Source organism: Molossus molossus, unplaced genomic scaffold (assembly GCF_014108415.1).
Source record: "Molossus molossus isolate mMolMol1 unplaced genomic scaffold, mMolMol1.p scaffold_m16_p_23, whole genome shotgun sequence".
NCBI lineage: Eukaryota > Metazoa > Chordata > Mammalia > Chiroptera > Molossidae > Molossus > Molossus molossus.
The window spans coordinates 15,719,369-15,841,264 of record NW_023425359.1 but is presented as its reverse complement, the minus strand read 5'-3'; the positions used below and the strand labels follow the sequence as shown (position 1 = coordinate 15,841,264).

The window sequence follows — 121,896 nt, the reverse complement described above, 5'->3', positions numbered from 1 at the left end:
TCAGTGCCCAGGGGTTTAAGTCGGCAGCGCTGCCCGAGTGCCCACTCCAGCCCCCAGGAAACCCAGAGCTGGCACAGCTACCCGGGGGCCCACGAGGACCTGCAGGGCCAGAGCGCGCCTGAGGCCTGGCACGGGGTTGGACCACAGTGCAGAAGGTGGGCTGTGACCTGCGGACTCGTGGATTCGGGGTTCGTTAGCCAAGCCCTGCCTCGGTGCCTGACGGGGCTTATCAGCCCGCAGACAGAGGCGGCGGAGGACACAAACCACCGCACGGCCGTAAATGAACAAAGACCACTTTGCTGAGCCAGGCCAACTCCTTCTTCCTTATGGCTTTGCCCTTTGGACAGTGTGGGCGTGTCCGAGGGGAAGGCCTGCAGGTGGCTTCCCGGAGGGACTCTGCTCCCGTGACACCCCCACCCCACGACATACCCAGGAGGGGCCCACGCCTTCACAGGACAGGACGTGCTACTCAGTTCGGGCAAACTCACCCTCCTGGATTTGCTGGGCTCCAGGAGGTGCTGCTGACATCCACCCCTCTGGCCACGGGGTCGAGGGACCTGCCACGGAGGCCAGAACTGCTGTGGCTGGTATTCCTTGTCCCCACCCTCATCCTACAGGGGTGTGGGCCGGGGGTGCTCCTGAGCCTCAGCGGGGGAAGGGTCTGGGAGGAGTGTCACACACTGTAGGTGGGGACAGAAGAAGCAGGTATTTGACTCGGAATGTTTTTAAAGCGAGGAGAGAGAATTTGCACCCCGTCAGAGCTGGGAATCATCTTGAGACGACTTGTGTCCTCTTACTGCACTGATGAGGACCCCGGGGCCTGGAGGGGTCCCCCAGAGACCCGGTGACAGCCCCAGTGGTGTCTGGGTGTCACTGACTCCTGGCTCCTGCTCCACAAAATCAAGATGGCAGAGCAGCTCTCTCCTGCTCGCGTCTCCATGCCCCCCAGTGGCCTCTCACTCTCAAGGTGACACTTAGCTCCTGAACATGGCACCCCGGCCGAGGCTCTGGCCCTGCCTCACCCCTCCAGCTCCATCTGTCCCCCCTGGCCGCCCTCCCTTCCCCTCCCTCCCCTCCCCTCTCCTGCTCTGTACCCGGAGCCTCGAGGCCCCAAAGCACAGAACATCTGTCCGTTTCCCAATCCCCACCCCCACCCCCAGCTCTCCTGCACCTCCAGACACCCCCAGGCCTCCTGCTCCAAGCTCAGCTGTCAGTGGCTGAGGGCTCATCCCCTGAGCCTGGGCCTGGGGGTGTCTGGAGGTGCAGGAGGACCCCGATCTGGTCAGACACTGTCTGATGGGGCCACTGAGCAGATATTTCCTCCCGGGCCCTGAGCTTTGCGGCTCCCAGTCTGCAGCTGTCTGCTCACCAGGCCTCACCGCGCTGGACTGGAGAACACAGTCGGCCCGGCACACAGCAGGCGCCCAGTGACCACCAACGGGAACCGGGTCTGTAACTATTTCCTGTAGGACCCAGGCAGGGACAGTCAGCCTCGTTATTCCCGTAGGGTCCACCCCAGCCCCCGGCCCCAAACCCAGTACACCTCTGCTGGCGTCTGGTTTCGTTATCCCACAGCCCTGGAGGACCAAGGACCAGGGACCCCGGAGGCTCCGAACACGCGGATGAGGCTCCTACTCGGGTATGGGGGCCGTCACAGTGCCCTGCGCCCAGGCCTGGTTTCTGCCGGGGCAGTGAAGCACGGCGGCGCTGATGCCCACGCTCTGGTTCGGTTTCGTGACTTCAGTGCCAGCCTGCCCAGCTCTGCCCTCCTCCCTGATCAGTGACTGCTGCTCCCCGGCCCCTTCTGCCAGGCCGGCGGGGTGTCCGCGGGCCCGCCTCTTTACCGCTTTGGAAACGCACGGGCGTCACCTTTCACGCATTAAATCCCAAACTGACAGTGAAGGTAGGGAAGCCGGTGGGTGTTCCTCTCCAGGGCCTGTGGAGGTGAACTGTGTCCTCCGAGTCCTGGGGGAATCTCTGAGGTTGTCCAGCCTCCCTGAGCAGGACAGCCTGGCACTCAGGGAGGGCGGAGGGCCCGGGCCACGGATGGACACTCCCTCTGCCCGGAAAGCTTAGCACACAGAAGCCAGGACGGGGCTCCTGGGGAGAGGTCCGAGGGGACCGGGCAGAGCTCAGTTGAGTCCATCCGCTTGTGGTGGCCCCAAACAAGCTTTGCCTGCAAACCTGTCAGAGGGTGGCAGGGACGAAGGCAGGTCAAAGGTGCCTAGGGACGCATGTTGAACTAATCGCCCACCCGGCACCCTCCCTCACTGGGCAGCAAGTGGAGAGCAGCTGCCACTTATCAGTGCCTACTGCACACTGTGACTTACACCGGCCCCCGCGAGGAAGGTGGAGGGGCATCACCTCCCATTTCTGCAGGAAGAGACTGAGGCCCAGGGAGGGCTAGTCCCCGTCCACGGACACCCCGTCAGTGGGGTTGTGAAGCCAGGTGTCGCCCATTGCCAGCTCAGGCTCTCCCTAGCTGTGCCGCTGCCTCCGTAGCGATGCACAGGGATCCAGGCCAGGCAGGGAGGGCTGCCCGGCACTGCCTGGCGTCGGGGGAGGGAGCAGAGGAGCAGAGGGGTGCTGGACCCAGCAGGGGTGGCCGTTGAGCCTTTGCACCTGATGCCCACTGGCCTGGCCTGCTGTGTGTCCCGGGCACAACCCTGCAGGGAAAGGAGGCGGGCTGCCCGGGTGCCAGCTGCTGGGACAGCTGTCATTAGGTTGCAGTGGCTCTCAGGAACCCACACCAGCAAGCCACAGCCTTGCAATCAAAAATAGCTACATGGACGCAAAGTGGGACGATGTCCTGCACTTCTGTGCTCGTGAGGGGAGGGAGCACGTCAGCCTGAAGCCTGGTGCTCTGGGGTCCCTGAAACGCCCCCGGGCAGACACGCTCCGGGTTAGGTCCCTCCCCAGGGCAGGACGCACCTGGGAGCAGAGTTCTCTCCACACCACTCCTCTGGGGACCACTCCCAGCTCAGCCGGTGTTCTCACCCCTACTCATTCCTGAGACACTGGGAGAGAGACGTTCAGACCGACGGGGTCTCCCGGGGCTTGGAAATGAAAACATCAGAATCAAGACCTGCTTAGGGCATCCTGAGGGGCCTTTCCTGCCCCCTCAGCCCACTCTAATGAAAAATAAATAAATCACCGGAAATAAATTTTGGGCGTGAGACGCCGATGTGGCCACAAACCATAGGAACCGAGGGGAGGGCCCTGATCTGGTTAGACACTGTCTGATGGGCCACCAAGCAGCTCTGTCCTTCCCACCCGCCTCGATTCTTAGAACAAGGCTGCCAGGAGCCCTGGACGCGTGTGCACCTGCCTCCCAGGTGTGGGGCGAGACAGGCACCGCGGACACTCGGCTCACAGGTGAGGCGCTGCAGGTCTACTTTGGGGTGGAGAACAGTCTCTGGAAGGAGTTGAGGCCAGGCCCGGGGACAGCCTCACAAGCCTCTTCCCGCCTGTCTGGTGGGAGATGAGGGACTTACCTGGTGGCCTCTGAGACACGCCTTCCATTTAGGGGGCACAGGAGGGAGGGCAGGGGTCGGCATGGAGAAGAGGGGAGACCTGGCCTGGGAGGCATGCTGGGAAGGCTGCCTGGGGGAGGTGGCCCAAAGTGAGCCCTGGATGCCCCTACTCCAATCCAGCCACCATGGCGTCTCCTTGTGAGCGGGCCAGGTGACATGAAAGCCACCTCCTTCAAGGGGTGCGGAGCCCAGAGCTGTGCCAGGGCAGGTGAGGCCATCCACGAACAGTTATAATCACTAAACACTGCTACCCACATGCCCAGCACCTGGGTGCTGCCGGCACGGCCACTCACTGCCCGGGTACCGGGCTGGGCCTCCGGCTCTCGTCCGAAACGTCTTCTCCGTCACCCACGGTCACTGTCTCTGCCCCTCTGCCCACCCGACTCCACTCACTATTAAAGTCACGCTTCAAACTGACATTTTCTTTTTAATTTTTAATCAGTCGGTGTCAAGGGAAAACAGGATGTGACCACGCCTCCGGCTCACAGGGCTCCATCGGCGTGACTTTGTGGATCAGTTTTGTTGATTTGAAACCCAGAGGAGAGGAAGCAGCTCCACATATCATGTATTGGAAGAGATACTTCAGGACTTGGGGGCCTGTGTTATCAATTATTTTCTTAGGAACAGCACCCAGTGGGCCCGGGGTGGGGGTCCCCCCGCTGTAGGAATGCAGGATTGGGGGGGCAGGGCAGCCAGTGGCCCTGGCAGGGAGGCCCCCTGCGACTTCTCAGGACAAAAGAAAAGGGAAAAACAAAATAAATCCAACCTCATACTTTATTTGGAGGAGGAATGTGTTTACAGGAACAATTTCTGTTTCGGAAAATAAAATATGGCTGAGTTTGGGAGTGAGGGCCACTCATGATAGTTGACTAGAGAGGGCTCATGACCAAGATAAATTGTCAAGTGGAATCTTTTTAAAATGCCGAAATGAACATTACCTTGGTGACTTTCTCCACCATGAGATGTATTTGAACACATTCTGACCATTAGTAAAGCCACAGGATCTATCCAAGGCCATGGACCCATGAACACAAATACTGACGCTATTTCACCAAAGGACAGCACGGAGTACATGAGCTCCGCTTCTCGAAAACGTTTCCAGAAAGCAGAGTCCGCCTGAGCCTTTCCATTCCCGCAGGGACGGCCGCATCCCGCTCTCGTCTTGCTCTGAGCTGAAGGGGTCCACATCCAGCAAGTTTGTCCGAAAGTCGTGGGAGCACCTTCCCTTGGGGAGCCTCCAGGGGGCGCTCTGCTGCTCTCCCAGCAGCTCAAGCCAGACTTCCCGCAGAGGCTGATCCAGCCTAACCTGGACTCCAGAGACAGTTTGAAGCAGATTTTGGAAGCAAATTTACATAATGTGACATGCTTTCAGAGGACACAGGTAGTATTCATGACGGAAGTCAATGGGACTCGGGATTCAGCGCACTGTCTCTTGTTCCCCCGTACAAAGCTCACTTGACACCTTCATCCGGGCCCACACGGGGGTTCCCCTCATCTCCTTGTTTCCCATTGGTCTTGGCAAATCCTCAGGTCCCATTTAAAAGATCCGCCACCCTAGTCTGTCAGTGTTTGGCACCCACAATGGAGTCCATGATGTATGGTCACTGTCCCTGTGTAGACAAATGAGCACACGACACCATCCCCACGCTTGTCCTTCTGTGGCCTCACTCCAAGGCGCAAGGTTCCGTTCCCGAAGGGGTAGTAGAAGCATCGGGACTTGGCCTGGCTACGGATCCTCTTCCATCAGTGGGATCTCTGCAGAAGACATGGTTATTATTTCGTACACTGAAAACACCCCCCATGCCCTGTGATTATAAGCTTTATTAGAATATCTACAACTCCTGAAATCAGGGAGGAGAAGAAAATGTTAAGTTCCACATATCCGTTAATAATAATAATTTAAAAAACCAACTCCTCTGTATAACATCTGTTGGCTGTGAGATGTCAGACCCAGCTCATAAAACGAACATGTTATATGTTAACCACCTGTCCTAACGACCCCACCAAGAGGCAACAGATTCAGGGGCCGAGAGGCAGCAGGAGCTGCAGAAAAGGAACTTGGTGGGAACCAGGAGACCCCCATTTCCGCATCGTTACTGCCACTCACTGTCGCTGCAGCTGGAATTAGTGCCTCATTTGCAAAGTGGACTGGTGCCCCCTCCCCTGGGAAAACAGCCCATACATATCCTATTTCACCTGGGAAAAATAACCTGTGTGCACACAGAACTTCCCCGGGACCAGGCCCGACTGCACGGGTCGGGTCTTCCCTGCTGGCACGCGTGGGTGTTACCCTCATCCTAGGCACCGCTCTCAGAAGTCCTGCCTACTCCAGGGATACAGGGGAAAAGCATCCTGGACCATAAAGATGCTATGGAAACCAAGCACCGGCCACTGGCGCCTCTCTGCTCTGGATGGCTCGGTGCCCTTGCGTGCCCCCTGAAATTTCTGTTAATGGGCTCATCACTTGGGAGATGATGATCACTCCTTCTACTAATTGGCCTGGCCCATGGCTTCTACACGCAGAGAGAGCAAGAAGCACTGTAAGCTGAGTGAGAGGGAAACAGACGGATTCGGCTCTGTGATGGCTCCAAGAGACTGGGTGCTGGGTGCGGGGGGGTGTGCCAGGGAGCTCGGGCCTGGGGGCAAACACTTACCATCTGCAATGTCGATGCCTGGGCTGGTGGATGCTACCTCCCCCGCGGTGCTGGCAACTGTGTCAGGGTTGTCGGGAGCGGGGCGGGTGCCTGCTTGGCACATGGGAGATGCATATAGACTCTGGAGCAGCTCGGAGGAGCCTGAGACGCTGTCACAGGTTTCTGACTCCCCGGGGCCTGTGTCCGTGTCCCCGGAGCCGGGGTATGCTGGGGGGCTCTGGTCATCCACGGGTAAGGGGCAGCCCTGGCCCACAGAGGCCAGGTACCCGGGGCCTAAGGCACTCAAGCCGCCACTCACGGCCTCGTCGTAGGACGGGAGCATGACAGGCACACCGTCCACCACCACGAAGTCAGGGTCGCTGCTGGAACTCCTGGGAGGCCCCCTGTGCAAAGAAAAGCAGTGCCAACGTGTCAGAGCAACACACCACCCCAGGAATGAACCCACCAGCACCCCCCGCCCCCGCCCGCAGCTGAGGCCCACGATGGGCAGCAGAGCTGCACGGATGTGGTGCAGAGAACCAGCCTCCCATCTGGGCCTCCCTCTGGCAGGGGGTGCTGTCGCCATGGCCACTCAGGAGCAGAGGTTTCTCCTCCTAATGTCCTGTGCCCTCCTGCCCGTCCCCTCCGATCTCTTCTGACGCTGCCTTCCTCCCCTTTGATCTCTGGGCTCGGCCTTATGGCCACAACCTTGTGGGCAGGGGACCATGTGGCCCCTTCCAATGGAGCATCAGGGTGCCTCTGGGGGGCGGGGCGTCCCTTGGGAAGGCCACTAGAGACAGAACAACACCGTTAACAGTATAGGGAACTTGGGCCCTGGCCAGTGTGCTCAGTGGTTAGAACATCGGCCTGAGCACCAAAGGGTCTTGGGTTTGATTCCCAGTCGCAGGTATGGACCTGGGTTGCGGGTTTGATCCCCACCCTGATCAGGGCGTGTGCGGGAGGGAGGCAACCAATCAATGTGTCTCTCACACATCAATGTTTCTCTCCCTCCACTCTCTCTAAAAATCAATGGAAAAAATATCCTCAGGGGAGGATTAACAACAACAAAAGAGTATAGGGAACCTGGGACCCTAGCTGCCCACAGGAAAGGCTCGCCCCTGTGATTCTTATGCTTTTTTGCTTCCTGTTACAGTATCGAAATCACTCATTTTTAGTCAGGATAGAGAAACAGCAACAGGGAAGAAAATGGAGCGCTCGGAGTACCCTCACCACCTGAGTCATGGTGGACATACTTCCACCTCCTACCCCAGCGCCGCTTGAGCAGAAGCCGCAGCGTGCTGCCCGCCCCGAGGGATCACGGGAGAGCCAGGCGGTCTGCTGTCTCTGTAGGCCGTCCCTCACGTGGCGCCCACGCAGCTCCTGGCCCTGCCCCTCTGCAGCTCATCAGCCAGCAGAGCCCAGTGGATCTGAGTCCAGATGGGGCCAGAGCCCCGGGCACCGCTCAGTCTCTGCTCCGGTCCTCCTGAAGCAACCGGACTGGCTGACTTACGGTGTCCCAGCAACGCACTCAGCTCCCAGACTCAGCCGTCAAGCATCTCCTCAGTGTCTACACCTATGGGACCTGGAGAAAAAACCCTTCTGGTCTTGCCCTTGAGAATCTTATCATCTACTTGGATAGATGAGCCCAACTTTCCCAACACAATTAGAACATAATATCAGATGAAATTACTCGAGGGATTAAAAAATCAAGTGAGTTTTGGGGAGCATTTTTTAAAAATCTTAATATTTGGTCGATATAACTTTTCTTGCAAGCCTATGTAGAAACATAGCTCTATGGGCCACTTTTACGGACTCCACTGTACCATAAACCACCGTATGGTCACCGTATTTAGCTTTCTCGTTGTAATCCTCAGGCCTTTGGTAGATGGTGTAATTGCTTAGTGATGGAGCAGGGTCCCTGATTCATAAATAATAATGCTCAGGACGGAGGGAGTGGATGGCAGGTCTGAGAGGAGAAGGTTCTGGAACACCAGTGAAGCTTGGCTTGGGCCCCAGAACGGCAGTGACCATTCTGGGCCTGTTGGGGGCGCAGGTGGCCCCACCCCGAGCACACGGCAGCCCCTTGTCCATCAGGCACCACCCTGGGGGTCCGTCTGTCCCTGTGGACAAAAATGAGTGTCCTTTTTTTTTTTTTGGTACGTGCCCCTAGCGGGAACTGAACCCAGGACTCTGGTCCGCAGGCCGATGCTCCAACTGCTGAGCCAAACAGGCCAGGGCTCGAGTGTCCTTTTTTGATGCATGAGGTCCCAAAAGAAGATGACATGAGTACAGAATCCAAGGAAGTGATGACTCCTCAGTGACAGGCCGCTGTGTCCGTGAGCCCTGGCTGGTGTCCTGTGACGTTGGGTGTCCTGCCCTCCTTCTAATGTTCATAAGCCCATTGCTTTGCTTTCCTCTTCTTTTCTTTTTTAAAAATATATTTTTATTGATTTTAGAGAGAGAGGAAGGGAGGAGAGAGGCAGAAACATCGGCTGCCTCCTGCACGCCCCCTACTGGGGATAGAGCCTGAAACCCAGGCATGTGCCCTGACTGGGGATTGAACCGGGACTTCTTGGTGCTTGGGATGACGATCAATACACCGAGCCACACCGGCCGGGCTATCTTTGCTTTCTAATGGCTTTTTCCAGAACAGTGATGTGCCCGCAGCAGGGCTAGGGGCACTTCTTTGTCCCAAAGGGTGCTGGTGGCGTTCAAAGGCGCTGGGGCCAGAACAGCCTGTGAGGGAGCGTGACAATCTCCTCACAGGGATGACGGCTGGGAGGATGAAGACACCAACCAGATCCTCTGTGCAGCCGAGGAGGAGGGGCAGCGCCCTGCACAGGCCCCGCCCTCCTGCTCAGGTGCCACCTGAGGCAGAGTCTCATGAGCTGGGTCCTGACCCCCATTCAGACTCCTTTCCTGAGACTTCTCACCAGACTGTCTGTGGAGCTCTGTCGGGTCACACACCTTTGACCCTGCCTCCTAATCAGCTCTGTGCATTCCCTGTCCTCCCCGTGGACCGGAAGCTCCAGGGGCCGTCACTCCGGGGCCACAGGGGCATCGGCGGCAATGGACAAAGTGCCCCTGGGGTCAGGCGTGGGTGTAGCCTCCACTCACGCCTCTAAGTGCCTCTGGGAAACTCCATCCGGGAATAGGGGAGACACAGGCTCACAGGGGGCTCTGGGGGGTGAAAGGGAAATGAGGTCTGTCTCCAGCTTGCTGCTCTGATCACCAGGCACCCGAAACATCCCAGGGAAGTGTGCCGCTCTCCCTGTGCTCTCCCGAGACCCTGGACTCTGCACTCAGCGGGGTCCAGCTCACCCTCCCCTCCCTGCGGCTCCAGCTGGCTGCCCGAGCCCGACCGCGGCCGTGGGCGGCACTGACCTGGGGGGAAAGTGGGCCTTGAACTTGGTCTGGAACATCCTGGCCAGGATGACGAGCAGCAGCACCAGCAACACGCTGGTCGCCGTGAATGCCACGATCTTCCACGTGGTCAGGAGGGTCTCATGGGTGTTGGGCCACGTTTGCTCTGCTGAGAGAGAGAGAGAAAGAGAGAGAGAGAGAGAGAGAGGGAGAGAAAGGGAGAGAGAGAGAACAAAGAGGCAGGTGAGGTTCCCGGACTGTAACGGGGTGAAGGTTCCCAGGTGCCCATTAGCTGCACGGGTCTGGCCGGGAGCCACTCACCGAGGGCCTCTGGGTGCCCCCCAGGCCGGGTCGTGTCACCTGGCATCAGAATCCCCAGCACTAAACCCAGCTCCAGTGGGGTCTCTGCCAGGCTGGAGGACGACCTGCATGTCCTCATTCCAGCACGGGCTGAGGACCTGCTTCCCGGCAGAGAATGGAAGGGGGTCCCTCCCCTGGGGAAGTCATGTCCTGCCAGGGACCAGGAGCGAGGGCCAGGGGAGCTGAGCCAAGGCCTTCGGGAGTGCTCTGGACTAGGCTGGGGGCGGGTGAGGACAGGCACGGAGGGCCGGAGGGGGCGGCTCTCCGTGGCCGCCCGTCTGCAGTAAGGGGAGGCAAGGGCCCAAGCTTCCGAAGCAGAGTCCTGCCTGTGGACCCGGCCTGTGCTATGTTTCACCCTCTGTGGCTGCTACTCCTCTGCCTCCCCTTCACCTTGCTCCGAAGCAGCCCTACTTGCCCCCTCTGGCTGGTTCGAGTGCCCAGGTGCCCGTGTTAACAAATCTCCCCTCACAGGCTGTGCCTGGGGAGTGTGCAGCCGCCCCCGCTCCGGGCTGGCGGCCACGGGCAGGCCTGGAAGACAGCAGGCGATGGGCGGGTGTCGCTGGTGCTCAGGTCTCTGTCGTGGGGTCAGTACCCTGGTGCCCTGAGACCCGAGGTTGGTTTGCTAGGAACTGTTATTAACTAGGAAGCACTTACGTCTGTGTAAATGAGAGCACGTCTTACCCACGATATCCCTTCTGGGGACCTGGACCTCGGCCGGGGGGCCCTGGGCGCCTCACCTGACTTGATGCAGTAGACTTGATAGGAAGGAAACCACTCCCCGTACTGGCAGGTGATGTACTTGTAGTCGCTGGTGAGGCTGTAGCCGGGGTCGCAGTAGAACTCCACCACGGTTCCGTGGTTGTAGCGGTCACAAGGCCGCGGGTGGCAGATGAAATCTCCGTGACTCACCACTGGAGGTAACGGGCAAACTTGGGCAGTGGGGGAGAATAAGGGTTTCAGTACCACACGCTCACCCTGTGCAAAGCCCTCACACAGAGAGGGGTCTGGGAGACCACACCCCTTAGAGACCTGCTTCTGCACCCACCCCCAGCCCAGGGGTTGTCCCAGAGAAGCCCCGCCTTTATGTGCACGGGGACCCCACTGTATTCTAAGCACGCGCCGCTCCCACGTGGTCTCACAAGCACCTTGTCAAAGAGGTGCGTTTTACATCGCAGAGTATGCCTGTTTAATAGATAGAATTGAGCTGTTCTATTAATAATGCATGCTATTATGTGCCAGACGACCCAGTAAACAAAACCAAGATATTTATGGGCAAAATATTTACCGAAAGGAATAGCTATCCCAAGCCCATGTCTGTGGCCACCGCAGTAAATTGGGACTGTCCAAATGCCCCGGCAGTGTCCCTGACCTGGTTCCCAAATGCCCTGCTGGGGTGTGGCGAGGGACAAACCTCTGCGTGGGCCCGGCCCCAGCCCCTGTCCCCCAGCCATCTGACCAGTAGGTGAGCAGCTCCGCCAGCTCGAGGGCTCGGCTCTGCCACCAACCCTGAGTCCCTCAACCGATTTAAGCCTTGACTTCTCTGTAAAATGGAAACTTATTCTACCCCCGAAGATGTTTTATGGTTTTTCTGACCCTAATGTTCTGTGATTTCGGCGAAAGAACAATGTGGTTTTCCGTGTCCTCTCTTGAGCCCACACGCTGGGTTGCAAGGTAAGGACTGGCCCATCCCTGTGTCCAAAAGACGGCGTTAGTGTCATGTGTGCGGGTTTGTCTCCTGTCGCAGGGGCCTCGCTGTCCTGGAGAAGGGCTCAGAGCGGCCGCGACCACTCCAACAAGCTTCAAGGAACAATCAAAGCACAAACACCACCAAGGCAGCTTCAGAACCACACCTGTAGGAGCCACTAAGCACACTGACACCCCTCCCAAAATAGTTCGTTTTTGCTCCCCATCCCGGGGTGCCCACACAGCCTGCGTGGTGCCACGAGCACCCCCCGCTCACCCACATGCAGGGGCCGCTCCCACTCCGTGCTGACTCTGGAAGGCACAGGAAAACACAGCAGCGACACGCGCCGGCAGCCACTGAGACCAGGTGACGAGATGGGTCCCCCACTCAGTGGGGCCTCCCAGATGGAGGCATGGGGGTGCCAGCCTGCTCACAGACTCCTCTGACCCTGCAAACTCTGCCACGACACAGTGCGTGCTGGCTCCTTGCAGGGACGGGAACCGAGTCTCAGAGAGGTCATGGTCCCTGCACACAGTGAGAAAGCAGGACCCGGCTCAGCTGGCTCCGCACGGCCGGGGTCCGAGTTCTGGCTCCACGCCTCCTGCTGCGTGACCCTGAGCAAGTCCTTCTCACCTCCGAGCTCAGTGTCCTCCTTCGTGAAACGGGAGTGTCTAAGGGTGATTCTGAGGAAGGCCCGCGCATGGACGTGCGCAGTGGGGACAGCCAGGACCCTAGTATCTGAGAAGAGGGACTGAAAGTAATTGCTCTGTGGGTGATGGGACAGCCCTGTGATTAGTGGCTGCAGGAAGGCCCTCCTCAGACCCCTGGGTGGGCAGGACCCCTAGTTGCTGGGTCCCCAGTGGAAGCTGGTAACATTCAAAGTGTGTCCTGTGGCAGCTTTAGCCAAGGAAACGCAGATGACATTGGAGATGGCCCAGGGCAGAGAGTGTCCGGCAAAATGCCTGGCTTCTCCTCATGCCCGCCCTCCTGTCTCCCTCTGGACAAAGGCAGCAGGGAGCCAAGGGACCAGGGGGGCCCCGGGGTGTAACTGACAGTGCAAGGAAGGCCTGGCAGGGGTCTGAGGCCCACAAGCTCCTGCTGTGCCCATGAATGGGGCTGTCAGGTGACTGCAGCTGGGGACCCCACAGCGGACACCGTCAGGACTGCAGTTCAGACTTTGAGGACAAGGGCTTTCCACTGTCCCTAATCTCCCGTCCTGGCGGCCACCTTCCAAGGAGCTGGGGCCATGGGCCCCATCGCCTGACTCCTTGTCCGTTCTGCACACTGGGCTTCCGGTGTGCCCCCGCGTGCAGTTTCTCCGGGAAGAACACAGGGAAGGGACAGTCTCTCCGTTCCAGCACCCAAGGGCCCAAGGCGGGGAGCCACTGGGGTCTCAGCGCCGCCTTCCTGGGATGAACCGTGTGCTGCTCATCAGAGCAAAGGCAGGAGGCAGTGGGGAGATTCTGTGTTTGCTGTGTGGCCATCTGCCCCTTCAGTGGCCCCCAAGGCTGCCTGAGGGACCCCTCCTCTGCACCCCCTTTGATGCCACTCAGCACAGGAGGGGGTTCCTGGGGGCAGGCCCTTTGCTGGGAGGCAGGCCCTTTCCTGGCCAAGGGCACTCAGAGCAGCAGCTCCCCTCCTAGCAGGCCCTCCCTGGCAGGATCAGAAAATTACCAGAACATTGTCAAGGCCCAGAAAACCTGGGGAAGGGGGGATGGGCCCTGCAAACGTATGTAAATTGGTCCGAAGCAGCCTTTTCCTCCCTCGGCAAGGATCAAGGGCTGTTCAAACCACGGCAGGAACCCAGAGGCGAATTCCACGATGCTCTAAAGGCCGCAGGGCCGCACGGGTCCATCGCTTGGTAAGGGAAAGTGAGGGACACAGCGTCCGAACACAGGCCGGGAGGTCCCCAAGTGTATGACCACATCGCGGCTCTGTCCCGAGGAGCTGCAGGGCCGGGTGGCTAGCTTCCCAGGGTTGTAGCTTCCCCGCCCCTGTGATGAGGAAAACACTCCCTAACCCTCAGGGCTGTGGGAGGGTTAGCAGGTGGGTGACCGTCCAGAACACAGTGGGCACCTAATACATAGCAGGTGCTGGCATCTCTGGTGCCCAAACTTGCTGGAGTTCCTGCGCCGCCCTCGGGTGGGTGCCAGGGCCCTGCCAGATGCCGGTTACCTGGATGGCACCAGGCTGGCCCCAGTTCCCTGGAGAGGGTCCAAATGCATCCCCTGCTTCTCAGGGGCCACTGAAAACCACCCACTGTAGAGGCTCCGTTCCCGGACTGGCACATCGCCGCTAATGGAGGTGCACAGGCCCCCACAGTGGAAACATTTGTCTTCACACCTGGCAGTGTAGTGTCTCTGATTGTACTTGGCCGGCCACTAGCTTTGCTGGGAGGGAAACTCCTGTGTGTCCTGGTAGGAGCAGAGGTTGGGGACATTCTGTTACCTTGGCAGGAAGTGGCAATGAAAATGTTGCTAAGGACACACTTGGGAAGCTTACTTTAAAGTAACAAAGTAACCTGAGGCTTGGACAACTTTTACCTCCCTCCACAGCCTCGCGATGGGGTGAAAAATTCTGCTACCTGTCCTCCGCATACCTTCCCTGAGAAGCAGACAGATCCGGTTCCTAGAACTTCTGGCTAGACCGGATGCAGTGCCTTGACCTTTGAACCCCCTTGGGTTGGCCAGTGACTCAGATCCCAGCAGTTGCTAATTCTGAGCAAAATAATACCATGAAAACCCAGGGGTGGCATGAACTTGCAACGCTATTTTTAAATATGTCTCTTACCACTTAGAAAGTATGTGCAACAGTTGTGGGTTTTGGGACCTTGGGGTCTGGACACTGATGGGTAGAGGAGGGGCCCAAGGTGGCTCGGCTGGACTCAGCCAGAAGGGTCATCGCCGCCGTCCCGCTCTGTCCCTGCTTTGTGCAGAGCACAGAGGTGCGATGCTAGCTGAGCAAAAGACGAGTGTTGGGCAGGGGGAGGACTCAACACGGTATAAAAAGGAAACCCAGCCGCTGCCACTCTGAGGTGTGGAAAATGAAGGGCCGGGAAATAGTCAAGTCTTCCTCCCGCAAAAAAGCGTAAAGATAAAAACGGACGAAGATTCTAGTTCTCTCTATGGGAAAAACTAGTAAAGGGTTTTCAAGGGAACACTGAGGTTTCGCGAACTGGGACAGTGACCTCCTTGGATGGGGCCACAGCTGACCTCTGACTTAGCGGTCAAGGGTGGGCCAGCCGCCTGCTCTGTGCTTGACCACTGCACACACAACCCAGGTCCCAGTGACTGCCATCCAGGGGAAGAGAGAGGGGCGCCTTCCAGAGCCCTGGAAACCAGTCCCGAGTCTTCCGGAGGGCAGACACCCACATCTCCCTTTCATGTAGCATCTCAAAGAACCCAGAGAAAGCAAGGGCTAAGCCTGGAGAGCCCCTCTTCAGCTGGTCACAGCACAGGGGGGTGGGGTGGGAGTGACATCCTGAGCGACCCAGGGTCAGGCAGCGAATGCCACCTTGCATTTGGGGGGCCCAGGAAGCGAAAACCCACGCTGTCTCACCACAGTGCGTGGTCACCCAGGTCCCAGGCCCACTGTCTGAGCTCCGAGAAGGTCGACTAATCCCGTTGCCCGAAGGGAAGTGAAACTGGAAAGAAAGCTTGATGCTTTTCTAAGTGGAAACCAGTGATTTCTCAAGCACCCCTTCCTGCTTTGGTCACCAGCAGAAAGCAGCCGCTCGGGCGGAGAGATAAGGGGGTGCTCAGACTCCACAGACCCCCACGCCCCTTCAGGCGCCCTGATTATACTCTTCCACTCATAGAAGGGTGACCTGCTCTCTGCCTGAGCTGGGCACCCCCTCTTTTCCTGCCTCGGACATCGGCTGCCTGGTTCTCAGAACTTCAGACTCCGACTGAATTACAGCACGGGCTTTCCTGGGTATGGGGCTTACAGACAGGACACCACAGGACCTCTTGGCCTCCATAATCAGGGGAGCCAGTTCCCATAATAAATATCCCCTTTTACCTCCACCGTTGCTGTGGTCACACCCAGAATGTCCCTCTCAGACTCGGACCTCGGCAGAGGGGTGGGCGGGGGAGACCCTAAGGGCCGGATGCCAGGAACACACGGGCAGACTCCTGCCTCTTAATGAACCTAGACCAGGTTGCCCTAGTTCCCTCAACACTGAGGAAGGAACAACGAAAAGGGAAGATTGACAACCACAGAAACAGCTCAAACCGGTCCTGTCCTGTTGAATGAGATACTAAGTTGCTTTTCAGAGGCAACAGACCCAAACTGCAAGTCACCCAGCGAGGCATGCGCAGAGGAGAGAACTTTGACCTCCAGCTGCACCCGGAACCAAAGACTCGCCCCTCCCCCCACGGAACCAAACAGGCTGGACACAGCTGGAACTTCAACACCGGACCCTTTCAGAACCATAGGGTCCATTGTCCAGGAAGATGCAGTGTTGACACCCCTTTATTACAGATGGCCAAGTTCCAAGGTCCTCCAATTAAAACCTGCCCACCGGGGCTTCTGCACACCTGTTCCCGGTAGGTCTCCCGTCTTCCTGGAACCTTCTCAATCAATAAACATTTCTGTACTCCAAGAAAAAAAAATTCCTCTTTTATAATACCTATCAATCAGGTGTGGGGAATGTCTGTCCCCAGAACCGTATAAGGCCCTCGAAATCAATACCAGCTAACATCACACACCTCACCAAATTAGCCTGACCAAATAGAGCAGGCTAATTTTTTTTTTTTTTTTTTTTTGCTCAGGTAGAGTGGGAGGGAGAGAGAGGAACAGAGAGAGAGAGAGAAACATCGATGTGAAAGGGACACATCGAGTGGCTGCCACCCGCACAACCAACCAGGGCCAGGGACAAACTGCAACCGAAGTACATGCCCTTAGCGGGAACCGAACCCGGGTCTCTCAGGACCGCAGGCTGACGCTCTAACCGCTGAGCCAAACCGGCCAGGGCTAGAGCAGGCTAATTTTTAAGGTGATAAGTTTGTATGGCCCTCAAATGGTATAAAGATCCAAGTGGCCCTTGGCAGAAAAAAGGTTCCCCACCCCTGATTATATTCTTATCTATCTATCTATCTATCTATCTATCTATCTATCTATCTAGTCTTCCACTGGTTCTGTTCTCTGGAGAACCCTGACTAGTACAGTTTCCCCACCCAAGTCTCCACCCCACCCTGAATCTACAGGTTGGATTCTACAACTGGATCTGGACGCTAGAAGCTGCTCATGTCTTGGTGGGGGATCAGGTCTTGTTTCCTGATAGCGAGTAGGAGGGGGCTGCGCCCTCCCACTACCCTCCCCGAAATCACAGCCTGGGCAGGGACCAGAAGCACCTTCAGCAGGGAACATAGTAGTCAGAGAGAGGAGATACCACCCATCAGCCAAGCAACAGACTGATTTCAGCATCAAGAACTGGTGGGGTTACAACTGGTCACAAAGTCTCTATGCAACGGGAAGCAGCGAAGGTGCGCTAACAGTACTGGGTGTGCGCGTGAAGAGTCAACTTCGGGTGGGCTGTTCAGGGAGATGGTGCTTAAACTGAAATCTAGAGCCGTCCCATTCATGGCACCAGGACTGGTGCACCAAGTTTGCTACGAGTCTGCAACAAAATAACTGGAGAGGTCAAGAGGAGCTGTTTAGAACTTTTTGTAGCAATTCTGACCTTGGTGCAACACCCAAGAGTGGTTTTGATTTCTATTTATCAAAATGCAATTTTAAAAAAAATCCTCACCTGAGAATATGCTTACTGATCTCAGAGAGGGGAAGGGAGAGAGAGGGGGGGAGAAAGGAGAAAAGAAGATAAGATAAATGAAGAGAATAGAGAAGAGAAGAGAAGAGAAGAGAAGAGAAGAGAAGAGAAGAGAAGAGAAGAGAAGAGAAGAGAAGAGAAGAGAAGAGAAGAGAGAACATCGACTGGTTGCCTTTCGTATGTGCCATGACCAGGAATCAAACCTGCAACCTTTCAGTCTAGGGGACGACACTCCAACGACTGAGCGACACTGGCCAGGGCAAAATGCAACTTTAATACTGTTGAATCAGATCATTTAAAAAATGGAACTTGTATTATGTCTGTCTTCTTGTTTTATTTTTTCTATAATCCATTTACTGAAGATTGTACAGTTTTGGTTTGTAACGTGTTGGAAAACAAAGCCCAAACCACTGGTTCTTTCTCCGCAGGTAGAGGAGAAGCATTGGTACCTCCACAGCTGAGTGAACAAAGGCGGGATAAAGACCAGAGAGGGTCGGTGCAGTCAGGGGAGTGTTGGGAGGAGCATCCCAGGCAGAGGGGACGACACATGTGAGCTGGAGCCATGCAGAGGAGTTGAGGTGGTGGCCGTGTGTGACAAGGAATGGGGAGAGGGTGGAGACGTAGCTCGGGAAGAGTGTGGGCAATGCCACAGGCCCCATGGCAGGAAGTGAGGCTCTTATCATATCAAGACATTTTTTTTTTTTTTTTTATCCTTACCCGAGGACATTTTTCCATTTTTTGTTCAGGTAGAGTGGGAGGGAGAGAGAGAAACAGAGAGAGAGAGAAACATTGATGTGAAAGGAACACATCAAGTGGCTGCCACCTGCACAACCGACCAGGGCCAGGGACAAACTGCAACCGAGGTACGCGCCCTTAGCAGGAACCGAACCCGGGTCTCTCCGGACCGCAGGCCGACACTCTAACCGCTGACCCAAACCGGCCAGGGCCATATCAAGACATTTTTAAAGATAGCTCTGGCTGCGGATGGAGAGCCAACTGTTGGGGCACAGGGATGGAAGCCATGAGGCTGCTCCCACACCCAGGTGAGACAGCCTGGTGGTTTGGACCGGGACGGTGGCAGCCAACAGAATGAGAGAGGGATGGGACGTAGTTTAGAATTTTCTGTTTCTATAGTAGGGGCTGTTGAAAGATGGAATCTGAGATCCAAGGGAAGATCAAGGATGACACCGATTTGTGACATTGGCACCTGGGTAGACGATGGTGCCATTCACCATGGAAGGTTTCAGTTTTGTCTGTGGGAAGGGGTGGTACTGAGAGTCTGGCTTTGCTGGTTGTGTGGAGGTGCCAGTGAGTCATCCACGTGCCGGGCAGGCAGCTGGGTTAGAACAGAGCTCAGGAGTCGCTGATTTCACAGAGGGTGTCACCGAGAAGGTGGAAGATCACATGGACGTGAGGGAACAGACTGGCCTCCGACAGGTGCGGGAGGGAGGCGGAGAGAGGGTAGATCTGGAGCCAGGATGCCGGAGAGATGGGTGAGTGCTATCTGACGGGCCCCACTTTCTGAATGAAGTATGAGGTGAGGCCATTGCTTAGGGTGGGGGTGGGGAGAGAAGCTTAGAGTTGAGAATTACATACCACTTATCACAGCCCTTAACCCACTTATATGTTTCACTATGTACAAAAGAGGAAAACGAGGTTTAAATATAGTTTATGTGCCTTGTGAATATTCACACGAATTATCTCGGGGAGACAGAAGAATGTAGTACATCATAACCTTTGGCTCTTTCTTCTTCTTCTTTTTTTTAATCCTTCTGAGCCTCGGGCACGGGTGCTTTAATTGGATGTTTCCATCCTTTGTCTTTCTAAGGTTCAGGCAGCCCCCTGGACATTCTCCATGGAGGAGACAGCTGCCCCTTCTCCCTGCACCCCGACCCACCCACGGGACCAGGGTGGAGGCTGCTGGCAGCTCGCCACATCCTGCTCCCCTCTTCTTCCGGGGCACAGAGCTGTCCCCATCGTTAGTGTCCCTTGTTCCTCTAACTTCTAGTTCATAAATGTGAGAAGCATGACTAACACTACTCCAGGCTCGAGGCATGACACTCCTCCCGCTCTGGCTCAGCAGATTGGACACCACCCGCCAGGGGAACCCTGGATGCCACACCATGAACACGGCAGCGCTCCGTGCCCCTGCATGACTGCGTGGAACACAGGCACGGGCTCACCCACGTTCCCTAATCCTGCTGCAGGAAAATAAACCGGTTTTATGTGAGCCACGATGCATCCTTGGGAACCCTCACGGTGGGGGTCTGCCACGCACAGGGCAGCGCCCACTCTCCGGAGCTGCAGAATGCCCAGCCCCCGCCCCCTGCCATGTCAACACTGCAATTGGAGTGTCCTCATGACGTCAGCATGGTTCCTCAGCCCTGACTGCACACGAACAGCCCTGGGGAGCTTTGCCTACCTGGCCTGCAGTGGGCTAGGCTTGGGAGGTCTTCCCCGCTCCCCAGGTGACTCTCAGGGGTCCTCCGGGTTGAGGGCACGGCCTCGGGCCACTGCCACAGGGAGCTGGGAGACGCACAGCTCCACCTGCTGGAGTGGGTGGCTCACAGCAGTCCGCGGAGCCAGAGTGGAAATCAAAGGGCCGTGGTGTCTGGTCTGGGTCATCACCTTCCACCAGACTCTTGCTTTCAAGTCCATGAACCATCATCACCTTTCGATCAGCTGGGACCCTGTTAGACATGCAGAATCTCCAGCCACACCCGTGACGGACTGAAGCAGAAATGTCCCCTTCGCAGGAATCCCCAGTGACTCATTCTCCGGGGACAGTTAGGGAAGTGTGGCCCCAGACGATGGGACAGCTTTGTAGCCGAGCTCAGCGGTGATGTGGAGAGAAAGCTTGCTCTCACCACCAGAATCTGGACCTCGGCTGGCCTGGAAGAGGGGGAGGGGTGGGGAAGCCAGCGCGTGTCTATCGAATGGGAAAGCATCATCTCAAGGCGACGCCGTGTGTGGCTGGAGCAGCCACCCAGGAACCGGATGTTGGCTCCTAATAGTCACAAGTGCCATTGGCCCAGCTGTCCCCAGTGCCATCTAAGTTTGGGCAGTGATCCAGGAAGCTGGATGGAACCTCCATGCGAGCTACAGCTGTTTCCAAGGCTACGATCGAAACGTTGCTTTTAGTTCAGGGGAAATCAATGAACATTATACAGCACACTACGCTGTCCACTTTCGTTCTGCTGTAACAACATGCAAGGCCAATAAATGTGTCCACGGAGGAAGCAAATGATGACGAGGCTGGGGCTCTGCGCGTTCCCAGGCTGCAGGGAGCGTGGTGTTCACTTGCTCAGAGGTGTGTGACGGATCAAAACTAAGACCAATACTACCCAGCAGCCCCTAGGGGGGTGCTTGGGTCTGCTTCCCTTCTCGGCGTCACCGTGCTGGGGTGTCCCTGAACATATACAGGATGCATCTGATGACAACTGTGAAATTTCAGTGCAGAAAAAATACAGCTTCACCTAAGAAATCTGAAATGTGCCCAGTTTGGTGGACAGGATGAAGCCATGTAGGAGAGAACAGGTATAAAACCATGATTTACTGTGACAGTCTTTTATTTTTGTTTTGTTTTTTTAAATACGATTTTATTGATTTCAGAGAAAGAAAGGGAGAGGGAGAGAGAGATAGAAACATCAATCGACTGCCTCCTGCACACCCCTTACCTGGGCATGTGCCCTGACCAGGAATCAAACCAGCAACTTCCTGGTGCATGGGACAATCCTCAAGCAACCGAGCCACACCAGCTGGGCTACTGAGACAGTTTATGCAGCAAAGAAAGGCTGGTGCTGGGATCAAAAGCTGACAAGTGTTCCTGGGTTCTCACAAGGCTGTTTCTCTTTCTTTGCCGGGACCTGAGCGCCAGCATCTTACTCCAGTACAGCCTTTGTCACCGCAAGGTGACCGAACATCTATGGTGTCAAAGGATTCTGATATCTGCACCTTTTCTAAAAGAACATTCCCCTGCTGCTGAAATTCCTCATGGTAACTGGGGCACCTCACTTTTTTGAAAGGGGAAGAAATCAGGGGCCAAGATGTCTGAACTAACCAGACACCGAGGTTTCTTCAGAGGGAGGTGGAAAGCAGTTGTGTGCATTAAAGTGGTTAATTCGTGAGCTCCGTGCAGTGGGCAGGGTGGAGTCAAGGAACACGGGAAGCCTGGATCCCAGTCCTTGAACCAACGAGCTCCTTGGGGAGACAGTCATTCTTCTCTTTGGGCTGCACTAGCAGAAACCGGGTTGGGGAGCCTTAGGCTTTGGGGTCGGCAGGGTCAGCCACAGTTAACTCAAAGGGCCACCGTACCTTTGAACATGTCAAGGAGGATGGCAGAGTAAGGTTCCGCTCACAGGCTATTTCAACCATATCTCTCTACGGAAGTCTTGGCTTCTCAGCTTCCTATACATTTTCTTCCCAATTCGGGAAAAAAAAAAATTCCCTCTGAATACGATATTTATGGTATGAAAATACAGACTGATATAGGCACAGCTGTCCGCTTGCGATCGCTTGAGGTAAGGACTAGGTTTAGAATCTGAATTCCAATATAATTGGCTTCATTTTTATAACTCCAGCTATTTCCCACCTTCTTAACGTCTGGACCTCTTAAATCCCTTCACACGAGCGGAAGAGACGGCGTTAGAAAGAGCATTAGGTTCTCATCCATCAAAGAACAAACAGGCCAGGCTGTGAGCCAAGTGTCAGACTTTTTCAAGAGCCACAGTTACTAAGAAAAAGATGAGCCATGGCAAGTTCCGGCTCCGCTAAGCGCTTGAACGCTACAGAAATCTGGGTGCCATACAGTCGGGCACCATCGTTTTGCAAAAACAAAACCAAAGACAACAAAACACCCTCCTGTACAGAAAGAGAAAATGATTCTGAACACAGGTTCCAGGGGAAAAGAATGAATGACATGAGACACCAAGATGAGCATGGAAATGTGTGAATGAATAACTGTACCCGCCTACCACTCCCAATGTCTAATCACTTTGGGGGGAAAGGGCGGGGGACTTGGGTAATCATTTATGAAGATAAGTAAGGATGGGTTGGAAGCTGGGGAGGAATGACCCCCAAACCACCCTGCAGGACGCTTTCCAGTAATTCCCTGCCTGCAGAGGGCCCAGGAAGGTGACAGAGGATATATTACCTTCTGTGTTGTCCCCGACTGCAAGAGGTTTTATTGCGGTGAAATACAAGTTCCTTAACGTCCCAGAGAGGGAAGAAGGAAATAAATTCTGCCTGGAGCAGGCATGGAGAAGATATTCTAGAGTTTAAGGATGAAAACAGAGATTTCCCCGTTTGTACAAGTCATCTATTTTCTGAGCATCATGAAGTCACCCTCTTGGCAAAAGCTGGTGGCTCAAGCCACTGGTCACAGCTTAGCTCTGCCCTTCCATCGACCCGGCATCTAAATATCACAAAATAAAGACCTCCGCTTGCATGTCTGTGGGTTTTTCTCTCTGAGGCGGCTACAAGGCCAAGGGCAAACCCTGATGGTGAGAACCAGGCGCCGGGTGGGAGGAAGTGCTCTGCCGCCGGAGGGCGTGGACTTCAGGCACCGGCTGCACGGTGAGCCCGGGGGAAGCTGTGCGGGCTTCTTGCTGTGGACCAGGCTCTCTCTGCGAAGCATCAGCAGTGTTCCTACCGGCTCGGTCTCAGAAGGGCTCCCACTGTTTATGGGGCTTCCCACCTTCAGAGTTATTCACCGATGCCTGAGCCAGCCCATCCCTGTGCCAGACCCAAGAGGCATGTGCATGAAGACATGAGGGATGGCACCGGACCTGGATCCACTGTACCCCCACCCCCACCCCCGCCAGGATGACGGAGACCCCGGGACAGGCTGCCTGCTCAGTGACAGCCAAGGGATGCAGAGCTTGGAGCAGTGGGCCGGAGCCTGGGGGACCCCATCTCTGAATGTGAGTATGTGGTGAAGGGAGGTGGTCTCTGTTGGTGGTCTCCCGATTTCTCATTTGGTGGGAGAAACCACTGGAAAATTCCACCACCTTTGTTCCCTTCGGCGGGAAGAAGAATCAGCCCTCGTCTCCCTTCAAGGTGAGGGGAAGCCTGCATTTGAACGAGGTCAAGAAAAGATATTTCTGGGAGTCCCGGACAGCTGGCGGGGGGTGGCCACGTGTTTCCTGCGTGGCTAAAAGGAAGGTGAGGTGTGAGGAGGACCTAGGGAGGGCCTAAGGCCAGTGAACCGGACACGGGGTGGGGGTGGGGGTGGGGGGAGGGTTAAGTAGTTCTACATTCAATACGGGAAAAATATGAGGAAGCTTCTGGATGCAAGGCACAGTCTATCCCCAAATACAAGAGCTATGTGCGACCGAGAAGATGAAGAAGCTACAGTGGCAATTACTTACTGAAGAGAGAGAGAGAGAGAGAGGGAGAGAGAGAGAGAGAGAAAGCCCCAAGGTTGCCCAGACACAATGGTGCAGCACGCGGCGTTACTTCCCCGTAATCACTGTGCTTTGATGTATGATCAGTACATGGAAGGGGTATTACAATAATTTACTATTGCGCGGGAACAATACATTAACAAGACTGCTTGCTATTTTGCATTTCCCTCTAATAAAAAAAACTGCAAGGGTCACAGGAAAGGTGGTCATAATATAAACAGTGTCACATAGAGGAATTGGTAGGAAACAATGTTTACAGGAAACAAAAAAGCAGAGGATGTTGCCCAGTCTGTGCCAAGATGGCAGAACCCATCTTCAGCTCGAAGAATGACCTCCGCACTGTCCAAGGCAGGGGTCCCACTCGCTACTGTCACTGATGGATGACAGGGAGTACCTAAGTACTTGGTCCCCGGGCCCAGGAGCACACCTTTGTGGGAACGGAAAATTTCTTTCGTTTTTGAGAATAAGATAAATAAAAGAATCCATGAGATTCTCTGACTCATGTAAACTGGGTTCCAAATTAGGGTTCTGAACTGGCTGTCTACCCGCGGACTTGAAGGCTGCGAGTCTGAGGAGATGGGGGGATTTCCCTGCGACCTGGCAGATCATTTCATTTCTCTGGTCTCAAGTGCCCAAGGAGGCAGAACTAGACGGATGGTTTTCGTACTTGACAATGGCAAGCTCTTTCTTCAGCTGAACCCGCCGAGGGAACACAGTACTTGAAGCAGAGCCTTCGGGGGTGGGGCAGCTGGAACTGAGCTACCTGGGCCCCTGCTTCCTAGGGAACTCCCTGGGCCTCAGGACCCGGAGGCAGGAGCCCAAGCCCAGCTGGCCTGCTACCCCCTTCCACCCGGTGGGAAGGGCATAGGCTTGGGCAAGCCCTCCCTGCATCTCCCCCCGCACAGAGGCTCCACGACCACACTGCGTAGAGAGAGCAAAGGGGCATCATTGCTCTTTTTATCCTTTTCTGCTGATTTAATTTCATATTCAGGCCGGCTGCTGACAGGATCAAGGGTGAGTCTACCTGGAGCTCACCAACCCAGGAGAGAGTCTAATGAGACCGTGGCCCTGGCCAGTTGGTCCATTCTGAACGGTGGGAGGCCCGAGTGGGTGTCAGATGACCAGCTGGCCACTACTATGGTCACTTCGGATGAGGTGAGCAGGACTTAAATCCCTAATAGCAATGGAGCCAAGCACTTAGAACGTCTCTGGTTGGCCCCAGAGTCCTACCTGGAAGGAGGGAGGGAGGGAAGGAAGAAAAAAATCCCTACTGTGTCCACCATTATCCTCATGCAACTTGGGCCAAACTGTAGAGTGTATGTTTCTGCGTCCCTCAGCCCTCTGGCATGACACAGATCCAGGGAGTGTGCCCTGGCCGGTTTGGCTCAGTGGTTAGAGCATCAGCCCACGGGCCAATGAGTCACGGGTTTGATTCCGGCCAAGGGCACGTAGCTCGGTTGTGGTTCATCCCCGGCCCTGGTCGGGGTCATGCAGGAGGCAACCAGTCGATGTTTCTCTCTCTCTCTCCGTTTTCTCCCTCTCTCTTCCTCCCACTCTATCTGAAGATGGATAGAAAAATATCCTTGGATGAAGATTAAAAAAAAAAAAAAATCCAGGGAGTAGGGACCATTAAGAGTTGCCATGGGCAGCCGGGCAGACTTTTCAGAAGCCAGGGCAGGTCAGCTGGGGAGTGGCTGCTTTCGACAGTGACGCTGCATCTCACGCCCTGAGGCAAGTTAGGGGCCTGGTCTCCATCAGTAAAGGAGGAATAACAACACCTGCAGTTGTTTGGAGGCTAAATAAAGACTGTAAGGGAAATGCCCAGGGCCAAGAACACCCTCACAAACACCTGCTTGCTCTACCTGCGCCCCGCCGGAATGAAGGCTGGGGCAGCGACTGAAGGAATATGTCTGGGGACTGTCAGCAGGCTTCAGGGGGAGGAGCTCCCCAAGCACCTGCACCCCTTTGCTGTGCCTCCCAGAGCCAGCCGAGGGTGGGGCAGCCTCTCTGGGGACAGGGTGTTTGGTGAAGAGCCAAGTCAAAGACGGTGGCTGCCAGGAAGACGCTCCAGAAAGCGACTCTTCCAGCTGCCCCCGTCCCCCAGAGGAGGCGAACCCCCCTGACCAGCAGGGGGGGAACCTGAGCCCTCATTTCCAGCAGGCACTCTGGGTCCTCGAAGGGCTCAGAAGGGCACAAGGCAGGGCCACTGGCAGGCTGGTGACCTTGGGAAAGAAGGAGGCTCGCTCTCTGATCCTGTTTCCGCATCTGCCCGTCGACACAGCTCATTTCTCACGAGTTGTTAGGATGAGCCATCACGGGGTAAAGCCACCACCATAGTGCCCGCACCGAGTAGCCTCCGACATCCTTCCACGGAATCAAAGGAAGTTTAGCTCTAAAGCTCCGCTGTGTTGGCTCCATGCCCATGAGCCAGGCGGGGAATGCAGGAGGAACACAGTGCTTTCTGTCTCCAAGGTGCGCCTGGGAACATGAGCCTCTAAATGTCGCTTCGCCCTGTTCAAGAATGTAGGTGAGGGGGGGGGGGGAGGCGACTGAGAGGCACGGGCCTTTCCCACGGCGAGGTGGCCCACGGTGCCAGAGCCAGGGTGCGGGTGTGAGAACCTGGCACCTCAGGGGCCTCAGACAAACCGGCTCATCTCTGGCACTAACAATTCATCTTCCCAAAGGAGGTGCGGGGGGTGGGGGTGGGGGTCCGGGAAAGGTCTGTGGATGACATCTAAGGCTTTCTAAGCTCTGGCTTCTACGACCAGTGACTCAACACCACTAAATCCATGTGGCTCAGTGGTTGGAGCGTTGGCCCGCAGACCAATGAGTCGCGGGTTCGATTCTGGTCAAGGGCACGTACCTCGGTTGCAATTTGTCCCCGGCCCTGGTTGGGCTCCTGCAGGAGGCAGCCACTCGATGTGTCCCTTTCAGGTCGATGTTTCTCTCTTTCTCTCTTCCTTTCTCTCCCTCCCACGCTATCTGAACAAAATTGGAAAAATATCCTTGGGTAAGAACTAAAAAAAAAAAAAAAGAATTCAAAGCCGAAAAGTTTCCAGTTACTAAAGGAATCCAACTTGACTCAGTCTTATTGAGGATCTCCGGCAAGAAGGGAGGGGGTGGCCCGAGCTGGCCTGGAATGAGCCGGTGACACCTGACCTCATCACAGGCACTAATTCACAGCAACCTGCTTGGGAACAACCTCAGCACAGGGTGTCGTGACATCCCTGTGAGTGTCCTGCCCGGAGCCCTCCAGGGGGCTGTCACAGCTCCAAGGCAGGGTGGGTCAGATTTCTCTGCTACCTTTCCCGTCCCCTACAAAGGACTCACTTTGAAGCCCCAGGTGCTTCTGTGTGGAGGCCGGGCTCCTGGAGGGAGAAGTCGGCGTCACCCCTTGTGCCTGGCCCAGCTCTGACTTGGGAACAAAGCGCCCTGGGAGCTGGGAACCCTCCGCGTCCAAACTGGCTTTGAGCTTTGATCCCAAATCAGAGCCTTTCAAGGCATTTCACATTTGGCCAAACAGGGCTTCCCAGCTTCTTATTTTTCTCCTTTTCTTACATAAGGACGCAGACCTCAAAGGAGCCCCGGGCTCTGGCAGGTTCTCAGGAAATCACGCTGCCGCGTTTCCTATAATTGAGTCTGAAATTGATTAAACCTCCATCTCCCGCCGTGTGAGCGCTGAGTGGGAAGGGGAGAAATCACTCTGGGCTTTCTGAGTTTGGGGATGGGTCGGGTTTGAAAACAAAGAGCTGCAGCCCTGGCCGGTTTGGCTCAGCGGTTAGAGCGTCGGCCTGCGGTCCAGAGAGACCCGGGTTCGGTTCCCGCTCAGGGCACGTACCTCCGTTGCAGTTTGTCCCCGGCCCTGGTTGGTCGTGCGGGTGGCAGCCACTCGATGTGTCCCTTTCACATCGATGTTTCTCTCTCTCTCTCTTCCTCCCACTCTATCTAAACAAAAAATGGAAAAATGTCCTCAGGTGAGGATAAAAAAAAAAGAACTAAGAAAAGAAAAAGAAAACAAAGAGCTGCAGATGCTCAGCTTCTAAGGAGGTGGGGTCCCCTTGTCGCTGGGGGAAATGCGGGGCGGAGAGCCAAGCAAGCCCTTGAAAAGGTCAGCGTCCCGGAAGCCACTCCCCAAGTCTTTGCAAGTGAATCAAGAGGCATCCGCGGCTCCAGGAGTGATTTATCTCCCCCTTTGGGCTAAGAAAACACGCAAGCACAGCAAACTCCGCGAGCCCTGGGTCCAGGGTCACCACACCCCAGGACGCCTGTGGTCCCTGCTGCCTTTTGCATGGACACCAGACGCTGTCATGTCGAGAGCCAACCGAATACAGCAAAGTGACTCACCCACCCCGCCCTCCCCAGCTCCTTTAAAACCCCAGAGACCCTCGTTAGAACCCTTGGGTGGCCTCAGGGGACGGGACCACCTCACCACAGAAGACCTGGAGGACTTCCCAGGGGGATTCGGCCAAGCCCCACCTGGGCAGGGGTGGGGTTTCAGATACGACTATTTACATCTGTGAGCTGGGGGCGGAGACCTTGTGTTAATGGTTTGCCTCTGAATTCTCTGCACACCTTGTGAAATGCTCAGCCTACGACATGAACATAAAAAGTTTCCTGAATGACTGAAAGGGTCTCCCAGGCATCTAGTCGAAAGAGCACACGCCGATCTTGGTTTCTCTTCAAACTCAACTCTCTCGAAGTGTCTGGCCCTTTCTAGACTGGAGCCCGTCTCCCCCCTTCAGATCTCTGGAAAGGACTTTGGTTAAAGGACCTCGGCCTCTAACTTAGCAGCTGAGCAAACAGAGGAATCTTTACGTGGGGGAGAGACCCCAGGTCCAAGTTTTGTCCTGACCCGTCTGTCCTCCTGGCCCTTGCTACCGCCGCGAAGGGGCAGTCACCTGACCTCTGCCAGCGTTAACCTGACTCCAGGACTCCTGTCACCAAACACCCAGCACCCATCTGAAAACCCAACGTGAAGAGAGTGCTCTGGACACCTGAGCTTGGAGACAGTCCTTCCCCGTGTGGAGAAAGAGCCCCTTTTCCTGCAGCCCTGGCGACCCGATGGCTTCTGAGTAGTTGGCGTCTCTCCTGAACGCCCCGTGAATGTGTGCGGCCTCCCTGTTACTGTTGGGGACATGGGTGGTCCAGTCCCTTACTTTTATGCCCCTCCTATCCCTCCAGATCCCTGCCCTTCAAACCACTGGGCCGACACCCTTCACACACGCCTACGATGTACCGAACACTCACTACACCTGTTACATTAGTCCACGCTGGACCCTCGCGGCCCACGAGGTGAGGACGACCATCTCCCCATTTCTGCTGAGACGTGGAGGCTGATGGAAGCTCAGGGACAGAAGGGTTAAGTGGGAGATGCAGGACGGGAACCCGGCCAATCTGGTATCAGTCTGCATCCTCCATCAATACAGCACATCGTCCTGTCCACAGCCGGTCATTTCAGGGGTCAGAGTCCCCTATCATCCCTGAGAGCCCCCGCCAGCACCGTGATTCCACAGCGTGGCACCGTCAGCTCACTGATGCTCACAAGAAAAATCAAACTGTGCCAAGAGAGACAGAAGAGTGAGGGACACCGGTGTGGGCGATGCAGTGAAGGGGGAGAGCCCCTCGGAACAGGCCATCCACGGTGCACACCCCACGACAACAGAGCACAAGTGAGACACGTGCGATCCAAGTGACAGCTGAACAGAACCCAGCCCCAAGGTGCCTCTGGGTAAGTTTTTCTGGAACCCTTACCTCTTGTTTTAACCCACCACGTACTTTAACTCAGTTTCTATCAAGTCTTTTAAAAATATATTGTTATTAATTTTTAGAGAGAGAAGAAGGGAGAGGGAGAGAAACATCGATGTGAGAGAGAAACCTCAATCGGCTGCCTCCTGCACGCGCTCCCCCCCACCCCCACCCCACCGGGGATGGAGCCTGCGTGTGCCCTGACTGGGGATCGAACTGGCAACCCTTCAGGGTGCAGGACGGTGCCCAACAATCTGAGCCACACCAGCCACACCAGAATCATGGCTTTGGTGTCTTTAGCCAGCAGAGCCATCTAAGGTCTCACAAATGAATCCCATCAGATAATTTAAAGGGACATCCATTAAAAACAAAGATGTAAAGATTTTGTTTTTGTTTTTAACCTGAGATAAAGAGGCGTTAGCGGCTGCCCTGGCACAGGCGGGTGTCACCTGCGCTCCCAGCATCCGCCCTGGGCCGCAGCGCAGGCTGAAGGGAAGGGACGCGTGTTGAACCAGGAGACTTGATTCCGATCAGGGGCCAGTCACAGCTCCCTCTTCATAACCTTAGCTGTTGTCCCTTGAAATTCGATTTTTTTTTATACCTCTTCACATCACCTTCTGAGGCTCCGTAAAAACTGTTTTCAAAATCCCAAAAGGAGGCTTATCAGAACAGGACCGCTTGAAAGGCATTTAAGCCCAATTTGATAAGATTTTAAAGTTGGCATTTCGAATTGCTATAATCATAACAGTAATCCCTTCACCAACGGCAAACCCCCAGGGACCAACGCCCCTTTCTTCAAGGTCCCCGCTCACCACAGCTGGCCAGCGGGGTCCAGACAGCAGAAAAGTGGTTCCCATGGCAACACAGGGGCTGCCCTTATTCCCTGGATGAGGGTTGCCAGATTTCTCAAATTAAAACATAGGCCAGCCCTGGCCAGCGTGGCTCAGAGGTTGGAGCGTTGGCCTTTGCGCCGAGGGGTCTCAGGTTTGATTCCCGGTCAAGGGCAGGTACCTGGGTTGCAGGTTCAATTCCAGGCCCTGTGGGGGGGGGGGGGTGCAGGAGGCAACCAATGATTGTGTCTCTCTCACATCAATGTTTCTCTCTCCATCTCTATCTCTTCCCCTCCCTTCTCCTCTCTAAAAATCAATGGAGAAAATATCCTCCGGTGAGGATTAACAACAACAACAAAAACAGAGGCCACTCGGTTATATTTGCATTTCAGATCAACAAAGAATAATTGTTGGCCATAGGTAAGTCCCATGCAATATTTAGAACATGTTCATATACAAAAATTGTTGTTTATCTGAAATCTAGATTTAACTGGCGTCCTGTGTTTTATCTGGCATTTCTTCTGTGGGTTCTGACCCCCTGGGGGGCTCAGGGTGGGTGAGAAGTAGGGGTGAGCAGGGCTGCACTTACCAGCCCAGGAGAATGGCCAAGCTGATGGCCAGGCTGGGCATTCTGGCTCCTCGGAGCACCAGGCTCCCCTCCCCCACTCCTCACCGAGCCGGTGCCATGAGTCCAGTCAACACCTCTCCAAGTCCCACTGTCTCCTGATTCCTCTGGGCAACCCTCCCAGCACCCTCCGACGCGGACCTCTTCCCACCAGAGGCGGACACGGTGGGACTCGTCTGTTTCCACTTTCTAGTGTCTTGTTTTGTTTCCCAAGAAAGATTGCAAATAGGCTTGGAGGTTTCCTTTCATTTCTCCCTTTCCCCATCCAGACCCTCTCCCACCTACTGTATTCAATAGACGCCAAGAAACAAATGGGTGTTTGTTCTCTTCAGTCATAGATTCAATACCTGAATCAAAGCGAGGGCTGAGCCAGCACGTCCGGCTTGCCTGCGGGACATTGTGAAGGACCCGCACCCACAGACACGGGCCTGCCTGTCCCCGCGCTACTTCACACTAGCGAGGAGTGATGATCTCCGAACCACAGTCCACAATCACACCTACTTCACAAACACGAGGCTTCCGCCTGTGTGCGTGTTGGCAAAGGACTCACAGTGAAGCGATAAAATGCATGGAAATAGGAGGAAACATTGACAAAGTGATAAAACGAGGGGTGAGATTAATGATGCCCTAATCCAATCTGTTTTCATTTGGTGCAGAGAAAATTAATTTTTGAAGACATTTCATTTAACTTTGCAATATTTTGCAGTTGAGCCTCCGCTGCTGGAATCGTCTCTCTTCTCCTTCACGCCTAAGGATGGGGAAGCGGGGTTTGTGTCTGGTTGTCAGGATGGCTTCACGGCGGATGACCGGATGACGGGCTTGCTGCCTCCCCTCCCACTCGGGATGGGGGCAAGCAGTGTGTCTTCAACGGACACCAGGTATCGCTGACTATAATCCTCAGCTCTTCACCTCCTACTGAAACATCCACTTTAATCAGCCACAATTCAACTTCCAAAAGAATAAGAGGTGTTACCTTCCAGAGCAAGGCACCGGGGTGGGCTGGACGACCAGATCAGGCTGTGCAAGCACTCGAGGTACCCCGAGCCCTCGAGTTTAAACCCAGGAAAGCAATGGTAGGAGATGACCGTGCCCACCGGGAAGGAGGTCTGGAACTCGGAGATGTTCACGTAGCCGTTGGAAGAGGCCAGTGGTCTCAGGCAGCCTGTGACGAGTGAACGCAAAAGGGACAGTCTCACTCGGCTGTCTTTGTGCACCTAGAGAGAAACGCAGCTCCGGACCTCTCTCGGGGACCCCACTCTACACGTGGCCTCTGAGTAATGAACACCGGGGTCCTGAGTGTTCAGACTCCTGATCTACTTACCTGTCCCGTCCGTCACGTGCACATTTGATGTTATAGTTGCAAATGGCGCTAGAGAATCGGAGGAGGAGGGGGGAGTGAGGGGGGATCCAGATGCCCCCGCAGGGGTGCCAGCCAGATGCGCATTAGCGTTGCCTGGGGACGCTAACGTCCTTCCCTGGACCCCGGGTCGGTGGACAGCCTGGGCACCCCGATCTCTTTATTTATTTATTTTTCATCCTCACCTGAGGATATTTCTGCATTTAACTTCAGATAGAGCAGAAGGGAGAGAGGGAGAGAGAGAGAGAAACATCAATATGAGAGAGACACATCGAGTGGCTGCCACGCACACGACCCCAACCAGGGCCAGGGACGAACTGCAACCGAGGTACGTGGCCTTAGCGGGAACTGAACCCGGGTCTCCCTGGTCCACAGGCTGACGCTCTAACCGCTGAGCCAAACCGGCCAGGGCCACCCCCATCTCTTTAAAGGTCCCCAAGTCATTGTAATGTGCCGTCAGGGTTGATAACCACTGAGGTGCCACAGAGGAAAAAGACACCCCACGGTTTCAACGACAGTGGTGGGGTCTTGAGGAGGCTGGCACACGGAGTCTGTTCCCCTGTCGCAGAATATGGAACAGACGCCCGAGAGGGACGATGAGATGAAATGAAACGTTCGAGAATTCAGGGGTGTTTCCCGTGAACCAGGTAAGGCGCCCTGTGCTGCGGTGGTTCTCACCCCTGACAGTGACCCAGAGAGAGGGCCTGTGAGAACACAGGGCTTCGGTTCAGTGGGTCTGCGCGGGCCCAAGGGCTCGCCTCTCGCAGGTTCCCAGGCGGTGGCGCCACGGCCACCAGAGGTCTGGGGACCAGGCTCCGAGGAGCCCCGGCGGTGACACCGCGCGGCGTGAAAGCCCGTGTGTTCTCCGCGTGGAGGCTGGACCCGGCTGCCACACTGCTGCCTTTGCCAGACACCAGCTGCCTTTTTGTGCCGAAGCCTGTACAGCCCAGGGGAGGGTTCCCACCAACACGGAACCCCCTTTGCTGCGGTGTCTCCGTGCCCACGGAACGTCTTATTGGCTTCAGCAGCTTCACTGGAGGGGATAATGACCCCGCAGGGCCGGCGCTCTTCCCGGGGAGAACTAATTGTGTGTGAAGTAAATAATGTGTGATGGAAACCCCGAGTTTCCCTTCCAATCACCAGGGACAGATTCCAGTTCAAGGCCCCCGTATAAAATGACAGGTACCGACGCATACTCTCGTTCTCAGCCACCCCCCTCGGTGAGCTGCCTGTGACCCGCAGGGGGCAGGAGGCGCCCCGACGCCGCTCTCCACCACACAGGGTTCCCACAGACGACACTGGCCTGGGGACAGCCCCCCCCCCGCCCCGAAAGGAGATGGAGGGTTCTACTCGTGCAGCTGATCAGAGAAGGGAAGAGGTGCTCACTCCCGTTGGAGACAGACAGCCTGCTCTAAATATAACCGCAGAAAACTGGCTTCCACTCAATAGCTGGAGCTGATTTCTATTTGCACATGGAGAGAACAGAGAGCAGGCTCCCCGCGCCTTCGCTCCTGGATCTATAGGAGCAAATAGAAGTTACAGCACGAAATGTCACGCGCAGGGCCAATTATATTCCCCTGGGGGCCCGAGAGGTGTCAGGCTGTCGAAGGCGACCGGATCCTCACTGCCGGTGCTGGGCCCGGGCGGTGGGCAGCCTAGTGAGGCACGGGGGTGCGGGGAGAACAGGGCACAGAGGGCTCGGAGGAGAAAGGAAGGGCCCGGGGGTCACGCTGTTGGTCACAGAAACATGCCTCTCAAGAGCTGCAGGTCAGCTCTTTTGAATACGTTCAAGGACTCTAAAAGCCGTTTGGGCTGAGACTTGAGTCAGGGGTGGTGGGGGAGGGACAGAAGTGGCCGGGCAAGCAGGGGAGGCCTGTGCCTGAACGCCTGAAAATGACACCCCAAGATGTATGCCACCACAGGGTAAGTTTGAAAAGACATCATTGGGCCCTGGCCAGTTTTCTCAGCGGTTAGAGCGTCGCCCCGTGGCCCAGTGAGTCCTGGGTTTGATTCTGGCCAAGGGCACGTACCTCAGTTGCAGTTCGTCCCCGGCCCTGGTTGGGGTCATGCGGGAGACAGCCACTCGATGTGTCCCTTTCACGTCGATGTTTCTCTCTCTCTTCCTCTCTCTCCTTCCTACTCTATCTGAACTAAAATGGAGGAATGTCCTTGATGAGGATAAAAAAATAATAATAAAAGACATCATTGGGGCAAAAAGGATATTGTAGGTAAGGGACAGAAAAGGAAATAGAAAGAGCAGGAGAGAAGGAGAAGTAGAAAATGTCATCGCAAGAAGTGGCTGGAGTCTGAGGTCATGACTCCGAGAGAGTCACGACTTCTTTGCCGTGACTTCGAGAGGCCCATGGGACTGGAATGAATTAGTGGTTAATAAAGTTCATTCGAATAAACAGCCCAACCTAAGAGCAAGCTGCTGATTTTGAGGATTGTCTCTGAAAGTGTAGGTGAATCACGCATCTCCTTGGAAAATGTAATATATAACGTGCTAGCCCTGGCCGGTGTGGCTTAGGGCTCGAGGGTCCAATTCCCCGCCAAGGGCATGTACTTGGGTTGCAGGTTCGATCCTCAGCCCCGGTTGGGGCACGTGGGGGAGGAGAGCAATCGATGTGTCTCTCTCACCTGGATGTTTCTCTTTCTCTCTCTCTCCGTTCCTCCCTGCCTTCCACTCTCTCTAAAAATATCGTCAGGTGAGGATTAACAAATAAATAAATACACAACTTGCTAAACACAACAGGAAGGTTCAGGGAAGGAATGCAGGAGTGTGGTGGTCGGGGCTGCTCGACTTTTTTGTTTTTTTATCCTCACCCGAGAACATTTTTGCATTTATCGTCAGATAGAGCAGGAGAAAGAGAGGGAGGACGAGAGAGAGAGAGATTGATGTGAGAGAGACACATCAACTGACTGCCACCCACACGACCCCAACCGGGGCTGGGGACAAAGTGCAACTGAGGTACGTGCCCATAGTGGGAACCGAACCCAGGACTCTCTGGTCCGCGGGCCGACGCTCTAACTGCTGAGCCAAACTGGCCAGGACAGGGCTGCCATTCTTTATCTGAAGACTTTGCTTTTCCCAGGGGATATGACTCTTTTTTTTTTAAATTTTTTTTCCCTAAAACCTTTATTGATTTGAGAGAGGGAGAGAGAGATAGAAACATCAATGAGAGAGAACATCGACTGGCCGCCTCCTGCATGCCCCCCACTGGGGATCGGGCCCACAACCTGGGCATGTGTCCTGACCGGGAATCGAACTGGTGACCTCTTGGTGCGTGGGTTGATGCTCAACCACTGAACCACCCTGGTTGGACAGGACGTGACTCTTAAACTCTCACGTAAGGAAGTGATTTATGTCTAACTATGGGGCACGCAAAGTGATATCAGAGTCTGCGGGTTATGATTGGCCAGCACATTCGTCTCAACTTGAACATGCTGGTGGCTTTCATGCAAATAAGCTTGCTCTCTCTCCCTCGGATTTCAAATTATAAATGGGGCTCCCTGGTCCTTTGGTCCATGTCACGTGTCAAAAAATACAATCAGAATTAATGTGAACTCGAGGGCTTAGTTTCACAAACAGGGCCCTGTATGTCAGCCCAGACTAATTTTTTTTTTTTTAAATGAAAGAGGATAAATATTCACTGTGAGATCTGGATGAAATCTGAATTTGATTCTTTTCCTGTCCCTCGTGCATTATAAAAAGGGATGCCATTATTAAGAGAAAACAGCCGCTGTTAGGATTGGCTTGAAATATATTCTCACCACTATTGAAATAAGTACAAATGTGTTGTTATTTCCGTTAAGTACACAGTAGTTCATCACTGTGGTCACAGCCCAGTTATGAGTCTCCTAATTCTTACCCTACTTGTGGTTTCTCAGGAAAGGAGACATCCAACATGCTAAAGAATAAGGTCGTTCCCATTTATACGTTCAGACTGGGTTACGGAGCTCGAGAAACCACCGGAAGGGATGTGAGAACCGTGCTGGGTGACCACAGGAAGGAGCAGCTGGGCCCGTGGGCGGCGTGGGGGGCTTTGTTTCCCGTCTATTAGAGCCATGTGCACACACTCCATGACACAGCCTGCGAGAAAAACAGTGGGAACGACAGCTTCCGTCTCGTACCTTGACAGATGGGCAGATTGTCCCACGTCCCGTCGTCGCGACATAACGAAGCCAAGTTGTACAGGTCGGGGTAACGGATCTTGAACCCTTCGTGACAAGTGATGATGAGCTTATCTCCGTGTCTGTAGGTCTTGTTATGAATCTCAGCATCTTCGATCTGCGGGATACGGCAATCTGCAGTGGTGGGAAGAGGACACATTCTTTTTGGAGTCTGAATCAGACCTGCACAGCAATCTGATAAATGGGTCCTTATTTCTCACTAGCCCAGGTCCCCACCGCAAGCCCCAGAGGCTCTCAGGAAAGACGGGACCGGTGGGTGGGGAACCGGTCATGAAAGGAACTTTGTGTCCTGCCGGTGACACTTCACACTGTGCAACTGAGCTGATGGACCATTTTGTAAACACATGAATAAAGAACAGAGTTGGGGATCCACCTGAACTATCCATCCAGTTCCACACTTTGCACGAAGCGCATGCCCCTGTCTGGCTAGTCCCACCCAGTCACTGCCCCTGCTGAGGCCTGGGCCTGATATGAAAGGTACTTAGCAGAACAGCAAGTGGTCGCATCAGCTATTAGCATCTCCATCCGCCTTATCTGTAGTGGAGGAGAGAATAAATAGAGCAGCACACCACCAGCTCACGCTGAGAGCAAGCAGCCTACTGCCGCCTAAAAATGGAGGAGAGAGCCCTGGCTGGTTTGGCTCAGCGGTTAGAGCGTCGGCCCACGGACCAGAGAGTCCCGGGTTCGGTTCTCGCTAAATGAACAGGCCTCCGTTGCAGTTCGTCCCCGGCCCCGGTTGGGGTCGTGTGGGTGGCAGCCAGTCGATGTGTCTCTCTCACATCGATGTTTCTCTCTCTCTCTTCCGTCCTGTCTCCCTCCTGCTCTATCTGAAGACAAAGGCAAAAAATGTCCTTGGATGAGGATAAACAAGAAAAAACAAGGCGTGAGAGCAAGAGCAGGATGCTGTGGGCCAGGAGCAGAGGCCAGGGGCCAGGAGGAGGGCAGGGGAGGAACAGGGGCCCAGGCAACGAAAGGATCAGAAGATAAAATAAAATGAATCAATGACAACTATCCACTTCTAACTCTCTCTACACCCCGTTGGCCATCCAGGCCCCTCCATTCTGTGCTGCCAGGTTGGGACCCTGCTCCCTCTGCCCCCTCCCACCCCGAACACCATCCAACCCATCCAGCTGAGGCACATGGGTCCCCGTGCGTCCCTCTGTCTCTCATCGGCACGTCTCTATTTAATATCGCTCATTTCCTGTGCCTGTGTGCTTGCAAGCGGGAGCTAGTTATTTCTACTTTCAGAGTCAGGCCCTGACTTACGGAGGAGTTCTAGTCCGAGTTGCCGCTTCTAAATTTTTTTTTGAAACGAGACAAAATCCAAGGACGCGACTTTGACAGTCAAAGAAACTTCCTCCAGAAATGTCTCAGTTCTCTAAAAGGGTGTAGGTTCCTCGGCCACTCCCCAAAGCCTGTAGAATCCACAATGTGGTCAGAATAGTATCGTGACCTTCCAGGTCCTCCAAGCTTTGAAGTGTCAGCTCGGAGGCGCCGGGCTCTGGGAACCCTGATGCAGAGGGAGGGGACAGGAAGGCGCAGGAGCCGGCTGGCGGATGGCTCCGGTGCCCGGGAACCTGGCTGGCTTACAAAGGGCACGTCCCAGGAGCCTCAGCGTGGGGTTGGGTGGGTGTACGGGAGCAGTGGGAAATCTGACAGCGGGCTCCAGAAACCAGAACATCAGTGATGGGAAGGCCTGGGGCGGAAGGGGACCTCCCGGGCAGAGGGGGACCCTGACAGCTGGGGGCCAGGGGCGGTGGCCATTGTCTCACGTGGGTCCTCCGAAGTCAGGTGCTGGCCAGCCCAGGTCCGCCTTTATCCCAGCCCTCAGTACTCCAGTTAGCTGGAGAACAGACAGTCACCTTCTTCCTCTGACACCCCCAAGGCTTCAGACCTTTGTACACACCAGACACAGAAGAAATGCTGAGGGCAGCCGTGTGGACCTCTGCCCGAGACATTGCGAGCACCGGCCCTGCAAGAGTCTGATTAACAGGCTTTGGGGCAGCTCCGGCGGCTACACCTTCCCTTGCAGCCATCAGCAGTCTGTCCTCTGCCCCAGGTTACAGCAGAGACAGTCTTGGCTGGAGAATGGGGTTCTGTTCCAGTTGTACCCCTCATGCGTGCGTTTCAGGCTGTGGAAAGGCGCTTCCTAACTGTTCATGTTCAACCGATCGTTTTTCTACGAGGCTCGCTGGATTGCCCCCAAGTCAATCCCAGAATACTCCTGCCTGGAGTCACAAGGTAACGGACATCTCTGCGTGCACGCCCCCACGGCCTTCTTAATGGAAAAGGTGGGTTCCATTGTCTTCACTGGCACTGTGCAGAAACTATTCACAGCAAATAAAAACACATTTATCAAGGCATCCGTCTGGAAAATCCTGGCTGTAAAATGATCCTATGGTAGTAATTTACATGACTGAACAACCATCTCTCATGATTGATTTAAAACGTATTCAAGAATTAACCAGGATTCGCAGGAGGTGGCCAGCTCGAGGGAGTAAATTCAACGGAGAGAAATGTTCCTCTGGACCCTGGGGACGTGTAGAGAGTGGCTGACCAGAAGAGAGCTCCCGAGTCTGCTTTGCAGGGACGGTCCTCTGCACAGTGGTCTATAATTTTGAATGCTTGGAGCTTGTAATTAGAACTCTTTCCATAAACAGGAGTTGGGGACAACTACAGAGCATCTGATATAAGACTCAAAGGGAATTCACAGCCTCCCAAATCCCAGTAATTATGCACTCTGATAAAGAAGAGAACAGTTCCCATAGCAAATGACACAGGACCAATTTCCTACGTAAGAGAAGCCACATATCAATCGGAAACTCAGAAGATGGAATTCAAACTCCACCAAGGCAGAGAGGCCATGAGGGAATGTGCCCTGGGTGTCAGGACAAAACTGAAACAGACCAGCTCGAACAAAGCCTAGAACTAAACTGTGACAGTCTTGTTACCCACAGTGTGAGTCGTCTAATCCTCCCAGCGAAACAGGAAGAAGTTGTCAGCAGCAGTAAACAACTATGGAGCTTATTTCTTTTGTTTTCTTTCTTTCTTTATTTTTTATTAATTTATTTTTGTTACAGATGTTTCTCCTTTTTCCCCATTGACACCCTCCTCCCCATCCCCCCACCCCGTCACCGGCTTTGTTGTCCATGTCCATCGGTTATGCATACATGTGTATAAGTTCTGTGGTTTATCTCTTCCCTCCCCCCCCACCCCCTCTTCTGAGGGTTGTCAGTCTGTACCCTACTTCCACATCTCTGGGTCTACCCTGTTCCTCAGACTGTTATGTTCATTATATTCCACAAATAAGTGAGTCATATGATATTTGTCTTTCTCTATTTGGCTTGTTTCATTTAGAATAATACTCTCCAGGTCCCTTTTGTTTTTTTTATTTATTTTTTATTTATTGCTTAATTCTTCTATTCTATTGTATAAAAACATCGATAAGAAGGGAACATCGATTGGCTGCCTCCCGCACACCGCCCAGTGGAGATTTGGCCCACAACCTGGGCATGTGCCCTGACTGGGAATCGAACCAGCGACCTCTTGGTGCATGGGTCAACACTCAACTGCTGAGCCACACCGGCCAACCTATGGACCTTATTTCAATACACAGAAAGAAACCAGAAGCTTCAGTGTCTGAAAATAAATGTGCAATCTTCATCAACTCTAAAGCATCAACTAGAAATAACACGATTTTCTATAGCAAATTCATCTGGTCGCCAGGAAGAATTTTTAAAAGCCACTTTAAAAAGTATTGTTACAAAGGACGATGAAAAAAAAAAGGTCTATTAATATCTGATTCTGTCACAGAATCTGGTTGACAATCAAAACTTATGCAGATAGGGCACAAATGGGCACTTTGGGGGTATAACTTTTACCAGCCTACTACCATCATTATTTTTTGTATTCTGCTTCTGGTAACAATAAGTTATTTAATCAAACAAACAAACAAACAAACAAACAAACAAATAAATAGCAGTAAAAGGTCCTAAGGCAGTATTGCACATTCATATTTAAGCACAAATTAATTGATCAAGTTAGTTAGCAAATACAGCGTCCTAAAAGATGAAGCAGAAACAAAAAGAGAAATTTTAAAGACTACGTGCTTTTCTTTTAAATGTTAGCTGTACGTGAAGATAAATCTGATTCCTTAAAAATGCGAACTTTTGACATCAATCTTCCCCAAAGAGTGTTTCCAGGAACTTGACCACATGACACCCACTCGGAGGCCCACAGTTCATATTAGCATATTCAAGACTCTGAAAGCCTTGCTGAGAAGAATGGAATTTTGTTCGAGTCAGTATTTGTAAAGCTTATTATTTTTCCATCCATTGGGTCATCATTCATTAATTCAGGGAATTTCTGGATCTGATATGTTCTAGGCGCTGGGGATAGAGAAAAAGTCAAGAATCTTACTCTTTATCACATAAGGCAAAGGTAAAATAAATGTAAAATCATAGCACGTTTAGGAATGCATAATTCTGGGCTAGGTGATTACCACGGGGGGTGGTCACCACACTCAGGAGAGAGGTCCCCTCCGAGAGAGAGGGAAGAGGCGGTGGGCATCTGGGATGCCATCAATGTTCAGACCATCACCTGGATCGGGGTGACATCAGTGTATGCTTTGTGATAATTCATTGGATTGTTTGGTTTTGTGTACTTCTTTACATATGTTATAGTTTATGGATTAAAAAAAATTTTTTTTCTTTATTGATTTTAGAGAGAAAGTAAGGAAGAGTGGGAGAGAGACAGACACATCGATGAGAGAGAATATCAACTGGCCGCCTCCTGCACGCCCCCCACTGGGGATCGGGCCCACAACCTGGGCATGTGCCCTGACGAGGAATCGAACTGGTGACCTCTTGGTGCATTAATGGATTAATGTTCAACCGCTGAGCCACACCAGCCGGGAGTTTATGGATGTTTAAAAGGTTAAAACAACAATAATAAAATTATCCAGAAAGAAGCATAAGGAAACTCCCTGGAAGGGAAGTGATCTTTCCCAACCAAACGGGGAGCCTCTGGGCCTGGTAAGTAGAGAGTGCATCACAGAATTTGGGGAAATGAATGTCTAAAACATATTGGCAATTAACTGTCCAAAAGCATAAACCCTTGATTATTTTCCATAAAATTTTCCGAAGGCAATTTGGCTTCTTAACGTAGATACACGAGTTGTTGGAGAAACTGGATTTAGTTCAGAGACTTTTGCCCTAGACGGCAAATCTACCTGATTTCCTGCTTTTCTCTTGATAAACAGATCTTTAACTAGTTTACCTTTAAAGAAACTTTCCCTTTCTAGGAAGTGACAGAAAGCACTTGGTTACCAGAGCTGAGCTCACAAGGAAAATAAAAGAAGGTAGTTCGAATGCCGTTCTCATGGGCTGATGACGTACAGAGGTTACGCCCTATATCTTGATGGTGTACTTTTCTAGTGCCTATGGCAAGTATCACAAAGTGTGCTCCGGCTCACCGGCAGGAGAATCTCCCAGAGGTGCTTTCGAAATTCAGATTCCTAGTGCACAAAAACCTGTAAGAATAGGCCTGGAAACAGGCATCTTTACCACCCCCTCGGGCAATTCCCAGGAAGTCGACGTTGAGAACCGCTGCTTGAGAGACAGGCAAGGCAAACGACTAGATTGGAGACGGCCGTCCAAATGCGGAGGCTGGCTCAGATTCAACAAGCCCCAGCCCGCCCCTTAGCACCAGTGTCAGACAGATCTAATAAAGAACAGAATCTAATCTGCACGGGCCGGGAGGCAGCTCTGCACCTGAGGCCCAGAGCGGGGTTTGAGGGGCTCTGCATTACTAACAGTATTCCGACGTGCTGACGGCCAGCCCTGAGCTGCTCAAGACGGCGTGAGAAAAGACGAATTTCATCTGCAATGGGTTTGGAAGGACACCCACGGGGTGGCCCTGCATTTTTCATAAGCAGCCAACCCAATTCTGGGTAGTTTCCATTGTGAGCTCGTGAACAACTGCTTTTTGGGGAATTGTCACACTCAGCTTGGTGCTCAGGGTGGCTAACGATCATGTGGTGGCCTTTCTACATAAACTGACACGTGCTGGCGGTGTGTCTCTGCATCTGCCTAATAATCCGTTACTTGAAGCTACTCCCTACCTCCATGGCCCGCGTATAGGAAGGGTGAGATCTCAGCCCTCGCGTGGCGTGGGAGATGGCACGAGGCAGCTGGCAAAGGCTGCTCTGGTTTGGACTTTCCCTCTGCACGTCAGGGGCGTCGGCTGCAGACTCTCGAGCCCTTGTCTGGGGGCAGTCCGGCTGTCATCTTGCCACAGTGATAGCTGATCATTTCTGTCACTTCTCTTTGCCACAGCTGCCCCCGTCTGCCTGACCTTATTTCCTCTGGACATTTTTTTCCCCTTTCAAGTTACGACCACATTTAAGTCGAAGAAATCTTTGTAAGAACTAAAACCAAACTCACACCGAAGCCACAAGGGAGGGAGAGTAAGGACGTAGTGACTCCTGTTAGGAGCAGCATGAATAAGAAACGGCAGTGGACAGAGGCAGGGAGGGGCCCCTTTGCTCTTTCTCATCTTAGAAGATAGAAAGCGAGGAGAGAATACCTTAGGGGAAGACATGCAAATACTTGCCCCTGTGGGCACAGGCTGCTGTTTCCGATAACCCATGCCTACGGCAACAAGAAAGATTTTAGATGGTAGAAAATGCACAGAAGAAGAAAGGGAATTCTAAATAAAACATTTAAAAAGCATCCATCTGGCCTTGGCCGGTTTGACTCAGTGGTTAGAGCGTCGGCCTGCGGTCCTGAGGGACCCGGGTTCAGTTCCCGCTAAGGGCACGTACCTCGGTTGTAGTTTGTGCCCAGCCCTGGTTGGGTCGTGCGGGTGGCAACCATTCGATGTGTCCCTTTCACGTGGGTGTTTCTCCCTCTCTCTCTCCCTCCCACTCTATCTGAACAAAATATTGAAAGATGTCCTCAGGTGAGGATAAAAAAAATAAAATAAAAAGCATCCATCTGTTTTGGTGAAGTCTCTGGAGTCAGGAGACAACTCACTTTAATATAGGAGTAACTGTAAAAAATGAGTATGACTCATCTGCTTTTGAAAAATGCCTGCACCCCACAGTCTCACTGAATAAAGGAGTCATCTCCCACCTTTACGGCCACCTTTAGCTCATGAGTCAAGCTGAATCTTTTAATTAAAAATTTATAATGTAATAACAATACTTAAACTTACATTGCACCTTTTCCCCTAAGAAGCTCAAAGAAACGTGTTTTTTTTAAAGATTTTCTTATTGATTTTTAGAGAGGAAGGGGGAGAGAGAAACAGCCATAGGAGAGTGAGAGGTCGCCTCCTGCACGCCCCCTACTGGGGATTGAGCCCACACACGGGCATGTGCCCTGATTGGGAATCGAACTGGCAACCTCTTGGTGCATGGGTTGATTCTCAACCATTGAGCTACACTGGCTGAACTCAAAGAAACTTCTTAACGTTCAGTTATTCATCTTTTATAGCAACCCTGGTCAGGTCTATGGGCTTCAAAATATTTCAGTATTTAAAAATACTGCTTTCTGAATAAATGAATTTATGTTCCTGTTGCACTGTGCAAGGAACTGGGGAACAGAGGGGTTGAGCATGGAGACTTGGCAAGCTGAGGCAGGGACAGGAACTGCTCTCCTGTGCAATACGTGACCCTCAGCCACAACCAGACCACGGAGGAGATTGACACAAAAATGCACGTAGCCAGAGTAACTGAAATCCCCCTGGAAGCTTTCAGAAATACCTATGTTTGAGCTCCCACTGCCTAGAACAATTAAAATGAAATCTCTTGGAGAAAGTTCCAGGCGCCGTTCAAGTTCCCCAGGTGAGCTCGACACGCAGTTGGGGTTGTGTGCCACCAGTGTGGTAGAAAGAGCACCGAACAATGACTCCACGTGGGTCCTGATCCCAGTGGACTGGCCACGTGACTTGTGTACGTCACTTGAACTCTACAAGCTTTAGTTTCTTCGTTGTAAAATGGCAACACTGACACTTTCTGGTGTTAAGAACTAATGATCTCCCAGGAGCGCCGTTTAACACCCGAGAAAAACCGTGTGTTTTTCCCGGTAAAGCATTCTCAGACCGTGTCCCTGCAGGACTGGGTCTCAGACTCCTTTTTATGTAGGAGTCAGTGGGGAGTTTAACAGAAACATGCCGTCCTGGGCCTCACTGCTAGCATTCTGATGCAGGAGGTCTGACTGCATTTCCCACAAGTCCTCGATGGGGCAGGCCTCAGCACAGGCTTGGGGGCAGAGCCCTGCATGCGTGGGTTCTTACCTGTCTGAGCAACATGCCTCCCCATGGGGTCTGGGCTGGGCCCTGGATACATGTCTGCTGCTCCCCCTCCCTTTCCCTGGGGAAAAAGTCACCTTTGGATGAGCAGACCGGACAGGCCTTGATCTGAGTCCCAACTCTGCCACTGGATCCTGTGAGTCCGAGGAACCTGCGTCTCTCCGGGCCTCCCCCTCCCCATTCGGAAAGGTGACACAGCCTACGCAGTAGGGGGTGCCGTGGGAATTAGAGAGGGTGTCACATCCAAAGCACGGAACCCAGTACGCATGATAGGGACTCCTCAGCACCCCGCAGTCTCCGTGGGAAGGACCGCACAGGGCATCAGTGTGAAGCCAGGCAGGTCTGTGTGGGGGTGGGCAGGGGCCGCGTACCAAGGAGCCTCTGCTTTCAGTACTGGAGATGAGGTCCAGGGGTCACCCCTCTCCTTCCACGGTTGCCTGCCCGAGTCCCCAGAGAGCACCTCGTCCCCAGTGCCCCGTGGAAAACTCACTGCGGTGCCAGCACTGTGCTGCGAGCAAAGCCGCGATGACAGGCACGCCTGGCCCGGCTAAGCTCTGCAGGGAAGCACGCTCACACGCTGTCCGTGTGCAGGGCCTGCACGTGGCTGCGCACACTTGGAGCCCAAGGTCACGAAAAGCAGTCTAAGGAAAGGCCAGGAAAAAATCAGCAACTCCTGAAGACAGTCAGCGTGACTGTCTGCGGGCAAAGGCCGGTAAGGGAGGCAAATCTTAACCCGATCACCATCGGAAGGGGGTCCTAGGGGGAGACCAGGGGAGACCATCGGCCAAGGGACAAAAGAAGGCGAGCCAGAGAGCAGCCACAGGAAACAGCTGCTGGTGTGTTGGGCCTCCCTTGCCCGCCTCCTGGGTGACAGCTGCCTACTCAGACATACAGGGAATAAAAGGTAACAGGTAGCGTGGGGACCTGGGCATCACACGCGCCACCGCTACAACATGTCATTGGTACCCACATCTCCCTTCTGGATCAGGGTAGCTTTGTGCCCAGAAGCACCGAAGGACCAGATGTGGTGGTTCTTTGGGGGGTCAGGCAAAGCTCAGGGGCTCTAGCCATGCTCCCCTGTGCTGGCGGTCACGCCAGGTGTCAAGCAAGAGGCTACAGCGGTGGGAGAGATTCCCAGGGCGAGGAAAACCATCTCCTTCCAGGGCTGTGCTTTGGGGGTACAGTAGTGTGTGATTTGCACGACCCTTCTGTCTCCTACTCAGTTGCTCTGTGCCTCACCAGCCCAGAGGAGCTGACCAGCAATCCCAGGAAGGATTTCCCGGAACAGCCCTCTGCTCAGCCGGGGCCTGCTCAGCCCACCGTGCTCCGCGGGCAGCCTAGGCCCTGGCAAAGCCTCCGGCTGGGCTGCTCAGCAGGGCATCCAGCAGTCATGAGCTGGCCCGGAACCCGCTCTGCGAATCCCTGGACTCCAGCTTCCCCCGAATCCTTCCTTATTGGCTTCGTGTGGATTCATCTGCAGTTTACTTGCAACGAGTAACCGATGCGGACAGTGACTATTTGCAGAGCCGCTCAGGGGAGGAGGCGAGAAGAGAGAAAGGTCCGCTTTGCCTCGTAGAAAAGAGGTCTGTGAAAAACAGTCCCACGATATTCAAAACCCCACTGCATGGCCCGGCTGGTGTGGTCAGTGGTTGAACGTCGACCCACGCACCAAGAGGTCTCCTGTTCGGTTCCCGGTCAGGGCACATGCCCAAGTTGTGGGTCTGATCCCCAGTGGGGGGCATGCAGGAGGCCGCCACTCGATGTTCTCTCTCATCGATGTTTCTCTCTCTCTCTCCTTCTCCCTTCCTCTCTCTCTAAAATCAATAAAGAAAAAAAAAAAAAGCCCACAGCATGGAAATGGAAGAAAAAAGCCCACAGCATGGAAATGGAAGTTCACCACAGCTCTAGGTGGGTCTCCCTCTCCCTCCTCAAGGGCAACTCCAAGAGGAAAGTCAGAGCAGAAAAGGAAAGCTGTTTCTGCACCCAAAGATGCTCAAGGGACAGCCCGAATCCACCCAGACGCTGAAGCTCCAGCTAGAGGCATCCGACCTTTAAACATGCCCCAAACCCTCCCAGGAACGAGAACCCCAAGGGAGAAAGGCTGGGAGCTGTAGAACATTGTCTTCTAACCCAAGGAAGGCTCTCGCTCAACCCAGGAACGATGCACCAGTATTTATTTTGACTTTTTTTTCCCATTGAAACCAAAAACTGCTATCCAGCCAGTACAATTAATGCCGTAAGAGCTGAGATGTATTGTGTATCCCAGTGGTACCCAGGGACGGTTAAGTAATGAAATCTTTCCATTAATATTGATAATAAATAGTTTGGGGCTGTTCATAACACAAATGGATTTGCATTCATTTTACTTGAGTCACTTTGGGAAATTGACTTTTTTTTTTTAAGTACTACTTCTTTATTCGTGCAAGCTGTAGTCTGAAACACTGATACGCTGTCCCTGCCCCTATTAAGGTGTGCGGGCTGGGACAGCATCTTTGCACATCCTGACTGGGCGTGTGGTAAGCACGTGTGAAGTGAACTCACGTCAAGTCCATCTTACTTCACGCCCACCTCTTCTTATGGGATGTGGGGAAGGATCGTCCTTACCCAGGGAAGGTGTCCCCTGGGAGACCTAGTTGAGTGGTTTTGGAAAGGAAGAGGCCCCGATGGTGGCCGTCACCCTGGCCTTTAGTCACTGAGCTTACATTAGCAGCCCTGGGCCATGGGGCATATTTTCAGGCCTTTGCAAACTCCAGGGTCTCCTTTCCATCTTACTGGTCGCCTGCCCTGCCCCCTGGACCCCAGGCACTCTCAGCCCTGCTCGGGGACGGGCAGGCCCTCGTCGTGCCGAAGCAGCTCGGAGAGCAGACATCTCCGTTTATCTCTAGGTGGGAGGCCTGGAGGCCATGAAGCTGGTGCATTGCCTGCATTATCGGTCCCGTAAGTCCAAACTCCTATACATTGAGTGTACTTGGAATAGACAGTTTAGATTGGAACGAAGGGGCACGAGAGAAGGAAGATGACTGAGACGTGGGGCAGAATGGAGAATAAGAGAGGGAACCTGTAAATGAACAAGAACACGCTTGTCTACTGGCCACCTGGCTCTGGACAGCACCTTCCTATTACAAAGCATTTAATACACTCACACTTACTGTTTAAAACCTGCATTTCAGGCAGAACTTTGATGGTGTGGGAGCCTGGAGAAGGCCCAGGAGACAGCGAGGAGATCTGGGGCTCAAATTGGTCCGTCCCTACATCGCCATTTAATTCTGGGAAGGCACCTCACTTCCCCGAGACTCAGTTTCTCTATTGGGCAGACAAAAACTAAGCCAGAATTAGGGCTTGGATGATAGGATTGCTATGAATCCCTCCAACCCTGAACTTCGATGATGCCATTTACAGTAGCATCGTGCTGTGTTGTAACTGATTAGAGGGGGCTTTTGTGACACAGAGAAGGTTAGACCTAACCCTGTAGGGGGCAATACACTGGCTGAGAAGCTGTTCCAACATCAGCTGTGTGACCTTGACAAAGGAGGTGAGCCTCTCTGAGCCTCACTTTCCTAATGAGAAGATGAGAACAATACGGCTCATCTGCGGGGTGGTTGTGCATACTGAATGAGACCGTGAGTAAGAGATGTTAAACTGTAATGGACTATAAAGATGAGAAAACACCCTGGCCGGTTTGGCTCAGCGGTTAGAGCGTCGGCCTGCGGTCCAGAGAGACCTGGGTTCGGGTCCCGCTAAGGGCATGTACCTCGGTTGCAGTTTGTCCCCGGCCCTGGTCGGTCGTGCGGGTGGCAGCCACTCGATGTGTCCCTTTCACATCGATGTTTCTCTCTCTCTCTCTTCCTCTCCCTCCCGCTCTACCTGTAACGTGTTATTGGTATTACTATTACCACCATGCAAAAATGCTTTAGCCTTCTAAGAATGACTTGGCAAAGGATACGAATGATCAGTAGCCCTTACTATTTCCAGCATTAATTCTGATCAGGGAATAAAAGCTATTTATAAATAGGGGGGGAAAAGTTCAGCTTTTTTTTTTTTTTTTTTTTTTTATTCTCACCTGAGGACATTTTTTGATATTTTGTTCAGATAGAGTGGGAGGGAGAAAGAGAGAAACATCGAAGTGAAAGGGACACATGGAGTGGTTGCCACCCGCACAATCCAAGGGCCCGGGACAAACTGCAACTGAGGTATGTGCCCTTAGGGAGAACCAAACCCGGGTCTCTCCAGACCGCAGGCCGACGCTCTAACCACTGAGCCAAACTGGCCAGGGCAAGTTCAGCTTCTTCATTGCTACTTGACACCCAGGATTTAGACTTCTAGGTGTCTCCCGCCCTCTCTAAACCACTTAGTATAAAGAATGGGAATTAGCACATTAGCAATGAGATTTTCTCCACCATCAGGGCAACAAAGGCAACTCTTTATACAGATCTTTCAAAGACCAACAAAATTACCATTAATATTAAAGATCAATATACCATCATCCTTAGAAAGGCAATGCGTGTTCTTCCAAACTTCCTAAAAAATGATGACTAGAACACACTATTATGATGGGAATGCAGGGTCCTGGACCCTCCTTTGGAAACAGGTGGTCTTATTTCAGTTTGCATAACAAAAGAACAGCCACCCCCACTTAAATAGCCCCTAAGGAAATATTTGGAGCTAAGTGTTAAGAGTTAGCCAGTGTGGCTCAGTTAGTTGAGCATCATCCCATGCACCGAGAGGTCACCAGTTCGATTCCTGGTCAGGGCACATGCCTGGGTTGTGGGCTCCATCCCCAGTAGAGGGCGTGCAGGAGGCGGCCAATCTGTGTTTCTCTCTCATGGATGTTTCTCTCTCTCCTTTCCTCTCTCTCTGAAAAAGAACTAAAAACATATTTAAAATTAAATAAATACATAAAAAAGGATAAACATTTTCCCCCCCCAGGATGGCAAAATGACAGAGGGACTTCACCTCTGGGCACCATTCAGGAAGCCTGTGGGTGTTTTGTTCCCTGATGTTCTTGAGCTGCTCTGAGTTTTAAGCACTGGGTTTCTGAGGGCAGAGGCTTTGGCAAGGACGTCAGTATATAAAAACCAAACAAACTCTTAGTTAATAGAACTTTATGGAAACCACAGCTAGCATGAGCTGCATGTAAGAGGGAAACTAAATTTATTTTTTTAAAACCTTACTTCTTTATGTTTGTTTTGGTTTTACAAAAATACCTTGAAAATAAAAGCAAAGGTAGCAAGTACTTTAAGGGGAAGGCACCATTTTATCCATTCCTTTAAAATTCCCATAAGAAGGATTGTAATAAATACTTGCCAATTAAATTATTTTAAAAGTTTCATGAAGAGACATACCCTGAATCAGAATAATCATTTATATATCATTATTATATAATGATATATAATTACCCCAAAATAAAACCAGTAATTGTGTTAAGAGAAACAAACTCATTTCTAATGAATTCTATGAAATGTAAGTTCTATGCCTCATGGAAATTTGGGGCTAGAATTAATTCTTGATTCACACCTATGCCTCCTTCTGCCTTGCCAATCCTAGGAGATACATAATCAACAATTTGGCATTCCAATTAATTAAACTCATTGCACTCTTTAAACTCCAAAAGTATCTACAGAGAGTAAAAACAAAATATGTACATATTATATATACATATACACATATATATATAAAGTTGTTTCAACCAACAGATTTAGGGATAATTGCTAAAAGTTAGAGAATATCTTGTCATGACCAATAAATTTGTCGATGATTGCTAGAATACATGTCTACCTTGTCAAACTGTCATTACTTGTCATAATTGTTTCTTTCCTTAAATGAATCATGTCTAACAGCTGATGAGCAGTAATTGATTTAATCCTCTGAGTAACAGGATCATCCGTATCATTATATATTGTTTTCGCCCAATATATTTGCTGTGCTTTTTATTGAGTAACATGGAAACGAGTGTGGAGTTGGCAGCCCAGTAATAAATAGCCCTAATGTTATCTGAGTTTCTCTCTTGCATTGACAAAAATGGTGATAAATTGGATGGTAATTGAGAGAGAGAAGGAAGATGATTACTTCTAATGCCAAGATGAATTTATTTACCCCAGCCCTCATTACACACCCATTCTTTCCCAACAGCGTGCGGGTTTAGCCCTGAAACAAAAGCAGCAGCCCAGGGTACCGGCCCCTCTGGCACACACAGCCTTGTACCCCTGTGGCCACGCAATGTAAGCTGACCACGTGACAGGTGTCCATAGGAGGGGCGGGGGGAGTGGGTTGAGGCACTTTACCTTCTTGCACACAGATGGGTTTATCACTTGGGATCCAGCCTAGGGTGCCATTGACATGCTTCATACACAGTCTCTTTGTAGAGCCCTTCAGCTTGAATCCGTCTTGGCAATGAAATCGGGTGACAGAGCTTTCAAAGAAAACGCCTCCAGTGGGCGTCCGGAAGCCATTCTCGGGGACGCCCGGGTCAGCACACACCTGAAGGTCATCGAACCCTACATTGAGAGAGGAGAAAAGGTGTCTCTGCATATATCCCCATGCCAAGGGTCTTCCTAGGTAAACAGCAGATACTGTATTCTCTTCGACACCACGGACCACCCCGCTACCCCAGCAGAAAGCCAAGGGTGTAGGCCTTCTGGTGTACACTTCCCTCTGCTCTCTGTTCTCCGCTGACAGTGCTCTTTGGAGCTCCCAGGGCCACGGCCAAGTTAGCTTTCCAAGGAGGTCAGAGGAGCGGGGAGACTGGAAACGCGAGCAACCAAGGAACAAGAGGGTCGCTGCCCCAGCAGGTGGACAGAATGCTGAGGGCTGAGGGAGGAGATAGAACTGGCATGGCCTCGAAGGGTAGGCAAGATTTCTACCGACAGACTGACTTCGTGGAGGGAGGCATGGATGGCATTCTAACAGGAATGGCCCGCGCGATGGCCGCAGGCTGGAGACTGGTCCGTGTTGGGCAGCAGTGTGTGGGCCTGAGACTTCGGGTGTGCAGAGAGGCATGCTGGGAATGCCAGCCCTCCCCTGCCCCTGGTTCTCACCCTCTTCTGCCAGGCCTCAGTCAAGGTCCCCTGGTCTGGGAGGCCTCCCTTACCCCCCCTGCCCCCCAGCCCCTCTGCGTCCCACCCCTGTGATGTGAACCCGCCCTGCACCGAGTTCGCTGGAGGAGAAGAGTTGCTTCTCCAAGGCCAGGTCCTGAGACCTTCTCATCTCTGCGCCCCCGGAATCTCTCACAATACCCTGCATAGGAAGCACCCCATAAATGTTTGCCGAGTGAGTGAACAGAGTTGGAAAGGAAGCTGGAGACACTCTGGGGTGATGCCAGGGAGCCAGAGGAGGCGGGTCTGGAGCTGGGGCGGCCGGTGGGCACTGGGAGGTCAGCAGGTGGGGTGGGTCAGAGGCGAAGGCCTGCAAGGCGTGAGAATGCAGGTCCTTAAACAAACACGGCTGCCGTGGGCCGGGGGAGCCAGGGATAAGGAAGGTCCTCTGCGTGCACGTGATCTGAATGCGCTGTCACAGGGAAGAAAGGGAAGGGTCCCTGAGATCCGACACAGTCAATGGACGTACCCGCACTGAATAGGGGCCAAGAACAGGCACATACGACTCCCTCCAGAGGGGCCGGTGTGCCCATCCACCCCTCTCCAGGCAGCTGCTCATGCCAGATGGGGCTGGACACCGTCCAGACGTGACAGAGAAGCAGGAACAGCCTGGACCATGCGATGAAACCCCAGGGCAGACCTCAGGCTCTCGGAGGACTTACCCTGGTGTTCAGGTAGTGCCCAGATGTCAGGCTCATCAGCTATCGAGTCCTCTCTAACACACTGAGCTTGCAGATGTCCCCAGCTGGTAGGGGATACGTCACCCCAACCTCAGGTGCTCACGCAGGACTCACTTGCTGCCCGCCCCAAGTGGCCTCATGACCCTGGACATTCCGCCAGTGACGCCATGCTGAAAGTCACAGTGGCGTGATGTCCAGAAGTCACGGTCCAAGGACACTCCGTGCAGAGGGCCTGAGGCATGGGGGTGAGCGGAAGGCCAAGGAGGGAGGCAGGCGGGGTGGACAGCATCCACACCCCACTCGACTACACCTGTAAGTAGGCGCAGGCCTGACATTTGATCAAACGGAGGATGCTTTTTTATTATCATAGCCGACATACCATCTTATCTGGGTCTCAGGTGCACAACAGCAGTTCACCATTGATAACCTCACAACGGGATCATCCGGTAAGACCAGGAACCATCTGCCCCTGCCCAGGTCGTTTCCACGTTGACTGTATTCCCTGTGCTGTGCCCTACGGCTGAGGCTCACTTGCTTGATGACCGGAGTGTGTGCCTCTTACTCCCCCTCCCCTTGTCACCCCGACCCTCCCCTCTGGCAACCATCAGTCTGTTCTCTGCATCTATGAGCCTGTTTCTGTTTTGTTTTTTAGATTCCGCAGGTAAGTGAAATAGAAAATGCTTTCATGGCGCATGGGCCAGCCGCCTGAGCCCCCTCCCGCGGGGCAGACTGAGCACCTGCCCGCCAGGCTGTGTCCCAGCCCCGCAGAGGGTGGTTAACACCAGTCGGGGTGGGGGTGGGGCGGGGAATAAAGTATTGGTGAGCAATTAAGTGATGGCTTCATGTTTTTATTCTGAAGGAGAACACTGCAGCTTGTCAAGGGCTTGCTAAGTGGCCAATGGCAGTGATTTCCTTCAGTCGGAGGTCGCAGGGAGGGTCCTTTCCGTTATGGGTTTGAGGCGACAAAGTAGCAACGAAGGAACCCCAGTCCCAGCCCAGCCCAGCCCGCCCGGCGGCAGAAGGGACCCCGGTCCCGGCCCAGCCCAGCCCGCCCGGCGGCAGACCGCAGAGCCCAAGTGGTGTGGCCACTTCTGGGGCGGTTTCTCACACACGCTGTAAGTCAGAGCCCATGTCTGCTCTCCTGGCATTGGACAGGGCAGACGTGTGTCACTGGTGGCCTCAGAAGGGTATCTGAGTGCTGCCACGGAATCCTCGGGGGGGTGCCCACCCCAGCCAGCCAGAGGGAGAAGGGCACCGCGGAGGAAGGCCCGAAGGTGCTGAGCATGTTTCTGGAGGGGTGGTTCTGCCAGGCTGGGGGCTGAGCCTGCTGCAGCTGGGGCTTAGGGGGAAGAGGAAGGGGACAGCAGGTGGGGTAAGTTTCCCCACCTGGTTGTGGCCTGGGAGGGAACGCAGACCCCGGAGGGAGTTGCCTTCCACTGAGGCAGGAAGGGGGCTGATGAGAGAACTTCCCCTAAGGAGGGAAGGACGGTCCCCAGGATGTGCTCACCCTCCAAGACTTAGCTTAGATAGCACCTCCCCCTGGGAGGCTCCCCTCCCTTCAGTCTGACTAGAAAGCCTCTCTTCCCATCGAGGAACCCGGCTCGCCTCTCTTTGGGTGCTCCTCACCTGTCTCTGCTGGTCTACTCAGCTGCCTCTCCCACTGGGGGGAGCTCCTGAAGGGGGAGACCAGGTCTTATGCTTCAGCTCCTCAGCACCTGGCATGGTGTGTTGTGAGCGTGGGCATCCCACAAGTGCTGCTAATGAAAGAGGAATGAATGCAGGGAGGGAGGGAGGATAGAGGATGGGTGGATCAGTACGTGACGAATAAATGGATGGATAAAGGATAAATGGATAAATGGATGGATGGATAGAGGGTAAGAGGGTAGCTGGATAATGGATGGATGGATGGATGACGAATGGATAAAGGACAGATGGATCAGTTGGTCATGGATAAATGGATGGATGGATAAAGGATAAATGAATAAATGGATGAATGGATAGATGATAAAAGGGTTGCTGGATGATGGATGGATGGATAAAGGATAGATGAATAAATGGATGGATGGATGAATAGATGGATGGATGGATGGATGGATGGATGCATGGATAAAGGGTAAATGAATAGATGGATGGATGGATGGATGGATAAAGGATAGATGAATAAATGGATGGATGGATAAAGGGTAAATGAATAAATGGATGGATGAATGGATGGATAGAGGGCAAGAGGGTAGCTGGATGATGGATAGATGGGTGGAGAATAGGTGGGTGGATGGATGAAGCCACACGCCATCTGCTCTGCTGGTCTTACCAGGCAAACATCCCTACCTCATCCCACTATCATTTCGATAGGCTCTGAGGCTTATATAGTCCACAGACAAGGGAGGTGTGATATCCCCCTTCCCCAGCACAGACACACTCTCTTCCAACACCCTCTCACCTTCTTCTCTTCTCCTAACCTGAGCGAACTGTGTTCTTTACATTTTTACAATCTTCTTCCAATCCACATCCCCAGACAAATCAGCCCTCCCTCTCCCTCTCCAACGTCGGGCCAGAGGTAGGTGTATGCTAGGGATTTGGCTGAGACATCTGTGTTCCCCACACACACTTTTTGACCAGCCAGTCTGCTCACAAATGAGCCATACTGGCTGCTGAGTCCTTGGCACAGACGCTTCCGCTTGTCACACCTCCTCACCCTGGGCTACAGAACTGCTCTCTCTCGGAGAAGGACAGATATAACTCAAGGGAGAGGTGACGATCCAGCCCTGAATCCATCCGAAAAACGACTCCTGCTCTAATAAATAAATGATGAGAGCATCAAGCAAACAGCAGAATTTCCTCGTGGATCCAATTCCGTACTCTTTATGCATTCCTTCCCCTTTAAAAGAACATCCCCGCCCGGTTTCTCTGTGCTGCCACGTAACCATAGTTACCCTCTGACTCTGTCCCTGCCCCGGACTGTGCTGACGATCCGGATGCTGCTGGTCATGGGCTGCAGCCGTTGATGCAGAAGAGGGGTGTGAGAACGAGCGGTGAAAAGAAAGCAATCAGAAGGCAGGGCGGCATAAGCAGGAAATATTCTTCATTTTGGACAACTAATCCCATTGAACAGATAGTAATTTTCGAGGGCTTGCCAGAGTTTCAGACTCCACTTTTCAAATCGCCCCCTAGAGCATCAGTTCCCAGCCACTTTCTCTGTAGCTCTGCTCTCTTAGTGTCTTTCTCTAACAGCCCCATCAGATAGCGTATCCACCAAGGAGGTGGGCTGGCTTCGGTGTTAGGGAAGAGGAGTGGAAAATAACCTGCATACTGGCCAGTATCCTGTTGTCTTAAAATCCCAGCCGATCTCCCACCCATTCTTCAAATTCTCCGTATGCTTTTGAACTAAGTGGTCGCAGCTTGGAGGAGAGAAGGGAGTTCACAGTGATTTCCAGCATGCTGGTTTTGGGGGAAGAATGGAACATTCTATTTTAATAAGCCCTTGGAGGTGGCCTCCCCTAGCATTCCTCCTGAATTCAGTTCAGAGAGCAGCACTTATATACAAGAGATAGTCGTTGGGATGGTTCATTTTATGTGTCAGCTTGACCGGCTATGGAATGCCCAGGTGTTTGATCAAACAGTGAGGGTGTTTCTGGGTGAGATTAACATTTCAGTTGGTTGACTGAGTGAAGCAGATTGCCCTCCTTAATGTGGGTGGGCCTCATCTAATCTGTTGATGGCCTGAATAGAATAAAAGCTGAGTAAGGGAGCCCTGGCCGGTTTGGCTCAGCAGTTAGAGAGTTGGCATGCGGTCTGGAGAGACCCGGGTTCGGTTCCCGCTAAGGGCAGGTATCTCGGTTGCAATTTGTCCCCGGCCCTGCTTGGGTTGAGTGGGTGGCAACCACTCGATGTGTCCCTTTCACGTCGATGTTTCTCTCTCTCTCTCTCCCTCCCATGCTATCTGAACAAAATATCAAAAAAATGTCCTCGGGTGAGGATAAAAAAAAAAAAAAAAAAAGCTGAGTAAGGGAGAATTCACTCTCTCTGCCTGACTGTCTTCATGCTGAGACATCTCTTTTCCTGCTTTTGGATTTGGGCTCAGACTGGAACTTACACCATTGGCTCTCCTGGGTCTCCGGCTTGCCAACAGCAGATCTTGGACGTCTCAGTGTCCATAATTGCATTAGCCAATTTATTATGAATATGCACGTGTGTGCGAGAGAGAGAGAGAGAGAGAGAGAGAGAGAGAGAGAATCTCCTATTGGTTCTGTTTTCTCTGGAGAACCCAGACTAATACAGTCTTCCTAAAGGTACTCAGGCACTTTAACAATACGAATGATATGAATGCCGATTGTCCCATACTCCATAAGATGCTATTTCTCTCTGGATTCCTGAGCTCCGGTCAGCCGCCTTTTGGCTGGGTCAGTGCCTGGGCACAGGGGTCTGAACAGCCCTGGGTGGAGTCCAGCCTCTAGTCCCCTCTAGCTCCCTTGGCCTGTGTCACCCTCTTGGGTCCTGGCCCCTCCATCACTGACTGATCTTCCTGCCCAGCATTCGTGACCCCAGGGAAAGTCTGGTTCTCCATGGAAGACCAGCTCTCCTCTTGCCTTTCTCCAGATCTCGCGGTGGGAGTAACAGGGAGTAAGAGAGGCCATCTCCACACAAAGAATCATCAAACCCTCATTGTCACGAGGGGTCTTGCTGGTGACTTTTGAGTCTGCTGCGACTCAAAAGTTTCCTGGCAGTTGTCACTCTGACAGCCAGCGGGGACGAAAACGGGGCCTCTGACTGCAGCCCAGTGACCTTGCCTCTTACAATGCTGCCTCCACGTAGCCTTTCCCTGCAGAGTTCAGCTTCTGAACGACACACGTCTCCACGATGCTATAAACTCTTCGAGAGAAGGAACGTTTCTACACGGAGTCCCTGTATCTGTTAGAACGCGCGCTGTGATGGGGAAAGGTTGAATGATCACGTGGGAAACATGGTTCCGCCACAGCCGACACCTGCCAGCGCCCAGTCTCCGTGGAATGGGGCTGGGGAACCTGACCTGTCACCTGGAACATCCAAGAATCCAGGCATCGGCCATCAGACACCGGTTGACAATGGTGTGCTTCTAGAGAGCATGTCTGGTGATGAAAGACTGCTGCAGAGATCACAGCCTGGCCCTGGGAATCGGCTTCATGAACTAGAAGCACAGCTAGAGACGAGTGTGGATTGCCCTCGGGAGGTGAAAAGTAGAGAGAAGGATGTGGTGAGCTTGAGACAGCAGAAAGCCCCTCTTGACCACGTAGGGCTAAATCCATTCAAGCTGAACAAGCTACACTCCCAGCTGCCCCTGGGCTGAAACCTGCCTTTGTTCTCATCACCAGCAATGCAGACACTCTTTCTTTTAAACCACTAAACTAGTTAAACACCTCTGTGCTTTAATTACCCTTTATACCAGGAAGGGGACCCTTCCGTTGCATTACTAATGATAAGAGAAAAATCTTCCAAAGCCTTTCCTGTTTTAAATTCTCTGGAGGTGGAGTCACCTGGACTTGTTGAGCTACGAGCACACTCTAGAATCACGTCGGTGCCAGGATCTGTTGAGAAGGGGCCCCTCTGGCCATCTCCAGTGCACATCTCGTCTTGAGCTTCCCTGGATCCTCAAAACTCCCTTCCTATTAGAGCAACCTTAACTTATTTTTTTAATGAACACATGTACTGATATCCTGTCTTATTCCAGCGCCTATCTGAGCTGGTGTTGTATCTATAACAAGGCCTCAGCGACGGAAAGAAGGGGAAGAGAGAGGCAATATTTTTAAAAATGAATCAAATTAGGCGAAACCGATGCAGCAAATAAGCTGAGCTCATTCTCTAACACCAATATTTTATGATACAATGAACCAAGCACTTCTCAAATAATAGACAATCAAATCATTCTCGAACACCAATATTTTATAACACAGTGCTCCTGGCTGTTGGTGTCCTGATGCCAGAAGTTTCCAGCCAACCATACATTCGGCCAGTGCTGTGCCCACCAGCCCATCAGCGGTTCTTGACGTCACTTCAAGGTGTCTGCACTTGGACTATTCTTTCTGAGCTTCTGGAGAAATACTACATATACTGGAGGTCTGTCCTGAGCAAAGGTCAAGCTCAAACATAAGAATCCCCCCAGCCCCAAAGATAGAGAGTTTATGAGCTGCCAGATATCTTCCAGAAAATTCTAGAAGAACTGAGCAAACCATGCCTTGACTTTTGTAGAGATGGAGGAGAAAGTAAGCCCACCCCAAACCAACCTGCCTCTGGAAGAGAAGCCAGAGTGGGCCGCAGAAGAGGAGGAATAAGAGGAGGTCCCCGAATCAGAGTGTGGTAGAAACAGCGATTTAATACCGTTAAAATAACCAGGAAAGTCAATGGGAGCCCTGGCTCGTGTGGGTCAGTGGTTGGAGTGTTGACCCATGCACGGAAGGGTTGTGGGTTTGATTCTTGGTCAAGGGCATGTACCTGGGTTGCAGGTTTGATCCCCAGCCCTGGTTGGGGCATGTGCAGGAGGCAAATGATTGATGTGTCTCTCTCTATCTCTTCCTCTCTCCCTCCCTTCTACTCTCTCTAAAGTCAATGGGAAAATATTCTTGGGCAAGGATTAACAATGGAAAAATGTGATTTTCTTTTAGAAATAGCATTGAAAAACAATAATTCCATAACAAAATGATTATTGTTTCTTGACCTTCTCTGTTCCAGCCTAAATCATCTCCGTTTGGCAAAACTTCAGCTCTGTGTTTTTAAAAAGAAAAGGAAAATGGGGAAGAAGGGCATTTAAAAAAAATGGAGATGGGAAAACATTAATAAAAATTTAATAATCTATTTATACATTCACTCTGTCCACAGACAATGCTGAACACTGGGGGAAAGGAGCCGAGAGGCACCCACTCAACAGAGGGTGTGAACCGGGGTCTCCTGACTCGAGCTTACATCTGGGACTTGCAGTTGTTTTTTATCTGCAACTTGTGACCTTGTAGTAGTAGGTCATGAAATCAACTTTAAGGATCACAGCCAGCACTTTTTGGAAATGAAATAGAAAGGGAAAGTCCGAGGGCATCCTACACGGTAAGGGTTGTTCTGTGTGGCTTTATTAGTTCTATTTGTGCACACACGCTGGTCTGCAATGATATTTCTGTGAGCGTCCACAGTCAAAAGGGGTTGAGCAACACTGCTTTAACAGACTCCACGCTGTCCCTCCGTTTGAAAACACCAATCTACTTCAAACGATGTCGGTGGTGCTTACGGGCCCTGGTGCTGGAGTGAGACCGTGTGCTTTGGATCCTGACTCTGCCATTTTCCCGCTGTGTGACCTTGGCTACGTGGCTTAACCTCTCTGTGGCTTCGGTTTCTTTATCTATGAAATGAGTATTATGCGCCTACTTCTAGGGCTACTGTGCAATTATCGTGAGATGGAAATACATGTAAAGCATGGTGTGGTAGGTACACACTATCTGTATGCAAGTGGTTATGTTATCAATTCTCAACCAGTTCCCTAAAGAACAAAAACTATAACTTCATAAAGAAGCCATCTCCTAATTTCCTGGAGCCACCTTAATTCCCCAATATATTCAAGCTTACTGTTTACCTACTTTTCCCTAGGATTAAGTGTCATTGGATTTAAGAATAACAACACAGGGCTTCTCTTGGCCAACAGTTAAGCCATAAGCCAGTCAATGGTAACACAAACCCCCGGAGAATTGAACTCTGATTTCCTTAACTGAAGACCCAAGCCCGGAGGGGAAGTCCGAGGGCCAGCAAGCAACTTCCAGTGCCCGTCGGCCCTGCTCTTTGTCGCAGACAGTAGTCTCCTTCTAGTGGACCGTCTCCACTGCCCGCCCTCGGGGTGAGCAGTCAGGCTCCGCAGAACCCCCAATTCAGGCACAACATTCGTAGATTTCTGGGCACCGATGAGTCAAACCAAAACCAACCAAACAGAAAACACCAAGAATGCGAGGATTCGTGGAGAAAGACTCAGAGCCCAAAGAACCAGATGAAGACAAATCTGCAGGAGGAGAGAACACAGAAAATTCGACGAAGGGAATCAACGGTTTCTAAACTAATTTTGTTTGTGAACTTGGCACCATGTCTTTCCATAATTCAGTGCATCATCGGTGACATAGTTAAGAGGTATCGGGGGGTGGGGGAGGGGGGAGAAAGGAAGCTGATTACTGTTACCGTTTATTAGGCTAACCAGATTTTTCACTACAGTGTCCCTCGGGAAAGAGAGCAAAGACCAGGCTCGTTACTATAGTAATATTTCTGCCATACCAATAGCACAATACACTATTTATTACAGCAAATTCATACTAACGAGATACCACTTGCACCTAGTTTTGTGAAGCGACAACAGTGGGTTGGGGAATACGGAATTGATCTATGCGGGCTGAAGGCTCAGGATTCTGGATCCCATTACCCAGAGTACACATTGAGCACTGAGCCGTGATAACATTATACTTATTAGTTATAAACATAATAGCAACTCTGAATATTTGGATGGTAATCAAGTTAGGTAACTGTTCCCTAGAAATAGTGAGAATGTTTTCATGTTTCAAGAAGGATCCAGAGAGGAAGAGAGAGTCTGCTGTGTCTGAGCAAGGAAATATAGCAAAAGTAAGTCTTACTAGCATCATTTAGACTTGATTACAATGGATAAAGACCACAGATGGGGGTGCCATAGCAGCCCCCGTTTGATGCCAGGACTGATGTTGCCTCCCTCTTGATTTAATTCGCTTTGATTACCCAATTATTCCGAAATCCTTTCGCTCGGTTTCAGCTCCAATAAAACTGATAACAATGCTAACTCATAATGCGATTTTTCACTCCAGTCTCATGATACTGCTTCATAAAAGCATACCCCGCATCATAACAAAATCACTCCAGACTGTGATATTATAACATGGAAAAACAGCATAAACCTTTATCTGCTCAAAATAAAGAAAGTGCAGACAGCCATTCGCCAGAAAAGTAGGAGGGTTTCTTCCATCAGCGGGAAAACGGGGGCTGGAAATTTCCCAGTTGATGTGAACTTGAGGGTTATCGGTTGACAGACATGTGCAGAAGGCAAGGATGAATAAAAAAAACCGATTCGTAAGTTTTAAATGTGACTCTTGTCCAAAGCAAGTCCTTACTGAGTATAATGAGGTTGCCTGTCTAGCTAAGCTCTGTGACCTTGGACAGATAACTTGACCTTCCGAGGTTTTCACAACTTGTCACTCAACAAGGCAACTGGGTGATTTCCCAGATCCCTGTCACTTTTAAATCCCAGAATTTCTAGACTATTTTTAGATAAAAGCTGGTAACAACCTTCCAAAGCACACTTAAACTGGAACAGCCCAGAAGACAACTCGTGGGTGGTTTAAACAAACAAAACAAATTCCTAGAACACAGTCTCAAAATGCCTGTGGCTATTGGGTTTTGTTAAAAAACAAAACAAAAAAAACAAAAAACAAAGAAACAAAAACCAAAAACTCAAATTTCCTTCCTTTTCCATGAGGAACCGCTTTGGAGCAACACTAAAGCCAGTTTCCACATGTAAGAACTTGACAGTTTACGAAGCGTTTTACACACCCGATCTCAGTTCAACCCCAGAACAACCCAATGCGATCAACAGAACAGTCCCGGGTGTTCCCTTCCACAGTCACTTCCTGGGCATCCAATGGTTCGTAGTACTCACTTCAAAACGATCTTCTCCGAAACACTGCGTGTTCCCTCCCCACAGTGGTTCGGTCACAGGGTCCAGACCCTGGGTGTCACATTCTCAAGTGCCACCCGGACGTTTCCAGGGTTTGGGGACAGAAAGGAAAGGCAAGGTACTATGGGACACAGAAAACGGAGAAGGAACCAATGGCTGACTTAGAGTCGGGCAAGAAGGCTGTCTTCGGTCACCACCGAGGTTACCTGCGGTCCTAGTAACAGGCAGACCTCAGCACACACTTAGTCAAGGAACAAAGGGCTCTGTTTGGCTTGGTTTACTTTCTTTTTTTTTTTGCTTCTGCATTTCTTTTAAGAATGATTAGCTTGCCCGGTCAGTGTGCCTCACTGGTTGAGCATCGACCCCTGCACCAAGAGGTCGCTGGTTTGATTCCCGGTCAGGGCACATGCCCAGGTTGTGGGCCAAACCCCCAGTGGGGGGCATGCAGGAGGCGGCCAATTGATGTTCTCTCTCATCGATGTTTCTAGCTCTCTCTCCCTCTCTAAAATCAATAAAGAAAAAATATTATATAAAAAAAAAAAAAGATAATTAGCTCGAGGAAAATCTTGCTTCCATCACCTGTATAAAGCATGCTCAGATGCTCCAGTAAGCACAGCTTCTGCTCTGTCCCCCTCGGGAGCACCTATACATCAGCCACCTGAACCAAAAGAATTTCTATTATCTACTCATGTGATGAAATGCTCTGAAACCATTAACATTACATTTTGGAGATTTCCCAACCATTAAATGTTAATGATCATGGGACAATTCCCCACCTATATAGTTAACTAAAAAAAAAAAAAAAATGTATGATAGCATGATCCTTTTTCTCCTGAATACACAAAACGGATGCATGTGCATAGAAAAAAAATGAAAAGAAATCTGCCTAAATAGTAATTAACTGGGTTATTTGGGACTGAAGGTTGATGGGTGAATTTTATCTTGTTCTTTTACATATGTCTGTATTTTCCAAATCCTCTGTAATGAGCATTTATAATAAAACAAATGTTCTTTTTTGAATGTACGCTAATGGCAAAGGTGTGTTTAATTGGGGGTGGAGGACAGAGGCCGGTGTCAAGTATTAAGGACAGAACAGAACAGTGAGGTCTCCCAGAGGAGGAGTGTGGAACTGGGGCCCAGCTCTGCTTCTGATGGGCATTAAACTCCACAGAGACGCCTGCGAAGAACATAAAGTCACTGTAGTGGTTCCCTTAAATCATCTCCCTGCAGGAGGAGCGTAGTTAACTCCGAGCACCCCGGACTCTGAAACGTCTCAGGGAGATTGAAATCTAGACTGTTGCCCGTGTGGTTTATAGCTCTCCTTCCCAAGAGGGTCACCAGCACACTGAAAATAAGGGGTGCCCACGCTGGGCCGGCACCATGACACTAGGAAAGAAGCAAAACAGATGGATGCCGAGGATAAAACAGCTGTCTGGCAGGGGCTGATAATGAACCGTTACATCCTATCTGAAATGACTTAATTTCCGAAACACTGTATTAGAACTATGCTGTCCATGGGGTCAGTTTGTGAAGAAACGAGGTGAATCAAAAATGTCTGGACGCAATTCCACCGGTTCCCAAAACAAATATCCTTTTCTCTGATCTTAACCTACACACTACCTGCAGGGTCGAGAGGAAACGACAGGTGATGTAGGACGTTCTCCAAGCAGCCCTGGGCTGCCGGGGAGCCGCTTTGCTTCAAAGAAAGAAAAAAATCATAGTCACTAAAGGACATCAAAAAACTGGTTCTTTTTATCTCAGATTTCTACCCTAATTTGTGGTTTAAAAGGCCGCGTTACAGCAGTGATGGAGGTACAGCAGGTTTGTGAGCAAGCAAGCATGGGGGTAAGTGCATTTAAGATGAATGCAAAGGCAAAATGCAAACAGGTACTTGTTTGCTCAGAAATAGGCCCGGGTTTTTCTGTTACTGTTGGCTTTTCCTGCAAAATTTTATAAAATCCCCAACTTCTATGACCTAGAAGCCAATAAATCTTTCTCTCTGCCTTCCAAATCCAGCCTGCACTATCCTTGCTGGCCAGCAAGGAAGAGGAGAAAATCCACATTTAGGATTTAGGTAAACTGGGGCTCGGACGGTGTCTCTGTTCTTATTGCTGAAAGAAGAGCGTAGAACTTTCTGCTCCAGGGGTCAGCTGTTCGCTAATGTTCTCTAAGCTCAATTTGCTTTCTAATTTCATCTCTCCGCTCTTATTTCCGCGAGAAGAGCAGGTACCCCACCTGTCAGGTGGTGTTAATTAGCAGCCAACAGAGGGAGCGGGAATCCCGTGCTCCATTTGCACCGCTAATGGTCCGGTTCACGAAAGGTGGTGCTCAAAATATTTTGCACCAGCCAGTCTGGAAAAAACCGTATGATTCTGATTACACTTAAGGACCCTCGGCTCCTGCAGGCTGGGACAGTCACACCTTGAGCTGCCATGCAAATGAGGTCGTCATCATTTCAAAGCTGGAGAGGAAGAAAATGAAGCAGCTGCTGTTTAATTTTTTATGGAGCCTACAATTTGTCTCATTAACTGGCAAATAGGATAGGCTGGGAGCTAAAGCGGTTCCAGCCTCAACTCAGCACCGAGAGAAAAAAGTGACTCGTATCAAATGGCTCACTCTGGTGGGGGAGGGAGGGTTAGTTAGCTGCTAGGCTGGCTCCATTACCTCAGTGACAACGTGTCTTCAGCAAATTATAGAAGATGCCAGAGCCTTGGTGCCTTATCCTAAAAAGAGGAATTTAGAATCACCCTGTGCACCTCCCAGAGATGTGGGGCACCCCAGGAGGCAAGGATCCCTAAGTGCTTTGCACACTTGAAAAGCTATTCAAGTGCACTTTGAGAATGACCTGACTGGTAAACTGAGGCCCAAGGGCAGGGGATTTGACTGGAATCCCCAACAGGCCGGGCTCCCTCATTCAGACTCCAGGAAAACCCCCTCATTTTCCCCTGTCTCTCTCTATTCATGGTGTTTCCCAAAAGCCAGTGAGGCAGCTGAAGAAAGGGAGGATAGGGGTCAGTATGTTTCCCAGGTCACTTTCGACTGAGAAACGGGGAGGTGTTTCCTGGTGACAAGTCGCAGTAACCTGCTGACAGAAGTCTGGAGGTCATGCAGAGGCGACAGAGTTGGGGAAGTGGGCAAAAGGCAAAGAGAAACAGAACCCTGCTGTACTCTAAAGAGCATGTCCCTGGTTCCTAGGAGGTAGCCTCTAAATCCTAGGAATTTCCTGAGTGATATGTGTCTTTATTATTCATGGTGGTTCCCAGAGAGTTTACGTTAAGGAGATGACTCTGGATGGGGGCTCAGCCACTCCAGAAAAGATAGACCATGTGATTCCAACTCAAAAAGATGCTCTTCCAACTGTACAGGCCAAGGAAGTGGCTTCAGCTGTTAAGACCTGTGTACAAAGGCTGGAAGGGCACAAGGTAACCATGAAGGCACCAGAGATGTGGCATGGGCTTGCAAGAAAGGCAAACCTAAAATAACTTGCAAAACACTTACGGATCAAAAACTGACAGGGGGTAGGGATGGAGAGCGAGTCTATTCATACATTTATCCAGTATCTAGTAACCAGGCGCAAGGCCAAATGCTTCCGGGGAAAAGGAGTGATGGAGAAATGTCTCTCCTTTTTACATTGTTCTGATGGGGATGCCAACATAATAGAGTCCTGCATCCGTGGCTTGCAGAATTCTCACTGAAAACAGCCCCCTCAGTCTTAGAGCTCTCTCCACGGCCTCCTCCTTGCTCCAGGCCAGACTGAATCTGGAGGAAGGGTGATGAGGGAAAAACTGTGGAAAACCCCAGGCAGGACTGGGTCTCTCTTCTCACCCCTGATAACCGCCACTGGTAGAAGCCATCTGTCCACCTGCCTTTTCCTTTGCTGAGGATGAGTCTGTCTCTTATTAATCCTTCATTCAAACCGACTTCTGCTAACGCCAGGACCCAACTACCAGGTCAGCTCCATGCCCAATAGAAGGCAAAAGCTAGCTGGGCTGGGGCTCGTGATCACACACCCATTTTACAACTGAGGAGCCTGAGGCTCAGAGAGGTTAAGTAACTTGCCCAAGGTCCTCAAGTTGGTAGGTCCCAGGGCCAAGATCTGAATCCAGGACTGTCCAGCTTACTCTCTCCCTACATGACCCCACCTCAAGAGCCCCTGAACTGTAGAATCTGGTTAGTCTAAGGAGGCAAGGGAGGGTTCCTGGGGAGACAGGAAGGCCGGGGAGCCAGCGGTGGTCTTGTAGGGGGCAGTCATGCACAAGGGGGTCAGCAGGTGGGGGAGGCCTTCACATGAGCATCAGAGTCTTGGAATTTCTCAGATCTCAACCTGTGTCTAGAAAGATTTTGCCTTGAAATTCCATTTAGTCTTTCAATAAGTCTTCAAGGGATTCAGGGAAGTGTCTTCGCCAATAGTTCTTATTCTTCCTTTACTCCCAGAAGACAGACCTTCCTTCCTTCCTTCCTTCCTTCCTTCCTTCCTTCCTTCCTCTCAAAACACTGTTTCTCATGAGGCCAAGAAGGCCATTTGCTCCAGAGTTGGTTGCCTGTGGCTTCCCCAGAGCTGCCTTGACTTTGCCAGGAGCTCTGTAATGCTCCACCATCTGCATGTGAGGTTCATGAGCACACAGGCCCTGCCCCTCTCACCGGGGCTGAGTTAACGACCTCCCCAAGGGACACCCTCTTACGCCTCTGCTGGTTTGTGTGCCTGCACCCAAAACACACTGAAAGTTCACCCACAAACCAAAGCATGCAACCTGGAGAGCTCTGGTCTGTCCCCACCTTCATAAGTAAAGAAAACACCACACTTCGGTTAGAGATTACTGAAAATAAACAAGTAACATTTGTCTAATCTAAGCTCACAGACCCTGTGAATTCTCTTGAGAACCTTGACTTAGATTGTGAATTTAATAAGAGTTCATTGTTCTATTTATCTTTGAACCTTGGCTTTGAGTATAGAGCTTGGTACACAGGAAGGACTTAACATATTGTTTTGCTTTGTTTTTAATTAATGAACTTAAGACACTGTGCCAAGTGCTACAAAACAGATGAGGTTCCTGCCCTCTAGAAGCTAAAATTTGTACACAGTAACTGTGATACAAGATAGAAGCTAGAAAGTGCCATAATCTAAGTGACAGAAAGGGTAGGTGGCGCGCGCATGCGTGTGTGTGTGTCTGGGTGTATGTGTGCATGTGATGGGAGTGGAGATCTACAATGAGAGTTATGCATTTATTAAATTATTTTGAAATTATAGGTTATGAATCCATCTCCTTGACTGGAGTAAGCTTTTCATGGACACAAACCATGTTTTATTTATATTGGTGCAACAGGAATGGTAGTTTGGAAATATTAAACTGATATATTTTTCATTTCCTTATCACCGTGCTCCTGTAGCCCTCACAATTACAGCAAAGCCATTCCCCAGGGGAGAGGAGCCGAGCACAAGGAGGAGCAGAGAGGGAAGGAGGGGACGTGGACAGAAAGGCAGCCACCCGCCAGTGGACAGGCAGAGGACATGAACAGCCCTTCTACCTTCAGGTCAGGGGCTGGAGAAAGAGAGAGGAGAGAGGTGAAGGCAAGAACCAGTGACCTGCTCCTCCTGTCCTTGGGCCTAGTCCTCACCATGAGGGAGCTTGGTTGGTTGAGGGAAGAAGATGAAAGCTAGGACGCTTGTTTCCTGCCTCCCCTCTAGACTCTGCGTAAAGCAGACCACCTTGTAGACATATTGGCATCAACGGGAGATGTCCTCAACAGAAAGGAAACGCAATGTTGATGTGTAGGGTTCTGATAGACAGAGCCCAAGACAGCACCCACAGGGGTCCCTTGGCTTCCATGTGACATGAAGGGACCCACCGGGGGACATGTAAGGTAGCTGCAAATTGAGATCCAGTAGGCATGCCATGAAATGCTTTGCAGAGAAGAAAGAGGGCTTCATAACTACACTGCAAGGAGGACCACCCAGGTTGGGGACAGGATGGAGACAAATCTCGGTGTACATAATTGGCAGGGCTGGGGGAATTTAAGCCCAAGAGTTACACCAGTGGTGGACCATGGCCCTGGATGCCAGTAAGATGCCCAGTGACCAGAGGACAAGGAGGAAGAGCTCAAAGCCAGCATGCCCCTTCCTGTGGTCATGAGGACATCTAGGCTTCCCTATACCTGGAAGCCACATGGCACTTGAGAGAGCAAGGACCGAACCTGGTCTTTGTGAACAAGTAATGGGGAGGCAATGGGCGCACAGGGGTAGGGTCACCGAGCGTGGCCCATGTCGTTGCATTTGCTGTTCTCACCAGTAGTTACTGTTTGTAAACACACACTCACACCGCCCACACCCCATCCAAGATCAGTGCCCTGTGCTCCAGTGTGGGATTCTTTCCTTGTGTGTCTCTATGACACCCACTCCCCCGGTGGAGTTGAGACGGGCCTCTGCATCCTCTGCCTCCATTTCACCACGGAGGGGAGGAAAAGGCATCCGGAAGTTTGAACGACTTGCCGAAATTAAAGCTAGTTCTCATGTGACTTCAGTGTCCCTTCTCCAGTGAGTCTTCCCCGGAAAGTAAGAAAAACCTTCCCGTGTGCTGAGGTCTTTATTTTGAAAGAAAAATAGCCCTGGCCAGGTTTCTAAGTGGTTAGAGCATCAGCCTGCAGTCCAGAGAGACCCGGGTTCGGTTCCCACTAAGGGCACGTACCTCGGTTGTAGTTTGTCCCCGGCCCTGGTTGGGTCGTGCGGGTGGCAGCCACTCGATGTGTCCCTTCACATCAATGTTTTTCTCTCTCTCTGAACAAAATATTGAAAAGTGTCCTTGGGTGAGGATAAAAATGGGAAGGGGAGGGGAGGGGAGGGGAGGGGAGAGGAGAGGAGGGGAGGGGAGGGGAGGGGAGGGGAGGGGAGGGGAGGGGAGGGAGAAAAGAAAAATAAACACGCTAATTAAAAATAAAAGAATTCCCAAATACCACACCGGATTGAATTGCGCCATAAGAAAACCTCGGGAAAGACGGGGCTCTAACAGAAATGCACTGGGAGGGACCGGGGATGAACTGTGGAAACCGGGGTGGTTTCATCGAATTCTCAGGAAGGACCATCGTAATCAGGCTGAGCCTCGTCCGTGTACACAGTTCCTTGTAAACCACATTCAACACATCCTATGACTTCAACCAACGCACCATAGAGAACAAAAGAAAATGACTTTTGTTTATAGAGTTAAACCCAGACTGTATGACTCCACCATGCTTGGGGACATGAATTTGAGGAGCTCGCTCTACGATCGCTCTGATTCCTCCAACTCCGTGAAGGGCACGGGCCACTGCTGGCCCATACGGAGTCTGCGCATTTGGGGAAAGGCAGCCGGGGTTCCAGGCCAGAGCCCAGCCTTGAGCAGAGCACTCTCCTTGACTGGCATCCTCCGGCCATGGGCCACCGGCACAAACCTATCAGAGGGAGCTGTCACCAGCCTCAAAGATTCAATAAGGTATTGCATTTACACACAAAGTCTGCTTGGTTGAACCCTCTAATCATTTAGAAAGCATCAGTTGCTGAAAATGTATCTTGTTGAGGGGTAATTTCTTATTGGCTCTGGTCCACAGGGAAGCAGAGAGCACAGCTCTCGACATGGACTCTAATCTCCTTATCCACAAAGGTAATCTTTTCCTCCATACTCAAGATTGGTCGGAGACGGAACACTAGGAGGGGTAATGTCATCTGTCAGCAGTAAAATAATTAGTGTTCTCGAGAAAATTTTTCAAAAGAAAATTGGCATTTTTTTTTTTTTTTTACCTGTGCTACTAGACATGATAATCACAGTGTCAAAATGTCCAATTATGACTATTAGTAAAATATCTTTGACTCCACATGTTGTACAAAGGGCTCTCTGGGGCAGTGTCTGCGTCCTTCCTGCTGGGCCCTTTCATCATCAGGACGCCAGGGCTCTGAGGTGTTAAGTGACTTGCTTATGGTCTCAGGGTAGGTGACCACGCTGGAACTAAGACCAGGAGTCCCCTTCCAGCTCTGGTCACCCAGCAATACTCAGCACAGTGTTGTCTAAATTGCTTTGAGTACAGAATCTACGACTCTGTTCTTAAAAGTTCCTGATTCCTGCTCTGGCCAGTTTGGCTCAGCAGTTAGAGAGTCAGCTCTCGGACTAAAGGGTCTCGGGTTCAAATCCCAGTCAAGGGCACGCACTTGGGTAGCAGGTTCGATCTCTGGCCCCAGGTGGAGTCGTACAGAAGGCAATCAAACAATGCGTCTCTTTCACATTGATGTTTCTCTCTCTCTCTCTCTCTCTCTCTCTCTCTCTCTCCCTCCCTCCCTCCCTCCCTCCCCAACCCTCCCTCCCTCCTTCCCTCTCTCCCTTCCACTCTATCTAAAACTGAATGGGAAAAAATATCCTTGGGTGAGGATTAACCAAAAATAAAAAGTTCCTGATTCCTCTCATGAGACGTATCAGGGACTCCTCTCTGGTCACTCAAAATGTGCTTCTTCATTTTCTTTTTTCCCACCTGACTGCCCACATCATTCAAAGACTCAGTGCCCATCCAAGGACAGAGACCAATAATACAACTGCCTTTGCCACTCACCAGCCTTGTCCCAAGTCTCTCATCATTTCCCCAAGTCCTGACTTCAGGAGCATCGCAGGGCTTGCTGGGTGAACGCCTGGTTCTGCCAATGCCCTCAGGGTCACATGTCAACCGCTGGGCCTCGGGGGCAGTCCCTGCTTCCTTGGCTGGTAGACCAGCTGGCTCCTCAGACTCCATCAGGAACTCTACCATTCAGGGTCACATTTGACTCCCCAATGGATCCTCTTGGCTATATAGATATTAATACCATGCACTTTCCACCAGGCTTCAAATCCATCCATCACTGGATTTTGAGTGATGCCAAGAAAGCGAACGTCAGCTCCGTGTTCAGCCCTGACTACCAACCTCTAGTTGCGTGAAGTTGATGATCCTGTCCTAGTACTTGGAGTGCTTCCTCTGCTAACATCTGTTCCTCGCCAGCTCTCTGCACTCTCTGGGGGTGCTTTTCACTTCAACTCCGCAGCCGTATCCATGGGTATTAAGAAGAGTGAAAAGGAGGGATTTTAAGTCCAGTTTTCTATTTATAATCAGGGAGAAGTCTAGAACACATGCAGATAAAAATGGGTGAATATGAATGCCTTCACTTCCCCAAAGTAACCCATTCTCGATCAATAAATGAACAAGAATGACCATGGGTTGTCTATTCTGATTTAATAATTTATAATCTCATTCCAAAACACTTGAAAACGCCTTGGCCTGAAATTGCCTTGCCTTTCCCCACGTGTTCACACGCTTATGTCCTTTTTCTCAAGGTTGTAACTTTCCCTCCTCCAGCCTTGCCCAGCACTTCACCTCTGTATTCCTTCTTTCCACTTTCTTTATTCTATAGCCATTTGTGTTCTGTGCTCATCTGTGTCTCTAAGCTCTTAGAAGGCACACACTCCTGGTTTATTTTTGCATCCCTGAAGTGCTTACTGCTGGCCTTTCACATGGATAGAGCTCAGTAAAAGTTGATTTAATAAAGGGACTAGTGGAGGATGGATGGATGGATGGATGGATGGATGGATGGATGGATGGATGGACAGGCAGATAGGCAGATGTCAGGATAGACAGATGGATGATGGATGGATGATGGATGGATGGATGGATGGATGAATGATGGATGGATGGATGGATGGATGGATGGATGGATGGACAGATGGGCAGATGGCAGGATAGATGGATGGATAAATGGATAGATGGGTGGATGAATGGACAGATGTATGGATGCACAGGTGGATGGATGGCAGGACAGTTAGATGGATGAGGGATGAATGGATTGATGGATGGATGGCGGAATAGACAGATGAGTAAATGATGGATGAATGGAAAAATGGAGTAGAGAAGGGAGACTCTTCCCTATGCTACTACAGCTTACTGTTGTTTTGTATCTCTTTGGAAGTATTTCTTCGGAGATATTTCTTCATCCTCATTATCACTCATTTGATTCCTAAGCACATTCTCGGTTCAGGGGGTTTGCGATTTCTCTGCTCCAGCCCTGAGCTGAGAGCAGGCTGTAGCAAGGGCCCCCATCAAAGGGCCCCCATCTGAAGGGCTGACCCACAGCCACAGTCACTGTTCTCACTTCACATTTAAAAAAAAAAAAAAACGTTTGCGTTTGGAAAATTCCCCAGGTCTTCCTCCTCTCACTTGCTTAATATGCTTTCCAAGTTCTCCTGAACTATCTTTATTCTTCCCTAAGACTCGCACTGCCTATTTTCATTACATTTCAAGTCTTAAACGAGGATATTCCGAAAACAACAAAGAAAAGAGAGTCCACAGTGAGAAAAATGAAATAGGTTAGTTGGCAGCAAAAGGAAGATCCGCCAATAACAATGCCATTTGTCTTAGTTACTGCTTTTAACTTTCTCTCCCTGGGCATTCATGGAAACGAAACCGCATGTCCCCAGCTCCCTGCAGCTCCCACGGCTGGCACCTCGGGCAATTGAAGCCATAGAGTTCAGGGGAGACAAGTTCCAGTAAACAGACTGCAGACACGGCGGCTGCGGCCTTTCGTCTCACGGTACTAGTCACTATCGCCGGCGGGGTTTATGCAAAGAAAGGAAGCCCTGCCCCGGCCGGTGTGGCTCAGCGGTTAGAGCGTCGGCCTGCGGCCCAGAGAGACCCGGGTTCGGTTCCCGCTAAGGGCACGTACCTCGGTTGCAGTTTGTCCCTGGCCCTGGTTGGTCGTGCGGGTGGCAGCCACTCGGTGTGTCCCTTTCATGTTGATGTTTCTCTCTCTCTCTCTCTCCCTCCCTCCCACTCTATCTGAACAAAAGATGGAAAAATGTCCTCAGGTGAGGATAAAAAAATAAAATAAAACAAGAGAGGAAGCCCTGAGGGGAACGGTCCCAGATGGACAGCTAGAACCTCCCGTCACAGAAGCGTTCGCCTGTCAGAAATGAGAGACGGAAGGATGGCAGAGAGAGGGGAATGAACGAGGAATTCTGCCAAGTGGTGACGTGGGATCTTTGTTCCAAGGGAAATCCTGTGCCCACATACGGTTTCGCCACAGCCTGCCCCCCGTTTTCACAGCTGCTGGAGGTGTGACTGCCTGACCCCTGCAGGAGAGGGTATTTCTCTGACAGGCCCACCCGTGCCCTTCGGTGGTCCACTCAAGGTCACCTATGACATTCCTGTGCCTCCACCTCACCGCCAGATGTTCTATCTTCTCTGATGACACCGGCCTTCGCGGCTGCTCAGAGAGGCAACCACTACCCGTTGTCAAAAGAGTAGTGATAACGATGAGGTTGATATGATCTGGTGCCGCATCTGAGTCCACAGCTGCTTTAGATCCCAGGGTCACAGGGGGACCTGCTCCCTGGCCGGTAACCAACCCCCGGGCCGCAAGGTCCCAGGCAAGCTCCTCCTTCCTCCTTGTCCCTCCCCCGAGCCGCTGTGAAACCTGGGTGCCACCCCCTCTGTCCTTTCCAGCAGAACACAGCTGAACCCGGGGGCCCCTGGGGTTGGCTTGAACACAAAGGGCCCCCATGAGCAAGCGTAATCATGGCCTGAAAATGACAGCCACCCACACCGTCGACTTAAAAGCCCTTGGTTTCTCTCCACGGCCTTCGATGCACGAGGCAGAACCAGGGTCCTCGGAACCTGAGACTTTTCAACAGCCCCTGGCCGGCCTCATCCACGGTGTAAGGCCGCCGTTCGCGTTCACCTGACTTTGCGTGACTTTTTGGCCCAAGAGACTCCAGCAAAGCCATCTGCTTCCACAAGCAGGAGCCCGAGGAGCCCTGGGGGCCCGGAGTCCCCGCCCTGGCCTGGCGATGCCCATCCAGAGATGCCAGGGGGGACGTGTGCTCACCTCGTCTTCCCCGAGAAGTCAGCCCACAGACCCGCTGGAGGACAGCAACAACACGCCCACGTTGTCTTGAAAACAACAGCAAAAGTAACAAGTGGATACGGCAGGGCAGACCTTCCCAAATCCTAAAGGGACATTTCCAGGCTCCCCGGCCCCTCACCTGGCTGACCTCCCACCTACATTCTGTTCCATGACATCCCGACGGGGCAGCTCCAGAAGCTTCCATGAGCCCTTGCAGGGAGGGCTGAGTCTTGGGGACAGACGAGCACTGGTTACAAGCCTCCCTTCTCTCCAGCTCCTGAGGTCTAGTCCACTTAGTCCAACGCCAATTGCTACGCAAAGCAGCAGTCGGGGTGGTGTGTCAGGGACACTATATATGGCCATAAAATACATGAGATTCGGTTCATAAAATATTTGGAGGATGCTATTAGGAAGCATAGCGAGGCCACCTCCAAGCAACTTGTTTTCTACGTGACCAGATACCCACATATCTACAGAAAATATCACAGGGCGTCTATAAATGACATATCTATATTCAAACACGGCGCCTGAATTCCAACAAGCGCCAAAGGGATTACATCGGTTGCTCTTTTGCAAAAAGTAGGTATTTACTGCGGCTGGCATCACGAACAATTTTCAGGAGCTCGTATTACCTGACACCCACCCTCCTAGCCCATTGCACAAAGATATATAAAGTTCCGTGAGACCTGTCCATTTTAACTAGAGGTTGTTCGTTATTTTTAAGGCTGTGATTTGGATTCGAGACTTTAAAAGACACAAGAGGGCACTGAAACGTGGCCTGGCCACACTGGATGAGTGACTCCGCAATCTCGGGGATTGGGGGAAGTCGTGGGAAGTGGGAACCCCCACAGAAGAGCCTCTCTTTCTTCAGGTCCCAGGGAAGCAGGACAGGAGTTAAAACTCCCTCCCGTGGCTTGGTGGCCCTGCGTGGGATCCCTCACACTCCTAGTCCTGTCTTTTATTGCTCCTTTTGGCTCTAGAAGCGTTGGGGAGGGGAGGGACTATTTTAAGAGTGCCTCGCATTGGCCATCTTCCAACATGACCCCACCCCAGTGACTGTTCCCAGCCACCGGCTCCTGGCACGCTGGGTGGACTATGCCCCAACTGCCACCACCCCCCCTGCCGTGCTCTCCTGGAGCCTCGCCTTCTAGATCTGGGCACAGTCTGTTTCCCATGTCCCTGTGACAGACGTCCATATGTATCTGTGACTCCATAAGTGTCTGTAAGGACCTCACAGCTTGTGTTCCTGGTGGGCTTGGCTGCCAGCTCTTGACCCCAACTCTAATGCTGGCTGGGTCTCCCCAACCCCTGGCCCGTGGGAGGTGTTCTCAGAGTATTTGTGAGGGTGATTCACTGCGCCCCACGGCTGGCGACTCCAGCCCACCTCACGGGCTCAGGAACAGGCCCTGGAGAGCCCGGAACCTGGTGAGGGTGTGGCGGAGACGGCAGAAGGGCTCCGGCCGCCAGCCCCGCGTCCCGCCCGACGGCCTCCTTTCTTAAAGACGTCTCCACGGCGTCCTGGCCTTATTGCCATCTTCCCACTCGACTGGACCCTCCGTGAGGGCGGCCTGCGTCCACTGAGTCGGTCCGCCCGGGCTCAGGTGTTAGTAGAAGCACGATCGGCGCCCCCTAGAGCCTTCCCACAGACCGCGAGAGGGGACGGAGCCTTAGGGTCTACATCTAGCTCGAGGTGTGAGGGGCAGAGAGGGATCGAGGGGATGAATCCCTGAAAAGGGGGGTGGGGGGGGAGGAAGCTCCGACCACAACCGAGTGCTAACAGCAGCCGCTCTCCCCAAACCTTAACAGGGGGGACCGAGCCACCTGCTCAGGAGATGACAATTAGGACACTGGGGCCCAAAGCCCAGGGCGGGACCTCTGAGCCACGTACCGAACTGTCAGGTCACACTTCTCCCCTCCCCCGCTGGGGTCAGGTCACCTGCCCCAGGGTTGGTTTACAAAGTCGCCACTGTGCTAGCTTTTGTGCCCCAGGGGCAGGGCTGTCGCCTTTAGCATGAACCCCAACAAAGGCAGCTCAGAGCGGAAATGGGCCAGCGCACACCATGTCCGCACCCCATGTCCCAGGGAGGGTGCCCGGAGCCCGGGACAGCCTGCGACAGGCGGCGGGCCGGGCAGGGCCTTCTCACGGGGCGAGAACCATCTCTCGCACCGCGGCCCCTGCACCCCCGGGGACTGCTTGGACTGTTTCCCGCCCCTTTGAAAGGTGAATGGAAATTGTACCTTAACCCAGGACACATCTGCGCAGGCCCACGCGGAAACCAGGTCTTGCTCTTTGGGTGGAAACAGCGTGGCGACAAGACTGAGTGCTTGGGGAACGCGCGGGTATTTACACGGACGTACGTTTTCATCAAAAAGGGGAGACATGCGTTAGTAGTTAATGAAAGTAGTCCTTCTCTTGTAGAGCAGTCAGTGGCTAGAAAAGAACTCAAGGGCCCTGGAAGGTTTGGCTCAGCGGTTAGAGCGTCGGCCTGCGGTCCTGAGAGACCCGGGTTCGGTTCCCGCTAAGGGCACGTACCTCAGTTGCAGTTTGTCCCCAGCCCAGTTGGGATCGTGTGGGTGGCAGCCACTCGATGTGTGTGTCTCTCTCTCACATCGATGTTTCTCTCTCTCTCTCTTCCCCTGTCTCCCAACCGCTCTGTCTGAAGATAAATGCAAAAATGTCCTCAGGTGAGGATAAAAAAGAATAAAAGGGCCCGGAGGGGAGCAGGCTGGGACCCCTGTTCCCAGAGGAAGGTGTGGGCCCTCAGCTCTGTGATCAGAGCCCTAACGGCTGCACAGAGCACCCGGGAGCCCCCCGCATTGGGGACAGCAGGAAAGGTAGACGATGGCGATGTGGGGGCAGCTACCCCACCAGGAAGCTTCTCCAATGGTCCAGGAGCAACAGGAAGGAAGCAGGAATGAGGGGCGGGACCCCAGGAGCCTAGGGTGGAAAACTGCCAGGGCAGACTGAACTGGGCACACGGGGTGACCCAGGCCTCTGCCCTGGAGGCCCAGGCAGCTAAGAATGCCATTCGCCGAGATGGGAACTTGGGGAGAGAAGCACTTTAAGGGAAGGATGGAGTCAGTTTCAGACACGTGGAGTTTGAGGTACGTGGGCAACAGTCCAGCAGGCAGCTGCGCATCCTCGGCAGGTCCAGGGAGAAGTGTGAGTGGGACAGATACCTCCCGTGCCAGGTGGCGATGCGAGTCCAAGGAAGATGAGCTTGCCCGGGACTGAGCGGTGAAGAGAACCGAGACAGCGACGCCCTAGCAGTTACGGGAGGAGAGTTTCGAGAAAGAACAGACAGACCCCGTCGGGCGCACGGACACGGTGTTGACGTGTCTTCTGGTGGTGACATTCACCAGGATAATTTCGGTGGCGTGGTGGGGGTGCAAACCATGTGGTGGGCTGAAGAGTGAGTGGCAAGTGAGGAAGGAGATGAAAATGGACTATTACCTCTAGGAGCTCATCTTGGGAGGGAGGAGAACACTGCGGGAGGACTGGGATCAAGGAAGGGTTTTGATGGGAGACGTTGCGTCTGTTGTCAGCTGAGAAGGAGCCAGGACAGGCAGTGGCGGGTGGGACAAGGGACCCGCCCTCCCCACTGCACCAGCTCCCACCCACCTGCGGTGCCTCCTAAGATCTATGGCACCTCCTGTTGGCCGGTTTGTCTTGGGGCTGCGGCCACCTTACCCCGGGAACATCAAGTCCTCTCAGATCCTGTGTGGGACTGAGGGGGTCACCACACCTAGCTCACTACCCATCACACCCTTGTGGCAGGTGCCAAATAAACAAATGTGCGCTCTCCACCCAGAGCTACCTTCTCGGAGCCGCGGGGCGCCGGGCCAAGCACTCTTCGTAGGAATTCCCCAGCAAACGCTGACACACTGGGTCACCACCGACACGGCGGCCCGTGAACTGCACCCCTGAGGCCCGCAGGAAGCACAGCGGGTCCCACCCTCCGCCCGGAACTGGCTGGTGCCCGGGCCTGCGCACGACTTTTGCCCGCACACAGTTCAGGGCGGGGTCCAACAGCCCCGAGAGAAGCAGACGCTAATTTGCTACGTTGAAAGGAACGGGCTCGCATCCACCAGGACTCCTCGGACCGAGCAATGACCCAGACATCCTCGATCTCCTCAGAGGGGCCGTCCTGTACCCCACTGGGCTGGGAAGAGCTGCAGGTCACAGAGCCCCGGTCATCTGGCTGGAATCGTGTTCTCTGAGGATGACCAGGCAGAGTCAACCCTGGAAGAATGTGCTGCCTTGTAACACAGGCTTCGGTGCCAGGCCTGGTACCTTAAGAAAACAATGAACAGAGCCCAGCTCAACACCCGTCTATCTGAGAACAGGGGGGCCACGTGCGTGTCCGTCACTCCCTTTCCCAAGACAGCCGAGCTCCCGTGAAACGGACCCGGAATCCCGGGGCTGACAAAGACTCGGGCTCTGGAAGCTTGGAGAGTCACGGGCTTGTCAGTCCTGCCAAAGGGGTGGCGGGAAGCAATGGGTGTCTCGGCAGACACAGAGGGACAGCCTGACCCCGGGAGACCTGCGCTCGGGGTGCAGAGCTGGGAGAGCACACCGCGCTGTGGCTGAAACCAAGTCACCTTTGTGTTAGAGAAGAGACAGGAAAGAGCATCCTGTGCAGAGGCGGCTTGCAGAGCCGACGAGCCACCGTCAAAGGCGAGAAGGGGCTGCTAACACTTGGTCCTTTCATTTCTCGATCATGCTAAGGGGGCCTCTGTCCTGCTCTGGCCTCTGGGAGCTGGGTCTAAGAGGTTCCAGCCGGAAGATCAGAGGTAAAGAACATGAGCTCTTCCCTGCAAGAGGTGAAATGTGGGCCCTCTCAGTCCTGCACACCGGTCAGGGGCTTAGGGAGAGAGGACCATGCCAGGCCTGCGGTGGCAGAGAGTACGGCCAAAGCTGCCAGCTCCCTGCAGGGGCATTCCTTCAATCTCCATTGTTTCAGAAATACAATCAACACCCGGCCAAAACCGCCTTCTAGAAAAAGACTTGACCTCATACATCTAACCTCCTGCGTGCTACATGCAGCCTTTTAATCTCGTTTGCATGTAGGGGCGGGAATACGAGCAACTTTATTGCCAGAACATACGTGCTGGACTGCAAAGTCCTCATCTGGAAGCAGATCCGGTAGTGATCTGGAGTTCTTTAGGGAAGTGTTTTTTTGTAAGTGTAAATTTATAAAACCCAAAGGTGTGTGCAGACACCGGGGCAGTGCGGGGCCTGCCTGGTACCCATGTCTCCAGGGTGCTCATCGCCCTGCCTGCCCCCCACTATAACGCGGGAACCCTGGACACAGAGCCAGATGCCTGCCTGGGGACGTGGCAGGCCACAGGCGCTGCTGTGATTAGCAAGCTGTGTCATGATTCAGCATCAGACGCGGGCAGCCTCCACCGGAGCATAGCGGACAGCTTAAAAATAGCAGAGCTGCGGCTGCATCTCGCCAGCCAGGCTCCCCGAGAGGCAGGGCAGCTGCCACCACCCACCCGCCGGGGCCGCCTTCCAGCTGTGACAGCCCTGTGGGAAGCTGAAGGGGCGATTCCATCAAGCTCCCCACGCAGGACACCCAGCTTGGAAGTGCCTGTGGTCCCTGGATCCACGGAGGGGGCACCCGAGCGTTCGCAGGTTCAGATTTTGTTTTAAATACACAAACAGAAAGACAACCCCCCTTCCTCTGCTGTGCCCCAAATACAGTGTCAAATGTGGGTGCGTCCACACCCACAGGGGGCACTCCCTACTCCTCCCTGTCCAGGCAATGACCAGCAAGGGTGTCACTCTTAGCCTGAAGGAGGGGAGCAAATGTCTTGGTCCACTGGAATAAGGTGGGATTTGTGTTCAGCGAGGCCTGGGTCCAAACCCAAGCCAACCACCTGCCTCCTCCTGGCCCATCACGATCCCTCCCTGTCTTGGCCAAGTTCTGTCATTTCTCAGGGCCTCACTCTGGTGTAAAACAGAGCTAATGATCATTGATTTGCTGATCATGTGAAAGGCAAATGAAGTAACGTGCAGAGAATCCAGAAGGGTGCCCACTACTAATGAGTCTTGGTAAAGCAACAACTGCCCTTCATGGCTTCTTCATAGTCATGGCAGAGGTGGACCATAGTCACAGTGAAACCTTGGTCAGGAGGACAGGTGGGGACATGGGGTACACAGGGAGAGAAAACCACCCGAGGGTCCTCAGTGTCCTGCAACTGGTCTACTTTTCACTTCAGTCGTGTTCTCTAGACGTGTACTCAGTCTGTGGTATTTTCTAGATGAAACAGCAATATCCTCAGGGCTGATGCTGTCTTCAGGATTGTTCTATCCAATAACCCAAAGGAGATGTAAAATAACAAAGAGGTTTGTTGTTGTTGGTTTTTTTTTCAGAGAATACCTGTATTGAGTAGATGTCACATGCCCCCAAATTAATCTACAAAATTAACAGAAGCACTCTAAAATGTCCTTGGAAGAATAATTTCATGGCACTAGCTGAGAACATTTGTAGAAAGAAGAGAAATGAGTGGAGATTTGCTCTATCAGATTTCTTAAGGAACAAGTAGTGAAATTGTATGGTCACAGCACACAGAGAGACAGCAAATCAATGGGATGTAATAAAGGGTCCAGAAACAGAGTCAAATATCTAAATGATGTTAGTATCTTATGAAGGTAGTATTTCAAAAACGGTGGAAAACAAATGAATGACTCAGTGAATAGTGTTGGCAGACCGGCTAGCCATTGTGATGAAAATAAACTATATTCCCACTTCTCCCAAGACACAGAAATGAATTTCCAGATTGAGTAAAATATAACAAATGAACTACTGAAAGGTGGATATTTAAATAACCTCAGTTGGCAAAGAACTTTCTAAGCATGACACCAAATAGAAGAAACCGTAGAGGGGAAAAAGGTTGAGAGAATTAGCATAAATGCATTTAAAGGCAAATGGAGATTGCAAGAGCAATTGTTATACTATATGTGAAAGGGTGAATATTTGAGAAGTTTTCAAAACTGGATAAGAAAGAGATTTTAAAAGAGTTTTAACAATCGGATAAGAAAGAGATTTTTTTAAATCAATAGAAAGGTTGACAAAGAACAAGAACCAATGATTCCAAACAAAAAAATGCAAATGGCCAATCAAGACATGTGCTTTGTTTACGTTAGCCACACTGGCTTTCTTTTGGGTCCTTGACCATTCTCCACTACCTCCTGACACAGCTTCTTGGCATAGCTGTTCCCTCTATTGGGAACACCCTCTCCTTTTATCTTCACCCAGTTAAATCCTTCAGCTCTGCTCAAAGCCAGCTTCCCCAGGAGAGCCTTCTTTGAACACTACCCCCAACACAGATTCACCCTCCTCCTACGTAACCACTTTCATAGTTTGCTTTTTTTTTTTTTTTTTTTTGGTACGTGCCCCTAGAGGGAACCAAACCCGGGACTCTCTGGTCCGCAGGCCGACGCTCCAACCGCTGAGCCAAACCGGCCAGGGCCAACGTAACCACTTTCAGTCCCAAGTCATATTCCTCGTGGTCTTTACAACCTGGGATTACCCATTTATTTTTGTGATTCTCAGACTGTCTCCCGCAGTGGACAAATGGCCTCTGTTTTTTGCTGATCATTATAGGTGCCTCCCAAGAGTTAAATAAATTATGGGCTATACATAAAATTAAGTAGCAGCCAGAGAGTTAGTGATGTTATAACTTTTAAGAGTATGAAAGAGATCATGATGTATTGGGAAGTAACAAAAGGAGGTCACAAAATCATGTCTACGGTGCCATTAGGGGAAAGAGAAGAGAGATGTGCATCACGTCTTACCAGAGGAACAGTGGACATCTATTTTCTTAATTTTGCTTATCTAATTTTTCTTTGAAAATTCAACACTGAGTATATATTTATTTAAGTAAGGGGAAATGATTACAACTAGTTACGTTTCTTCCACTCTGACCCGTGGAGTCCCTGTGTGGTCTCTATAGGAACCACAATGGGTGTCGTTCCTAGATTCTCCGACCCTCCTCCATCGCCCAGCTCCAAGGCACTGGGTAGAACTCTGTTTAGCCACCTCTAAGCCCCAGATTACCCATCTTCAGAAAATAAAAACTAAACAGATGATGCCCGGCTGGTGTGCTCAGTTGGCTGAGCGTGGTCCCACGCACCAGGAGGTCGCAGGTTCAGTTCCCCATCAGGTCACATGCCCAGGTTGTCAGCGTGATCCCCAGTAGGGGGATCCCCAGTTGGAGGCAGACCATCAATGCTTCTCTCCCTCTCCCTTCCTCTCTCTATAAAATCAATAAAAACATATTGAAAAAAAAAAAAAACTTAAACGGATAAGCACACCACATTTTAAGAAAACCTTAAATTTCCACTAAGGAGCCAGATTCCCAAGAACAGTTCAAATGGAATGCGAGCTCCAGTTTTTTGGAAATCTGCCCACACTTACCCTGGAGAACCGTCTACTCGATGCACCGGCAGACAGCTGCCCACCTGATCAAATGCAAGGAGGGGCCCTTGCAGGTTCGACCATCGCGTGGCAAAGCTCATTCTCACAGTATTTCAGATAGACGGGCAGAGTGCATGTGTTCGGCGTACGTGGGGTATGAGACAGGCGAGACCCAGGCAGGTAAAGTGTCGCTGTCAGAGGTCAGGGTGGGTGGACAGGGGACCCAGCTTCTCAGGTGAGGGGCTCACAGCATGGGGGCGTCCCAGCTCTCTGACATTCTTCACAGTCAGGCTGTGCTGACGGTGCACTTTCCCGGGCCTGACTCTCGAGAGCAAGCTTGGCCTGCTTATCTGTAAGGAAAGAGCCGGGCTCCACTCTATACACCGAAGGAATTGCCTTGCAGAACTGTTCGCGGCTGAGAAAAGCTTCCCCTTGAAGAGCTGCCAAGGACAATGTCCGCATTCCTTATCCGCCTGAGCTCCAACATCAGATTTCAACCCCAGAAAAACACCAGCCGCACCCCGTGTGCTCTAGACCCCATGACCCTGGTTTAATCAGGATGGACAGTTACCATCTGAGCCTGGCTCAGTCTCCTTCGCGAGGTCTGTCCGTGGTCCAGGAGGCATCCACGTGTATCACGGGGGGGGGGGTGGGGGTGGGGGGTCCTGAGTCCATGTGGACAACCTTCCCGAGTGGAGAACATTTAGCACTAGTTCTTCTGTTCAAGGCTAAGAGTCTGGGGGTTAGAAGAAAGGCAGGTTCTGCAGAAATACGCCTTCCTCTCTGTCGTCTCTCTCCTCTCATTTGTAACTTCTCATCTGTTCGTCTCTTTCTCTCTCCTCTATCGTTTCTCTCTCTTATTTAAGGGGGGGAAGATGATACCAGTAATTTGCTATTAAGTGCAGACAGACACAGCTTCTGTTATGCACTGTGAAAAATAGTCATAATTAAATGCTGTGGTGAGGCCAATGGGGCCAAATTATATTGAAGGGGCACTCAAAGCAATCATGAGAATGCTGTCCCCAAAGTCACTAATGTGTTCTGCACAGGGGGGCTGCTTTGAGCCCCAGCCACCCTCTGCAGCTCTGCACTTCCACACTGGAGACCACCCGCTTGTCCCTGAGCTTGGCAACATTATCCTGGCTCCCCATCAATCTCTCTGAACAGTCCCTTGGTCTCCTGCGAGGAAACTGAGGCAGAGAGGTTCAAGGACATGCCCAAGATCACAAGCTTATGAAGAGATGGAGCTGGGATTCCAAGCCAGGCCTCCTGACTCTCCCTCTCCCCCAGCACCCTGCGGTGTCACTCACAGAACCCCCGTCCCTCCGTCTTCTCTCCAGACCACTGAACACATTGTAATTACTGCTTCTCAGGAGACGACTCCTAAATCTGAATTTATAGCCCCAACTTCTCTCATTTCATCCTCATTCTCAAATGCCTGCTGGGCATTCCACCTGTGTGTCAAAATTTAAATATCTTAAGGCCACACTCATCATCTTTCTAAAATAAGCTTTCTTCCCGACATCTCCATTACGGTGAATGATCCCCTCTTCTCTCTGACATCCACACTGGGAACCTCCCGCTGCAACTTCTTCCATGATCTTCCAGTCTGTTCCCTCGAAGTCCCTGGCTTTCCCTCCTCCGGACCCTCAGCACCCCGCACCTGGAACCCCTCCTGGTTACCTGCCCACCACAGCCAGACTGGCCCCTGGAGCAGGATTCTCGCCCTTGGTCCATGGATGTTCGGGGCCGGATACTCCCTGTCCTGGGGCTGTCCTGGGCATTGACACGTTCCGCAGCATTCCTGGCTCTAGATACCAGTAGCACGCACCCTCCACCCCGCCCCTTCTGGGCATGGCAACCAAAAATGTCTCCAGAGATTGCCAGAGGTCCTGGCAGGGGCAAAGTAGCCCCAGTGGGGGACGGGCACCCTGCTCCCATTGAAACCCTCAGCGGCTCAACAACGGCGTCCGGTGAGTTCTTCGGAAGGACACCGTTTTCAAGACGATAGAAATGATGTTCCCTATTTATGGTTTTCTTTCTCTTTGAGGTCTTGGGCTTCACCACCTTTGGGTTGGGGTTCAAGGCGTCTGAGGAAAGAGGGTCTAAGGAGGAGAAACAGGCTGGGCGGCAGACAGATTCATCCGGGGTCTGACATCTGGGGCTCTGGTGGCCGAGCGCCCCCAAGATGGTGGCGATGAGGTGAGGGGTAGTGGAGAGCCGGGCTCCGGGACCACGTGGCTGACACCCCAGCCCCATCACCTCCTCATTCCAGGACCTTGGGTCCTTCCTTTAGCCTTTCTCTGCTGTAGTTTACTTGCCTGAAAATGAGGATGAGACAGCACCTAATTCATAGGGTTACGTGAGTTAATATGTGGAAACACTGAAAAGTGTTTGGCATAAAGCAAGTAATTGATAAATATTAGCCATTATTATTAATATTATTCCTACATTTCTGGCCTTATAGCCTCAATGTCTACAAAATGTGCTCTCGGCTCCGGCCAAAGGGAGTCCTTACCTGGCAGGGAACGTGCCCCATGCTTGCCCAGGGCAATGCCTATATTCATGCTCTTTCTTCTGTAATCCCGTCCCCCGTGCCCTCCTGCTGAAATAGCACACCCTTTCCAAGGCCTAACGCAGACTGCTCTTTGCCAATGCTGCCTTCTTCCGCTAGACTCCACAGTGCTCCGATTCCGCCTGCAACGCAGACTTCCTTCTGTCACAATTAAAGGTGACAGCATTACTTCCCAACTAAATCCATCTCAGCCCCCCGGGGCACAAGTCTTATCTTGGACATCACGTTCCAGAACCTGGGTTACTGCCCTTCACATAGTAAGTACTGAGTACTTCTCACCTGGACGCATAAATAAAATGATTCATCTAAGGCACTATTTTATCATACTGTGATGTCTTATCTGAGACAAGCATTGTGAGGCATGTGAATACCCGACCTCCGCTGGACTGGGCTGGATAGTCTTACTAACATACACTCGGAAGGAAAAAGTTCTTCAATTTTCAGCTCTTAGTTACAAGGTCTTAAGCATGATAAATAGCATTTCTCTGCCTTCTTCTTCTTCTTCTTCTTCTTCTTCTTCTTCTTCTTCTTCTTCTTCTTCTTCTTTTTTTTGTATGTTAAGTATTGAATTAATATTTTCACACAAATCATTCATTGCTTCATGGTCCTTCTGCTTGTGCGTTGGCTCTGCTGATTTCACCGCAATAAGGCAGAGGAGGACCTCACCGCCGATGCTCATGAGCGTCGAGTTCTCAGATGAAGGCCTGGTCCCTGCGTGCGTGTGCTCCTGACCTTCGGTGTGCGTGAGCCTGGCGCAGGGAAAACAGCTCACACTGCACCGCCTTCCGGAAAGAACAGGCCCCGGCCATCCGTGGACCACACCAAAGGACCTGAGATTGGAGCCTCTGTTCCCCGGGGATGACATGGCCCAGTGTGCTGCCCACAATGGCAACAGAGCTATCGACAGCGTCGTGGGCATCATCAGAAAGGAACCCGTCACACTGGCAAGGACCAGCACACATGCCTGGGCCCCTTGGCCAGGCCTCAGGGGACCAGAGGGCCCCAGCCCAGCAGAGGGCGAGTCAGGTACACAGAAAGAAGAGGAGACAGAGGGGCACAAACAGAGAGTGACCTTCCCAGGAGGATGAAGTCTGAAAACAACAGCAAATTCAAATCCTCCCAAAGAGTGCAAGGCTTAGATGAGTGTTCCCTGTAACTACAAATGTATTTGATGGACATTAAAAGAAGTACTTAGCAGCTCATAAGCACAGGAAAGCCACTGCCCAAGACGCAGAGGGAAAGGACCTGTCTGAGAAGGGTTCAATGACTTTACGGGGAGCAAGATTCATAGGAGGAGGGAATGATAGAAGCGGAACGTGTGTTCTGGGCCTGGACTTGCTGTCCATGCTTTTCCATGGATTGTCTCATTGAAGCCAAATAACCCCCGCAAGCTGGGCCCTGTTGTCATAATCTCCCATTGTCCAAACGATGGGGAAATACATTCCAGAAAAGTCCCATCAGAGAGAAGGGGTCCCCGTCTCAGCTCTGCCACTAACCAGCCGCGGAACCTGCACCTCACTCGCTCTTCATTCACACCCAGCCGACTTCTCCTAACCCAAAGCCCAGACTGGGCCCAGGGATCTAAACAACAGGGACATTTATTATGTTTCTAATATTCATTATGGGGGGGAGACCACCCAAAACAAGAAACTTTTTTCACGCGCACTAAAACCATCAGGGTGTAACACGAGACAGTAGCATAATCACAGTATAAAGGCTATAATGCCGCAATATGTCATAACAACGCGGTGAATTACGGAGTAACTGAGACAGAAGCCTCGCTCTCGCCTGTTTATTAGAATATTTCTCATTCTGCCCACATTTTCAGGGGGAAAAATACAGATGGATAACTTCCACACATAATTTTCGGTAATGGCACAGGCTTCTGGATCCTGCCAACCATTCATTTCTGACTCGCAACCCCCCCTCCCGCCGCCTTGCACATAATGAAGCCTCCGTAAGTGTGTGCCGAATAGATGACCACCCTACCTCTTCTGTGTCTTTTTTTTTTTTTTAATATTTAAAGAGAACCCACTTGATAGCAGAGTTTTTCTAAATGGCACAGTGTTTGCCACTGCCAGGGAGGTGAAGGGTTAAATTAAAGGGGCAGCTCTCCAGTGGCCCTCAGTGCAGGTGAACTTGTCAGTCACCGGCTGCCTTTCTTCTTTATCCGCTCTTCCCCCAGTACCCCTTGAACCTCAGCCCATGGGTGTGTAAGCCCAAAACGTCCAGAGAAAGGCAGTCAGAAAGAGGAAAAACAACTTCCCAAGCCCTGGAAAACAGCCTCCTTCTCTGTAGGACCCCAGCCAGTAGCTCAGCCTGGTGGGACTCACTCTAGCAGTTGGTTCTGAGCCTGAGGTTTGTTTGTTTTTTTAACCCTTTCTGGGTAGTGAGCCCATCTGAGAACCTGTTGAAAGTTGCAGGCCCTCTTCAAAGAAGTCATAAGGGTGGGGTGGGGGTGGCTCGTGGAACCCCAGAAGCTGGTCCGTGGACATGGCTAAGAACTCCTAGAATGTGGGGGCAGAGATGGTCAGCAAAGGGAGGGTGACCCCAGCTGCCTTGGCCACTGGTTACTCTGCCGAGGCCCCATCTTTAATGAAAACAGCTGTGGTCCCATAACACAAGCTCCTTGGAATGGCCACAACCAAACCAGACACGGGTTTGTTTCAGCCCAGCAGAAGAAGGACAGAATGAACAAAAGAAATGTTTTGATGAGGAGAGAAGAAATTGCCTCACGAAAGAGAAATTCCAAATGACTTAAAAATACAATTGGAGGTATCCTATGACGCCAGATATTACCCAGTCACTTTTCCACAGACTCACTCCATGTGATAATTCAATATTTACCTGACCCACACCAGGGGTGGGCCCACTGGTGGCCTGGAGAGCCACTTGCCATTGATTTGTTCGTGGCCGGCAGCTGTAATCGAATAATGGGAGTTTCTAACAGTAGGTTGATTAGGTGAGAGCAAACATTAGGGAAACTGCGAATCTGAAGGTCCAGGTGATCTCTGGACCCTGCCGGGCAGGGTCAGCAGGCTGGTCTGTGTAGAGCAAATCTTAGGCAATGTTTGGTGACGCTCTTAACAAAAGGCAGGAATAGGTAAGCGAATGGCTGACAAACCTCCCCGCAGGCCCCGCCCCACCCCCACAGGCAAGTTCATGTGTCTACACCTCTGCTCATATTGCTTCTTCCTCCCATTCTTTTTTTTTTAGAGAGAGAAAGGGAGAGGGAGAGAAAGATAGAAACATCGATGTGGGAGAACATCGACTGGCCGCCTCCTACACACCCCCCACTAGGGATTTGGCCCACAACCTGGACATGTACCCTGACGGGGAATCCAACCGGCAATCTCTTAGTGCATGGGTCGACGCTCAACCACTGAGCCACGCCGGCTGGGCCTTCCTCCCCTTCTTCACCTAACTGCCACTCTTCCTTCAGAACTCAGCTCTGCTTCCACCTCCTCCAGGAAGCCTTCCCTGATCTCCCTTGGCTAGGACAAGAGCTCTGGGTCCTCACAGCATCTTTTCATCAGAATTAACATTTCTCTTTCTTTAGAACCCACTAACAACTGAACAGTGTCCCCCAGTAGTCATTATGCTAAAGCCCTAACCACTGATGTGACTTGGTATGTGGGCATAGGGCCAGAAGGAGGTAATCAAGGTTAAATGAAGTCATGAAAGTGAGGTCCTAAGTAACATGACTGGTTTCCTTATAAAAAGAAACACCAGACTGCTCCCTGTCCTTGCTCTCTCCCTCCACACGCACACAGCAAGGAAAGGCCACATGAGAACACAGCTAGAGGGCGCCGTCTGCAGAGACCAACCTGCTATCACCTTGGACTTTCAGCCTCCAGAACTATGAGCAAAGAAATAAATGTCTGTTGTCTAAGCCACTCAGGCTACGGTTTTTGTCATGGCAGCCCAAATGCACTGATAACATGTGACGACTCCCAGATTCACGTCCCTTGAGGGCCAGGGCTATATTGTACTTATATTTCCCGTCTTAGCACCTACTTAGCACAATGCTTGCACATAGTATGTGCTTAACAAATTCCAGTTAAGCATGAGAGTGGATGATAGAAGATAAGAGGCTGAAAGTCCTGCTCACTTTCTCACCCATAGGAGTTCAAAGTCATGTTTGAACCCTGTCAGGTCAAAGTAGTGAAAACTCAGACCCTCCACGTGCTGTCACTCACCAAGAGAGGAGCCAAGTTCAAGGCAGAGCCAGATGGCACCACCCCCATTGTCCTTCCTGCCATTTATACAGCTGTTGCTGCCCCTGACCCAGATGTCAGAATGAGAGGGAAGCGATAGTTTAGTAACAATCAAATGCTCAACTCAATGATACCTTCTCCACGGGGCAGCAGGTCTCGGCTGCCGAGCCTGGCTGCACAGACCACTCACCCACTGACCAGCGTGTCTGGCTGCACTTTGAAGGACCACATGGAGACATCCCGGTGCCCGCCCTGTAAGAGCTCACATCCACTGTGGAGGTCAGACATTAGAGTCCCCAACATTTCAGTCCTTTGCACACTTGTTATTCAGTAGACACATGTTTCCTGAGTGCACAGAACACCCACAGCATGGTCAGATTTAAAGAAGAAGATGGATCAGCCGTGGATCCTAGCTTCCAGGAGCTTCTATTAAGTAAAAATGAAACAAGTGATAATGATGAAGATAATAAGGAGCCCGACAGTCAACAAATCTGCGACATGCCAGGCACCCCCAGTGTGCTCTCCACGTGTGACCCACCGCAGCTGCACAACCACTCTATGCAGGGGGTATTATACCCATTTTGCAGATGAGGATACGGAGGCAGAGACAGATTAAGTAGTTTGCCCCACACATAAAGCAACCAAGCAGTAGAGGGGGGACCCAATCCCAGTGGGTCTGTCTCGAGACCCTTGTTCTAAGTGACTACCCTGATGTGCCCCCTGGTGACAGACACTTTCCTCCTCTTGAGAATGACAAGGCTGGACTGAGGGCGGGGTTGAGGGTGACAAGGAGGCACCACGTGGAAAGCAGGCGGGGGCACTGGGCCTGCGTGCTCAGCCGGGTCCCCTCAGTCCCCACGCTGCCCAGGCAGACCCTGTGAGGGAGCTAAGGGACTCACATCGACCCCCTGGACCGACTGTCCCCATGGTCCTCCCAGCCCGACTGTCCATGATCGCAGTGCTCTGAGCACTCTCAGAGCTGGGGACGCCAGGCACCATCCACAAGGTCACAGGAGCGGAAGTGAGATGTGAGTGGTCTCTTAAGGGACAGGAAGGCTCTGTGATGGTAGAAAGGGGACGAGGGGCATCAGCTGGAGGACCCCGCCCAGCGCTCGAGGGCAGAGAACGAAGGGGGTTCAGCAGGTCTGACGTGAAGTTTGCCCGGCCCTTGTTTTCCCCGGTCAAGGGACCATCCTTAGGGCAGCATCGTCTGGACTCAGAGGGAACATGGGCCCACCTTGCTCTTCAACTCTAAGAGCGCGACTGTGGGTCTATCTCAATCCAGGGACAGTGCTGAAAAGGCAGAGTTTAAATGTAAATCGAAGGCCCGGGGAGAAACGGGCCTGGTACAATCTCTTGCATTTCCATGGAAGTTAGCTTCTGCTACACCACCGGGAACATGACCCAATTTAGCAGCAACATCAACACAGCAGGTACCAGAGAAAATGCCAACTATTAGGAGACCAAGACGCGTAGGAGGTGAGATGAACACAAACCACGTAGCAAAGTGGAGGTAGGGACCAGCCACCAGCTCTGCTTTTGATGAAAGCCCCTGGCAACCGCACGGTGAGAAGGAAACTGAGAAAGAACAATTTTAACAGCAGTGGCAACCACAGGCTCACGGGAATCTGCCCTTGAACGTGGCCGTGGTTCACCCAAGGCACAAAGGTGACTGCCTCAGGGCAGGTTCACTCCATTTTTAGACCCTGGCTGTATTTTGGGAGGCCCCAAAAGATGGGGTCCTCCTTCGTCTGGAGATGGCACAGGGCAGAAACTCTGCACACTCATTACCATGTAAATGAAATCTACCCGGGCAGCCGGTCAGCGAAGCCACTCTTGGGGGAAAACACCCGGCTACCTCATAAATCCACGCAAGACCCTCTTCTGGTCATTCAAAAGGCGTTGATCGGGTCTTATTTTTATTTTATTTTGTTTTATTGGTACGTGCCCCTAGCAGGAACCGAACCCGGGACTCTCTGGTCCACATGCCGATGCTCCAACCGCTGAGCCAAACAGGTCAGGGCGACGGGTCTTATTCTAAGGACCCCTTCCCCAGCTCAGACCCTGGAGTCCCAGAAGCCCACATGTGGCAAAGAACCAAAGACAGTCACGGCCTAAAGGAGGCTGCAGTGAGGTGCCCTCGGCCGGCTGCCCGGCTGTTTTCCTGAAGGGCTCTGAGGCTAGCACACACACAGGATTTCCAGGCATTCCCTCTGAAGACTCGGAACCCCAAGATCTCCAGCCCACAGAGCCCCCAAAGCGGCATCCCACCTGCAGAGCTATAAAGAGACTCTCCAGAATTAGAGGCAGCCGGCAGCTGGGGGTGAGAGGAGGCATTCGAGGGGTAGAAAGCACTTAGCGATTCTCTAGATCTAAATGCAGCTCCCATTCATCCCTCTGCCCCACCTGAGCCCGAGGACGCCGCCCGCCCGCTGCGCACAGGTGCTGCAGCAGCCAAGAGGCCCTGCGGGGGAGGGGGGGGCGCACCGACACGGAGCACCTGCAATGAATCACTCGCCTGCCTCCCATGTTTGGTTTCTTTTTCCCTGAGGCTTCTGAGTCCACAAAAGGGACCGCCTGGGCTTGGGCCAACAGCTATTGAGAAGTTCCTCTCAACGGCACAAGGACCTTCTCCATCTCCAGCCGTGACTATTCACTGACCGCGCCAGCGGCAGGGACAGCACAGATTGTCACATCTCATTTTTCAGCAAGAGGGCCCCTCCAGCTGCCTGACATCGTGTCCACACAAAATGAGCTTTCACTGGGTCAGGACCTGCAGGAGGGGGAGGTGTTCACATGCTGTGCCGAGCATCCCTGACCCTCCCTTCTGATTTAGGGAAGCAAAGGCAAAAATGGCCCTCGGCGCCGTGGAGAGAGGTGTCCTCCCAGAGCCGCAATCACAACGGTATTGTGTTTATAAAACGCCACTTTCTGACCCTGCCTCCTCCATCCGAGAACATCCCACCCCCTGGGAGGTGTAGAGGAATAGCCCCATCACGCTTGATTTCCAGAAGAAGAAGCCAAAGCATGGAGAGGTTAAGTGACTTGCTGCAGAGGCGACAGAGCTGATCACAGGGGGTGTAGGTGACAGAGGGATCACTCTATGACAATCGCACCTTTGCAGATTAACTGACAGGCCTGAGAAGACGAATCTTTGAAGGACTGGAGGACAGGGCTGCAGAGACTGTGGAGGAAGGACATGCATGGGAAGCACTGAGCACCTACGAAGTCCCAGTGCCCAGGGAGGCAGCCCTCCGGCCACCATCATTACACTCACGCACAGGTCGCCTCTGCTCAGCACCCCCAGAAGCCTCCCATGGCCACCTAGTGACCCTGTTAAACTCCAGTTCTCCAGTGAGCTGTGTCCTCCCTGTGAGGCTGGAAAATATTCCACACCTGAGTCTCAAACATCCCTGCAGATCCACCACCTCCCAACCACACCCTTCCTTCTTCCTGGCCCTGCCCTGCTCTCGGTCCAGAACTCAGAGTACTTATACCATTCTAATAACAAAAGAATGTATCTCCTGCCCCCAAATCAGAATTGGCGATCCACAGCCAGGATCAAGTTCTGTTGTGCTTTTACCAATAGTGATTATTGTTAGCACAGTGGCTCCTCTTCCTCCCTGGCTTCTCCTCTTGATGCTCAAATGTGCATGTTTCCTGGGCTTGCTCCTCAGACCCTCTTCCTGGGAAAGCCCAGCCCCTCCCACCGCCCCAACAGTCCTCTCCAGGTAGATGACGCCCAAGTCTGCCTCCAGCTCTCATCGCTCTCCTGAGCGCCGAGGCGAGTTTTCGACTGCCTGATGGACAGATGGTGCCCAAATGGATGTCCTGCAGGCAACACAAGTGTCCTCATCCAAAAATGAACTCATTAGCCTCCCTCCAAATGACCGCTGCTGGGGCTCCGCGACAGGCTCTTCCTCCGTCCCCACATCCTGCCAGCTGTCTGGCCGCTTTTGCACATGCATTTATTCCTCTCTCGTTAAAGCCTTCATGGTGTCCCTCCGGGGTCAACGAAGAGTTTCCTAACTGGCCCCCACTAGAATATAAGTTCCCCAAGGGCGGGGCTCTGTTTTGTCGCCACTGTACCCTTCACCTGGTTACCGGCAGATGCACGATGAGGAGTTAATGAGTAAGGGCCTCTCTACCTCTCCTCCACCGTCCACACTGCTAAAACACTGTTCTAAAACGAAGGTGCCATCATGCCGGGCCCCTATTTATAATAGCTAAGATCTGGAAACAGCCCAAGTGTCCACCAGTAGACGAATGGATCAAAAAGCTGTGGTACATATACACAATGGAATACTATGCAGCGGTAAGAAAGAAAGATCTCTTATCCTTTGAGACGACATGGAGGGACCTGGAAAGTATTATCCTAAGTGAAAGAAGCCAAGCAGAAAAAGACAAATACCACATGATCTCACTTATATACGGAATATAATGAACATAACAGTCTGAGGAATACAGTAGACCCAGACACATGGAAGTAGGGCACAGACTGACATCCCTCAGAAGAGGGGATGGGGGTGGGGTGGGAAGAGATTAACCACAGAACTCATATGCATGTATGCATGACCAATGGACATGGACAACTAAGCCGGGGACAGGGTGGAGGGGGGGTGGGGTGGGGGGTGCCAATGGGGTAAAAAGGTAAAATATCTGTAACAAAAAAATAAAAAAATAAAAATAATAAAAATAAATAAATAAATAAAACGAAGGTGCCATCATGCCGGGCCCCTGCACACTGCTTTGTAGGCTCCTGGCTGACTACAGCGTGCCATTCAAATGCCTAAGCCTGGCAGTGAGCGGCCATGCGGGTCCCACCTGCCTGTCCAGTGTCTTCTCAGTCTCTGCCCTTCACTGAGGCTGCCCTGAGCGAGTCCTTGTCTCTGGTACACAGCCTTTCTCCTTCTGAGCCTCTGCGCATTCTAGCCTCTCTCCCGGAAAAAAGCACCTCTCAACACCTGCTCTGCCTGGAAAATTATTTTATTAAGACCCAGCTCAAATGTCATCCTCTTCGGTAAGCCTCCTCCTTCCCCAGAGTCTCCGAGATAAATCTCCACTATAGGACTTACGATACCATATCATGACAGAGAGCTCTATGGCGCTGCTGGGACCTAGGATCAGTGACCACCTAATGATTCCAATACCACGTATCCATCTCGGCCTGCGCCACTGGGTATTGCTATGCATTTGTTATGCTACCGCCTTTCGGGGCAAACGAAGCTCTTGGTAACCCTCACAGTGAAAACAGAAGGCATTCGTTGTCACTTTGTGGGTGATGATGCTGGTACCGCAAATAACTGCGCTTTCCCCTATTCATGCATGTGAGTCTCACCATCACCATAGGGGCCAGTGATGCATTATTCCCATTTCACAGACGATGATAATAAAACTGAGGCAGAAGTTAGGTTACTACCACTTAGCCAGTTGGGGGCAGCAGCAAGTGGCCATGTATACTTTCTATTGGACATTGTTACACCTCTCCAGCTCTTTGCTTCAAGAAACTAAACTACTGCCCTGGCTGGTTTGGGTCAGTGGTTGGAGCGTCGGCCTGTGGTCCAGGGAGACCCGGGTTCAGTTCCCACTAAGAGCTCATTCCTCGGTTGCAGTTTGTCCCCGGCCCTGGTTGGTTGTGCAGGTGGCAGCCACTTGATGTGTCCCTTTCGCATCGATGTCTCTCTCTCTCTCTCTCTCTCTCTCTCCCTCCCACTCTACCTGAACAAAAAATGGAAAAATGTCCTAGGGTGAGGATAAAAAACAAAACAAACAAAAACTAAACTATAGCCCTGGCCAGTTTGGCTCAGCAGCTAGAGCATCGGCCTGCAGACCAGAGAGTCCCGGGTTTAGTTCCCGCTAAGGGCATGTACCTTGGTTGCAGTTTGTCCCTGGCTCCGGTTGGAGTCATGTGGGTGGCAACCAGTCAATGAGTCTCTCTCACATCGATGTTTCTCTCTCTCTCTCCCCTCCTCTCTCCCTCCCGCTCTATCTGAAGATAAATGCAAAAATGTCCTCAGGTGAGAAAAAAAAAAAAGAAAGAAACTAAACTATATCCTCCTCTAAGTCACTGTGACAAGCAAATGAGCACCTCGCATCTACAAAGCAATGGTGTAAACAAAAGGATGATAGGAGAAAAGAGGTGCCCCACTTAGAAAGGGAAAATACGGGCAGGCCCCTTAAAGGCCATGTAGTGATTCAGAACTGGATTGTTCTACACCAGAGAAACTACAAGTTTCCAAAAGATTATTTCCCCATTTTGTTTTGTTTTTTTGTTTTTTTAATCTTCACCTGAGGACATTTTTGCATTTAATCTTCAGATAGAGCGAGAGGGAGAGAGGGAGGAAGAGAGACAGAGAAGTATCGATGTAAGAGAGACACATCCACTGGCTGCCACCTACACGACCCCAACCGGGGCCGGGGACAAACTATAACCGAGGTACATGCCCTTAGCAGGAACCGAACCCGGGACTCTCTGGTCCACAGGCTGACGCTCTAACCGCTGAGCCAAACTGGCCAGGGCTCCCCATTTTGTTTAAGTGTGATTTAAACCTAGAGGTGGCCTCAGTCAGCCATCAAGCATATGCTGTCATACCATGGCTTAAATGTGCAGCTGTGTCCCCCCAAAAAAGAAACTTAAAATGCATCCTTGGGTCAGATTCTAACACAGAGACTCAGAGTTAGTTAACAGAAGCAGCCTAATAGAATAATCGAGAACCTCTCACGGGATTAATCCTCTAAAACCTATCAAATTCCCGTAAAACAAGCAGATCCTGCTGTTTGTTGCCTGGAGAGAATCGGGACCTTCTGAGGTAAAGTGTTCAGGGAAGTCCTAAGGATTCTTCTACAACCTGAAAACCTGAATTTGGAAACCAGCTAGATTCGTAACGACACTGTACGTGCCCAGATTTTATAGGACCCACTGCAAGAATGGATTTCATTTCTTTCTTAAAAGAACCTCTCTCTTACTGGTTCGCCCGATTCAATCACATATATCTTTGATAAATGCAATCAGACCGAAAATAAGGTCTTTTTGGATTTTGTTACCCGGAGAAAAAGGAATATAGCACATGAGTGACCCTCATTGTGTAGCTCTGCTCCCACGCTGGTAATTCTAGGAGATTAAAGTCGCTGCTTTCAAACAGAAACATAAGATAGCCAGGTCAGACCTTCACCCAAAAAAACTCACTCCTCCTCTCTTGAAGACCCCAGTTCAATGGGATAATGATGAAATGATCATTGATCAGGTTTACTGAGCTTTGCAATTCCTCTCACTTCTAAGAATAAAAACCTGGAGTTAGGCATTCCTTCTATAGGGTCAGACTTGCATCTGCCCACAGTCCCTGTCTTCCTGGGGCGTGAACATGCCTTCACCCTGGAGTGGGGTCACAGAGGCTCACCCACCACGGTGCTCCCCAGTTCACTGCCAGTTCCAAATAACGGCAAGAATTATCTTGTTTTACTGCTCTGATGTCCCCAGCTTACCTTGTTTAAGATTAATAAAGCCATTACAATCCTCTCAATTAAAAAGCCATTTTAAAATGCACTTTTAATTCTAGTTTGTGAGCAACTCACTTAATTATTTCTATTTGTTTTTCTTCTTGAGTGGGTAATTCCTTCTGCCTTAAAAAGAGAAAACAGCCTGGTTGAGTGTCGACGCATGCACCAAGAGGTTGCCGGTTCGGTTTCCGGTCAGGGCACATGCCCAGGTTGTGGACCCAATCCCCAGTGGGGGGCATGCAGGAGGCGGCCAATCGATGTTCTCTCTCATCGATGTTTCTAACTCTCTCTCCTTTCCTCTCTCTAAAAGCAAAAAAGAAAAAAAATACATATCACCTCTAGCAACACGGGCAGGGATGGAGGAAGAGAGAAGCAGCCATAACCATTCTCCATGCAGATTCTGGGATCAGTGGGGACCTGCCTCTCCCTATCAACCTGATCTTAGTCTTCTTGGGGCATTTGGTCTCAGCATCCCTAGACGAAGGCCCTTTTCCCCAATTTACAAAAGTCTGGAAGGAGCCACCCAAAAGTCTCCTGAGGTCAACTGAGGCTCATGAAAGCGCTCCTAGGGCTCATAGAATTGAATGGACTCTCTGGCGTTTGGGGACAATGCATTTCATTTTTCACAGAGCTCCCCCCCTTCTTCATCTGATCATTTTTCGATCTCTCCCTTGCTAGTTGCGGCATTTTCTGCCATACTTGTATGGGGCACGTGCTTTTCTCCTCCCGGCTGAGACGATTAGATCTTGCAATTGTTGTGTTCCTCTTTTGTGGAAAGCAGTCAAGAAGGAAAATCCACATTGCAGAACAGTGTCTATTAGATATGCACCTTTTTGTGGACAAAATAAAAGAGAGCACTCTCCGAAGGCTGATTTTCAGCTCTGTGTATCACCTGAAGACCAGATACTGGGTGAGACCTGCTCCCTCCCGGGCCACCTCCATTTGGGTCACTGAGAGCTGGTGGTCAGAAGTTTAGAGTCAGACTGACTTATTTTAAGGAATGCCTTAATTAATTTATTTATTTTTTATCCTCACCCGAGGATATTTTTCCATTTTTTGTACAGATAGAGTGGGAGGGAGAGAGAGGAACAGAGAGAGAAAGAGAAACATCGACGTGAAAGGGACACATCGAGTGGCTACCACCCGCACGACCAACCAGGGCCGGGGACAAACTGCAACCGAAGTACGTGCCCTTAGCGGGAACCGAACCCGGGTCTCTCCGGACCGCAGGCCGACGCTCTAACCGCTGAGCCAAACGGGCCAGGATGAGGAATGCCTTAATTTGAAGTGTGGCCCTTGGACCAGTAGCAAGGACGTCACCTGTGAGCCGGAGGGAAATGCAGACTCACAGGCCCCACCCCAGACCAACTGAACCAGAACCTGCTCTTAACAACATCCCAGGTTGATTCGTAGGCACATTCGATTTTTAGAAGCACGGGTCTAGAATTAAGGTGAATTTCCTTTTATTACTATCCTGGAGCCCACTCCCCCACCCCCACCCACGGGTTTCTTTCCTAAGAAAGACATCTCTGAATAGCGAACTCCACAGAACATCCCCACCACCCTTCTCCACCCAAACCGTTTGTTTACAGAGGAATCCTGAAATAATCAGAAATCACAGCCTGGCCTGAAGGAGTTCAAGACGAAGCCGTACGAGTGAAAAGGGAAACCTCTGAATCAGAGGTGACAGGCAACCCTTCTTCCCAGCTTCTTCTTCAAGGCTCAGGGTTATGTGCTCGACCCCTTCTCCCCTCGGAAGAGAGGCAAAGACGCGTTGTACAACTGGATGGGGGGCCCACATGAGACGGAGGGGGCCGTGCCGTGCACCGAGCCCTCGGATCCCTGGGCAAATGGCAGAACCAGGAACACGGCCTTCAAGTCGGAGCTGTGCTCTGACCTCACACCTCCAATAACAACCCTCAAAATGCACACGGATGAGCCCTGGTCAATCTGTCGTCTACATGGGAGGAAAGGAGCAAGAGCATGGGAAATCACGTGGACCTGGGTGAGGAAATAAAGGCTAGACTGAAGGCAAGAGAACAGGGAAGGAAATGAGTCATCCGTCCCTGCCACCTATTCCCACTCACCCCTGAGGTGCAGCCAATAACGACCGGGGCCCTGGCAGGCCACACAGGTGCCGCCTTGGCATTACATCTGGCTTTGCCCTCTATGAAGAGAAAACCTGCCTGAGAGACATTTCTATAAAAATAAGAGCCCTGAAAAAGTTACCCCTTGCTAAAAAATGAAACCGAAAACAAAAACAGGGCCCCCATCCAAAGCAAGTGTTTTCTCGGTACCTCTGACAGGCACATCACAGAAAGTTCCTTCAGAGCCTGAGCATCTTTCAGATCCCTAAGTGGGAGGCTGGCGCTACTGGTTACTCTGTGTTCAGGTCCAACCTGTTACTCCCTTCCCCCCACTCGTGCTAATTTTTCACTCCTTTTTTTTATTCCATCTCCATCTTGGCATTCTCCGAAACAGCAATATTTTAAAGCACTAAAATGGTTTATGTCTATCAATCAATACCCGTTTTTCCACCAGTCATTATCTATGCACATATTAACAGCATCTCAGTCCTGGACCATGATTCTGTCCTTTCCATGCGAACACATCAGCAAGCTCCCGTAGCAAGTCTGGAAGGGACAGCAGGGATGGACAGCAATGAGCCGTGGAGGCAAAGAGACTGTTAGAAATTCAGACAGGACCTCCACTCTCTCCCTCCACCACAACCCAAAGACATCCCCTGCCCCAGGACAGAGTATGTCACAGGCCGGCCACCTAGGGAGTCCAGGCGTCCACCTTTCCTTCGGCTAACTTCCACTTCAGAGAAAAGCTCTCAACTTTACTCCCTCCGTAGATCAGGCCTGGAGAAGCCAAGCAATCCTCCAGAAACACCTCTGCATCCCTTCCCCACCCCTGACATGCACAGACATGCCCGTACACACCACATCCCAAGGAAAGAGAAAGTTAACTTTCAAGTAAACCTGTCCTGCCGGCAGTCTGGCCACATTCTCAGACCCTTCACAGTCACAAAGGGGGTCTGCAGCTGAAACTTGACCTGTGTCTGCTGAGGGCACAGACAAGGGTCAGAGGTCCCCAAGCATACATTAGCCACAAATAGACTTCTCTACCTCTCTCTCTCTCTCTCTCTCTCTCACACACACACACACACACACACACACACACAATGAGAATAATAGGCCAGCCTTATTGTCTTTCCTTCAGGGAAGCCAGAAGCCAGGCTGGGCAGCTGGTGGGAAGCTCCAGACAGAATATGGGTGTGTGAAGCTGTCTGGGTTCCAGAGGAATTTGGGGGGTCTTAGACACAGGGGCTCCTCAGGTTCTCAGGTACCCCAAATGTCGGGGTGTACGGGGGAGTGGCAGAGGGCAGAGCTGTCCTGCCAGCCAGGCTCCCCCTCCCTGCCGGCCTGGGCCCTCCTGGTCACAGCGAGGCACTCACCGCCTGTGAGCTGTGCAGGGCCGAAGCACAGGGCCAGCTGAAACCACAGGATCACGGCCAAGAGTCTCTGGGGGGACTGAGGCTGCTGCTGCTGCTGCTGCTGCTGCTCTAGAAATCCATCTCCATGGCTCGGGTTCATTCCATAATACATCTTTCATCCACAGAGGGCATCCGGCTTGCAAGAGTCTGCAACCAGGAACGAACACGACAATACCCCAGGCTGCGTGGGCTCCGGGGACCACGCTTCCACTCCTCCACCATGGGACTTGGGGGGATTGGGGGCAGGGGTGCTCGGCTTCCCCGGCTCCATCCCCGGTCCTCCTCCGCCTCCTTTCCCACGGTGCTATTCCCCCGCTCCCCCCAGAGCGGGTACACTGAGTAACAGCCGCCGCGGGATGCTGCGCTTGCGGGAGGGATGGAGGAGGGGAGGGAGAGGAGGGGGTAGCGCACATTGGCTCTGCGCCGGTCCCCGGGATCCAGCGGCTGTGACCAAGGCAGGAAAGTCTAAAGCCTTCCAGTGTCGTGGGGCTGAAAAAACACTTTTCCCTGGCTCTAGACAGGTCACTCTTAGGAATCTCACGATGTAGCACCGGGTCCCCCAGGATACTTCTCTGGTTTTCCCCAGGATGGGGATGGGTCCTCTTGCCCGGTCCCCCAAGAGATGGCTCTGCGCTGTCAAAAAATTCCTTCCCTGGGGGAGAGAACCAGGCACCAACTCCCCCTCCTGGGCCTGCGCGCGCCTCCCCGGGATGCGAAGCCCCTTCCGGGGCTCTGGGTCTTACCTGTGGGTCTCATGCATGCAGCTTCCTTCCCTCCTCCGCCTCCTCCCCCCGCCGGTCTCACCCGCATCTGTGCGCGACCTCTGCTGCCGCCGCTGCGCGAGCCAGAGACGGAAGCCTTGGCGGCGGCGCCGGGCTCCCGCTCCCCCCGCGCGTGCTCTCCCTCCCCAGGCTCCGGGAGCCGCTGGGTGCGGGGTGGTGGGGGAGGACAGCAGCCCGGCCGCGCGCCCCGGAGGAGGCGCCCGCGCTCCCGCCACCTGAGCTCGCGAGCGCGCGGCGGCGGCGGCGCGGAAAGAGGGAGGTGGCGAGGGCGGAGCGGAGGCGCTGGGCGGCCGCGGGGGAAGGGGACCCACGCAGGCGGGCGTGGGAAGGGGCCCCGCCGTCGTCTCCCCGACCAATGGGAAGCCGGCGCGCCTGCACCTGTCGGGGCGCGAAGTGCAGGCGACCGCTCACGCTCGCGCGCGGGCCGGTTGCCCCCTCCCCGGCGCCGGCCTGCGGTCCCCGCCCGGCCGAGCGAGAGCCGGGTGCCCGCCGCGGCCTCCACGCGGTGTCTAGTGCCCCCAGCGCCGGCGCAGCGCGGGAGAGCGCTCCGCGTTAGGCTGCTGCCGCGGCGGTGGCCCAACCCAGGGGACCGGAGTGCGCGGCCGGGTCGGGCCCCACGCCCTGACCCTCACCACCAACAGAGTTAACTTGGCGGGGTGGGGCGCGGCCCATTGGTACAGCTCTGATTTTTCAGTACCGTTGTCCGAATCCCCTCCCTCCCCAGGGCCAGGGTTCTGCGTGCCCCCTTGGATCCCGAAGGACATTCGCCCCCTTCCCCCACCTTCCCCGCTATTTGACCTTTTGGCGAACCGTCAGCATCCTGCGCAAGCACTTGAAGCCTGTCTTGGGGATGCACACAGGTCCTTCCGAACCTCCGCCCGGGGGCGCTCTCGGGCGGTCAGGGGAAGAGCGATCCATGTTGCTGCAGAAGGATGGGTGCTGAGAACTGGGCCTCGGCCTTGGATCGGAACCCAAGGGGATCTAGCGTGTTTGCTCTCCGCGCCACCGGTGGAGTGAGTTCGCCCCGTCGGCTCTGTCTCTGGCCGTTTGTGGTGCCGGTGCTCGCTCCGCAGTGGGTGAGACTCTCAGTGCCCAGCAGCTCTGGCCACCCGCTGTCCGTCCGGAAGATTGGCCTTTCTCAACCGACCTGGCTCGCAGGACCAAAATTCCAACCACAGGAGTTAAGGGGGCTGCGCTAACGAGGTGGAGGCGATACCGGCAGGCAGCTCTTCAGAACCAGTGGCACCCCATTAGTCTGTAGCGGTCTGTGGCTCCCAATACCATGTTTATGATACCGCCAAAGCATCCCTTGCCTCTACCAGCTTTCCCCAAATCTCACGTACTGATAGGAGTCAGGAAATTATTTATTTTACTGGGTTGACTCTTATTGGGATTAATTTTAACAAATTCTTTCAGGATAAACTTTCAGTAGCTAAGTCAAACTCGGCATTTTTATGTATATGTTTTGTTTTTGCTTAGTAAAATTAGAGGTGGCAGTTTTGCACAGAATCGGCTAAGATTTTGGCTAGCACAAGTTTGTTCCTTAAAGCCTCTACGTTGGGGCTCCACAATGTTAGTGGGGGCATCCTTCCACATTTCCAAGGTCTTCTGACTGACCGCTACAGTTTGAACATTTATTTCTTTTTTTTCTCAGTAAATTTCCTAAAGCTTTTCTGATAGTCATCAAATCAACAAAGATCAAACATATCTGTGGATCATGGGCATGGCTTTCAATTCATAAGAGAGACATCTAAGTACCACTGAAATCTGTTCTTCGGCTGGAACACAATGCATCTGTAGAAAGACTATCAGGATGAAAAGGAACATCAAGTTTTCTGGTCCAAACACCCGATCTAGAGTCCCCTCTGTGACATTTCAAATAAGTGGTCATCCAGCCCCATTAAGGACTTCTCAAGGACGCCTATTGTACTTGCCAACAGCTCTCTTAGAAAAGCCTTCCTTATACTGCATTGAGACCTACTCCCTGAAACTTTTATCCGTGGACTGTGGCTCTTCCCTTGAGTTCCACACAGCCAAATCAACGTCTTCCTTCTTAAGACAGCACTTCACTCTGGAGATGGCTTCATGTTTCCTTGAATCCTCCCTTCTCTGGGTTAAACTTAGCTACTTCCTAAGTGTGACAATTCCTAGACTCCTCACCAGCCTTACAGCCTTCTCTGGATGTGACCCAGCTTCTCAATGGCCACCTACCCCCAACAATCAAGGTCTGTTTCCAGAAAAGGATTATTTTCACACTAAAGGTTCTGACCAGCATATAATAGGACTGATGAGTTATTTTAAATAACTTGCTTCTATTTATGCAACTTAAACATTTGGAGGGTGGCCACAGAACACCGTGTTGTTAGTTTTCTACATTATCTCATGTATTAGTTTGCTAGGGCCGCCATAACAAAATACCGCAGACTGGGTGGCTTAAACAAAAGAGATTTATTTTCTCACAGTTCTGGAGGCTGAAGTTCAAGATCAAGGTGTTGTCAGGTTTGGTTTCCTCTGAGGCCTCTCTCCTCGGCATGCAGATGGCCACCTTCTCGCGGTGTCTTCACATGATCCCTCTGTGTGTGGATGTGTCTGGTGTCTCTCTGTTCTAACCTCCTCTTCTTATAAGGACACCAGTCATATTAGGGACCACCCTAATGACCCCCTTTAAACTATATTGTTTCTTTAAAGATCCTATTTCTAAAGCTGTCTCATTCTGTACTAGGGGTGAGAGCTTCAACAAGTGAATTTTGAGGGGGCATAAGTCATCCCATAACATCTCACAACAAAAATAAAGCCAATGTTACACTCGTCTTACAGGCGAGAATGATGAAAACAAAGGCGTCAACGCATTTATGCAATAGCACCCAGCCAATGAAGGCCTCAGACTTCATCTACAGCAGTCTGACCCCATCTGAATACTCTCCCACCTTTCCCTAGCTATTGCCATGAACACCTTCTACCGCAAGGGCTGCAAAACAAGTTATTCTGAATGTATTCGAGCTTATTTGTGTGTATATGTACGTGTGTGTGTAATCTTCTATCACCTTGCCTTTTTTTCTTGGCTTCTTACCTTTAAAACCACTGTCAGCTGGGCATGAATATTTTCTCCAGGAAGGCTCGTACTTAGCACCAAGGGAAGGGGGAAGAGGAAACAAACCTCACTGGAACTTATTCGACATTCAGCCAGCATTTGCTGAGGGCCTAAGATACGCCAAACGCAATGCAAATCCATAAAAATGCAAATAGATACCATCTCAACCTTCAGGACGCTCACAGTTATGAACCTAGAGCTACACTTCTTCTATGTACAATGTTTTTTATGCGGTCACCTGTTCATTCAACAAATACGTCTCAAGTCCTACTATGTGTGAGCCGCTGTTCTAGGTAATTTTTACAAAGGGCTTTATATTATGACTTTTTTCATTCTCAAGGGATCATTTTAATTCTATAGAAACCATGATAATATGAGAGAAGATATAGAAAACGTCAAGGTGTGTTTGGGAAATTGTGGATAACCCCTTGTGTCTAAAGAGTATGTGTGTACAGGGGTGGGGTGGGGGAATAGGTGTGACTGTTAGAAATAAAGGTGGAAGGTCCTGTTAGGGCCACACAGTTAGGGGCCTTACATGCCACATCGAGGGGTTTAAACTTTATTCACAAGACAGGGGAGAGGCATCAAAGAATTTTGAGTGGAAAAGTATCATAATTAGACACTAGTATCAGACACTAGTCTTTCGGGAAGAAGGAAGGTTGGAACAGAAGAGGTGGTGGGAACAGGCACAGTGTGAAGACAACAGGGCAGGGAAGGGGAACGAGGTGAACCAGGGCCATGAGAGGCAGTGACCATGAGAGGCTCCGAAGAGGGGGATCGTCAGATCTCAGGAACCAGGATGGCTTCAGGGTGAGCAAAAAATAAGGGATGCGGAGATGATATCAAGATTTACAGTCTAGGAGACCAAGCTGTCAACTACTAATAAAAACAGGGACCGCCATTGAAAGGCAAGTTTCAAAGGATAGCTGTGAGTGTGAGGTTGATTTGAATAGCTGGAGGGAAATCATCTGGAGATACCCAGCAGGCTGTTGGAAATTAGAGCTTGGGGGTTTGCAGAGGGGTCAGAGCAGGAGAAGTGGGCCCATGAACTACCCCGAGGCTGTCCCTTAAAGGCACAGAACAGAAGTGCTTGCCCGGAGACTGCACAATGAAGAGAGAAGAGCCACTGGACAGAACTTCTGGGAACCACACTGTAGGAAAAGGCAGGCATGGAGGGAGGGAAGGGAGAGGGAGGACAGTCAGTAAGAAGGACGAAGAGCAGTGGTTCTCAAACTGCAGAGGATTCCTGCAGCTTCCTAGCCCGTCTGCAGACAACAGGTTCAGTAGGCCTGGGGTCTGGGAACACACAATCCAAAGAGCATACCCGCTTCCTCGTCTACTGATGCCTGACAGGTCAGCCCAAACGAGCATCTCAAGTCAGCAACATTGTTGGTCTCATGGTTTCTTCCGTGAATCAAGAATCAGGGAGCAGCCCTGGCCGGTTTGGCTCAGCGGTTAGAGCGTCGGCCTGCGGTCCAGAGAGAGCCGGGTTCAGTTCCAGCTAAGGGCACATACCTCGGTTGCAGTTTGTCCCTGGCCCTGGTAGGGTCGTGTGGGTGGCAACCACTCGATGTGTCCCTTTCACGTCGATGTTTCTCTCTCTCTCCCTCCCACTCTATCCGAACAAAATATGCAAAAGTGTCCTCGGGTGAGGATAAATAAATAAATAAAAATAAAATAAAATCAATAAAGAAAAAAAAAATCAGGGAGCAGGTCAGCGGGGTGATTCTGGCTTGGGTGTCTCGTGAGGTTGAGTGGAGTTGTCAGCCAGGCTTCAGACATCAGAAGACGTACTTGGGCTGGAGGATCTGATTCTAAGATGACTGTCCTCATCACATGACTGCCAGCTTCCCCCAGGGCGGTGATCCAAGAGAGAAAGACCGTGACCACAGTGTCTTCCATGACCAGCCTCAGAAGTCATATTAGTCATTTCTGCAAAATCCTATTGGTCGCACAGCTGAGTCCTATTCACTGTGCAAGGAGAGGTCACAGGGCAACAGGAAATAAAATCATGAGTGTGGGAGGCAACTTGGAGGCTGACTGCTATATGTCCCTACACTCATGGAGTTCTTTTTGTGCAAGCAGCTCTCAGAAACACTTGGGGGGAGGAGAGGGGAGGGCGGGGGAGGGGAGAGAAATCCAAACAGGAGGCGGACCTCAGTGCCAAATAGGACAGAGAAATCAAGATGAGGTTGAGAAGAAGCCAGTAGATCTGGCTTTTCGGATTTCAGTCTTAGCTTTCTCAACTCTAAAGGAACACTTCTAGAGAAACACAATGTTTTGATGCAACTCGTGATAAGAAATAGATTTCATTTCCCCACCTTGCACGCATATACCCCCCGCAGCCTTCCACTCTAGCCCTGCAATAGACACATTCCACCAAGGAGAGAGATGGGTGCACTAAGGGGCTGTTGGTGGACAGCAGGGTTTCATCTGGTCAGGGAGGTCGGAGAAGTCTTCCCTTGAACCGGGTTGAAGAAGGAGCACCATTCAATGCACTTCCCAGACACAGCCACCCATGGCCCCTGAGACTCTGCCCCAGCCCCGTGTGAGACCCTACACAGCTCCACCGTGAGCTGCCCACTGAAAATCTTTCCATAGTGTGATAAGCCTGCTGGACAGAGAGGCTGGAATTTTAGTGGGCAAGGATGCTTACCCGGCTGATCACACGGCACAACACACGACAGTACATGCAGTGTCAGCATCACCGCGACCATCCATCACCGCTCTGCTCTAGAGCTATCTTGCCTACTGAGACCTTTCTGGGAAACAAATTTCCTTGGCAGTTAGAAACTCCAGACTCAATTTTAGCAAAACAGAAAAAATAAGACAAAACAGGTAATTTTTTTTTTAAACCCACATATTTCTTTAAAAGTTTCAGCAAAGCATAATTCTTTTTTTAAAAGAATCTAATATAGCCCTGGCCAATTTGGCTCAGCGGTTAGAGCGTCGGCCTGTGGTCCAGAGAGGCCCAGGTTCGGTTCCCACTAAGGGCGCGTACCTTGGTTGCAGTTTGTCCCCGGCCCTGGTTGGGTCATGTGGGAGGCAGCCACTTGATGTGTCCCTTTCACATCGATGTTTCTCTCTCTCCCTCTCTCTCCCTCCCACTCTATCTGAACAAAAATGGGAAAAAAAAAATGTCCTCGGGTGAGGATAAAAAATAAATAAAGTATCTGATATATAATATCTGTGTTACGTTGAGGACAAAGAAGTAACTCCAAATGAGATAAATTATCCAGTGCCCCGGTTTTCTCAAGTTTCCATCAGGAAAACCTCTCCCCATGTTTAGCATTATGAACTATTTGTGATAAAATTTCAAAAATCAATAACTTCATTGTGCAGTCTGGTGTTTCTGGGTCACGGCTGAGTGGTCCAGTGATTGCATTCGGGTATCTCATGGCGGAAGTGAACTCACTTTCAGCTCCGAAAGGACTTATTTTCAGTCCTTCCTTTCTTCATAGGAACTGGTCAGTTACCATCTCCAGCTTTTAATGGCATTAAAGGCACTAATGTGGAAAACACGAAAATCTTAAGATGCAACCAAACTAGAAATACTGAAAGTCCGCCCAGCCGGTGTGGCTCAGTGGTTGAGCGTCGACCCACGCACTAATAGGTCGCCGGTTCAATTCCCCGTCAGGGCACATGCCCAGGTTGTGGGCCCGATCCCCAGTTGGGGGCATGCAGGAGGCGACCAGTCGATGTTCCCTCTCATCGATGTTTCTCTCTCTCTCTCCCTCTTCCTTCCTCTCTCTCTCAAATCAATAAAGAAAAACAGAAAGAAAGAAAGATTGAAAGTCCTCTCCTGCTCCCTGTCCACCCATGACTCTGTCTGGCTGTAACTAGGCAGCACTAGCTCAGAGGACCAGGCAATGGAGAGGTCAGTGAGGCGGGATTCAGTCCTGGTTCCCTGCCTACCTGATCTTGAGCTTCTCTCTCTGAACCTCAGGAAAGGATCGTCCCTCCTTCGCCTTGTCGTGTTGGAGTTTATGTATAAAGCTCTCGGAGCCATGTTCCGGCATGTGCTTACTATGTGTCTGCCATCATTTTTACACACAAGCTCTCATACACATGGAATATTGGCATTGTGGGTAAACGATTGTTTCCATGGAAACTTAACTTTCATATTTCCCAGGCTCTTATCCCACTATTTTCTGCTTTTCTACAAAAGAAGCTTATAATCGACAATTTTCATCCATAGTACTGTATTAGCATCAGTTTTTCATTTACTGCCCTGGGTGTTTACATGATATATGTATATATTTTTTTTACTGTTTTGTGGGTCTGCTCTTTATTATTTTTATTTTATTTTTATTTTTTTGTTAATCCTCACCCAGGATATTTTTCCATTGATTAATTTTGATAGAGTGAAAGGGCAGAAGAAAGAGAGAGAAAGGAAAACATCCATGTCCCCCTCTCACATCGATTAGTTGCCTCCCGCACGACCCCAACAAGGGTTGGGGATCGAGCCTGCAACCCAAGGTACATGCTCTTGACTAGGAATTGAACCTGCAACCATTCAGTCCGCAGGCCGACGCTCTCACCGCTGAGCCAAACCAGCCAGGATCTCACAGGCACTTGCAGAGAGGGGCCCTATTCTGTCTTCTCAGACAGTTCCTTAGGAGCATCCTGTGTAGCAAGGAAAAAGTGGAGGTGAGGTGCAAGAGAACTGACTTCCTGTGAAACTGTACTGCAGAGCTGAATTTCAAAAATTAATAATTTACCCTATCATCTAGCCATTGAGAGAGAGAAAAGCCTTTTGACCCAAATATTATCTTCTTAGAAAAGAGTGATGTCAGAGCAATACACTTCCATGAAATAAAAATCACCTAGGTGTGGAAAGCTGTCACTAACATGTGAATACTGGGGACACTCAATTACCTACAGCAGTGCTACCCAATGGAAATACACTGTGACATATGCAACACACATGACTAAGTTTACCAGTAGTCCCATTAAAACAATGAACACATGTCGGGCCAGTGTGGCTCAGTGGTTGAGCGTCGACCCAAGCACCAAGTGGTCACTGGTTTGATTCCCAGTCAGGACACATGCCCAGGTTGTGGGTCCGATCCCCAGTTGGGGGCATGCAGGAGGTGGCCAATCGATGTTCTTTCTCATCGATGTTTCTATCTCTCTCTCCCTCTCCCTTCCTCTCTCTCTCTAACATCAATAAAGAAAAAACATTTTTTAAAAATAACATAAAACAATTAACATGTGAAATTAATTTTGATAATACATTTTATTTAGTCCATTGTGCTCAAAATACCATCTCAACAAGTAAGCAATATAAAAAAATGCATTGAGCCCTGGCCGGTTTGACTCAGCAGTTAGAGTGTCAACCTGTGGACCAGAGAGTTGAGGATTTGATTCCCAAAGGTACGGACTCAGTTGCAAGTTCAAGGAGGCAACCAATCGTTGCTTCTCTCCCTCCCTTTCTCCTTCCCTTTCACTTTATCTAAAAAAAATGCGTTGAGATACTTTACTTTTTTCCCATCGTGTTTGAAATTCAGCGTGTGCTTTATACTTGCAGCACATGTCAATCGGAACTTCGTGCAAGAACTCATCCCCACCCGTGGCCGCTGACTGCTGTGTTGGACAGAGTAGCTCTCTGACCCATCCAAGAACTAGCAGCTCTAAGAGATGGAACTGAAGTCACAACAGTAACTGACAGGGCCCCGAGCACTTTCCATTCCGTAGGTTAATTCGAATTGCGGAAGCAGGGCACAGTTTGCCATAGTCTCCAGGTCTCCAGCAAACGAAGAGAGAGACCCAGGCCTTCATTCGGCAGGAGGCCCAAACTCTGCGGCCTCCAGGGGAGTACACTGAGGATTTTTCTGCCACATAAAAAGCCTGCTGACTGTTCTTAGTATCAAGGGACTGCTTGGCAGCTTAACGTTTGCAAAACATCTCTTTCATCTGCCTCCTGGAAGCGCTGATGGTGGCCTCCCAGCTTGTCATCCTCCCAGGGGTCTTAATCAGACGCTAAGGATGCAGGTGGGGAGGACCGTGCCTGCTCACCTGGAGCCTCCCCGCCAGGTCCCTCAGAGGAAAAGGGACTCTTCCCAGTTTGTCAATGTCTTCCAGACATTCTGTGTGCCGCTCTGTGAAGGGCTTGCTTGTCATTACAGATTCTCTTACCTGATTTCCAAGATCACTGTTTTAATGTCTCTCGGATTGAGGCCTCTTGTCACGGCTACTCACCTTCTGCCCTGGCACCCAGGTTAGAAACCCTCTTTCTCCAGATCATATTCGCCCTCAGGTCATGGTCCCTTTATCTTTGAACTGTCCCTTGAATCACCCTTCCTGTGCCCCTGCCGCTGTCCTGCTGGCTCCCCCAGATGACTGAGCCAACCTCCTAACGGGCCCACTGTCTCCAATTTCCCTCCCCTTCGCCCCCAGTGTATCCCCACACTGCGGCCAGGGCGAGCTTTCCAGAATGTTGACCAACCGGGTCACTTTTTTTGGTTTTAAGACTTTTATTCACCCTTCACTGTCTACATAGTGGATTTCAAGGTACTTTCCTGAGAGGCAGCACGAGGTCATGGAAAGGAAGGGAACGTGAAGTCAAAACTCCTGCCGCTGGCCCCGTGACCTCAGGGGAAATCAGTTAACAGGGCCAGTCTCAGATCGTCCTAAAGAAATGTTGTCAGTTCTGCTCCTGTCTAGCTGGGGTTACTGTGCAACTCTAAGGAGGTGTGAGTAAGGGTGACTGGGGCGAGGAAGTACCCATTTTTCTTCTTTAAGGAATGCCCCTGTTTAGTCCTCCAGAACTGTTTCCTCATTGTACCCAGAGAAGGAACATGACTGAGCCCAGATCTGCAGGACCAACATGACAGATGTGGGAATGGCCCTCCCTCAGCATGCCTCTCTTTACCTGAAATATTTTAGGATTACCTTAATTCCAGTCTTCTTTTTCTTAAGCTAGGAATCTGTAGAAACACTTGTATCCCATATGTTAAGTCTTACAATTTTTGGTTGGTATTGTTAAGGCTCACTGGCAAATACTTTTTCATTGATTTTTTTAGATAGAGTGGAAGGGAGGGAGGGAGAGAACATCAACTGGTTGCCTGTCTCCCGCATGACCTGCAACCAAGGTTCGTCCCCTTGGCGGGAACCGAACCCTCATCCCTTAGGTCCCAGGGCTGATGCTCTAACCACTAAGCAAGCCAGCCAGCCAGGGCAAGTCTTACAGTTTTTAACTGAAGCTAAGCAGAACACCAAAATAATATTTGTTAAATGCATGAAGCTGCTAAACTCTTGAGACATAGTTTCATCTGGCCCTGGGGACAGTCCCACCGGGCTGCCGTTATCCCAGCTCTTCCTCCATTCCACTTCCCCAGGAACGTCAGGTGGCTTGCCCCAGACCACACAGTGGAAAGTGACAGAGGAGATTCAGATCGAATGCTTTTCCCATCAGCCCAGAGTACCTCAACCAGAAAATAATCCCACCAAATTGGGGGCGGGGGGGAGGGACAAAAAGCAATAAATACGGTTTCAGCACCATGTTCACTGATGCTGCTTCAGAAGGGTACACTTGATATTCACATTTTGACAAAAGCAGTAATTGTCCTATTAGGGGTAAAACCAACTAGTCTTTTCCTGTTCTAAAGTTTAACAGAGTAAACAAAACCGACTTCGGACTGGAACGTGTGGTGCATCATATTACTGCGCTTCACAGTCGCTCAATTTGCATACTCTGTAGAGGTGCACAGAGGTAGGGAAGGCGACCCTAAGGTTGCCTAAGGATGACTCAGAGGACTCCTCACCCCATTCTCTCCCTGCCGCTGCACCTGGACCCTTCCCCCCACCTTCCATTCTGGAGGTGATGCCTTCACCCAGGTTCTTTTAGAAGCCTGCTATTTTAAGGGGTACAGATGCGAGATGAAATCCCTGCCTGAAATACTGGAGTTAATTCACTTCGCACCCTCGGCTTTAAGGATCACCCCTGGTTTCCTACAGCTTCCTTATCCCCTGAGCCCTCCCTCAGCCTCCTGCCCCCCATTCCCCGCCTCGAGGTATGAGGTTCTAGGGAGGCTGGGGTGGGCGATGGTCAAAAGCTGGGGGATCAGCTGGCACCAGGAGCATTGTGAAGTGGCCTGATCGTCACAAGCGCCCGGACCACGGGGATCACAGGGCCGAGCGGGTCTCAGCAGCGCCCCCTGGAGGCTCTGGGACCCTGGTTCAGACGCCGGGCACGCAGGGAGGGAGGATGGAGGGCTTCGGCCGCCACTCTGCCTGGCCTTACCCTGACCTCTGGGAGCCCCCGCTGCCCAGCGGAGAGCGCGCGTCCTCGGCTCGGCTGCGCAGGCCCCGGCCCCAGACCCAGCTGGCGCGGGGCTCCTGGGCCGGGACTCTGGGCGAGGGGAACGAGGCCACGGCTCCCTGGACGCCCCCACACTGCTCGCCTACCCCGAGACCTCGCTGCCACCGGTCCCCTGACTCCCCGCGGGAAAGTCGCAGCCTGAGTGATGTGGCCCGGAGGCCCCCAGACAGCGCCAGGAAGCACAGGCCCCGCAGCTGGCTCCTGAAAGATGCCTGGGGGGAGCCAAGGACCCAGCCCCAACCGCTGGGGGGCAGCCAGCACAACCCGGCCTGGCCGCACCCGTCCCAGCTGTTACCCCAGCAGCCCCCGCCCCACCAGCACTACCCTCCAGCCCAGGGAGATTCACCCCCACCGTACCCTGAGGGCGCTTACACTCCCCTAAGTGGAACTTTCGGGACAGAAGAGGGGCAGAGTGGAGACCCATGGGCAGTGCCCGTCCACGGAGGTCTAGATCGCTGGTCCCTTTCCTCACTTCCCTCGGAGAAGTCTTCTGCACCCTCCCAAGAGTTCAGGATGCTGTCTGCGTGTGTGTACACCCCAAAGAGGGACAGTGGCGATCGGGTGGAGTCATTAGCCAGCCAGTACTTCCAGCCTGCAGTCTCCAGCAAGGAGATGAAGAGCAAGCACACCCAGATCCTCAAGAACAAACTGGAAGAGGCAGTCATATCCTCCCGGGACCAGAAGATCGTGGCCCTGGTGCTGACCAGGCTCAAAAAGGCGCAGAGGATGCGGGAGCTGCAGCAGCAGGCGGCGGCCGCCTGGGAGGAGCTCAAGCGCTCGGACCACAAGGTCCAGATGACCCTGGAGAGGGAACGCAAGCTGCTGCTGCAACAGAACCGGGCCCAATGGCAACGGGAGAAGGAGCAGCGCAAGGTTCGCCTGAGCCGGGAGCAGCGTGTCCCGCAGCAGTGGGTCAGCCACGCCAAGAACATGATCCAGCAGGACAACCAGTGGAAGGCGCAGTCGGAGGACCAGAAGACCCAGCGCCAGGACAAGCAGGCGAAGGCCCGCCCCGAGGCCAAGCTCAGGAAGCAGAGCCAGGTGCAGTGCCTGCCGGAGCAGGTGCAGGAGCAGGAGCAGGAGCAAGAGCAGAAGACGCTTCCCGAGCGGCGGAAACACAGCAGCCTGGAGCTGCAGGAGAGCCTGGAGCTGCAGGAGAGGCTGGAGCACACCTGTCACAAGAAGCAGCCGCACAGCACCGAGAGCCAGAAGAAGGTCCAGGAAGCCAATCTCAGCTCCCTAGTCAATTACCAGGCCCGGAAGGTGCTCATGGACTGCCAGGCCAAGGCCGAGGAGCTCCTCCGGAAGCTGTCCTTGGAACAGAGCTCCCAGCGGTCCCAAGAGATCCACAGGGGCCTGATGAAGGAGCGTCACCGAGAGCTGAGGGACAGGGCCCGGAAGGAGGAGGAGCAGTACCAGCAGGTCAAGCTGCGCGCGGAAGAACTGGAGGAGCAGCGGAAGGTGCGCAAGCGGCTGCTGGTGCAGCTGGAGGACCACAAGATCCAGCAGGCCAGGGCCAAAGCGCACAAGCACATCAGCGACAAAGTGCAGCACATTCGAGAGCTCAACATCCTCCGGGAGAAGAACCATCACATCCTGAAGCTGAAAGCCGAGAAGGAGGAAAAGTGCCACATCGAGGGCATCAAGGAAGCCATTAGGAAAAAGGAGCAGAGGATGGAGCAGATCTCCCAGGAGAAAGAGGCCGCTTTCGAGGAATTCCAGAAGATCTCCAGGGCCTGCAGGAGAGACACCCTGAAAGCGCCTGCCAACGGCTTCTTTGATCGGGGGGCAGGGGAGACCCAGCCCCCCGCTGCTCCGCCCAGAGGGGGCTACTGAGCACTGGAGCCCTTACAGCCCAGGCGGCTAGGAGGAGATGTGGCCATGTGATTCATTTTATAATCTGATTATACGTGAGCGTTGATTTTTTAAAATGTATAAAATAGCTGCAATTTCCTCTCATGAACTACTTTATTGATTCATTTGGATAGCTGAGAAACTTGGGAATCGAAGTTTGGGGATTTTAAGAAAATCACTTGGCCCTTGTAAGTTTTTATTTAAGTAGAAGATATTCATTTAGTTCTCAAGTAATCTTAGAAGCATTCATCAGGCACATCTCGGAGAAAACAGAGGAAATCTAGACAGTAGGAGAAATTCTGGGTTACGTGCTACCTCTCCCGGAATTTATGGAAGGGTGAAGTAAGAAATACTAGGCGGAAGAAATCCCCAAGGGGAGGGGGAAGCATGTGTGTAGGGGGAAGAGGGGTCTGTAAGCAAACAGGAACCTTGCATACTGCATCCCCTCTTAGGAGTTTATAATACACATGAAAAAAAATTTTTTTTATCCTCACCCGAGGACATATTTGCATTTTTCTTCCAATAGAGCAGGAGGGAGAGAGGGAGGAAGAGAGAGAGAGAAACATCCATGCAAGAGAGACACATCGAGTGGTTGCCACCCACATGACCCCAATCAGGGCCGGGGACAAACTGCAACCGAGCTGCATGCCCTTAGCGGGAACCGAATCCCGGCCTGTCTGGTCCGTGGGCCGACGCTCCAACTGCTGAGCCAAACCAGCCAGGGCTACACATGAAAATTGTAAAGGCTCCAAATCATGGAACTCATGTGGGGTTTTTTCTCTGATCATTCCATGGAATTGGTGTTCTGTGAAGTATTTTTGGAACCGGCTGTCTATAGTAAGCTTCTTTGGTCTTCCCTCCCTGCTCGGGCACAAAATGTTTACAATTCCTTCAACACTGCCGTTGATGCCCCCACCAGAGCTCACCACAATCTCCCCCCACACCCAACTTTGATTAGTACTATCCAGTCTTTTGGGGGAAAAAAAATTGGAATCTTTCTATTTCCCCCTCTTTCTCCTCTGTTTCTTTTGCTGGAGGTACATGATGTCATTCTGTCTGCCCACATTGTGTCTAATTAACCCAGCTCTGAATGAGTGACTAAGCATGATTCAGGACCATGGCGCTTTCAATAAAGGGGTCAGAAGCCAAGTAGAATTTAACCCATCACGTTTCAAAGTCTCCATCAAACATTTTTAAAGATTTTCTTTTAGAGTCCTTATTGTAACATTTATCTTTAAAAGAGAGACGTAGAATAAGCCCCAGTAGAAGATTTTTGTCATATTAGTGTTTTTGAAATGACATGAAAGGTAACCTGGCGAGGGATTTTGTTCAGAGGTCAGTGTGAGTCTTCTATTACAGGAACGGGCCCGCTCCCCTGTTCTGTGTTCTTCCCCTGCCCCAGGTCCCCTCCAACTGCTGTCCCCAGGTCCCCTGCAACCACTGTCCCCAGGTCCCCTCCAACTGCTGTCCCCAGGAGGCTTACTCGGGCCCTCACTGCTTTGCTTAAAAGGGGAAAGGCTCACACTTCTCATCTCAGCTTCCAATCTTACTCTCTTCTCATCGCTCAAGTTCGAGCTGAACGCCATGGGCGTCCCCAGCATTCCAGGAGCGGGCCTAAGACCTCGCGTGAACCTAACTCCTCCTCTCGATACAGTTATGTGACTTTGGGGACGTTAGCTTCCGCACCTTACAGATGAGGCAAGTCATGAGCCTCAGGTGCCTCGTCTGTAAAGTGGAAATATAATTCATGTTTCAAAGGGGTGATGTGAGGAGTGGTTAAAATAATGTAAGGTGTTTGACATACTGCCCAGAACCGAATGCACGCCCACCGTTAAACTGCGGGTTTTATTCCATGGACCTTTCCATCCGTGTCAAGTCCATTCTCCTTATCTCCATGCCTCCATCAGATCCAAGTCCGGTTTTTCTGAGCTTAGTTCACCTTTTTTCTGTAAAATGCGGGGCCTCCCTGGCTGTCCCATCGCGACATCACCCTTCTCTGACTTGGCAGTTGCTGTTATGTATGGCCTATCCGTTTTGAAATCCGTGCCTCGGCTTCCAAGCTGGGCTGTATGTTACTTGAGGCCAAGGTCACTGTCTTAGGGTTCTTCAGACCCATGCTCAACATGGTAGTCCATATATGGTCAAAGTAAAACCTCCGAGCAGGATGTTTTGACCTCATACCCATATCCCATGCCTTTACCCTACCAATGTTCTTTGCTCTTTGCTCCAAGAGATACACTTTCTGCTTTCACAAAAAGGAGGCTTTAATACATAAAAGCATTATATTACATAAAAGCATTAGGGTCGCTGTTAAAATGTTTGATTCATCTGGAAGATAAAACAATTCTTAAAATGTCATATATATGCAAATTGAAATTGATAGAACACACAGAGAAATTAAACTTATCATCAGAGAGAGATGTTTGAGGTATCTTATTAATAGGACAAAAATTAGTAAAAGTACAAAAATTCAGTTAGCAAGTTTGATTTATAGGGCATACATAGATTCCAAATAACAATGGGATGTTTATAAAAACTGACCAAGGAATAGGCCATGGAAGAAGGGTCAAATTTTTCAAATTTCCATTATCATATGGACCAATTTTTCTAACCACAAAGCAATTAAATTAGAACTCAAAAATTCATGCTTAAAACTTTAAATTCTCACTTTGTAAGGTAACTTCCCTAAAGTTGCATTATTATATCAAGAGGAAGAGTTAGATTCATGTGGGGTGTGCTTTTAACATCTTTGTAGATTCAAATAATAAGAAAAATTTATATTTGGAACTAGACAATAATAAAATACAATACACCAAGGCTCACAGCAGTGAAGAAGACAATGTAAGAGGAATGTGGACCTAAATACTTATTAATATGAGAAGATGAAAATGAGCTCATCACTCAACTTAGAACAAAATAAATTTAAAGACAACTGTAAGTGCAAAAATTAGTGAAATAGAGAACAAAAATGTAATGAACATGATCAACAAAAATGAGAAGTTGCTCATTCAAAACATGAATAAAATTGGCAAGCTTCTAACAGAGTTCAAGAAAGAGAGACACACACATAATATTGAAAAGAAGGGGTTATAATGAGAGATCCGGCAGAAACTAGAAAGATAAGAGTGTACTATTAAAAACGATAAGCCAAAGAATGCATACAGATGCATTAACTTAGAAGAAATTAACACATTCCTTTAAAAATAACCAACTCAAGCCCTGGCCGGTTTGGCTCAGTGGTTAGAGCATCCTCGAGTAGGATTAAAAATAAATAAATAAAAATAACCAACTCAAAAAGAATATAAAAGTCCAAATAACTCATAGCCCTTACAACACGTGAATCAATTGTTTAATTTTCCCACAAAGAATCACCAGGCCAGCCCTGGCCGGTTAGGCGCAGCAGTTAGAGCGTGGGCTGGTGGACCAGAGAGTCCTCGATTTGGTTCCCACTAAGGGCACGTACCTCGGTTGCAGTTTGTCCCTGGCCCCGGTTGAGGTTGTGTGGGTGGCAGCCAGTGGATGTGTCTCTCTCGCATGAATGTTTCTCTTTCTCTTCCTCCCCCTCTCTCTCCTGCTCTATCTGAAGATAAATGCAAAAATGTCCTTGGGTGAAGATAAAAAAAAAAAGAAGAATCACCAGGCCAGATGATTTTACAGATAAATTCTACCGAAATTTCATAGAACATATAATCTTATGCAAATCATTTGAGAAAAAGAAACGTATTCTGTCCACTATACCTTTGATACTAAAACTTAAAAAATGTAATACAAGAAAACCATAGGAAAGCCTCATTTATGAACATAAAAGTAGTAATCCTACACAAATATTAGCAAAATGAATCCTGCATTTTATTAAAGAGATAACACATTGTGACTAAGCTGGGTTTATTCCAAGAATATAAAGCTTAACTTCAAAAAATCTGTAATTATCATTCACTACATTAGCATATTGAAAGAACAAAACAATGTGGTAATTTCAATAGATGAACAAAACACACTTGATGAAATTCAAAATACCTATTTAATATTTTTTTAAAAAATTGAACAGGCTCAGAATAGAAAGGGATTTCCTTAATCTGATAAGGGGTGTCTACCAAAAACCCACAGCAAATTTTTTTTTTTTTTTTAATGATGAAACAGTGAAGGCTTTTAAAATCAGGAACAAAAATAAAAGTTACAGGTTTGAAATAGGGGGGAAAAAAACCCTCAAAACTCTCATTACGCACAGATGATGTAATTGTCCCCATAGAGTGTTTTATCAACAACCTGAAAAATTCATATATTCACAATAGAGATCTTTTTGGCCATAGCGAAGAACCAGAACAATTCAATGTCCATCAGTGGTAAAATGGATAAATAAATTGGGCCACAGTTATACAATGGCGTTCTGTACAAATGATCAACAGCCATACTAATAAAATGGGTGAACCTCATCAAACTTGGTAAAAGAAGCCAGGACCAAAAAGCACATACTGTATGATTCCATTTACATAAAGTACAAATACAGACATGATGCATCACAGCTGTGGAAACCAGGACAGTGGTTTCCCTTGGTGGGGGGCTCATGGCTGGAAGGGGTACAGGAAGGCAGCACAGTCATGGGTAAAACATGGGATGTCGAGTCCATCAATGTTGGGTTTAAACTCTGACTCTGCCATTCACCAGTTGTCTGACTATCCATAAGGGGCAGAGCCACTGTGAGACTCAGTCTCCTCTGCTAGGAAATGGGTATAGTAATAGTGCTTGCCACAGTGAATTGCTGTGAAGTGAACAAGATAATGTATGAAATCTGTGGCTCAGAAAGCTCTGGAAATGGGAGCTATGGTTGCTATCAGTGTTCCCCTTCTTCATAGCCCCTCCACCAGGAGTCAAGAGGTTTTTATAAAACACAAGAAATAGAGTTTCATTCAGTAGATGGCTTTAGAGTTCAAGACATTCGCTCCGAAGCTGCTTTGGGGACCTGCCACACCCCAGATATGTCCTGTTCAGCCTACACTGGTGTTGTCTTGTCATTGGAACTCCTGCTAAGGACACATGTACTGACTGTCAGATGTTAAACTCTACAAGGGGAGGACCTGAGATGCTAATTCAATTGCTTACTTTACTGTGCTTCCTGCTAATCGCAGAACCAGCGAAACAGACCTTCCATTCTTGCCTTTATGATCGAAGCTGCTTGAGTCCACAGCATTCTGAAAGTGCTTTTGGAAAGCCTTCTCATACCACCCCACCCCCATCGCGGGGTGCACAGCATTTAGCGTGGAAAGAATGCAGCTTCCCCCAAATTTCCTGCTTTTCCTGAAAGCTTCTAAAATAGATTTTGAATTGTATAGTTTTCATACAATGCTGTGTTTGCAAAGTGTTCCTCGAATAATTAGTTTTGCTCAGGGTTGAGAAAATAACCTCGCTCAAAGAGAAGAAATACAGCGTGCCTATTGAATACAACCTGCAGAAATGGGAGCACCCCAGAGCCAAATTGAAGGAGATGCAGAAGGGATCGGAGGAGGGTCAGCGCTTGGGTTTCTGGGAGGGAGCCATGAACACAAACGGCCAGACCTCTGCAGTGCTTTACCAATTAGTGCTCACTGAGCTTCATTCATTAGACAGCAACTGGGGAGGCAGCAACTATACCACCCACACGCACACACGTTCCAAGGGACATAGGAAGGAGAGGTCCGTCAAAGCATCCTACCAATGTGACGTGTGCTGCGTCCCAAGATGGGTCTCGGGCACTTAAAGTAGTGAGGAAGCCCACCCAGTGTGGCTCAGTGGGTAGAGCATCCTCTCAGGGACTGAGAGGTCCCGGTTCAATTCCTGGTCAGGGCACATGTCCCGGTTGCTGGCTCCATGCCCAGTGGGGGGCGTGCAGGAGGCAGCCAATCAATGTTTCTCTCTCACATCGATGTTTCTACCTCTCCCTCTCTCTCTAAAAAAAATCAATACAAATATATTTTTAAAAATTATTTAAAAAAGAAGTAGTGAGGAAAACAGGAAACACTGCCCTGGTTTGACATAAAGCAGGGAGCAGCTGGGAGCAGGCTGTGCTGGGCAAGAGGTGCTGTGCGAAGCCACAAATAAAAACAGAAGAAAGCCACCCCCCCAGCCGGTCCGGGCTGAAGAAGACACTGTCCAGAACATTCATTCTGCGGTGTTTTAGTCTTTCAGGCACAAAAGGTCCTGCCAGAAGTGATTTTTGCAGGTTGAACAAGAAGGGGTCCTCTTGGGAACACAGGGGATCGATAGTGAGAGATGTGAAAGCACTTTGGACAGCTGGAGGGACTGTGCAAAGGTGAGGGATCACTGTCACCGGTGGTGTGTTGGCAAAGGAGGTGCCAGAATATCTCTTCTCCTTCCGTGGTCATGACACCACAGGACCAGTCCCGCCAGGATGAAGATGGTGTCAGACCCGCAGCTGGGCAAGTGCAGTCCCACTGCTAATTAACTGCAAGCCCCGCCTCTCTGGCCTTGGGCTTCCACATCTGGAAATGGGGTGTAATAACACCCCACTCATAGGGTTGGTGGGAGGCCACGTAGGTCAAAGCACCCAGGATGCTGGAGGCCCTCAAACACAGCTACTGTGCACTGAGCTCTTATTTGGGGGCAGATAACATGCTATGAACCTGCACAGGACACCTCTGCAATAAGAGTCCCTTTCTCCATTCAGGATGAAGATGCAGAAGCTCCGAGACATCAGAGGTCAAGCCGCAGGCCCGAGGCCCCGTACCCCATGTGACAGGATCCAGGTCCCAACACAAACCGGTGGTCCCAGCCCCGGGTTCTGTTTGCCCTCAACCATTTTTCCTCTCAAAATGTTGGTTGGTGGCCAGGTAGGTTGTCCGTTTGGGGAAGGCAGGTACTGTTCTGTATTTCCTGAACTCTCATACGAGAGCATCTGCTCTCCTGTTGGCTGCCAATAAATATTTACTGAAATTGAATTGTAACAGTTCCGTGGGAAGACACCTGCTGGCCAGGACAGGGCTCTGACAGCTGTCTTGGGAGCTCCATGTGAGTCCCGACCCAGGTGGGATGCCCTCTGCACAGCGGGGGTCAGCAGCCATCACACGTAGTTTCCAAGGGCAGCGGATCCACCAACTGTGCCACCTCCCCCCCCCCCCCCGTAAAGAGAGACCCAGATCAAGTACCCTCTGGTGGCTGGGCAGGGGTCTGAAGCCCTGGGGGCACTATCCAGTGCCCTAGGAGTGTAGTTTGGCTTGTTTTAAAGCTTCCCAAGAACCACTGGAGAAGTAATATTTGATAGAGCATAACTGGCCTGCATTGTAAATCTTGGCATGTTTTCAAAAGCTTGACGTCAAAACCATATTGTAGAAAAGCCTGCACCACCAGCAACTTCCAAATGAAAACTACTAAGGCACCTGTAGTGGGAAATGCACCCAGCGTTTCGAATGAAGGCTAACTCACACAGTCCCTCTTTCTTCATTCTTCAAGAGAGACACAGGGCTCGATTTGATGCGATACTTAAC

The 121,896-nt window shown here is 51.5% G+C and overlaps 2 protein-coding genes across 3 annotated transcripts; one reads left to right on the top strand and one right to left on the bottom strand.

Annotated features, from left to right (window-relative positions):
- Nucleotides 1-5,138: 5,138 nt before the first annotated feature.
- SUSD4 (sushi domain containing 4) lies at nt 5,139-101,255 on the bottom strand. 2 transcript variants are annotated; one of them, XM_036277728.1, is made up of 9 exons: nt 101,112-101,255; nt 100,330-100,515; nt 51,087-51,299; nt 36,436-36,609; nt 31,921-32,109; nt 10,627-10,818; nt 9,551-9,698; nt 6,188-6,570; nt 5,139-5,288 (listed from the first exon to the last, which is right to left on the bottom strand). In XM_036277728.1, the coding sequence occupies exons 2-9, from the start codon at nt 100,478-100,480 to the stop codon at nt 5,260-5,262; spliced, it is 1,479 nt and encodes a 492-aa protein (XP_036133621.1). In that variant the 5' UTR covers nt 100,481-100,515; nt 101,112-101,255; the 3' UTR covers nt 5,139-5,259. The 2 variants fall into 2 exon arrangements, with proteins under 2 accessions (XP_036133621.1, XP_036133622.1); XM_036277729.1 differs by having other exon boundaries at nt 9,551-9,695.
- Nucleotides 101,256-112,450: 11,195 nt separating this feature from the next.
- On the top strand, nt 112,451-114,400 carry CCDC185 (coiled-coil domain containing 185). The gene has a single exon (XM_036277768.1). The coding sequence runs from the start codon at nt 112,451-112,453 to the stop codon at nt 114,398-114,400; it is 1,950 nt and encodes a 649-aa protein (XP_036133661.1).
- Nucleotides 114,401-121,896: the final 7,496 nt, after the last annotated feature.

What these genes read in the sequence shown, in the direction of transcription:
- SUSD4 (XM_036277728.1), bottom strand. Translation starts at nt 100,480, where the DNA reads ATGTATTATGGAATGAACCCGAGCCATGGAGATGGATTTCTAGAGCAG. An exon ending in ACCCATCTGTGTGCAAGAAG is followed by an intron (nt 36,610 to 51,086) that starts GTAAAGTGCCTC and finishes CCACCACTGCAG; the next exon opens with ATTGCCGTATCCCGCAGATC. An exon ending in AGTCTACTGCATCAAGTCAG is followed by an intron (nt 9,699 to 10,626) that starts GTGAGGCGCCCA and finishes TCTCTCTCTCAG; the next exon opens with CAGAGCAAACGTGGCCCAAC.
- CCDC185 (XM_036277768.1), top strand. Translation starts at nt 112,451, where the DNA reads ATGGAGGGCTTCGGCCGCCACTCTGCCTGGCCTTACCCTGACCTCTGG.